Genomic DNA, 144179 nt, shown 5'->3' with positions numbered 1-144179 from the left:
ATTTTATTTCAAATTAAGCTGTGTTTCAATATATTCACGTTCAAATTAAGTAGGTTTGACTGTAATGAACTTCCCAATACTGATCCCTTTCAATTCCAAATACCGAGCTGATGTTTTGTTTGAAATATACTAAAATTTACTTCTGAAAACCAGTCTTACCTGACTGATCAAGACCTGTAGTAACAGTTGTAAGAATTGCCCGCGGCATGTATGCCTCTCACGGTTAAGGTTAGTATATAATTCCAACTCTGATCAGGAGGATCCATTGTTTTGCCGAAGCAAGAAACAGCTGAAGCCAAAGCTACAGATGCACAGTTATAGAAAACTGTAGTTTCACATCTAAATTGTGAATAATTGAATAATGTTATTTTATTATATACAAAATAGAAACATCAGTGGATACATTATATTATAAATTTTTATACTGATCAGCAAAATCACCTATTCATAAAATATTTTGATTGGAGACTCTTTCAGACCAGCAACCCATCCAACCGGGGCTAAGTCCGGCCTTATGAAATGTTACTTTGTAGATCGCATTGTAAATGCACAATGTAAAACTGATTCCCAGGCCAGAGCCAATATGACAAATATATCACAAAAAAATAGGACAGCAATCATGAAATTGTGAGGAACATATTTTTTTCTGATATATAGACCAGAAAGTTGGTGTAACATTTTTTAAGGGCTGAAGATTGCTAATTAATAGATGTTTCAGTGATACAGTACATTGATTTTGTATTTGACAACATCATATAAAAAAAAACAGGGGTACTGAATGACAAAAAGGAATTCAGCTTGTTCTGTATGACTTCTTTATAACACATAGAGATCAGTGTTTGGCAACCTAACAATGCTGAACAGGTATTTTTCAGGTAGATCTCATGATATCCAAGGTATTTTGCTAAAAGTTATGACGTGTGTCATTACAAAGAAAACTCATAAAATATAAACACATCTTCTCCAGTTCATTTCACTTACGAAAAATGAATGTTCTTATATGATATATGCTGTTTTCAAACTTTTAATTTTAAAATGAATTATTTCAAAGGGATAATCTTTATCTATGGAAGTGAAAAGCAAATGTCTTTGTTTACATTGTTGTCTGTTGAATGTTTGCAAATATACAAAAAGTGGCAAGACTATAGGCATGTGACTAGAGGAGGCGTGGCTAAAACACACTAACACATAGTTTGACAGGGAAATAGTTTGTTTAGTGAGTGCGTTGGTGTTATGAGACAGGTCCTACAATATGGTAGATAAAGAATAGATGTTTCGATCCATCTGTGATATGCATGTGAAAATGATGATTTCTTTCTACAATTATCGTTTGAATGCTGACCCAGGCGCAGCTTGCTTATTTCCCTTATTTACCATCAGGTCTGGAGTTCTGACGTTCATTAACTCCAGACTGATACAAAAGGGTCAATAAAACATTAGAATAATTCGAACTACACATATGTATGTAGATTTTTCTTCATTTAAAATCTGCTCTTCTTCCCAGTGCACATCCATGTAAAATTTCATGAGTTCAAATCATATTGCCTTGAAGATATTTTTTTTATGGTTATTAAAGATAAAAAAAAAAGACAAAAAAAATATCTATTATAATAATATATTTGTAAGATATTTATATTAAAGAAGTAATAAAATGCATATTCCTTGCACGATTTAGAAATTTGTTGCTCACAGTTTGTCGGACAGTCAGTACAAATGTAGCTGTGTCTTCAAAATTATTCTTCGGTGCCAGTTTATGTTAATCTCAAATTACTTGGAGTCTGGGGAAGGTCATGGGAGTGTTATGTAAATTTCATAAACTCAAGTTCATTTGATAAGTAAGATTCCACTACAAGGGCCATTTGTTTAAATGTACTGTGATAACTCAGTTTGGAGATAGTACAGATTCAGAGATATATATCCTAGTTGTAAAGGTTGGATCCCTAACATAATTCAAGTTCACCCTGGGGTGTCATCTTTGTGTCATTTGGTAAGAAATTACTTTACTCTCGTCCAGATTTTTTTTGCGTATTGTGTGGTAGACGAGTAATTTGTAGGATTTTCTTCAGGTGAGTCCAGAATATAATTTCAAAATTTTGGAGTGTCCCAATACTAAGATATATTTAGTAGATTCTCAGAATTCAGATGAGTCCCACAGGAAATACTTGAATCTGGACTCAAATATCTGAATCCCGAAAATCACTGGCAGACCTCTTGCATGTTCTTCATTGAGATAGCCACCAGCTACTATAAAAGGTGACCTTAACCCCATAATGACCTTTGATCTTTACAGGCAATCCTTCAAAATTCGCTTGTTATTGATAAGAAACAAAGTAATATTGGTGTATATATTTTTCTTTTGCAATAATTTGCCTTATAAACGGATTAACCCTCTCATATCTATTTCTGCCCCGAAGAATGATCAGTATTTTTGTTGTTATGCTTACTATGCCCATACATACTCCAGGATTTGATTTAAGACTGATAAATGCTTGGGCAATGATATTGATAGTAGTAGATATATATTGAAAACTTTCAGTAGTCCACATGGCCAGTAGCCTTCAAGATCAAGAAAGAGATGTTGCCTAGGCCCAGCCAATGCTGCTGTCGGTGTCAAACCCTACCTTAACAGCTGTTATATCATCCATTGTTATTTGTGTACTATAAATATCCCGTCAGAGATAGAGAAATTACCTGTGCCTGTCAGATTAGTTACCTGGAATTCAGTGATGTTAAATAAACTATAGTGGTTGAGAAAACAGTCTATCCAGAGGACAACATCATCTTGATGAAATTTCATGTTGCAATCTGTCATTGTCACACTTGTAAACCCAAGGATAAAAAAAAGCAAAATATAAAAATGCTAGTGTTTGCACTTTAATGTAAAAAATGTTAAAGTTTAATGATAAAGGGGATGACACTTTTCAGGTATAATCAATCATTTACTTTTCAACAAATATTTAACATACCTGCAATATGTACTCTTACAGCAATGTCAAGAAGTTATTTCAGTTCGGATTTTTATTTGAATAATTTTCAAAGCAAATTAAAACCTGATTTTTTATGCAGTGTATAAATAGTGTTGACCTTGACAAGGTGGTAAATTGTACTGGAAATACAATGTATTTTCACTTTGACTTTTGACCTGGAGGTAAAGGTTGTGGTGAACTGATTTCACTGCATATTCATGTTACCTGTGTGAGTGATGTTCTTAAGTTTCAAGAAGATTGTCTCTGATGGTGCAAAAGCTAAAGCTCAGACAAAAACATACTTGAAAAAAATGAGCTTATCTAACTAAAGAGGTGAAGGTCACACAGAGATTGACCTACAATGACCTTGGTTTATCACCAACTATAGTTACTTCAACAATGCTATAGTAAGAGCAAACTGACTGTGATAGATTGTAATGCACATGTGTAGTGGAACCAGAAGGTACTTTGACTTTTTGACTAAAGCTCAACTAACAAATTCACTTTGGATGGACTGGAGCAGTTAGACATTGTCTGGGCATATGTCATCATTTAGAAGCCTGGCAGTGATTGGATGATGTTTAGTGGCGTATGTTAATGTATTTAATGCAACAGCCTTACTATAGTAAATGTTTAATTGTAGACTTCACTCAATTTCAATGCATTTCATACCACTGATGCACCACCAATGCATTTATGTGTACAGATCACCTTACTAACCACATTAGTGGGAATTTCCCTCTTGTCAAGTGATAGAGTGTCTGGCTAGAGACAGAAGAGTCATTAGTTCAAACCCCAGCAGTGCCAGGGTATTTTCATTACTCCTTCCTATGACATATTTGGTACTGTTGACCACTACAAGGGTAGAAGCTGTAGGAATTGAGGTGCTTCCTGGGAGATATTGAACCTGGGTTGTTGTGAGGGATGGAGTAGTGTAGAAGTTGAGAGTACAGGTCACCTAACTGGCCTTGGCTAGTGGGAATTTCAAGTTCCTTCAAGATATTTCTCATGGTATTCAAAAACTTCAAATATCAACAAGAATAACGAACTCATCAACAATACATCTCCATTCTATCAAAGTAGAAACACACTAATATCTCATTTATCACTTAATCAGTCTGATATTCAATGAATTGGCCATGTAATATTTTTGCATATATGTCACTAATGTGATATATACCCGGGTGTGTTTCTCATTGGATGTACAAATCGGAAATCAGTAAATGTAAGTACAATGACATTATGTCATTAATTAAACATGGTACAGGAAATTGTCTAATTTGTTTTTGTCATTGACATTTTTTTTTCTAAACCTTCAAAATGTAACTTTACAGAGTTAACCGGTATATATTAAAATGTTGTTTCCTTCACCAAGTCTCTGAAAAAGCAAATATTCTGAGACTTGTTTAAAAAATCTTACATCAAATGAAAACTGATTCATGAAATCTCATATAAAGTGGAAACTTATTCACAATCCTATATGTTTATATGTTGTGAGTAAATAAGTACCATATACATATATAGGATATTGAGAAACTTGATTAGCAATAATACCTTATCATCTAATAAATATCTACCTCGACTCCAGTATATGTAACAATTATCAGTTTATGTCATTATGGCTTATATCAAAAAGCTATATATAGAGAAACGGACAGGATAATTATATAATTACTAAATATTATTGTAACATTATACAGGTACCTCCCAGGCCATTCTAGTCGATAATGATGTTTTATGATATTTAATCACAAACAAAATGTTCTGATTTTTATGTCTGCACTATTAAAAGTATCATTACGATTAGTTCCACATCTTATCAGGCTAAGTTGTGACCATTAGGAAAAGTAATTGATATTTTGTTGTTCATAATAAAATTATACATTTTTGGACATGTAAAATTTCACTGATATGAATTTTGCAATATAAACTTACCATTTTTACAAAAATTGAATTCTGCTGTGCATGTGATATTTATGAAACAGCTGTCACTGTATATATTGCTGATGGAATTCATGTAATCAATTACAAATTCTTCAGTAATTGACAGTAATTAGTAATTGAAGATTACAATAGCACCTGTACAAAATTTAGCATAACTTTTTAGTATTTATTGATATCATGGGCGCAGTATTATTCTGTGAAATTAAATTACCTAAATTGTATTATTTTTTGGAATTAGGAAAAAAAATTCAGCCCCCCTCCCAAAAAAATTATCAGTTTACAGTATATGAGTAGTGTTATTTAATGGACTGATAGGACAACAAAGTGCCTCATTAATAATTATAAATATCATTTAGGTTCCTATGCTCTGTAGACATCTTTTGAAACATGTTGTAGAAATTAATTATGATAGAGAATTGACAATTCTATTTATATATGCAGTTAATGTTTCTCAGAAATGGAAGGATCAGTTTGGAATCCTCAATATAATCCTATCTGATGGTCAGCTGTAATGGGCTGATCCTAAATGGTCAATTTGTGGTCAGTTCATGGTCAGACCATGACTCCAGCTAAGTAGGAGAAAATTGGCTGATCCTGATTGGAATGTTCTGTATACATGAGAGTCAGATTACAATAGATTTATGTGAACATAAAAAAAAATGTTATAGAAAATATCAAAATAACAGTTCCCACCCCTAAAATCGTGTACTGTTTCATTTCAGAGACAGCTAAATTTTGTTTATGCAACACTCAAATAGTGTCGGTCTGTTCTAGTTAATTGTGTACTGAAGCAAACATGGCATGTAGGATATCAAACTATAATGTGAAAATTTTAAAAAGTCAAATATCAAAAATAAAGTTTTTTCATATTTGATCAGGAAAAGTGTAAAAACAAGTAGATCTATAGCAAGATTTCGTACAAAAGTTGTGGTCTCTTGCATGTAATTGGATATGACAAAAAATTCCCCAGACTAATTTCAAGGAACAAATACTTAATTTTTCATGTGTAAATTGTTCCATTAATTAATGTCATCAAAAAGTCATTGCATGCTAATCAATTAGAAAGCATTCATAATGGGTTTCACAGACATTCATTATAGGAGGTAATATAATATATGTGTCAACCGTAATTTGGGTATAGTTACCGTATTTTAACACATTCATAGTACATGTGTGCAAGTCTGAATACTTAACACATGTTAGAAGTGGAACCACAGCTTTTTATCTGTTGTAGACAACATGAGAACCGAAAGTTAATTTTTAATTAGCCATGTGCTGGTTTAATCAGTCTGTTTTAGCCTAAATTCAGTAATCGGGTTATCTTTCCTGTTAAAGGACCATAGTCTCCCTTGTTAATTATGTTAGGTCGTTCATACACAGATTAGCTTTTGCACATGAAGTAAATTTTCCTTTTGCCATTTCTTTATAGGTGGTTGTCTACCGGCCATGATGGAGGTGTGTAATTTTTTGTGGACTATGAAAACTGATAGCTGATCAGGCAGGCCGGTAGTCATTATTTTAATTCATACATCTTCTTTCCACTGACCATCAATCCATTGGATATAACCTTTCATGTAAGTAGTGTATTGTTTTCTCAGTAGGTCTGTGCTAACGAACATTTTGTTCAGTAATGTACTAATTAATCATGAACCTTTTGCTTTCTTTATATTTCTTTTTCTGTTATCGTTCAGATCAGTATATTTTATTGATCCTAATTATAAAAGAAGTGCATGTATCTCTTTTTGTTTTGTCTGTTTTCACGTATATCTTATGTGCTGTTATTGTGAAGTTTTCAGAAAATTGTCTAATTTTATGCAGTATACATTTGTTAATATTGTATGTATTTACTATTAGTTGGATTTCAGACTCTATGAATACAGCGCGCTATTATTCTATACAACTGTTGATAGAGTTATTGCCCTTCGTTCAGTGTTAAAATGTTGGTATTGATAGGAAATTATAAATAGAGTTATTGCCCTTTGTTCTCTGTGTGTGACATGTATGTATACAAACGCCACTCTCACTTATCCAGTTAAAATGGGCATGGCGGCATGATATTCCATGATAAATGAACTCACCTCTTCTGGCTGCAGGAAATGCTATACATGTATAGTTCAAAATCTACAGTTTCATCACATTTTATCAAACACAAGACAGTGGTCAAATATTAAAAGATGATATTCAGCTAGTTATTTTTGCATAGGTATGGCTAGACCCCTCAAACTGCATGTACCAAATATTTTGCAATGCAGCCTTGGTCCCAGGCTATGCCTAGCAATTCTTTTGCAGGTTTAGCAAGTCCTACCATTTCAACTGCCTATGCAAAAGCTATAACACACATCTAAACATAAAGTTATGCCTCGACATGTTAGGGCACGGACTGATCTAGTAAAACTTCCTGATCTTGAATTGTAAAAAAAGTACTCAAGTATGTTGTACAAGCAGTAAAACGACATTACTGGTCAATTTAAATAAACTCTGTCAGCAAGGAAAGAACATGTACACAGTCCTGACAAAAAGTTGGGTTTTATTGAGTGAGTGAACTTAACTCTTTCTTTTATTCATATCTTCATACTTCATAATTTTCTTTTGTGAATTATTTGTTCTGTGATTGCTGATTTCTCAAAAAAAAAAAAAAAGAAGACAAATATGGACAAATGTCAAGTGTTTTGCCTGGAGCTGGCTGCTACCAGTAACCTTCATGGATTCTATTTGCATACCAGTCTTAAGTTAAATTCTACAGGTTGAACTTTTTTAATGGACTTTATTCAGTCTTACATGACCCAAAGCTAATATAAGGGCATGTGGCATTCAGATGTGTCAGATTCTTTTGAAAAGGAATTCATTGAAGTCTGTAGGGTAATATTTGTCAAATATTTAATTAATCAATATCTAGTGTTTGCATTGTTACACAGTAATACAAGTATATATTTTGTAAAATTGAACAAGGCAATAAAAGAAAATCAGCTTTTCAACCAGAACTGGACTTTAAAAAAGAAAAAAGAAAATTAGCTATGTTCTGATCTTTGATAATTGGATATTTCTATATACCAGCAATAGATATGTGGATGCCATATTTTAAATAGTGTTATCTGGTATTAAACCCATGTCTAGTAATAAGTATTCCTTATACATTGCTATTCAAAAGAATAACAAATAATTTCCCTTATCAGTGTTCTACAATAAGGTCAGGCCCAGTATGGCAAATAGCAAATTCTTTAAAATCCTACTCCTCCTGCAGGAATGATTAGTTTTGCCCAAATTTGGTCTGATGCAGTATAAATAGTGAATCTCGGCCCCTGAGATGAGAGGATCAGGGCCCAATAGGGGAAATAGAGCAAATTCTTTAAAATCCTTCTCCTTTCACAAGAATAATAAGTTTTTGCCCAAAATTGGTTTCAATCATTCTTGGTTGAAGAAGAATCAGTTTTGTATAAAAGGTTGATCTCGGCTCCCTGAGGCCCTTTGGGGCTTAAGGGGCCCAGTATGGCAAATAGAGCAAATTCTTTAAAACCCTACTCCGCCAGCAGGAATGATTGGTTTTGTCCAAATTTGGTCTGAAGCAGTATAAATGGTTGGCCTCAGCCCTCTGGGATGGAAGGGGTTGTGGGGAGGGGTTGGGGTTGGGCCAAGTAGGGGAAATAGTGCAAATTCTTTATAATCCTTCTGAATCATTCTTGGTTGAAGAGGAATCAATTTTATATGAATGGTTGATCTTGAGGTGGGGTACAATAGGTGAAATAGAGCAAATTCTTTGAAGTTCTGCCTCTTCTGTAGGAATACTTGGTTGTTGTTCAATTTGGTTGGAAACTTTTTTTGGGTGAAGGGAAATAAGTTTTTGTGTAGATGGTAGGTCTAAGCCCGTTGGGACTGGAAGGGTGGAATCAAACAGAAGAAATAAGGCAAATTCTTTAAAATCGTTCTTCTTATGTAGGAATGCCTGGATTCTGTCACAATTTTGTCTGAGATAAGATTGGGATCAATTTTGTATGAACAGTGGGTTTTGGCCATATAGGGTGGGAGGGATAGGGCCTAATAGTGGAAATTGAACAAATTCTTCCTGTGTTGGAATGATTCAGTTTTGTCAGAAGGTGATCTGAAGCATGGGTGAATTGAACTTGTTTTGTACTAACAGGACTTAGTAGGGGAAATATACAAGCGTTTTGAATAATTTTCCATTATTTTTAATCAATCAATTTCAGCAAACTATACCAGGTCAGCAATACAGGCCCTATGGGCCTATTTTTTAAAGCCACATTCTAAAACAGTATCAAACTGAAAGCCAAATTTGAGTCATAAATCAGAGCTGGTAGTGTAAAGATTACAGAAATGATATCATTGTATATACAAACAGATGGTCCTCTGTGCTAAGGTTGATAAATGTCATCATTGTGTCTTGAAATTAACTGTAGTATTGTAGTACATGTACGCTGTCTTCTGTCAATAACCTTTACTGCTTTTCCATTTATTGCAGAAATGTTGCTGGTATTTTAAAAGGATGCTCAAACAAGCTGTTAACATAAGGAAAAACTGTTGACATTTTTTCACCAAAGCATTTATTTAACCTATTATGTCCGAATTTTCTGAATTGTCCAAGAGCTTCATCAACCATTCATCCTTTTATTATCTCTGGGATTTTCTAGTCAGAACCTAGACAGCTGTCACTAGACTGAGTGACTGACAAATCTATACATGGATTCTAAGCAGAACTACAGCTGTACCTGCGAGACCTTCAGTCCAACCACTGGAGACTGTCAGTGATTACAAACAATAGTTCTAGGTACTTCAATATCACCAGGGGCACACTATCTGTAATATACCAGTGCACTGAAAACTTGGAGCATTTGCCGTAAAATTTGACCTGGACAGCCTTTATACTGGTGACTGTTGAGGTAAATCCAGACAATTTTACTAGATGCTCTTGTGATTTATGGTCACCTGGCTGTTGATGAATTGCAAATTTCGTGGAGGAATTAGCCAAGGGATCATTGCGTCTGATTTGCATGGTTGTCATTGAGTTGAATACACCACAAGGCAAATTTTTATGTCATTATCCGAAGATTGGAAACTGGAAAATTTGAATATCATCTTTTAATAGGATAGTGTACTTTTTATCATCTATTTTAATCTGTGATGAATTTCACTCAAGAAAATTAAAACCCAAAATAAGGAAATTGTGTAAAATGTCATATAAAGCAGATGGGCATACAATATGTTTGTCAGAGACGTGTAAGTGAAACGGACAAGACTAGTGCATGTTAAATACAATCATTGATGTATAAAAAAAAAAAGCGAACAAATCCTTCTGCGTTAGTCGCACTTGGAGAAATGAAGGTACGTCCCACCAGACTGATCAGGACTTTGTTTATGGTAATCCTTGTACTCTTTGTCTTCCTCAACATGCATGTGCTAATGCACTTTGAGCCGCGGAATGGCGACGAAATAAACAGATCACTGCTCCACAAACTCAGACTCCAAGGAAACTGGGGAGACACAGCACATGTGCAAACACGATTGTCAGATCTCAGCGATACCAAAAACACCAACGATAGTGGCGGATTAGAGGTATTCATACCAGTAAACCAATACAATAAGACGTTCCTTCATCGTGATATTGAGGAAAGTAATCTAACCCAGATTCGCCTCGAAGTGGACAGAGCCAATCGGGAACAATTTATACACAATCTTAATAAGTTTGGCTTAAAACTCAAATCAGACAGTGTTGTTATTGTTGTACAAGTCCATGATCGTTCCCAGTACCTCCAAATCCTCATTGATTCGTTACGAAAAGTCAACCAAATCAAGGATTCATTGTTAATATTTAGTCATGATGTGTACTCTGATGAATTAAATAGAATTGTGCGTTCAGTGGATTTTTGTCCGGTAAGTATCTTATATTCATATTTGTTTAGCTATCTCTCAAATTGATTCAATCCAAACTGATATAATCAACAAGTCACTTTGGCACGTTAGAAAATTCACCTCCATGATAAGACATTGGGAAAAACAAACGTGTCAGCTGTTAACGTTACACATTGTTTATTGTCATGTTTTCTTTTGATACGTGATATTAAGCAGTTTTTGCTGTATGACATTACCATTTCTAGTTTGTTAATCAAGAGAGATTGATTAATTTTCAAGCTAATTGTGTGAATGATCTTTAGATTGTGTAATGATCTTAAGATCTTGGTTTTTATCATGCAAGAGTTCAATGTAAGCACATTTGATTTTCTGCAATCGCTTGACAGTTCAGAGGAAGCAGAGTAGAGATGCATGCTGTTTATAGAATATACAGCATAATACATACAACAATTACTTAAGCACATGTGCTACCACTTTTGTTATACCAAATACCACTTAATGACAATTTTGATTTAAACCAGGAATAATGTATGTTATTTGTACTTTTTGTGAGAAAAAAATGGTGACTGAAAGTAAACGTACTGTAGTTCTAGTGTTTGACATTAAGACACTCATAGACAGGGAACCCAGTGTCAGGAACAATGGTTAACATTATCATTGTCTGTGTAAAAAAATTTAGTGTTCCCTAAGGCTTATCAAAGTCCATACAGTATGATAGTGGTACCTTACTGATAGCATGGGTAATTTTTTGAGATCTAAATGTCAAATATCAAGGTTGTCAATCCCATAGAAATAAAAGATTGGCTTTTATGGTATCATTTGAGCTTTTTCAGTTGGTGCTTCATTTCTAAATGGACTCAGTTTCATGACCTTTTCTTTAAATATTCCAATCAATAAGCTTTCTGATATTTGACATCAAGATACAATGTTAATGTTAATAGCTTTTATAAAACAATATATCTATATTGTTTTTTTTTTGTTTTTTTGCAGGTAATGCAAATATATTTTCCTGTCACACTTCAACTACATCCGAAGGAGTTTCCTGGTCAGGATCCTAATGATTGTCCACGAGACGTGAAGAAAGAGGAGTAAGATTCCTTATTTAACAATTTAGAAAGTTAGAAAGGATTGGACAGTAATTATAGGTTGTAAGCTAGATGAATATTTGTTTTCTAGTATTACTCTTTATTGTGTGCCATATTCATGTTGCAAGGAGCCAAGGTTGGCAACCAATTATCTTACTGAATTGTCAGTAGATTAATTATAGTAATTAACATTTACACAGTGATTATGTTATCTTTGTTACCAAGTGTAGGTGTTGTGTTATCCTTCATTGTCTCTATATCTTTACAGGGCATTAAAGAAAAAGTGCAATAATGCAGCTTTTCCAGATAAATATGGGCATTATCGAGAACCAAAATATTGTCAGACAAAACACCACTGGTTATGGAAAGTAAGTACTCATTTGGTGATATATTCATCAGAACTGATTATTACAATTTGTCTGAATCTTTTAATTTTTTTCATTTCTCTCTGTTCACAGTGTGAAAATTTGGGTAATGAAATGAGAAATAATTCAACACAATTTAATAATAATTTACCTCACTTTTTAGATTTTTTTTTTTTTTTTTTTTGAAAAATAAAATTCAAGTGAAGATATAAAATAAAAAATCCAAGTAAAAAATATTTTATTCAACATCACCATTTTCATCAACATTTTAAGAAATCATTTATCATATTTGTGTATATATATTTCATGTTTGATAAGAAACTGATTTAATAAAGTAAAAATTTCAATGTGTAAGAGTAATTTATGTTCTGTAAAATCATTAATTTTCTTGGGCGATTTATTTTTGTCTAATTGATATGATAAAGATATGATAAACGGATCAAAATTAAAATACATTTGTAGATTATACTACAAGTTCATTTTGTGATCAAGATTTTTATCCACAAAATCAAATGCCAAAGAAAATATATTTTTGGAAAACTACAAAATTTGAACCTCACAAAAATGTGTAATTTTCCAGCAATTATAGTTCTAATGAATTTCTTCTGAGGGTTGCCTGGGAATAACTTTTACAGACTTTGCAATAATAACAATGTATTGTAATATTGCTGTTTAATTTTGACAGTTGGACCGCGTCTTTGATAAGTTAGAAGTGATGAAGAACTACACTGGCCATGTTTTACTGCTTGAGGAAGATTACTATGTAGCTCCTGACATTATCACTGTTATACAAATGATGAATAATTTAAAGAAAAGGTTAGTATGTTTAGTTTTTCAGAGGACATTTTAACTATCAAAGGTCATTCAAATTTACAGATGTCATTTTGAATTTCAGAGGTCATTTAAGCTTTCAGAGGTCATTCTAATTTTCAGAGGTCAGTTTGACTTTTAGAGGTCACTTTAACTATCAGAGCTCATTCTTATTGATTCAGAGATCATCCAATTTTTAGTGGTATTTCAACTTTCAGAGGTCAGTTTACATTCAGAGGTCAGTTCAATTTTCAGAGCATCATTTAATTATCAGAGGTTGATTTAACCATTAAATGGTCAGTTTAAATTTCAGAGTTAAATTTAAGTAGCATAGATCAGTTTGAGAATCAGAGGTCAACTTAACTATTAGATGTCAGTTATCTTTCAGAGGTCAGTTCAGTTTTCAGAGCTTCGTTTAATCATCAAAATTTGAATCAACTATCAAAGGTCAATTTTACTATCAGAGGTCAGTTTCTATAACTTTCAGAAGTTAGTTATCTTTCAGAGGTCAGTTTGATTTTAAGCTTTCAGAGGTCAGTTTAATTTTTAGGGGTCAGAGGTTAGTGGAGATTCTGATTATACAACATGTATGATATTGTTATTGAAAGTAGCCACACCATATCAAACTACAATGCAATCCCAAAATTTCTGCTATCAGCCTATGGTGTCATATGGCTCTTGTTTTCAAGTCCTCTTCTTGTCTCATTTTCTGCTCTTTCCTACATATGAAAAATATTTTGTTTCAGTTGAACAACTTTTGGTAATACTTAATTAGGTCACCCAGATTATATATCATTATTTTTTTTAACTTGAATTATGTCTTAAATCAGGCATTATACATTAAATTTCTGTTTGTTGCAGGGATTGTAAAGAATGCAGAATGTTGACTGCTGGGAATTATGATAAAACACAAAGTTTTGTGGTCAACTCAGGCAAGGTTTGTATCCTGTTCTTTATACATTATAAATGCCATGCCTATTTAAAGGTACATGGTAGGAAACTAAGAGTGACCAGGTCCCAAATTTCTTCCTTCTGACTGCAGATTTGATCTTTTGACCTTGTCAATTCAAATCATGATATGAAATTATTCATACCTAGCTCCGGATGTTGTTAGAAATTCTAACCTCCTTATGTTCCCCCTGAGCTTGAAATCCTGTTCTACTAAGCTTTGATGTTGATCTTAACATTCTCTGACCTTGAACTCTTGTTCTGTTGACCTAAGGATGTGATCTGAACCACCCAGGCATGAACACCTGTTCTGTTGACTTTAGATTGTGATCTGAAGCACCCAAGACTGTGCACTCCTGTTTTATTGACATCAGGAGGTGTTCTGAACCACCCAAGACTGTGAACTCCTGTTCTATTGGCCTAAGATTGTGATCTGAAGCACCCAAGACTGTAAACTCCTGTTCTGTTGACCTTAGATTCTGATCTGAACCACCCAAGACTGTGAACTCCTGTTCTGTTGACCTAAGGATGTGACCTGAACCACACAAGACTGTGAACTCCTGTTCTGTTGATATCAGGAAGTGTTCTGAACCACACAAGATGTGAACTCCTGTTCTGTTGATCTTAGATTAAGATCTGAACCACCCAAGACTGTGAACCCCTGCTCTGTTGACCTAAGATTGTGATCTGAACCTCCCAAGGCCTTGAACTCAGTGTTGCTGACCTTCAGATGATCTAACCTTCCCTGACCCTGAACGTTTATTCTGTTGACCTTAAATGTTGATAAGATTTTCTGTTGACCTGGTACTTTTGTTCTACTGACCTTAGATTGTGATCTGAACTTTACAGTCTGTCCAGCTAATGAAGACATTGTACATATATATATTTTCAGGTGGAGTTGGCAACATTCATTTCCTCAAGACATAACATGGGCATGACATTTGCGAGGGATCTGTGGAATGAAATTAAAAAATGTGCCAAGGTAAGAGAAGAAAGGAAAATTAAGTTAGTGAATGCTTCCAATACATGTTATTGTGAGGAAATACAGTAGATTTAATGAAACCTTGAAACCCATTCACAGGAACATTATTAATTCTTTCAGGAAATGCTTATTCTCATAAGCAAAATACATTTCATGTTAATGTTTCTATAAAAAAAAATATTACAAAAAAAAATAAAATGAGATTTTGGGATTTTGATTGGAAACTGAAATCCCCAGTAAATTAAACTTTTATACTGTTAATTTTTCAATTAATAGTTAATGCATACTTAACTTATAAAATTTTCATGCAACTTTTCCACTTTTTACCTTCTGCAACTAATTTTTCAACCAAATACAGTGAGGTTCATTATATCAGTGCTAAGGCTCAATTCAATATGGATATGTAATGGATTCATGTCACATGTTCAAATACGCTGACAAGTCTAGTAATAAAATCAAATAGAAGAGGAAAAAAGCTGCATGGAAAATTTTATAGTTATGTGACATGCATTGCAAAAACTCCTAAAACCACAAAGTCATTGTCATCTTGTCTAAGTTTTATCAGCAGCAAAGAAAATCTTCATTACAGGGTTGAACAAAAGACCTTTAAAAAGGGGATAAAAAATCTTGTCTTGTTTTAACAGGAGTTCTGTGACTTTGATGATTATAACTGGGACTGGACATTGCAACATTTGAGTATGAAATGCATTGCTAACAAAGTACAAGTAATGAAGATGAAGGCAACGCGTGTGTTCCATATGGGTGACTGGTAAGTAGTATTAGGAAACAATTTATTGATCAAGCAATCGGAATGCCATCAATGTTTTATTGATAGCTCCTTTACTGAAACATGAAGGTGATTTAGGTCAAGCATGCTTGGAGCCGAGATGAAGGTTTTAGAATTTAATTACTAGTGCTTGTCATTGTGTTAGCTTTTTCCTTTTCAACAGAGATTGCAATGAAAATACATACAGGGGATAGGTATATTGCAAGGGTTGATCCTTTTTGCTGCTTTGACTTTCTCAGATCTCAAATTGATATCTCCTTGGTTTTTATTACCCTGTAAATTGCAAGGGCCTATTTGAGATGTGTCTCCTTTGAAGTATGTAGGCTAACTCACTGAACAACATATGGGAGGACCTCGGCTTGCTATCCAAAGCAATCTGGATGAATTATTTGGCTCAAAGATACAACCATGACAGCGTATCAGCCTAAATGGGATCAAAAACAGACACCTAGGTGAGGTTGAAACCAGGCAAATAGGTGGGATTGAAACAAGACAAAAAGGTGGGATTGAAACCAGACAGCAAGGTGGGATCGAATCAGACAACTAGGTGGGGTTGAAACCAGACACATAGGTGGGATTGAAACCAGATACCTAGGTGGGATCGAAACCAAACACCTGGCTGGCATCAAAACTAAACACCTAGCTGGCATCAAACCAACATCTAGATGGCATCAAAAACCAGACACGTAGGTGACAAAACCAGACAACTAGGTGGGATTAAAACCAGACAACTAGCTGGCAACAAACCAACATCTAGATGGCATCAAACCAGACATGTAGGTGACAAAACCAGACAACTAGGTGGGATTGAAACCAGACTAGATGGCAACAAACCAGACACGTAGGTGGCAAAAACCAACATCTAGATGGCATCAAACCAGACACGTAGGTGACATCAAACCAGACATCTAGATGGCATCAAACCAGACACGTAGGTAACATCAAACCAGACATCTAGATGGCATCAAACCAAACATGTAGGTGACATCAAACCAGACACGTAGGTGACATCAAACCAGACACCTAGGCCCTTCACCTGAGGTTGAAGTCTTACGCTGTACTGACTGCGGTTTCATGACCTCTTTATACAACAAAAGTACATACTGTGGATTCATTTTATTTCGTGGGGGTCCAATTTTCGTTGTTTTCGTGGATGAGCAAATCCACGAATTTAAAAACACAACGAAATATGAACTACTTACTAAAGTAATTTTGAAATTTGACCAAGTAATCTTTGCCGACACCGGAAACATCCACCGGTAATGACAGAAGCCCCGTAATTAGTCGGGAGTCGGGTAGTCTGAGGCTCGACATGGATACGCTAAATTGGTGTCAACGATATATAATTATATATTATTAAACATAACAAAGGGTAAGTACCCATTGTGATGCTAAGTATGATGGGATCGCAGTCGTTAGCGACACTGTGGACACTAGGCTTGATCGGACCATCCTGTCGATTGAAGATTGGATCCGTATTTCTATCCGACTACAGGTTCACAATAATTATTAATAATGCAGATCTTGTTTACACACCTGTTTACACACATGGTCCAATCGATACGCGTGGTGTTTTCATATGACTGCGGTACACCGACTGATCAGCACACAATGTTTATCCACTGAAAACAATTGTTTCTGATAATTACCGATTGATTACACGCCAGGATATATACTGATTTGTGGTTTGATATTAATGCGAGACTGTTGTAAACAGCGTTATAAAAACACAGGACGCCATCTTGAAAAAAAACGTTCTTTTATTCTTGTCATTAGTGTTAATTCCTGTGAACATATCCTTAATACAAACAGAAAAAAATTCGACTGGAAGAAAAAAGAGAAAATTCTAACGTTTTTATTTTTTTCCCACAGAATAAAAAATCCACGAATTTATGAGTCCACGAAACTGTTTAATTTGTAGAAACAACGAAAATTGAACCCAACGAAAATAAATGAATCCACAGTATCGTCCAGTGACAGTAATGCCTTTAATGTGAACATAGTTTAAAGGTATTACAGTCAATGCAGAATGTGTACTGGAAGTAGTTTTAGAAAAGACTTACCTGTCAGTCTAAAAATATTCTGTTTACACTTGTCTAAATTATTTATGAGCTCTTGTGGAAACTGCTGTTCTCACACTCAAGAACTAGACACCAATCTAATTTTAAGTTTACTGCCTCTTTGTCAACTTTTAGAGGTGTGAGTTTAATGTTGTCTGCATTTAGTTCGGTAAATCTCCTGTAAGTTCGAATAGGCCAGTAATTTGAACATGTGATTTTTTCACTAATTATAGTTATAGTTTGAACCCTTTTTAGTTTATTTCACTTACATTTAGAACCGTTCGAACATATCGGGAGATCAGACGTTTAACTACCGGTACTGATAGCGTTAAATTATACACATACATTTCACTTAATAAGCATTGATGTAATGTGATTTCTTTCACATCTTGTTGTAACATTGTGCTCACGCCAGCTGACAGAACTTGAGGCCCCGATTCTGTATTTCAAGCTATCAAAGTGATCAGTATACGTACCATAGGATGTTGGCATGTTTTGTCAAAGAGCAACAGTGTTTAACTTCACATTTTCATAAGGCAATCACATTATGACTATCTCAATAATTGAAATATTTATAAAAAAAATTTAACAAACATTAATCCATAGTCATATTAAATCTCAATTTACAATCCACATACCAAAATGTCAACACTAAATTCTGCCATTATGCAAGCAAAAATGTGCTTTTCGTGGGCCTGTTTGTCTCTCACGATATCCAACAAGATGAAGTGCAAAAGAAAACTTATGATTTCTTAACAATTAATATGCATTGCAGTACAGTAAGTGTTTCAAAAGATAATCATTTTATAATCAATACCTTTCCCCCAGAAAATGTCATTACTGACCGTTAGTTTTCTGCCTTGCTAGAACACTTTTAGACACCTTAGCATTATTTTGGGCAATGTCAACCCTGATAATTCAAATTACTTTCCACAAGTATAATTTCGTATTATTCAAACAGGTTCAACATTATTCAATGAATTCTGTTTGAACTGACTGATCGTTTACCATATTTGTTTTTATGAATCTACCGGTGATTAGATCGTGAATTTTGGATTTAAGATGAAAAATTTCCAGTATAGGTAGGAGACAATACCATGTTACTAATGTACACTGTCACGACATTACTGTAGTTACATCAGTGGATTGAGAATTTGTCCTTTCTAGGACCTTTTTCTTGGATGTACTAACAATACTGACATACAATTAGCCTTGAAAGGAGAAATAATCAGAATGTAATATTGTCATCACCATTCTCTCCACTGGGCAATTTGATAACAGATGAGATGTTGTAATTAATTTTTCTAATGTTAAAAAAATTGATCATATACCTGACTGTGAAACAAGGCACCATGTTTTGGCTAGTGTAAGAATGATTGCTGTGGCAACCTATTGGCGATTCGTGAGTCAAGTGATGATTAGATCATGAAAACCATCCAATATAAATATCATGTTATATCACCATCATTTTAGAATGATGTTTCGCTTTATCAAATATTCAGACAATTAAATATAATTCTAATGACCCTGCTTTCTCCAATCATACTGGTGGGGAAAAAGTGTTGTACATAATTTGTTATCTGAGGTGCCACAGGCAGCATAAAATGTAATCCATTTCACTTTATGGTTCAGGAAACACTGATTTAGTGAATGAAAAGGTGTGTTAATTATGGTCCTCGTCACTTTTCTGTCTGTTTCTGAAAAAGCTTCTTGTAGATTACTCTTCATATCTAATGATACATTAACCCTGCAGGATCTCTAGAGTATCATTAGATTATCAGCTCTATACAACTGGCTGTTTGCCTTTAGAGAGTGTGTTTTGGGAGAGGTGGGAACCCTCTTATGGTAGAAGCCTGGAGACAAAATATTGAATTGTAAAGATTGGCAAAAACGTTTAGTCGATGTGAATAAATATTTAAGGTATCTTTTTTCTGGTTAATTTCGAAGTATATGGCAATAAAGGCTAGATGTTGGGCCTTACAATAACCTCATTATTTCTTAAATGCTTCTAGCTCTTACGGTAGTGAATGTTTTAAATAATTTCATACATGGTTACTGAAGTACTTTGTCTAACTTGGTGAAAGGTAAGTGTACTGTATTTGTGTTTAAGGATAAAGACTAGAGTTATCATTATCTGAAGTACTACTGAAGAATATTAACCATGCTACACTCCACTTGGCAGTTAATGAGCTTTGAGTAATAATGCTATCTTGATATTGGTTTTTAAGTTTAGTCTCAAGTATTGTTGGTAACTTGGATTAAGACTCAAGGATTATCTGTAACTTAGGTTTAGACTCAAGGATTTCTAGTAACTTGGGTTTAGACTCCCAGGATTGATGGTAACTTAGGTTAAGACTCAAGGATTGATGGTAACTTGGTTTAGACTCAAGGATTGATGGTAACTTAGGTTAAGACTCAAGGATTGATGGTAACTTAGGTTAAGACTCAAGGATTGATGGTAACTTGGTTTAGACTCAAGGATTGATGGTAACTTGGGTTTAGACCCACGGATTGGTTTCTTTATAATTACAGGTGGTGTCATTCATTATAGGCATACAGAATTGAATCGGCAGGACTTAAGTTTTAGAACGAAGATATATATGTCATCTTATCTCTGGTTAGTTGTTGGTTGTCAAACCTCAAGGTTACAAGAATAAATAATGTAAAAAAAATACAGTGATTTCATGCAACTTTATCTGAGATTATTTCTTAAGCAGGCGCTTATTGTCAGGGAACTACTTGTCATATAACATTAAAACAAAGTCAGGATTTTCATTCTCTGGTAAAGATCAGATTTGTTTGGATCACAATTTACAGCTGTTTGTGTTCCTACAGAATCTTTGATAACAGGACAGTCAGTGCTGTCATGGTTGTATCCTTGGGCATTAGAAGCCATTGCTCTTAATGACATGCAGTGAGCCTCCAGTATGTTGTTCAGTGAATTAGTCACCAGTTACTGACAAGAAGATCCTATCTCAATATGACCCAGGGCAATAAACTTGGCAAAGGAAGAAAGAAACTAACTATATCAAACTGCAAACCTACAGAATATTGATAGTGTATATTTTATGTAGGAAGACACACTGCGGTATGATACTGACAATCTGAGACTAATCTAAATGATTACTATTATCGAAGCTAATATCATCATGAAATAGTCATATTTTCATCAAAAGTTGCGACACACGGAAGCATAGGTGGTCACAAATAATTGCTATTGATGGCAATGGAGATAAATTTCTGTTTCATTTAATATGATTATAAGTGTCTGTGTCAGCAATAGGGTCTGGAATGTCAATATGAAGCTATAGAACCATACTGTTGGAGGTTTTGTTATACGGTTTTATTGATCCTAAATAGGAAGAGTATGAATTATGTACGACAGGCTATGGTGAGGGTCATTGATTCTTTTATAGCTATAGGCAATGTACATGTTTATTTTAACTTCACAGCTCAGATAATTGATGTTTGATGAATTATTATTTTGAAAAGTGATCATTTGAATTTTAATAAGAATATCAATATGTACTGTAATTATTCTATTGATATTGCCATGTTAATTTTTATGTTAAGCCAACATGTATGCTTTACATTTCTTGTTCAAAGTCTCTGAAGTGGGCTAATTGTAGGACACTAGGTGTGATAACACTGATATTATACTTCTTGCTTAAAGTCATGGGGTGGTCTTATTACAGGACACCAGGTGTGAGAACACATTTTACATATCTATTAAAATTAGAAGGTGGGCTTATCACAGGACACCTGGGATGATAACACATTATACATGTTGATTTTAGTCAGATGGACTTATTATAGGACACCAGGGGTGATAACACATTTTACATATTGATTAAAATTAGAAGGTGGGCTTATTACAGGACACTGGGGTGATGACACATTTTACATATTGATTATAGGACACCAGGTGTGATAACACATTTTACATGTTGATTATAGTCAGATGGGCTTGTTATAGGACACCAGGTGTGATAACACTAATATTATACTTCTTGCTTGAAGTCATGGGGTTGGCTTATTACAGGACACCGGGGTGATAACACATTTTACATATCTATTAAAATTAGAAGATGGGCTTATTACAGGACACCTGGGGTGATAACACATTATACATGTTGATTATAGTCAGATGGGCTTATTATAGGACACCAGGGGTGATAACACATTGTACATATTGATTAAAATTAGAAGGTGGGCTTATTACAGGACACTTGGGGTGATGACACATTTTACATATTGATTATAGGACACCAGGTGTGATACCACATTATACATATTGATTATAGTCAGATGGGCTTATTATAGGACACCAGGTGTGATAACACATTTTATATATTGATTTTAGTCAGATGGGCTTATTATAGGACACCAGGGGTGATAACACATTTTACATATTGATTATAGTCAGATGGGCTTATTATAGGACACCAGGGGTGATAACACATTTTACATATTGATTTTAGTAGGGTGGGCTTATTACAGGACAATGAATTAGTATTTTTTTGTAAATTTTTGGGGTCACAGCGCCAATACAATTAGTTTATAATGAATGTTTGTACACTGTGGTATCCTTATCTCAGATGTTATTGAAGTTAGAAAATAAGTTTGTTTAACAGAGAAATAATTCTAATGCTGTAATTATAACCTGGAGTCTGTCCTTGCTTGCTTGCTTGAATATGGTAAATAATGTGTATGTGCCCAAGAAGCTCACCTGTACTTACATGACACTACAAGAGACTGAAGGTTCTTGGTTCATTTTATTACCAGTAGTAAAGGCCGATTGTTTCCAATTATCGCTTTTTCTCTCACATCCTCCAGTTGTATGAGGTGGCTGGTGACTTTGATGACTATGGTAGAACCATTTGTGTTGATAAATTTTCTCCTCTTTGCCCCTCTTCATGGCACCTCCAAGGACAGTATTATTGATTTACTGAAACTTTATGTTCTGAAAACTTTCGACTTTTTCATTTAGTTTGTATTTCCCCTGGTAGCTCAGGTTAGCCAAGACTTTCTTAAATAATGTGACCAAAAATTGTTCTACTGTGTTGGAAATCGTGTGTCACTGTGCTAACATAATCAGTAGCACTTGAGAGGCCTTATCAGTGAACTTCCGGGTTGTATGACATTTACCAGTTGTTGATTTAATAAAAGTCATTGGGTTTTACAAGTACATATAAGATTATAAAAAATCCCCCTACCTGGAGCTCCATTATAGTCGTATTAGTCCCTTACCAATGAAACCAGTGTACAATAGTTATCCTGTCTCTGTTGATCCAGCCTTCCCTGTGTCTGTTTGTCAGCACTCTGGCTGCTTCATGCCTTGAGGTGTTGTCATCAAACTTCAAACACTTATCAATCATCAAAATACCAAGTTTGAGTTTCAGGGTTATAGGATCAAGGTCCCTGTTACTAGGTGTATTAAAAAAAAATCATGGTCAGCATTTCTTTGCTTGAGGTTTTCTCATCAGACTTTTAACATTCATTAAGCATCAAAATATCTTGAACAAATTCAAGTTTCAGGGTTGTTGGGTTAAGATCAGGGTCATTGTTACTATTTATAGAATTTTAGGGAATCATTACAGTGTAATAGAAAGCTTGTGGAAACCTGTAGGGAATATGTATTGCTTCGGCAGTACTCAGTTTGCATGTTTTACTGTAAAATCCAAATTGTATTTTATTTGATATCCAGAATTAATATTCTGAGCATGCAAAACCTGATTTAAGAGAGCAAATTGTCTCCAGACTTTAACGACTTTCAGTTAGAGATATATACCCCAAAATAAATATGTACAGAGCTAGTAAAACCTGATATGGCATATGTATGATTTACTTGTATGACTCAGACAAGGAAATCAATCACCTTATTTTAGTAGCATGAAGCAAGTCATGTTAATATTTAACACAAATGACTGTCTTGATTGAGAGACGGAGCTAAGGCTGTAAATGATATGTTTCGATAGTTACAAAAAAAAAAAAAAACTGTCACCGTCTTAGATTCATCAACAATCCTGACTTTAAAATAAAGACCTAAGAAGAGACACCCTTTCTAGTTCCTCTACCCTTTTCTTTTTATTTTTTCTATTTTATATTTGTAGATCAGCTCTTATATGTACCTGTAACTTTCTGTCTTACATCTTTGAAGTTTAGTTATCCTCTAGGGTCACAGTATTTAATAAAATCTGTAAATTTATGTGAGGAAGTTATCTTTGAGTACCACAGCATTCATTAGCTGATGTAGCTGTCAAGTCATGTTACAACTTTTTGTCTTCAGGTATAAGTTTGCTAACACTGCAAACAAATAGTAACTTAGCTAGGAAGACCTTACCTAAACACACCACCTCAAAGGATGTTTTCTGTTCAGTAACAACTTGGCTATATTTGTAATTGAAATCTTGAATCAGAGATCCCTTTTTAAAATACAAATTTGATATAATTTTGCTGAATAGCAGGAATGAAATTGACTGAAATTTGAAAAATCATTTTCAAACCTAGATAATAATAGAATGAAATACTGGTACTCTGCATGAATAGCATTCGTGATTTCGAAAAAACCAAAGGTTGATATACATGCACCAGTTTTTGCTCTCTCTCCTGCCATTACAGTTGTAGTTTATGTTATTGTAAAATTGTTTATCAATAAGCCCATGTCTTGTAATAAGCCCACCTACATGTAATATTCTGCTGTTCATTTGAATTTTAAAATTACTATTCCATTGTCCTGCAATGGTAATTAGATTTACTCCTGATTTAAATGTGTCGAAAGTCAATATTTTCAGGAAATGTCAATGCAAACCATTTGATGATTAACTTGCCATATGTATTTGCTGTGAAACAGTGGTGTATCACTTTCCAATGCTTCTGTCTATGGTATAGGATAGTTTGTCACAACTACACTGTGGTCACAACTTCTCTTCCTTTTTATCTTTGTGCTTTGTGACTACATTGCACTGGCATGATATTATTTTGTCATGTCCTACGGGTGATATAGATTCTTTTACTATTTACCTAATCTGTATATGGAGGAAGGAAACTTTGCCTGCAGTTTTACTTTTGCTCATTTCACCCTTCCATAAATAGTGTGAAAACAATAAGTGTTTGATGTTTTGTTATCTCGAAATCATTTAACTGGAAGACCTGGTTTAAAGTGCGTTTGTATTTCATCTGTCCAGGCCAAATTTTCACCAAACATTCAATCTTACTTAAATCCAATACTTGGATAACTCGAAGTTTTCAGATGGCCGCCCGACTTAGAAATAACAAAGTTCGACTGTAGATGAATTTAACACTGAGCAGAAAATGAAAAATTTGATTTGAAGGCAAAAGCTAAGTTGATGAAGGGTTTGCTTATATACAGTATACAGATATGATGTTGATAAGCATTTTCTTGTTTGTTTATTTATACACTTTTTATTCTCTAGTGGAGTGCATCATAAAGGGAAAAAGTGTGAACCGCTTGTGAAACAAAAACAGATTGAAAAAATTCTTCAAGACAATCAACAGCACCTCAACCCCAATGTCATGAAGGTGGCAGGCACATCCAAGATCAAAATCCGCGACCCCAAACCAAACGGTGGATGGGGAGACATACGAGACAAAAAACTGTGTCATAGTTTTGTGTCAGCAGAAGATGAACGAAAGATGCAACAGTTTATGAAATCAAATGATATATCTTTGCTGACCAGATAAGAGTCTCTTGTACTAATAGATTTGATTTATTTTTCTATTGTGTTCATATGAATGAAGGAATCACTCTACTTGTCTTGTTGCAAATGTGATGGATTCCTTTCAAACTTGTTACCTCAGGGCAAACTGCAAGAATCTTGAGGTTACGGGTTGCCCAAGTATGTAGGAATTTTGTTCAGTCTTGATCTCATCAGCTCATTCAGCTTTTGAACCCTTCTTATTAAATTCAGTCTCTTTTCTAATCCTTTTGATATCAATATCAATAAAATGCTTGAAATGAAATTGAAATGAAATATCAACTTTTTAGAAACTTTACTCCCAACTTTTGCACAAACCCATGCAATTTTTTTAAATGATTTTTTCACAATAAAACTCTTTGTTGTGACCAATGCATTTGTTTGTTCCTAAGAAATTATTCACAGAATATCCATTATACCAGGAAAAATGGTCATAGTTATGATTCAGTTGTCAAAGTTTGATAGAATTTTGTCTTAATTTCTGTATCTATTTTCTTGTATATTTCAAGAAGTATGAAAATTCATTTCAAAAATTGTTTGAAAAGCTTTTAATTAACAAAGATTTTAACAGTGTTCCTTTACTAATTTCAGATAAAGGTCAGAAACTGATGTCTCAATGATAAACTACACCAAAGCTGTTTGTTGTCTTTAATTTTTTTCATTTTTGTCATAGTGGAGATTTCAGAGTATGAATAAGATGTCAAAATGTATTGATCAGCTTGGATCTGTAATCAGATTTCATTGTACGAAACTTAAGTTGATGATGGTCAATATTTACTTTGTTGAGATAGATTCCCAAAGACTACCATTCACTCATGTTTTATTTAACGTAGGATGGTGAATTATTGACAACCCAAAGTTTGTTTATCACTGAACTGTTTCATTCTCATACAGATAAAGTTATGGTCAGTCTTTAATTTCTTGCTTTAATGTAATGGTACTGTAGCTTTCTGTCCAACGGCTTTTGATGAAATCAAATTTTCATGATCTCGCTGGAAGATTAGATAATTCAATGTTCAAGAATTTCTAAATCTAACCAGTTGAACAATAATTGAAAGGGTGTAATTTTTGCAATTAAGAATCTGCAATTTACTTTTTGTTGCAAATTTTGAAGCAGTTTTAATTAGATTATTTCATACATTGTTATCACTTGTCTGATCTCATTTTGAATAGGAAACAAAAAATTATATGAACTAGAAGCTTTTATCATGAATCACAATTAAGGAGGAAAGAAACGTTGATTAAGCTTTAATCTTCTAAAAGCTATTATAATTAACATTGAAAGATGGAAGTGTATTCAGTATTCATACATTTATTTAATTGTATTTAATGTATATTTTGAATCGCAAGCAAATCAGATCACCCATTTAAGCATTCAATGTTTAAGGAAAGAAGTAGTATGTAATGTTCAATTATGTTTTAATGAAACATATATACAATAAATGTGTTATGTGTACAGAAAAAATATAAAGTTCATCTGTTTTCTGATCACGGACATGTATATTTCATATTTATTTAATAAAAAGCATTTATTGTACACAATGTAAATTAACTTTCCGGCTTACAGAGGGAACTCAAAGCCACAGTAAGTATGATACACATTATAGACAATTAGATATCGATCAAAAGTCAAAGGGTTCACATTGGCTCAGTTGGTAGAGCATTTGCTTACATAGCTTCCGGTGAAGAATCAAAGATGTGTGGTTTGATGCTCTCTACCTGTAGTGGTCAGCTGAGTGTTTTAATTATTTATTACTGAAACATCATATGTTATAAGTCTGGCGACACTGTTGTATGGCTGATTTGGTTGGAAATGGAAAATATGTCAAGCTAATACATATCATTTTATTTGATACCACATTTACAGTCTAAAAAAAAAGAGGGTTGGTAAATTGTTCTGAATTTGTTGTCTTTATCATTGAGAGCTAACTGGGAGTACTGGTGATAGAAAGGAATATTTTAATCCTTCAGATTATTGGCAAGAAAAAAACTGGAAAAAATTAACTTAGACCTTTTTTGTTAAATATTTGTACCAGATGTTGAAGTTGAATTCAGTGAAATTGGTAATAGTAAACTGCTAGTTACTGCAGAGCTCAGTTTCAGAACTGAATATAAACTTTCAGGAAGTGCCAGTATGTATCATATCAGGTTTTACAATGGACTATTGAAGGACTACACATATATACAATGCATTAAGTTTCATAGGGGCTCTCATACTTCATATATGATATATCAGCCAGGCACATAGCCAATCAATTTCAATGTGTACACAGACAGAAATGAATTTATGGATGCAGAGGGCTTCCAGGTGTAGGGTGATGATGGCAAGATGACTTTGCAAATAAATTTTTTTTTTTTTTTTTTTGTGATGATGATGACCATGGAGCTATGTATATGTGTATAGACAGTTTTGTACCCATTAACATTGAGGGTTTAAATATCATGCAATTTTATTAGTCATGTGTAATAATAGATTGTCACAAAGCTAATGAATAGAATTTTGCTGTTTTTCATATCTTTCAATGTGTCCAAGGGAAAATACTGACTGATTATAGAAGTGTATGCAGAAAAATGAAAACTTAAATTTAGCATAATGATATATGGATATTTGGAACTGTCATGATGCACAGTGTGTGTTGCTGAATCTCAAAAAGAGAAGAGTGATAAGGTGACAATGTAGAGGAATAGTGGATATTTGTTAGAAGTTTTAGTGTTCTCCTGGTATCAGAGATTAACTTGATGTAGACATGGGTGTGAATGTTCACTTGATGATATCTTCACATTGACAATGATACAAGAGTTCACTCAAGATTATTTGATGTTGAAAATGGTGTGATTGTTCACTCAAGATTATTTGATGTTGAAAATGGTGTGATTGTTCACTCAAGATTATTTGATATTGAAAATGATGTAATCGTTCATTTTAAGACAAGTTGACATATGCGTGCATGAGTTTTTTTGTAAATAATAAATTTGATGACCTTGATGTGAGAGTTCTGAGGTTAACAATGATGTGAGATTTCACTGAATTATGATGTAAACAATGTGATAGGTCACTAAATTATGATGTTGACAATGATGTGAGAGTTCACTTAATTATGATGTTGACAATGATGTGAGAGTTCACTGAATTATGATGTTGACAATGATGTGAGAGTTCACTGAATTATGATGTGAGAGTTCACTGATTTATGATGTTGACAATGATGTGAGATTTCACTGAATTATGATGAGAACAATGTGATAAGTCACTGAATTATGATGTTGACAATGATGTGAGAGTTCACTGAATTATGATGCTGACAATGATGTGAAAGTTCACTAAATTTAGACATTGACAATGATGTGAGCTCACCCATAGATAGCTGTATGTTGATAATGATGTAAGAGTTCATTTGTATATAACTTAAGAATATCAATGGTGTATTTATTCATTTTGACGTATTTGATTATAATATTCACATCAAAACCCTATATATAATATATCAAACGGTACTGAGTAAAACCTGTTCTCTTGGCCACCACACTTGTTTATAAAGGACCCTACAAACCTTGTCGTTTATAAAAATGTAAAAACCGCTTAATAGATATATGTATAAGGTTATGTATGAATAACTTTCTTTTTATATGTTTGTGGTAATCTTTTATATCTTGTGTATCTCGCAGATCACACCAGTGATGTGATATCTATGTCGTTTTTGTTGTATACTGTATAATTTCTCATCTCTCTCAGATTACACCAGTGATATGAGATGTGTTGTTTCTGTTGTATACTGTATAATTTCTCATCTCTCTCAGATCACACCAGTGATATGAGATCTGTGTCATTTTTGTTGTGCTGTTATTTTCATTGTACTGTATAATTTCTCATCTCTCTCAGATCACTCCAGTGATATGAGATGTGTTGTTTCTGTTGTATACTGTATAATTTCTCATCTCTCTCAGATCACACCAGTGATATGAGATCTGTGTCGTTTTTGTTGTGCTGTTATTTTCATTGTACTGTATAATTTCTCATCTCTCTCAGATTACACCAGTGATATGAGATCTGTGTCGTTTTTGTTGTGCTGTTATTTTCATTGTACTGTATAATTTCTCATCTCTCTCAGATCACACCAGTGATATGAGATCTGTGTCGTTTTTGTTGTGCTGTTATTTTCATTGTACTGTATAATTTCTCATCTCTCTCAGATCACACCAGTGATATGAGATCTGTGTCGTTTTTGTTGTGCTGTTATTTTCATTGTACTGTATAATTTCTCATCTCTCTCAGATCACTCCAGTGATTCGAGATCTGTGTCGTTTTTGTTGTGATATTTGTTATTTATTTTGGTCCGGTTCCTCACTGTGGATACTTAAGCTCACTTGTCTGTGTGAGTTTGGGTTTCAAACTCTCACAGTAAGTCCATGATCAAATTCTGTACAGTTCAACTTCTATTTGCAAACTTTATATGTGTGTAACTTTTCTTTTCTTCTAAAATCTTGACTGAAAACTTCACAAATTACGAGTTACCACTGGACACACAAAAGTTAATAAGAAAACAAAATAAAAGAGAGTTTGAAATTGCACCTTAATCAATAAAAAGTGCTTATCAAAATTCAATAACTTTGCAATAATCAGCGAGTTGGAAAGACATTAGAGTATAATTTCAACCATCATGCATTTATCTTGGTTTATCAGATGCCGTCAAAATTTGGCACTTAAAATTTGCCTCAACATACGCTGTGTGGATATATATCTTTGACAATTTTTTGAAAGATTGAAATGGTAGGTTTTATGAATTTGCACTGGTGTCTCATGTGTTGTTTATGAAAAGTTTTAAAGAAGAAATAGGCATGTACAGGGTATAGGACAAATCAAGATACATCCAGAAACCAGTGAGCGTTTGTAACCACAGTCAGTTCTGTACCTTGATGTAAAGGTTGTGTTGCTTAAACATTCCAATCCATTCAGATGAAACCTTCATATTGAAAAATCACCACCACAATGCAGGCTCATATGATACAAATAATTATACAAGAATTGGGAAACAAGCATATGGCTCATATTAATCATTCTTGTTGGCCCAGATTGAAGTGTAGTAGGGGTCTGACTGTGGCAGGAAACAAGTGTACTTTGGGAAAAGGCCATGTGTTTGGGGAGGTGACCTCATACCTTTTCACATCCATTTGGAGAATAAAACAACGGCGGTCTAAGGGACAGACAAATGGATTACAATCCTGGGACTCATTACTATTTTTCCATTTATTTTCTCTCTCTATTTAGGTAATTGTGTTGTCATTTTTACTAAATTCACTTGAACAAATTTTCATTTTTAAAAAAGAGGCATATTGATGTAGCTAAAACCATCACTTTTATTTGAGGCAACTAGATACATGTATAATGTTTCAAATTTTGACTTAAATCGTTACGTTAATTTTTACTTGTTATTCATTCATTCATTTTGAATATCAATAAATATTACATAACCATATTAAAGAAAAAAATATTAAAGTATGTAATCAGAAAAAAAATAGCCTACCAAAGAGACGCTATAATTATATAAGAGTGAATACATTTTTGTATTTACATATGAATGCCACATGATCACAGATATACCCTATACAAGTTTGAACTACAAGATAGGACCCACTCTTAAAATGTCATAACCAAAAATGTTATAAATTTCAGATATTTTTGACAGAATTTCTGGTCTGTAGATAAATGATGAGGAATCTTCACACTGGAAACCATGATGTCTGATGTAATGTTTTGAGATTACAAAAATGTTCAAGTGATATTTGTAAAGTTTTACCAAAGAACTTATTCTGGACATAATTTCTGAAGTGAAGAATACTGATGAGGTATCTTTGTACTTGCAACCATGCTGTCTTTATGTAAGATGCAAGGTTTTGAAAATGTGTGATATTTGTAAAGTTTGCTCAGAGAGTAAACTGCAAGTGAAGATTGTCATTGAAATTGTAAAATAATATATTTCATTATTTTTAAGTTGAGAATCACAATTCAATTCATAACTCATAAAATTCATGATCATTTTTAATAAAGAATAAGATTTAATAGATAATAAATTAACCTCATCAATTTTTTAAATTTTGAAGAAATCAATCAATTGAAAAGCTTGCTAAACACAGTAAACCAGTGTAAGGGGAGACAATCCACATCTAATGTGTTATTTCTCAAAAAAGAAAGAAAACTGTTAAGGTTTCCATTTTCTTTTCCAGGTCAACTTGGTCTGTGATTTACTGTTTACATACTAATTAAATACAAACTTGCTCAATCCTTAATTAGCCCAGACATTGAATTCTATTTAGATAACTATGATATCATGTAAAATTGTCTCAGATGTGTGACAGAAGTAGGCTGTGACAACATTTAAATGTGGTCTTTCTTTTGCATGATCCTGCATTGATTTAGAGATGTATGAATTTTCTGAATTCAAATCATCATTATCTGCCAAAACTATTTCATTGGATGTCGGGATACCAACATATACATCATAAATGTGTCACATTTTATTTGAATACTTAAGTTTATAAAAACTAATCAAAACAATTAACGAAAGGGTATCACCAAAATAACATCACAAAATTCAGATTACAACAAACAAAAATTCCCATCAAGAGTTCAGCCACATTTGTAATCAACTAAAAAAGATTGCTAGCAAGCATCACTAGAAACCCACAAGACTGTGTTATACTCATGACCCAAACAACAAAAGCAGAGTCTCCGGGGTTTGTAACAACGGCTAGTAAGATAAAAAGTTACTGGTGTACAACCACCAATATATCAATACCAATCAATAAAAAGTACCTCTAAAATAAATAGACAGTTTTAAATTTGTCTGCAGTAAGTATAATCCCACAGCTGTTTTGTTCCTTTACTTTATTGTACTGTTTGATTAAACTTCAACATTCTTTAATTTACATTTTCTTGTTTCCTATTGATATTAATTTATCTTGATCTTCCTGTAAATGTTTGTATAAATTTTGCAGATGTAAAAAAAATATGCATTGAACATTTATATAGGACATTAAAAACCATGCATTAATTTTTCAATTGTACAGTATGTTGTGTGTCTTACCCTTGAAAGTGTCCAAATTTAGTTATATTCGTATAAATGACTACATATTCTGACAGATTAACATTATTTTTATATCATAAAGGAAAAAAATAAAAATATTGTTGAGGGAACGTCTTGGTTTTGTTTTTACTTTTTTCTCCAATATTTATCTAACAGACCCGTCAATTTCATTTTCAGCTCAACTGCTGTCATCAAACTTATCCATGGCAGATAAGAATGTCTGTTTGCCATGTCTTGAAGACTTCTAATCAAAAACAGAAAGCCAGGAAATAAACATTTTTCTTTGAAACCATCACTAAATATCATACAAAACATGTGGATTGTGTCGTGAAATTTCACTCATGCCATGGTACTGCATCCATTCATTATTTAATATTTTCCTCAAAGATTTTACCATAATGATTCCAAAATGGCTTATAGCAGCATTTTGTAAACTTTTGTGCTGAAGATTTTTTGGGGCAAGTGAACTTTTCTTTTTAATTTTGTAAATTGACTGAATTGCCCATGAAACTACTTCATCAGAGAGGGTTGGGTCACACAAATGAAAGAAAAATCCTGAAATAGATTTTCTTTAGGTGTAGGTTTATTAAGTAGGGGTTCAGATATTACCAATACCAATATTGACATTCCATAAAGTATATATCCCTGTCATTTTGACCAAAAGGATGTGGAACATTGCACCATTATAAATATCCTGTGAAGTGAGTATAAAAATGATGTCAAATTGTGAAATCAAATTATCACCCTTCCTACAGAGAATGTTGTTTCCAGAATAAAAGCACATGTGAACTGAACTTTCCCTCGGTAGAAAGCAAATTTTGTCTCATTCCTAGCAAACAATTGAATGTAATTTTTCAATTTGTAAGAAAATGTTTCTTATACCAGAAGGGTTGGAGTGAAAGAAATGGAGTGTGTTTTACACAGGAAACGGAAGGACAGATGTGACAGAGTTTCAAGACATAAAGAAACAAAAAATAATGAACACTACAGATAATGTTGGAAATATTTTACTACATTTTGCTTCCACAAAAGCGCAATCATTTTGTTTCTTTTTTTTTCACTCAACATACTGGAAAACTATTGCATGTTTGAAGCATTGAAATTGCACTTTCCTATAAGCCATTAATTCAGTGAAATCTATTGATGTTACAAAAATCTTGCACAGTATAAATGTAGCCAGTATGATAACTATCTGGTGAGAACAGAAAATATTTGGAATACAATTTATAATATGGTTTTTGATTACTTAATTCAAACTTTCAGAAAACTTATTTTCCAATCAATATGCTGCACTAATTTGACACCTTCAGAATATTTCAGTACAAGCACAAATATGTACATACCTTACTAATAAATCTAAACAACGGTATCGGAACAGATACTTTTATCAAGATATTAGCATCCAATAGTTTGATCTAAAATCATTCTGATGACTAGGCAATTACAAAGGCATGGACTTGACATCAATCACCAATTTTACAGTCCATATACTCTCCATTTCAAACACACACAGATGAGAATTTTGGGGATATGTGCCAGGTAGCTGTGATAACATACTGTATAATCAAAAAGTTTCACAAGGCTTAATTTTCATGCTTTTTTTAAATTGTTAGTTTGTGGACACTTGATTTCGTGGATAAACACAGCTCAATAAATATTGTTGCACCAATATGAACATAGAGTAGACATAATAATTACGAGTGCATGGATTAAGAGTACCTGTGAATCAAGGAAAATGATTCTCTTTTGAAAATGATTGATTTTACAGTAAACAACCAATTGTTTTAACAGTTGCTTAATTAACAAATAAGCATATTATCAAAGATATGTAAGACCATGAATTAGGGGAAGAAATTAATTTGCAGAAATAATCACTAGGTTTTAAGAACTGAAAAACAAGTTTGTGTTTGTCTTTTTTCTTTCAGAACATCTTCAGATCACCATTTGCTTCCTTTCTTCTTCTTCTTCTTTTGAGCCTGAGCAGGTTTCTGTTGTCGAGGCCCCTGGGGCAAGGCTGCTGCAGCACTGGCAATAGGGGATGGAGCAGATCCTGGCCTCGGGGAACTCGCTTCACTCCCAGAACCTCCTTTACTAGCATCCCTAGAACACAACAGTTCACTTAAAATCTAGAATCCTCTCATCTGAACATATCTTATCAAAACAAGGAATAAAGATTCTGAATCTTTAAAGTGTTCACTAAATTTGTGTCGGCAGATTTTTGAGCAATCTCTAAAATCTCCTAAAATTCTTTCTTTTTTTTTTTGGAATAGAAGTCTCCTTTAATTTTTTAATCTTATGATGGATTGATTGCCAACAAAATATAGCTTTATCAAAAGTATAACATAAAACAAGGGCAATACTTACATGTCCCCTGAAGGTAGAGAAGCACTGCCTTGTGTTCCTTTACCTGGGTAAAATCAAGATTGAATGTTCTAATTGAGAAAATTGATTGATTTAATTGATAATTCAAATAAGCACAGCCTTACAGAGATCAAGAAGCTGCACAAAAAATACATACAAATGAAAAACACATTTTAAGACAAATTTTGAATAAGATACACAGCAAAATGAAATAACGAATTAAACTATCATTCAAAGTTCATTCCATCACACCATCAAAGTTATATAGACAATCAAGATTTTCATATTTCCACCACTTGAAACTCAAATACATCACAAACATTTTATAACACTTGGCACCATATTATTATCTGAGTAACGATCATCATGAATTCAAGTACTTACGAAAATATCTACAGATAGATTTAGATTATAGAGATTTATGCAGTAATCCCATTTATAAAGCTCTTCCCTAGAAAAACTGAATTATGAAAAAGCTGGACCTCTGCTCCATATCTAACATAGAAACTTACTAAACGGAATCAAGGATTTTATTCAGATTAATAGAGAAACCTTCTTCACAGACAACAGCAGGATAATGTAAATGTATCTAGGTACATATTTCAGTGTAATTTTATTTAATCTACAAGTACTGCGCTAAAGAATGATTCTGCTAATTACAGTTAAGATATTTTGTTTACATAGCAATTGTTGTGTTTACATAAATTCATCTGTTTACTCTTGATTTGTTGAAAAGTGATGATGTGCTACAATAAAATTGTTACACTTTGAAATGTCACATGATGGTATGAAATCTTGAAGTTTTACCAGAACAGCCTTCTTACTAACCTATATCCTTCTTCTTGTCCTTCCTTTTGCCCCTGTAATAAGAACGCTCCCTTCTGGGCAGCCATCTTTCAGGATCCTGTTCTGCATCAAGATTCTTAGGCAGTTTTCCTGAGGAATGACCGAGCAACAGATTTAACAAATTACTCCATTATATAAGAAGTTATTTTTCACAAAAATGTAATATAAAAAATTTTTATTCAAAAGTCAAATTCACGTTGTGAATTCTATGTCTGGAAAGTGTTTAACTGTAAATGATATAAACTTTATTTATTTTAAAACAATTGCTCACATTTTTTTCTCAAAACGAAAAATAGTATTGCAAAATATTCAGAAATTTGTAAGTGTACCATCTACCAAAGTAATAAAACATGTATATTTGAAAATATGCGTATTTTGATTTTTTTTTTTTCAACTTTTTATCTGCTAACATTATGAAAAATATACATAGGAAAATGAGATGGACTGTTACTCTGTGCTTATGAATTAAAGAATACCCTTATCATGTAAAAAGTATTAAATCAATATTTCTTCAGTATGTATATGGTATACAATGGGAATTTCATCAAAACAGCAAGTCAGTTTCAAATATGTAAACAAACCAATTCATTGGCAATTTAAACGTAACATTTCAGGAATAAATGGGGACAGACCTGCAAATACTGGTAACTTAGTCTAATAAAAATTTTGGCAATTTTCTTTTTAAAACGATCAAATTATATTTGAACAAATTAGAATTTCACAATCTGGATGTAAAATGACATCATATACACTTGTGTCTCAATCTTTCACTGATCAGATCTCTGCAAAAATAAGCAGCTATACTGTATTGATAAGGCCTGGGAAGGCTTAGTCGAATCTGGTCAGAAAGCAAAATAAATCTGTTGGTACATCCTTATTTCATAAACAATTAACACTAGTCTACTTGATCAAACCAATAAACAAAATTGGTATTTACCCAGAACCTAGTTTAGACAGCCCAAACTATTAAGAATACACAATTATGCAATTGGGTTTATCAAGTTTAATAAGAATAGGATTTTTCAGGGTCGAGACACATTTCATATCTCAGAGACAAACTCACCCTTCTTTCTCTTCTTCCTCTTCGCCTTTTGGATAATCATGTCACCCGACCTTTAACACACAAAAAAAACCAATTTCAAAAGTGAGAATACTTTACTATTTTTACAATGGAAGTCAATGCATAATTTTTGAAATTAGTAAGACTGACCATAATTCTTCATCAAATGTAATTTGTCATGCTTGTTTATCAACTCTGATAAAAAAAAATCCCAGCAACATAATAGTGTAAATGACCACATTCAAGAGGAAAAGGAGTGCAGGGACACTGGTAACACTACATATGCTCAAATCTCTTAATGTAATTGTGGAGGTATGAAAATCATTCAAGAATGAAGCACATACAGAGGATCAAAACATGAGTTGCCATTTGATATGAAAATGATGGAGTCTTTCCAGTCAAAGAATTATTTTGTTCTACCAAGCTCCTGGTGAGGTAGAATGAAAATAATTGTGACAGATTTCATGAATCTCGTATGAATTGGAAAAAATGCAAGATCCTGTTTATCTCATAACTTAGATATTTTCAATCTCATTATGAAAACAGCATTTCATTAGACAGACATAAAATCTTAATTGGCACTTTTCTCAATCTATATCTTTCTTTGCCAATGTCAATCAAAGTTCTGCTAGGTGAAAATTACATAAGTGGTTATACCAAAACTAATGGGTCTTCTTACATTGATAACAGTGTAGTTATGATATATTTCTGTATACAAAATTGTTTTAGCATATTTTATTTACTACAAAGACCTATACATACGGTCCAGGTGATGGCTGAGTGTCAGTCTTTTGTACTCTTTTCATGTATTTGGGTCCTAATGTACTAAAGGCCGCCTCCACAGCGTCAACGTCCACATTTTGGGCCAATGTCTTCACCGATGGCAGGTCATGACTAATACTGGCACAGTTAAGGATTTGTCAGAAGAACACTGACACACTTGTCCAGCTCACACATTTTTAATTTTTATTCTAATCAATCTTAACTTTCCTTATAACTTTACTTCCAGTCCATGCTTAAAAAGATAAATGATCTTTATTTAAAAGATTGGTTTATTAGAATAAAGCAGACAGCTTCTATGAAATACACTTTTCAAACTTACAGGACCCTTTACAAACTTACCACAATGACAGCATTTCAGTCATTTCATAGATCATAAGTATTCACCTTAGTGTGAAAATACTTAGAACAAGACAATTTGGCAAATTAAAGTCCCCAACCATTACATTCTCTCACAAAGTTGAATGCAAACTCCTTTTTCTTTGATGTAGATCAATGGTCGAAATGTAGGTCAGAGTGACCTACTTTTGATACATAACACCCTGCTTCTCCAAAGTGAACCCAAACCCCAAGTACAAAGTTCCTATAACTAGCAGTGAACGAGATAAAGTCTGGACAGACTTTTTCTTTGAAGAAGATCAATGCCTAAGAATGGATGGAAGGACTGACAGACACAATGCAATACTAGTTCACACAGTTCCCATTATGATTATTCAAAGTGCTCCAAGTCTATGCAGTTCTAGTCAGTGATAAAGATAAAATCTAAAACTGTATATATACACCACATTCACTTATAATAGTTCACTAAAACTGATATACTGTTTCCAAAACCACTTTTCTTATTCAACAAAGCCTACAACACAAACTTTGAAGACACGTTAAATTTGTGCTACAAAAATTACTTTAAATCCTGTTTTATAACTGTTGTAATTTTGTGCTTTTCTGTAAATTACAATGTGCATGTTTAACAAAATTAGTTAACTAACCATCTAGTGAAATTAGCTTCCGAATCCTAATCATATAATACCAGCATACTTAAATCCTTTACATGTAATAATAAAAGACTGCTTTTTTAAATATTATTTTTTATATACTATACAATAAGAATATCTTAAATGTAGAATTTTCGCAAGGATACAGTTGTGCCTTTTCTGGATCAAACTGAGAGTATGCCGAGATGAGTTGAGCAAGTGTATGTGGATCATTTGGCTGAGATCTGTGGAGAAAAGTAGAATTAAAACTTATTTCAAAAGACAAATAATGTTGGTATCTAATATTAACGTTGACGTTTATACAGATAACAGAAACAATAGGAAGTTGACAGTTATAACAGGAAGTTGAAAAATGAGAAGAGCAAGGTCGCTTTCACATAAGCGGCTGAAATGGTTGGACCGATTGAACCCACAAGAAAATTGCCAGGTACAGATACGGACCAAGACTTAACTGCAGAATATTTAGCATGTGCAGATTGAGAGGTCCAGTTGTACCTGTCAAAACTAACTTGCTGCATATCACTAGTTTTCAGAATTAGGGTCGGTGCACTAACATATTTCCAGAGTGATTGTGCTATCAAGTGAGTGAAATGGATAGTATCTTAATTTTAGTTAATTGTTTTATACTTGACAGGAAATTCCAAAACTGTGCATTTTGGATACTACATATAGCAGGTCCAACAGCCATTGCATGTATATGTGTAGAGTGGACCACTTGAACCGTTTTAACAGTTAGCGGCCTTAGAAGTTAAAAGGATAACAGGAAAATGACTGTTAAAAAAATAAAATGGCAAGCTCTACCTTCTGAGATCCTCTAGCATGGCAGCAGCCTGTCGAGGATTGCCATTCTTCAGTTGAAAATTTGCATTGGCTCGAGTCATCAGAAGATGGTCTGCACTGTTTGCCTGCAAGGAAATTCAGTTGTGTATAGTTATCATCATTGTACTTTTATATAATTTACTTTTAATCAAGATGTTTTACTTGTATTAAAACAGAAAAAAAAATTCTCTTTTTACACATTTGTAAAATGAACGACATCCAAAAGCGTTTTGGTTCTCGTCCCTAGGTAGTGTTACCTGGTTTTTCTGGTACCACTTTACAGTGCGGTCTAGGACTTCTGACGCAGAATCATTATCTTCTTGACTCACGTACAAAGTAACAAGTGCTGATACCTGGAGGTAAAAGACAACATTTTGTTATAAATTTAGTCCACTCTACATGGAAAAAGTTCTTCTGTAATCTTCCTTATCAATTCAATTGAAATTACACAGTCTTTAACTTTCGGAAGGACCTATCACTTGTGTACCTCCCCTCCCATCTCCCCTCCTCTACCACCCCTGGATGGACCACTCTATACCTACCACCCCTGGTTTATACTGGATGGACCACTCTATACCTACCACCTCTGTTCTGTACTGGATGGACCACCCTATACCTACCACCCTTGTTCTGTACTGGATGGACCACTCTATACCTACCATCCCTGTTCTGTACTGGATGGACCACTCTATACCTACCACCCCTGTTCTGTACTGGATGGACCACTCTATACCTACCACCCCTGTTCTGTACTGGATGGACCACTCTATACCTACCATCCCTGTTCTGTACTAGATGGACCACTCTAGACCTACCACCCCTGTTCTGTACTGGATGGACCACTCTATACCTACCACCCCTGTTCTATACTGAATGGACCACTCTATAACTACCACCCCTGTTGTGAACTGGAGGGACAACTTTATACCTACCACCCCTGGTCTGTATTGGATGGACCACTCTATACCTACCACCCCTGTTCTGTACTGAATGGACCACTCTATACCTACCACCCCTGTTCTGTACTGGATGGACCACTCTATTCCTACCACCCCTGTTCTGTACTGGAGGGACCACTCTCTTACCACCCCTGTTCTGTACTGGAGGGACCACTCTATAACTACCACCCCTGTTCTGTACTGGAGGGACCACTCTATACCTACCATCCCTGTTCTGTACTGAATGGACCACTCTATACCTACCACCCCTGTTCTGTACTGGAGGGACCACTCTATACCTACCACCCCTGTTCTGTACTGAATGGACCACTCTATACCTACCACCCCTGTTCTGTACTGGATGGACCACTCTATACCTACCACCCCTGTTCTGTACTGGAGGGACCACTCTCTTACCACCCCTGTTCTGTACTGGAGGGACTACTTTATACCTACCATCCCTGTTCTGTACTGAATGGACCACTCTATACCTACCACCCCTGTTCTGTACTGGAGGGACCACTCTCTTACCACCCCTGTTCTGTACTAGAGGGACCACTCTATACCTACCATCCCTTTTCTGTACTGGAGGGACCACTCTATAACTACCACCCCTGTTCTGTACTGGATGGACCACTCTATACCTACCATCCCTGTTCTGTACTGGAGGGACCACTCTATAACTACCACCCCTGTTGTGAACTGGAGGGACAACTTTATACCTACCACCCCTGGTCTGTATTGGAGGTCACCGATGGACTTCAGGGCATCACAAGCTTGGTATACTTCACCGTGAACCAGGTGGATCTGAGCTGAAGCCAGCTGTATTTTTACAGCCTGTCCTGGATGAACCTTTGTGTAGTCCTGTGAAATGTAATACATCTTATTGTGATTTCTGGATTTTAACATACAATTTTGACAAAAAAAACTATCTGTGAGACCCTGTATCAGCTGGTAACAAAGGAAAGCATTAAGTTTTTCAAATCTTTTATCCATGAACCCATTGTGATAGTTTTCTGTTAAAGAATAGAGAGACATCAAATGTTATTATCATAACTGGAAAAGGTGATAATGTATATTGTGATACATATTGCGATACAGTCTCAATGCATCACAATATGTTTCAGCTGTATTGTTACACCCCTAGCATTTAGTAGCGACAAAACTGCATACTATCATAGATGACATGGATAAATCAAAACATTTGGACTGAAAAGCTTTGTCTAGAGAATAAAAACAAGTCTTTAAACATCATCAATTATATGACAAGGACTTGAGATTAAACCTGTAGGCTAGTGTGTAAGGTATACTCACCTGCATGAGCTGGATGGCACGTTTGTAGTCCTTATCTTTAACATACTGAGCAGCATCCACCAGTACAGGGGTCGGCAGTTCAGGGAACTGAGTCTTCAACTTGGCAGCAAGGCTGTGGCATTGATCAGCCTGTAATTACAAGTTTTTTGTAGGGTATGAACTTCAGATCAAATAATTTGTACTAATGTTTCCCAGGGAAGTGTTATGTACCATATTTTCCGGATTATAAGCCGTACTCATGAGTCGGGCATGTGACTTATATACAGGTGTGACTGATATGAGGACATAAAATCAACAGGATGAAAAAAAAGCAGGAAACGTACCAGTAAACCAGTACCATTTTTATCTAATCCTACCTTTTAATATGAACCACAATAATATCTTCTTGACTTTCGCGGTTACTTCAAAGTCATAGTGGAAGTTTACAATAGCATTTTGCATGCTTGAATCAATAAGTCATAAGGATTTAGGTCAAATTCTAGAACAACCATCACGCTTGTTAAAGATATGAATGGCTCCATGTAACTTACAAGAAGAAATAATATGTGATTATAAGAATTTGGTTAGCATGCAAGGGCATTTGCTAATATTTAACATTATAGACATGGATGGGTAAATTGTTTAGTAAACTGTACGTAACAGCAGGCCCTATATCTGTGCATAAACAATCTGTGAAGACACCCAAATCAAACAAGTTAGATATTTGCTCTTTTACACTTTTTGAAACACGTCATCTGTGTAAGCCACAGAAATATTCCAGACAAATGATGTTGTTATATGGATTGTACGAGCTGACCTGGTTTGTATGAAGATGGAGCAGACACTGGTTTATGTTGATACTCTGTCTTTGTTTGCTGGTCAGCTTATGTTTCAAGCTATCTGATGTGGCCGACTTCATTTTCTTCTTTGAGTCAAACACGTTCTGATCCTATAAATATGACAGTTTTAAAAGAATATTTCAGTTGCTTCTTCTTTCATTCTTTTTTTTTTCCATTTTCCTTTTCTTTCTTTTTTTTTTATTTTTCAAACTTTATTTTCAACCTGTTCTTTAAGTCATGCATTAAGAATGGATAAATTGAAGTAGTACAAAGAAATGTAATATAGGGATTAATCTGACAATCTTTTTAATATTTATCAAAATCCCCTTCAGAATGGGCATTAACCATGTGCAAACACTTCACATGGTACAAAGAGGACACACAGGCATCTTGGCACCCAACATTGTTTGATTTTTATTTGCTTTTTAAAAGTTGAAATTTTACCTGCTTTTCTATTCATTCCTTTGTTTTTGCTATCAATTATATGAAATTTTAAAATTCCTCTGAAGAAATAGCAATAACAATCATCTACAACTGCCAAACCAAAAATGATCTCTTGTCATCCATTTTGCTTTTCTGATCTTAGCCTCAAAAATGAAAATGGCACAAACTAAGGACCATGGATAACATAACCAGGATAACAAACTTTCAAAGCCAAAATTCAAGACGCCTACCTGTCGGCCTTTATGTTTTTCTGGTAAGTCCAAAAATCAAACAGGCACAACAAGGAACCAAGAAGAAACTACATATAAAATTTGAGAAAGATCCATCCAGTACTTCTCAAGTCATAGCAATAACAAACTTTCATAGTCAAAATTCAAGATGGCCACCTGTCAGCCATTTTGTTTTTCTGGCAAGTCCAAAAATCAAACAGACACATCTAAGGGCCAAGAAGAACCTACATACAAAATCAGAGAAAGATCCAGTCTGCACTTCTCAAGAAAAAGTGATAACAAGAATTGTTTATGGATGAACTGACCATGGATGTAGGACAATTTGAATAGACAACCATCTGATGAGTCTTCTGCAGTACTTATCCTGACGTGATGTACCTATACATTCTATTATGTACACTGATTTAAGTTTATCAGATAGGCAAGGAATCTGACAGATGATGACTTCATGAAATGTTATGAAACTTACTTATACTCTAGTTAGCATGCAAAGTTTTTACAAAAAGAAATTATATAATGGTATACTATTAGTCTGGAAATTTGTCAGTTGATTGCTGTTATTATCAATTGTTTTTCTTTTTTTTAATTTTCAAATTTTTTTGATATCTGATTATCATACCTTATTGAGAGTGACAATATTATTAGAAGCAACTGCTGAAATGCCTGCATCAGAGGGTCTGAAAAAAAAATCAAAACAAACAGTAGATTATAAACTTTATTCTAATTCATTTGAGATGTAACATGACATTTGATTGGTCAATGAAAATAATCTGTAACAATAGTGTACCCTTAAAAGGTCACATGATTTTGAATTTGACAATATATCAACAATACTGACAATAAATTAACAATACAGAAAATAAATTAATACTGAAAATAAATTAACAATGCTGACAATATATCAACAATACTGACAATTAATTAACAATACTGAAAATAAATTATCAATACTGACAATATATCAACAATACTGACAATTAATTAACAATACTGAAAATAAATTAATACTGAAAATAAATTAACAAAGCTGACAATATATCAACAATACTGACAATAAATTAACAATACAGAAAATAAATTAATACTGAAAATAAATTAACAATGCTGACAATATATCAACAATACTGACAATTAATTAACAATACTGAAAATAAATTATCAATACTGACAATATATCAACAATACTGACAATTAATTAACAATACTGAAAATAAATTATCAATACTGACAATATATCAACAATACTGACAATTAATTAACAATACTGAAAATAAATTATCAATACTGACAATATATCAACAATACTGACAATTAATTAACAATACTGAAAATAAATTATCAATACTGACAATATATCAACAATACTGACAATTAATTAACAATACTGAAAATAAATTAACAATGCTGACAATATATCAACAAAACTGACGAAAAATTAACAATTTGAAGTTAAGTGTTTAAGCTGAATATCAATACATACTTGTGTTTCATAACCTGATTGTAGATACCAAGAGCTTCCTCTGTTCGCTGTAGTTTCTGTAGGACAAATGCCAGCTGTACTCTGTAATAGACACAAGTGTTCTTAATAGTCAGGTAATTACATCAACTATGGAAGTTTAAGTGGATCACAACCCAGGGTACATTAGGGAAAACAAATTATCAAACAGTATTCATCTTTTTTCGATTTGACAAGATTTTTCCTTAAGAAAATATATGTAAACTTTTTTCATTTTTCAAATTTTTTTCAGCAATTTCATTACTGTGGCAGACATGAAAATCAACATATCCCACTTCAAATTAACTTTTTGAAAAGTGGAATATTACTTCGAATGTACTTAATTTAGCACAATCAAATTTCAGTGTTAAAATAAGATTACTACTATAATAGGTCTGTTTACAGTATTCTAAAACATTGACCTGGTCCCCTGTATAAAAAGATAATATTCAATGGCAACTTTGATCAACCTGAAGCTGTACCATTTTGTCTAAAATCACCAACCAGTCATTCCTAGAACTTGTAAAACAGCAGAGGAAAATAATCAAATTGAAGTGTACCTGATGATAGCAAGTTCATCCTGAATTTCTTCCTCTGTGGCCTCGGAGTCATCCTCAAACATTTTTCTGCAGTACACTAGATAAAAACATCAGTATGTCTATATTTTAAAAAAATTATTTGAAAGGAATGAGCTAAGGCAAGCCTTTCAATTATAATATTATTTTCTAAATGTGTGTAAAACTGAAAAGAAATTGTTTCAAGAAAAACCTATCCAGGATGAGTGAGAGCACACATACATTTACAACATATATGTACTTTTTCAAAGACTACTAAAAAGACTTATTTACAAAGTAAAATGGTGCTACTGCATGAAATTGGGTATAAAACGTACCTCTGTACTTTCTTTTCTGGTTTAAATCCAAGATGTCATTTCAAGGGTAAAAACTTGAAGATAACATATAATAATATATATTTGTTAATCCTTCCTCTGAAGTATCTTATTTCCTTCTCATGGTTTGCCTCTAGCAAGGAAAGCAACATAAGTTTCTACACAATGAATATTTCCTGTTTTAACAAAGTATATATTAATCAGATAATCTGTTTTAATATCACCTTACAATGACATTTTTGTTAAAACTATCAATAAGATCTCTATATGATTCACATACCTTCTGCTTTTCTCAGTTTTTTCTCTGCACCATGAAAATCTTTGCGACCAATGAGATAACAGGCCATGTTATAACACATTTCATACGACTCCTCCTGAAGTCCAGGATCATCCTGTCAAAAAACAACAGTATTAATCAAGTGATGATATTTTTGTAGGATTTTTCAAAAAGCGAGGCTTAGTTGAAAAAGTCCCATTACTTAGAGATATACATGAACAGAACCTTAAGTGATGGGCAAGATCTATTGGAAAAGCATACAGAGTCGAAGACTCAGGTATTTTGAGCCCAGACTACCTGAGGTAGGTCTCAAACCTACAACCTAAAGGTGGAGGGCTCGTGATAAAGACAGTTAGATGTCTTAACCACTTGGCCACTGCAGACAAATCAGAATAATAATTTGATATTAATAAAAGATATTATCACTCTGATCTATATTTTACTTTGTTCTAAATATTAATCTGTTGGAGTCTGAGTCCTGTGATAAAAAGTATCTCAAATTTGTTTTCATGTTATATAAGGCTTCATGAAACTCTTATCAAAGTTTCCATGAAATCTCCCATAAAATGAAAACTTGTTTCAAGTTATATACATATTTTCATAAGCATACACAATATAACAGTTTAATACCAATGTATATTGATGACAAAAAATAGATTTAATTTTAAGATGAACTTACCATATCTACTTCATCCCATAACTGACGAGATGCTAGTACTGCTGACAGATTTGTCTCCCTTTCCTCATCATACTCATCCTAAAATATTGCATCAGATATTTATGCTTGTGATGTCCAATGGTTTCAGAAGAATACATTAGGAGTAATGAATTTTCTCCTCTAATTTTATTTCCTAGTTTTAATCTTTTTTGACAAAAATAAAATTATACATATTCAATTTTTTTTTATCCCATTTTATGCACAAATTTTAAAAATAGTTAGAATTTTGATATTGAATGTATCCAATTATTGCGTATTATCCATTTACTCCTTCTTTTTCCTAATTAAGCCAGGAAGAACTTTTTATACAAAAATCAGATTCTGAATTCTGAATTCTGAATATGACAAACAGGTCTTAGACCATACACAACTTTAAACTATGGGAGAGGTTCAAATTACTCTGACAGTAATAAAACTACAAGGCTATGAGAATTTACGCAGACATACCTCAGAATTCTGAATAAGGTTTTTGTAGAGTTGGTAGCACTCCTCATACTGTTCCAATCTGTAGAGCTACAACAAACACAGGTTAGTGATTGGTAAATAATTCAAGCAAGGGCCATCAGATACAGGTTATTCTCCCCAATCGGGACAAAATTTAAGTATGAAATATAACAAAGGGCAATAAGAGATTATTGTGCATTGCACTTCTCCTTGTTGAGATCTATCTACATATGACATTTCATGTTGATACCTCTTACAGTTCAAGTGTAATGCTTCAGACAAAATTAAGCTATGAAAAACAGCAAAGGGTAATAACTCCCTAATTATACAAAAGAGAGTGATGATTCTTGTGCACGGAACTTCTCCTTGTTGAGATCTATCTACCAATGAAGATTCATAACGATACCTCTTTCAGTTTTAGTGTAATGTTTAATACATTACTATTCCAATCTGTAAAGCTACAACAAAACAAAAACAAGTCCGACAAGGGCCATCAGATCCAGGTTATTCTTCTTGATCGAGAGAAAATTAAAGGATAAAAAATCATATTTGGTAAGCTTCCCCATACAGCCCCAGGGGGCTGAGACCCAACATGCATACCAAATTGATTCCCCTTCACCCAAGGATGCATTAGACAAAATCTGAGTAAAATTCAATCATTCTTACAGGAAGAGAAGGATTTTAAAGAACTTGCAAAATTTCCTCTTTTGGGGCTTGTTCCTCTGTCAGCTGAGACCCACCATTTACACAAAATTTCTTTCTCTTCCTGCAAGGATGCTTCTGAGTTGGTCAGTTCGTAGGAAAAAGTTTGATGGATGACAAATGCTGCCATATGAGTTAAAAATATAATGTTTCTCTTTCCCCATGCACATATATGTTAATATACCATCCTTACCACTTGTGCCAATAGTTCATTAGTCCTGTTGTCAGGTTTCTCCACACTCCTCAGTGTTGATAATGCTTCCATTGTCCGATTAAGACGGTACTCACAATATGCTTTCTCAAACTTCAGACCACTGAAAAACATCAACTTTTAACTGTATCATTCCAAATAATATTAATGCTGTAATGTTTGCCTACAGGGATCACCATTTAGTAATAACATTCAAAAAAACAATTAGAGAACTGAATAAAAAATTACAATAAAATTAACCCTTTCCCTTTAAAGCAATTAATTGGAGACACCCAGTGTACATTGTATTACCTTGCATGTGCCTTGGCTTTGTGAAGTGCTGTCAAAGCTTCATCAAATCTGTCCAGCTTACTGAGACACACAATTTTACAGTGAAAGGCTGCACTCTCCCCAGCATCTTCTTGTAAAACTGTTGAGAGAATTTTGTAAAACATGAAATTATGTTTTTGTTGTTTATACTTTTTCTTTACTTTTTAATTTGTACATCATGGACAATGAGGTATATGTAATATAACCAATCAAATTTAATTTTCCTATGTACTGTAGACAGTTTCACTTTGATCAAATTCAGTTACACAGATAAATATAAAAGATGATGTTTCTTATATGTGTAGTATAATTGTAATCAGAATGACTGAAAGGAATTTAGAAACTGATTAGTTTACATCAATTTGTTGATAACACATGTACTTAAAAAACTGATGTGTAAAATGATTACCACCAACCATTTCCAAGGATACAAAGCGAAGTTTATTTGACACTTCAATTTAAATGTGATAGAACAGAGAAAAAAAACACATTCTTGTCGACTGCCCTCACAGGAATCAAACCTGGGTTTCCAATGTGACAATCCTTAGCACTAACTCCGGTGAAGAAACATGCCCCTGCAGCTGAGTGACAGATATTTTCCAACAGGAACATGTACTTATATTATTCAACTATGTACAAGATATACTGATCAGCTATTTTTACCCTACTCATTTTCCTCTTGAGATTTCTTAAATCCCAACCCAAAATTCTAAATGTCACATGTTGTGGGATTTCTTTGGAAAACCCAGGTCTCCAGTGCTTGGCTCTACCAAAAGATTTAAGAAGCATGTTCCATCAGCTGAGTGACTGTGACCAACTTTAACACTGCTTTGTGACCTAGTCCTTTTACAACTGTCTTTTTACAAACTCATACATGTACATTTTGAAACTGATAAAGTAATGACAGATTTTTTTAATATTTATTGTTTGTAATTAATGTTATGTAACAATGCAACATAACTAAGCTATGGTGTCTTTCTCCCAAAGCTAGAAGTTGTCTTATTCACTGCACAAAAAGTCCAAATTAATGTAGATATTAATTTATTGATGTATTATTATTTTGACCATTATTTTCCATTTTTTTCTGAGAGCTCTGTACAGCCAAGTATTTGCCGCTTTCCCAATTGGATTCATTTCATAATATGGCATAATTTCTGAAAATCTACCTTACTCCATAAAAGCTCCACCTCAACAGAACTGATCAATTTTAATAACCTGATAATTAATCAGGATGGCCACAGCCCCTCTGGGTAATAGTCCTGCATTTAAGGGATAGTTATTTTACCTCTTTGAGTCATCATTTTGTTACTCAAATTTAGGATCATTTAAAATAGAAATATAAAGCGTTTTTTTTAATTTGAAGTAACTGATTGATTCCTCAAAGTGGAAACAATCTCTAACTCAATTACAGAACTATTACCCACATGCATGGTTGTGCCCAACCTGCTAATTGTGACTTTTCCCTTTGAGCAACCAGCAAAAATTTTGAAGACTCGATTTAGCCTGACAAGAAAGTAACTGGAATAAGATAGAGGGGCACAACACAATTTCCATTTAATCTTACTGAGACGTCTGAATCAATCCCTCATATGCTGGTTTCATATTTAGAAACCATCATTTTTTTTATCACCATATGTCGAACCCCGTTCCAGAACTGCCACATCGGTACCTTGGAATGTTAGCGTATATCGTTGTGCGTTCAAACTATGAATAAGGTGGGATTTAAATACGTTTCAAATTATCATATGTACTTTTGTTTGAGAACTTCAGTGCCTTTTCGAATTCCTGATTCTGTCCAAACTTTTTCAATTCAGCATATAAAGCCGGCAGGTTCGGTGTGGTCTGCGCCATTTTCTCACTTTTTCCCCACGGGAAGCGGAAATAATAACAAATGCGGAATACACAAAAAAGGCCAAGAAAACTGAGGACCATATTTCCGGAATATTGATTCCGTTTATTTTATTTAAATTACTTTATAAAATTTGAAGTTTCTTCTTAAATTCCACAAGTAGGACTAATTTCAAATTGCCTGAAATGACCAGGAGATAGTCTTAAAGAAGTGTTGTTATCTTTAGGTTTGGTTCAAAATCCAATACGGCAACCAAAACGTCATATTTTAAGCTTCTTCATTGAGCTGAAAATTGGTTGGGTATTCAGGACAGAAAATCTGCCGTGTAACTAATTAATTGTGGCGGGTATATATAACAGACATTATCAATAAATCTCTTGTTATCTAAAGGCAAGGCATCATCGGTTCATCTGGAAGAGAAAATGCGGCACTTCGTTTAGTCTTTTGATCTGTTGTGATATGGTATTCGATAAATTCAACCTCATATTAAAAAAAGAAGTCAGCCAAGATAGGGATGTTCCCTTTGAAAACATGAACCATCCTGTGCTGTTGGCGTCTTGTCCAGGGACAAGCAATGTTACCCCAATTTTCATAGCATGCTGTGGGCCTCCTGCATTGTGTTCCATGAGGTTCCCATCAGCTTATACAAGGTGACCCTGCCTAAAAAACATACTGATTATTAATGGACGATAAACCCAGCAAACAAACAATCTACGTTTTGTAAAATCCTAGTCCATTTGTGTAAATTTACTTCCATTTACGATCCTAGATCTCTAACATATATTATTTTTATTTCTTTACCATTTTCATTATAAACGCCAACATATTTCCATTTTTACAAACATGGAGGTGTGTGGCCCATTAGAGGAATATCTTTACAATCCTTATTCTTCAGTTTGAACAAATGCATGGCTTCGCCACATCTATAGTCAGGGGCATCATTTGGGAAAGAAAAAACTTTCGCATAAATGATGAGTCTTCATCTCCCTGGACCTGAAAGATAGGGACCAATAGGGGAAATACCAAAGGATATAAACGTTTAAACTATTTGCTTAAAGTTTGGATAAAGCAATTTCAACTTACCTCACCAAGGTTAGCAATACAGGCCGTATGAGCCTTTTGTTTTTACTTGCAACCAATTTAGAATGTGGTTTAAAAAATCTGTAAGTTTTCTTTTTATATCTGCTGCAATGTGTCTTGTGAAAAAAAAAAATGGGAATATCAAGGGGAGGTAAGTCTGACACATTTATACGTGTCACAGGATATAAATATGTCTCTGAGAGAATAATACAGACACTATTATCAAACACAAATATATTTTATTTGCACAAACATGTGTAATAATTTTCATGTCATGATTTTATTTAAATTTGAAGTATAGTATACAAACACATGAAAATGCTGTATCACTTCGACATCGTTAACAACAAAATACTAGGATATCGGGATATTGGTGAAATCGTACATATATCATTATTATCCCTTTTTAAACAAAGTAATAAATTAATTGCACACTGTCACACTAAATAAGAACTATGAACAACACATTCAAAATCAATCCACATATTTAAAACATGTATATAGTGCTTCTAGCTGATCTTAAATTGAAATAGTGGTAAGTAAAATTTTAAACAAATTAATGTAAATCAAAACTTACAATACCTACCTATGTTATGTATGCACAGCTACAATATAGTCACAGTTGTTCAGGAGATATGAATGTGGTTTTAAAACACACAGAAATAAATTTTCCAGATAAATGATAGGAAATTTCACATAACATCACATACATGACTGTACTACACAACACATTTTATCTATGATCGACATTTATCCCTTGATTAGTATTATTTTCAAGTACTAGCTCCCCTCCTCCATTTCCTCTCAAAAACGGGGGAGGGACCCCATTATTTTCTGTCATCAATCATCTTATTGTAGTGTCAGTCATATGATTTTCACCTGAAGTCTTTGGCTTTCACTTTACCTTACACAACTTCTGTTTTGAAATGTTTACATTGTTTTACCAGCTTCCAATGAATGGCAAAAATTGTAAGATATCACAAGAAAAAAACATTACTAAAACGACATGTAGACATCAGTAAAACCCCTGTGTCTTATACAAAGGATATAAAGGGCAATCTTTTTGAACTTTCCATTGAAGTTCCAAACGTAGTACCATAATAAGATTTTTCAGTATACATAACTATATGCTTTTGTATCTGAAATACATGACAGAAATCAATCAATATATAATATAGTTTATGTTACCCTACAAAATAATTATCTTACACCATTCTTCAGTGTGGAACTTTTCATGAAATAAAGACACATAAGCTGACATACCGGGTATACTATTAGTTACCTAGATAAAAAAAAAATATTTTCACTGTGTAGGGTATACATTCAAACAGATAATCTTCTATAAGACTGTATTTATAAACTGGTATCCATAATAACCTATCTGAAGAACCCTAGCATTATAATTATCTAGATGGTATCAACAGCCTTGATGCACAAATAATAATAATAAAAAAGCTAAAGGCATTTCATTTCAATTTCAAACTTATGTATAGACTACAAACTTTGATAAATTGTATACTGGGCAATTTTTAACAATTCTACAATAGTAAATTTAGTGGTGAAGATATAAACTTGTAAATCTATATTTAACAAGCCAGCAAACATTTCTAGTCATGTAACAATTCATACAATACTATCTAAATATTGTAAATCCCACTTAATATGTAAATAACACTGCATGAAACCGAAGCTGTTAAGTAATAGAATCCAAACAAAACTTGGAGATAAAACATCAGCCAAGGTATGAGATCACATATAACTTGTTTTACATTTAAGAAGATAATGTCAATGTTAAACTCTAGCCAAATTTTGAGAGGCAGTGCTTTATTTTCCAACAGCATGGCATAAAATACTGGAAATATGAATACAGTTTCACGGTTCAATAAATTGATACAACTGTATTTATCTAATAATAAGCCTATGTCTGGTAATAAGCCCACTGATACTTATTGCTGTTCAGTAGAATCACCAACATCTGCTAATTCTGTCTCATGTAACTAGCCCAGATGCTTTGTGCAGGCAGTCAAACTTGTTCACAAGTCACCGTGTCAACAAACCAGTTTTTTAACTCCCTCCATCATAGCAGTTAAATACCTTCATACAAATTGATCCTGTATTGAATGTCGACCTGCATTTAGAGGCCACTTAGAGGATTCACTGAAGGTGGTCTCTGAACACAGGTTTGGAATCTGAACTTATATGTATGTGAGAAAACCATTATTACAGATATTGAAATATCATTTGTTGGTACCTGTTTACCAATTAATCACCTCACCAGGACACAAACTCCAAAATGTAGAATATGGAACTACAATGGTGAATGCAGAATCTCATGAATAAAGTAATTATTGACATCCTTTTTCAAATAATTCAATAAACACTATTTACCTTGCATAAACATGATGTCATGTTTTGTTTATATTTTGTTTTCTTCTGGGTGTCTTGGTAAACATGCTTATATATGTGTTGATGTTTATTCCAGTCAAGAAATCCATGTTTAATTTTCTGCATGACACAGGTAAAATAGTATTACATAATCTGAGTATTTTAGTATTTAAGATCTGCATTCAAAAAGGTTAGGATATTTTGTAGAATTAAATGGATTGTATCCTTGATGCCCTCATGGTCATTTAGAAGGTTTCCATTAAATATTCTTTTACAAGAAATATTTTAACTTAAAAGTAAGGGATAAATCTAATTTTTAAATTCAGGACTCAAAATTCTGCAAAAATTTGAAAACAAACCAGACTCTTGGTGTTTTGTCACTTGCAGATTATGTAAACAAAAAATTGATATGTGCAACCTGAACACTTTTGGAAACTTTGGAATCAAACCTTGGCTACTTTCTTTTATCTTCCTTCATTAAACAACAAATCATTTGGTGAAATAGAAAATGAAAGGTCTATGAATAAACTTCCAACATATGGTAAAATTTGATAAAATGAAAGACTATTCCTGATCGCTTTCCCCATCACTGGAGAAGTTCTGACCGGCCAGGCTAGCTGGAGTCCCTGAGGGTACAACCGTGTGTGACATCTGGCGATAGTGGTCAATCCAGTCCTCTAACATCCGCTTAACCAGTAGTGGACGCTTTCCTATTTTCTGGAGGGCCACTAAACTACCACCCTTTGTAACGGAGACATCAAGCCACTCTCTTAATAAAGGTTCTTCTCGTCCTACCTGTTACCAAAAGCAAATGGCAACCATCAGTAAAATTAAGGGAGATTACACATATCACAGACATGAAGTAATGTTAAATGGCTATCTTGAGTCTCGTCAGAATAAACCTGGGCAAATGTATAGCAGTGTTCAGTATCTATGGGGAAAAAAAAGAAAGTAAAAAAAAGTGAAACTGTTGGACATTTAAAGTCATATTGAAAGGTTTGTTATTCAAATCCTGGAATAAATATGAATGCAACTGACTTAGGTAATATTTGTACAAGAAATTGACACGACATTTACACAGTATTCACTTAAATTCCTAAAATAGCCAGTAAGAAATTTTAACGTATATCACCAGTGTCACTAGCTCACTTTTTTTCCTAAGGTCAACCTGATATCAACCATATCATGACCTGCTTATATAATAGAAAGTACTGAAGCCTTGGATATTTCTGTCAGTATTTTAGAATTTCAAGAGCAATTTTTGGATCTAATATAGTCAAAATAATTTCTAAACATAACACAGAACATTACTGAAGTATATACAATCCAATTGATTTTAAGGTCCAATGGTGAACCTTTAAAGCACTCTGTCAACCTGGAATTTGAAGGATCATGACCAGATATTAGACGACATGAGGTTGGCAATTCTGTTTGTTGAATTTAAATCAATAGCCAGCAAGAAATTTCAACATTTTTCACCTAAGTTCAAACAATGATAAGTAAGAAATTTCAACTGAAGTTCATGCAATGATCAATTAGAAATTTCACCATGGTTCACTGATTTCACACAAAAATCACAAACTGTGTACACAGTGCTTACTTAGTTCCCTAAACTATTTTATGTTGCTCATGAAGTATATACTACCTCTGATGTCCTCAAGAAATGCACGGGAAGCAGTTTTCCTTCTACATCAACTAAAGGGAGGTAAGCCACCTGTTCCTCCTCAGAGGTCTCAACATCTGCTCCAGCCCCAATGACATCACCTGTGGTCATTTCCATGGGAACAAGGGCTGAGAAGTGGCCACGTGTGTAAGACAGAGTGACAGGCGATTTCCAGCAAAACCCTCTCTCCCACAGTAAAGGCAGGTATACACCTAAAACAATGTCGATGTTATAACACCAGTTTATACTGCACATTATTTCACCAGTATCATCATGTCAATGCGTTATACTGCGAGAGTGTCAGAATAATATATTGCAGGTACCTTCCATACCACATGTCATAAAATGTTACAGCCAGTATACCTTGAAACTAAACCTTTTCTTGTAAATGTCAAAGTTTCCTTTTAATACTTTTTTTTTATTTGATAAAAATACTTGATATTGACATCGATATGCTGTGCTGCATGTATTCCATGATCTACATTTTTCTAAGACAGATTACACAGATCCTATCATACTTTATATATATTAATACCAATTCTTATATTTTTATGACTGAAATATAATATTTGTAGAAATAAAATAAAACATATGATTTCTCCATCTCCTCTCCTCATTATTTTCTTCTAATCTAAATCTATTGAGGGATTCATGAGATATTGTATACACAAGCTTTTTATTTCTAAAGCAGTCAATGGTGACCTTGACCTTTAACCTTGACTCATGACAATCAAAATCTGAATATGGACAAACTGACAGACAAAGTGATCACTATATATGTACTCTCCTTACCTTTAGTTTAAATTTTATGTTATATATATGAAGACCCTACCTTGGAATCGGGCGAGTCCAATAGTTTCACCTCTGAAGCTTTTAACATACTTGACCCCATACACTATAACTGGTCTCCTGAGAATATGAGCTATGGCAAAAATGTGGATTTGTTCTAAAGAAGCACCTGTGAAAAACAACAAGAATACTTCAGTAAACAAACATCATATTAACATGACAAAACAATCCATTTCTAGGTACATTAGGTATACCAAGATAATGTTTGACATACCAAATGTACAGTTAATCTAATTTTGTATATTACGATTTTATTTGGATGACATTGGGTGTATCTGAAATACATAACTTTATCACCCAGTTTAGTGCTATTCCAGTAAAACATCCCTTCCACCCTAGACTACAAACTTACTTTGTTTAGGAGTTTGACACAATATTTGGCTCCTAAATTTATGATGTGGTGAAAAATTTCAACTTTGGGAAACTTGTGGTGCAAGAATTTTGAAAGCTGGTGTGACTCTTACATGGAGAGAAGCAATTTCTTTAGTAGTCCTGGGATTAAGCAGATATCTAGCTAATCCAAGAAAAAGTTATATTAACCAAAATCTATGTATCAAATTTACGCTAATATTTACCAGACATGACATTGTACCTAAGTATTTAACAGACATTCGTGTACATACCTGTGCTCTAATATTTATCTTACTTTTTTTGTACATAAAATGTATTCTAATATTTAACAGATTTGCATGTACATACAAATGTATGCTAAGTACAAGACCTTTACCTGGAGTACAAGCAATACTGAGAATGTCTGCCCAGTCGTTCTGCCACTGAGCCTCGTCAAGAGTAAAATGAAGCATTTCTGCATGCATGGCCTCATACTCCTTCCAGCGAGGATAAAACCTGTTAGCAATAGTAAATTTGTATATCACATTGGATAAATTACCAAAAGTCAAAGTGATAAAAAGGACTTTCATTTTTGTGTGTGTGAACATTAATATTATGTTGTGCACACTGTTTCTCTGTTTTTGTAAAGTAATTGAAATATGAATTATACCTTACAACCTTACTCTGTGAAGACCACTTATTCATTTGATTAATTCATTAGATTTTGATTTACATGCTCAAGAAGAGAAGTATCAAAACTGTACTTTTGACTCAAGTTATCTCCCCTGATTTATCTATCCCAATTTGTCTACCCTGACAGAACGTACATCATGGCTGCATCACTGAGGCTGTCTGACATTGCTTTCCTTAGTGTGTTGTCAGAGTCAAAAATGCCCCATGTGGACTGGAGGATGGAATCAAGGAGGCAGTCTCCAGCAGTTCTATTCCACAGTGCATATAGACGACTGCCAAGTCTATCTGTTAGCTCCACACTCCAATTCACGACATACTCATCCTCTAATTCTGTAACAAACAAAAGACATTCAGCAGTAAGCACCAAAACATCTGTCAAAACTATTTCTAGATCTTTTATAAAGTAGTTTTTGTTGAAATATTCAAGTCTGCTATACATCATTATGCAACTAAAATGTAATATAAATGTTTTTTTTTCAATGGTCAAATTTTCAGTTCTAATACAAATGTTTGTGGAAGAAAAAATATTTTTCAAACAAATCATCCAATGACCTATGGTTGATTTGTCACTATATTTTATATGAAGGTATCATTTAATGCAGTTAAGTTTCATTCTTGAAAATAGAGAAAAAAATCTGCAAATTACAGGAGAATGAAATCACATTAAACATAGCATGAAAACTTCATCAGATTTATAAGTGAAATAATTTATCATTTTATAACATTTATCGCTTAAAAATCTTTAGGGACTCTTTTTCTTGTTTAATTTTTGAAAAAATAATAGTATGACTTTTATATGTATTATACGTATACATACATAGTAATAACTCTATCTTATATGAACAATATTTGCAGGCAAATATACCTTTTTGAACATCCCCATCCAGGATTTCATCAAACAGTTGACTCTGGACAGTGTTTGGCAAGTCTCGAACACCTGAACGATGAAGAGAAAGAAAACAGCTGAAACACAACTAATTAAAACATCAGGAAAAACGTGCAACAATTTAAACTCAACATAAACATGGATAAGTTGAAGTTGACGGGACCAAATGAACTGTTCAACTAATTTGAAGGTTCGACTTATCCATGTTTCTATGAAAGGAGACATTTTGCATTGCAGATTGCAGGCTGTATATATTACAGTAAAATCATTCATTTTAACTGGAGATTTATTTTCGTTGACTTCTTTGGTACTCTTAATCCAGGAACTGACATGTCCATTCCTAGATAATAAACAGATCAAATTTGAATGGATTACAGTACTAGTGGATTTATTGGGCAAAATTTGGCCACAAAACAAATGCCAATGAAAATGCACATTTTAGGAAAACTACCAAATTTCAGCCCCACAAAAATATATGAGTTTACAGTATACTGTATTTCTAATTCAGAGTTTAATTTCCTGAATTGATTTTTATTTCATTAATTTTGTTTGACTGTATATTATATGCATGGATACATGATAGACACCATGCAGAGTTTGTGTTCAAGCCATCATGTGTCTCCATGACATTCTAAAGTGATGATATTGAAAATATAATGTACCATGTTTCTTTTCAGAAGTTCCATTCAAACAATAATGGACAACTTGCCATCTAATTTTGAAAAGGACCCCATTTATGAAAAATACAGTGAAAACCCTCACCATAATGCAATCATTAGAATTGGATAAGAAGTGGAATGTCATGTGCATATAACACCAGATACATTACCTGTTGGTATAGCAAATGTGACACAATCTGTCAAAAACTGGCATGGAAACTCTCCCTTTCTCTGTCGGAGCATGGCTAATATTTCACGCCGGATTTCTGAAGCTAGATCAGCACTAAGATGAGATGGAAGTCGTTTAACAGCTTTTGAAGGGGTTTCAGTGCTGGTGAGCAAAGCTGCAAGCATGTCTTCACGACGGAACCTGATGGCAAGATGGACTAAAGTATATCCTACTTCAAATGCACTTGGTCTGTTGAGCAGAGTTACCTCCTCCTGTGTAAGTTGTCTTGCAGGATCCCCACCTGAGCTAACAAACGTCTCCACAGGGCGAGAGTCACCATTAACAACGCCATTACATGCACTTAACCACAACCAATCGTCTTCTTGCATGCAATTTCTAATTTGTTTAAGTTTACGTTCAGTTTCCCGTTTCTCCTCCTGAACATGTAATCCTGCTGAAGAGCATGCTGTCCCTATGTCTGGTGAACGTGCCCCAAGCTCACGTCCAGATGTACCAGCTGCTAGGCTACTTGTCGGGGAAATAGTTTGTTTTGTTATTACACTTGATTGTTTGAGCGTCGAGCCTGAGAGGTTTGATGTATTATTTTCCAAACCTGTAGTCATGGAGGTGATCTCCGGTGACGATCTTCCTCTCTGTAAACCACACATGACACATCGTGCAGACTTCGGCCAATTTTCATATGTACATATTTTGCATGTCCATTTTACCTTTGCATAACAAGTTGCAAGGGTCTTATTGTTAATATCATTAGTATAAATGGCTTTAGCTGCCTTTGGTGATGAGGGAAACTCCTTGTTTTGAGTAGTCTTCTTTCGAGCTCTCTGACTCTCTGCTGCATTTACTCCTGTTGGTGTGATAGGTGGTGATCGTTCTGTTGTAGGACTAAGACTACCAGAGACAGAAGGACGGGTTTTGGGCGTCAAGCACTGAGAACACTTAGTTGTTTTGGGCCAGTTGAGAAAAGTGCATGATGTACATGCCCATTTATTGGAAGGGTCATGGCTAGAGCTACTTGATCCAGATAAAAGATTGCTGTTGTTTCCCTCCTTATTCTGGCCCATGGTGGCGGCCATCTTGTAAATATCCTGCTCCTCATTATGTCTGTCTGTGATAAAGCTTGGTGGTCTGTGGGCGTGGCATAACGTGCATCGTTTGGTGACAGGATAGTTCTCATAGGTGCAGTATTCACACGCCCACTTTTCTTTTTCTGTCATCTTGATCGCCCATGAGCCCCGCCCATTCAAATCTATAACAAAAGAAACTTTATATGTGAACAACAGTCTGAACTTTGTAAGTTATACTATATATATTAAAATGTGTCACTATCAGACAAATAGAAAATGTGTGTATACATTTTTTTTTTATGTGAACATATAATATATATATTCAAGGCAATCTGCCCCTTTATCAAGACACAAAATATAACATAACTTATATCACATACAAAGAACATGAAATAGATATTAAGTTAAAGACTACAATCAAGAATGGTAGTGTAAATTTAGGCATCTCAATAATTCCTTTAGCTGATGGACACCGAAGGCCCTAGTTGTCCATACTTTTATTATTACGTCATTGATCATATATTCATTATAGTAGTCCTCATCCAACAAACATCTGTTTGCTAGGATCCAGTACCAATATTAGACCATGTGAATATATATATACCATCTATATCAGCTACTAGATTATATATCATTTGCAATCCAAATATTGAAATCATATCACAATAGATGATAATAACCATATTGTACATTACCATACATCAATCAATATCATAAACTGCATTTCTTGTCAGAAATCTATATGTAAGAAGGAGGGAAACTATATATAATCAAAATTTTAGGCTAAGATAGACAAAGTACGAATTATTCATACCTTGTCTCTTTCGTTTATTTAAAAAATCAAATATTATGAACAATATAAATAAATGCAGAATTTCCCTCGCCATAGAGATGAAAACAGTAACTAAGAAGATCAATCTGAATTTGAACTTAAAATCAGTCTATATACAATTTAGCTGTGGATATGTAATTATAATAAAGATATTTGATAATATTCCATTGTGCATGGGCTAGACTATACTCGGCTGTACATGATCTACATTGCACAAAAATGGAACAAGCTTCATAACAAAATCACTCATAGTTTATATAATTTGATAAAAATAGCCAAAAATATAGTCATGGTTAATTTAGTGCAGGACATCATGATTTTTCGCTGTCTTCATGTTGACATTTATCGCATTCTGTTTCCTGGTGGGACTTTCCGGGTCATCTTGCATTTTCAAATTAACTCATCATCGTAATTCATTAGACTTAATAAAATGGTAATTTTACAACCCATTTTGCACTCTTACGTCCATGTACAAATTTTTCTTCCTTATCTAATAGCGAGACATCGTTTGTCAACAAAAGTTTCAGGTCATGTAGATTATTCACTACGCTAAAGCGTTCCTAATTCACTATGCGAATCTAAAGCAATTATATTACACGTATAAGCATCAAGAGCATATTATGAATCATAAGACAGCTAGATATGGCGAAAATAACAAAAAGTTTACCTCCATTCTGCTCTTATTTCTTCAACTAGTCCATTTTTCACAAACCAAAACATTGTGGGCTGCCATGTTTATATTGATGAATGACGTCATTATCATGACAGAAAAACTTACGGAAAGAAATTGCAGTGAAACAAAATAGGCCGAGTTACTTCCCCTGATGTATTTTCGCGGCCACGACTCAATTTTCCTAAATCGGTTTGACGAGGGTTGTTCGTTTGTTAAAAAAGACTGGTGATGTCTTGCTTTCTGAAGAGGTTAGCTCTTTGAGACCTTTTATAAGTACAGGTTGGCCCCGATTTATTCCTGGAATGTTATGTTAAACCGGATTCTCAGACCCGCATAAACGAGTAGGCTACAGGCCAATGGAGTCCCGTTACATTTTGAAATAGCTTAGTATATATACTTATTCTCTGTCTTCTCTGAATTGGTATTTTTGTTGAAACTTCCTCTCACACGTTTTGTTTTTATCACGGACCCATTTTGAAAGCGTGTCAATTATTTCATCATTACCATATGCAGAGACGTCTCTGCCATATGTAAGCTTGCAGCTCACTGACTCAAAGTGGTTTTTTTCAGTTAGTCATCACATTATCCTAAGTGGGATTGTAAAATTGTAAATTTTTAAAAAAAAATATCCAGTCTGTATGAAAACTTCCGTTGGGCCCTGATGTAATGCGTTAACACAGCGTCAGAAGAGGAGGAACGTTTTTGTTTCTCTCCACAAATTTCATTTTTCATGATGTGTGATATGTATAACACAAGTCTATGCTTTCCCATTTTAGTGCATATCCTGAAAAAATTATGCTTGTTGATATGAGATATGGAAACGAATTTAAATGTTGGCTTAATTACACTTAATCAAGGGTTGACATTCTCTTAAGTGAAATATTGCAAAAAAAATCCCAAAAATTTTGCTTGTTAAATTAGCACTAAATTTAAATGAACACTTGCATGATAATTACATTTACTGCTGGTTTACCTTTAGAATTCTCCCAGAACTTAAGAAATAAACGATTTGAAAATAAAAATGTCACAGAGTGACCTTGAGTCCCACTTTAAATAGAACTAGGTATGCATATTTGAGTAAATATCTTCACTGTCACCCTGGTAGTAAAACTGTGCATGGTCATTGTGACTTCAGCGTGTTTTCAGGCAATCATCTTGCCCAAGATGTCCTAGTAAGTTTGGTGATCCAATATATTAAACAGGATAGAAAATATGGTTAAGACATTTTCTTTGAATGGGGTTAAAGGTCAAAATATAGGTCATCCCAATCAGTTCTCCATATAGCACATTTGAAAGTTCTATATAAAATAGGGTTGGAAATATGTCCAGGATGACTTTTTTGTCGTTTGAAAAGAATCGAAATAAAAACATAGATCACAGTGACCTAGAAACAAGCTTTTTTCTATTAAAAGGGTCAAAGATCAAAATATAAATTAGAATGATCTTGTTATGTCTCAAAACACACATCATGCTCATGGCGTTTCTGTAATATAGAATTGTCCCTTTTTTTACACAAAAGTGTAACAAATGTTCCGTTTATACAGTAATATTTCATTTTTAAAAAAATTGAACAATTTTAAGAATGTAACGGACATTTCATAACAGAATTATATTAATCTTAGTACACACACTACAATATCACATTATTTTATAGTTGTTAGGTTTGGTCTATGCCATCTCCCTTGCCTCTATATTTAAGTTTTTTAAACAAAATCAACATTAATTATATAAAAATATTTCTTATAATCAAACTAATTCGAACTAATGAAAACCTCTAACTACATATCTGTAACTCAACACTTAATTAATTTATCAAATAAATTATACACACGTTTTTGTGTAAAATTTGTAATTTTCATAATTGTTTTTCTAGTTGAAATAAGGATTTCAAATCCGTGACAGATAAAGTGAAATGGGCGTCAGAAAAAGACCCACTTATATTAAAAGCAACCAACTGAAATGAAAACTTCTCAAACATGCAACACCTCCCCACCCAGGTGATATCTTAAAACGTTCTGGAAATGATCTTCTCTCCCTCAAAATTTAGGATTTATCCACTTTGATTTTCAGCTCCCACCGTTTACAATATTCGTTTAAAATATTCAACCTGATTTGCAAACCGTCACCAGAACTAGTTCTCAGACATATCGTCAGCTTTTTGAAATCCTGTTTGACACACCCAGTGACATTGACTTTGGTTCACAATATAAAACACGTTTTTCTTTAGTACTCAAGTTCTTCTGAAATGATCTACGAATCCAAAACACAAAACTCACCATATTGATATAAAATTGCCGTAAACGTACATATCCTTCTATAATTTATTATCTCAATTTAACCCAGTTTTATCTTATTTCTGTCTGGACAAACATTTCGCCTTGAGCAACACCGAGTCCTGTATGAACGAAGCATTTTCTCATTATTCGTCATAAACTGTATCTGTCGCTCACTTCGTATTGATAGAGATGAACACTTATAAATGTCAGATCTGTGTTGATTTGGTTGTGACCTTGGATAAGATACTTTAACCTTATTGCTGTGGAAGACATGTGACGGGTCTCCAGTATGTTGTTCAGTGAGGTATCATCAGCCACTACAAGGAGACTCCGGCTTAAAAGGACTAATAAAGAAAACAAATGAATAAAAAGTGGACAAAGTGTCTATATTCTCTGACCCAAATTTGGAAAAGGCCAACTGTCTCCTAAGGCAATTTCGTGGTCAATCAAGTCCTTTAAGTTATCTAATGAAAAAAATTAGACCTGGCACCAACAAATTATTTTTATATAGAGTCCTTCATAGAGAGGTCTTTGACCAATTGTAACAGAAAGAAAATGGGAATCATATTTTGACATTTTTCCGTTTATTTATTTATTTATTTATTTATTTATTTATTTATTTATTTTACATATTTTAGTGATTTAATTTTTCTGATCTTGTAAAGAGTTGCCATGAAGGAGCAAGAGAATGTCACATAAAGGTACATGATCTGTCCGTTTACTGTATAGATACCTTTACCTGCTGTGTATATATATCTGTTTACCTACAATATCACAGACTCTTTCCTTTATCACAGCAAACACAATTAACCAGTAAATTTTAAAGATCAGCCTCAGTGTAAGATAACAGAGTTATTGTTTTACGAGACCTTTATACGGTCCCTGACGTATAGACATTCCACGGCGTGCTTTTCCCTAACTCTTGTCCTCGTATCACGCATATCTAATTTCTTGTTAAATATACAATATTTTGCTATAAAACAACAGCCTAGCCATACACCTGGTCACATTACTGAAGGGCATACCTGAAGACCACTCCTTCTGGCTACCTCTAGCAACGAGGGACGTTTTTATCCTGAGCTCGAATGTTTAGGATGCTTTCGATTGAAGAGGATATACTCAACCAGGTCATTAATTAAGTAATTCGAAATGTCTGTACATGGTTTCGAGGCTATTGGATCACACATGCTCCTTACACATGTGTACACATTCTATATGATAACTGTTGTGTACTGTTTAAAGCGTTGTGTAGATCTCGTTTGAATAATCCGTGATTAGAATAATTAATACAATGAGCTTAATGAAGAAGAGATCTAGCTTCGGCAAGAAGTATTCAGATACAATTTTCAACGTGAAAGATGAGCATCAGGGTACATACCGGAAATTGTCGGAAGAAGAGCAAGTGCAGATGAGGAGAGTAAACTCCGAAGAGTCTACACCTAAAGTTACTAAAAAACGCATACGTCCTTTGAGTTTTACTTATGGCCAAGAAATTGCTCGATCAATAAGTGAAAAATTCAAAAGAAAGTCGAAAGGAAGTCCCAAAGGTTCGAAAAATGCTAAATACCCTACTTCCGGTCAACCAGAAGAAACCATCGAGCGTAGAGACAGTTTCCCCGGAAATAGATCGACAACAGTACAAAAGGTGACAAAGGAACCATTAGAAGGAGAAAAGTACAGTCTGGGCGGAAGTTCCGATATTCCATCTGAAAATGTGTCGGAGACATTTCGTTGTAGTAAGGAAATAGAAAAGAACCCGAGAAGACAGGTTGTGAGTGCCGAAATGAATATTCGTCCAGTTTCGGCGTCTTTTGTTGAAGGTTTGGCAAAGGAAACAACCACACGTCCATTAACTCCGCCACTTCCGGTTACAAATGTGAATTTAACTCAAATATCGGACAAAACTGATGTCAGAGGCGAGAATAAACGTGACAACAACAAAAGTACAAAACGAAGGAAAAAGAAAAAGACACGTTCATCGTCGTCTTCATCGTCGTCTTCATCTTCTTCATCTTCATCGACCGATACCGAGGCCGAGAAAAAACCGAGTGACAAAGATGTCGGATCAAAACAGCGATGTATTTCGTATTATGGTCCGGTTGTGATGGACGGGAAGACTTTGAGGCTTCCAACCGAGGGGACGGGCATGCGCAGATACCACAGCCTTACTCTCCCCTGCTGGGACGGGACCGTAATTAAGAATGGTATGTGGGTTTTTTATCACATTAATCCCCACTACATATAATTGATTTACTGTGTATATCATTAGCTATATACACAAATAAACATCTTTTTTCAGTAACGTTCTCTCAGGTGCCAAAGGCTATTACAGAGAATATATCTGTGTAAATACGACACTTTGAACAAAGACAGGATTTATAATATTTCAGTTTTCATTTTATCATTCGTTCAGGGTTTCAAAATCAATTTTATAGGTCGTTATTTTATAATGAGATTATTTACATATATATTTGATTTACATAACTCACATAGATAATTGATGAAAAATCCTTTCAAACTTATTGCCAAATTAGATTTTGAATGTTAGAAGCATGTGATAAAAGTTGATATGTCCTTGTCGGGCGCTTAACCATTTTGGTTTGGAGGACCATTTTAAAGTTTTTTTTATGAAATACCAGTTTTGATATCAAAGCATAATAGATCACAGGCTTGAAATGTATTGTATTTCATTCTGTTAAAAGTACAGAAATTTAAATAAACATGAATTGTGTGGAAGGGATATATTCCTCTCGTCCGAACACGACGGTTATGTAATAACGAAGAGGCCCTTGGATCTGTATCGTTCATCTGTTGATTTGTTTTTATTGACAAACATATTATTACGTGTTACGTGGGGGCAAAGGTCGGATCTGCTATTTCGAAAGAAAGCAAGAAAAAAGAAAGAAAGCAGGCAACAAATCAGTTTTTCATGACAACGAAACTTATTCGAGGCCATTCATATTTGAACTCGTTTGTCAATCACTCTCTCAGAAGAAGTTTTGTAATGATTTAAATATCTTTGACCCTTGTGACCTTGAAGGCCAATTACTTGAACAAACTAGACTGCCCAGCACCCCATTGATAGACTTATATTGATAGATCACACGGCATGGCTTTCTTCTTTTTCTAAGTCAGTGTAAGAAACGGTAATTATGTGTGCAGATCTATATTTTCTTTGTTGTAGTAATGCATGGCATGTATTTTATATGTAGGGAAAATATATTTTTTGTGAGTTATCTCTGGAGCAAAGCAAAACGTGCATGTCCTCTTTTTCAGTAATTCGTGTAAACTCTGCGGTACATTCTTTCAGCGAGACAGCGGGATAACAACTGTGGAAATTGTGGGTAAAAAATGAACGAAATGAACCCCCCCCCCCCCAAAAAAAAAAAAAAAACAAACAAACAAACAAAAAAACACACCAAGATGATGAGTAACACTCATCAAAAGCGTACATGTGTACTCTTTGTTGTATTTTTATTCATTTTTGCAAATATTGTCATTTAAACTATTTAGAATGACGGTTGGAATTCATACCCTGAAGTATTTATTTATTTATTTATTTATTTATTTATTTATTTATTTATTTATTTATTTATTTATAAATATCAAAAGTCATTTGTCTTATTGACTACATCCAGGCCCATTTGAAAAAGAAATGTTGAATTTCATCATTATCATACATAAATGATAAAGCAACTTTGTTTAAAAACATAGTTGATGTTCTGTTCAAGATAAATGAAATAAAAATAAAAACGCATTTTATCCGGATAAACTCAATTCATTAGTACAAATGGAAGTAAATCCGAGTAAGACAATGCCCACGGCATTTGGACATACCTTCGCTTGAGACACAACACAGAGCGTGGGACGGGCAAGTATCTGGTTTCAATATGACAGCTGGTTTTTCTTGTCACCTAACCCACGTGGAGTGAAATATGATGTTTTCATAACTTGAATGCCTATATTTACATAGAACATATGTAAGCGTTTTTCACAACGTTTTAAACAGACAAGGTACAGGATCGTATTTTCTAGACGAACACAATTAAAATCATGTTGTTCCTTTCTTCACATTGTGATTTTACAGTTTGTTTTCCTTGTCATAAATTCCGTGTTTACTGATGAATATTGACTCTGATTTACAGTCGTGTCCTGTCAACAATGATAGCGGCCATGCCAGCCTATAACTTAGAACACTGTTAGCTTTAAAATTACCAGCGCGAGACACCTGACACGGCCAACAAAACAATACAAAGAAACCTGTTTGACCATGAAATTAGACCGTAAATTCTGCAAAGGACTTATTTTCGCGAGGAATATTTTTTGTACCGTCCACTCTACAATGCATATGATGAAAATTTTAATTTCTTGAAATGAAAATTTCGTCGGGGTTTTGTGACCATTGATTATAATTTACTTAAGTGTACTGTTTTTTTTCCTCTGTAATTTCTTAATAACAATGCACTTCTCTTTCTGCAGAAATATTCCAGGATAAAGAAACTACCTTTGACTTAAAATAATACAAAATAACTCGAAGATGATAATTTGGTTTCTCGTAATAAAAATCGTGCACGATTTTATTTTGTGCTCGGCATTTTATTTGTCTCATGTTTACGGTCTTGGAAAATTAATTTTGTAATTGGGACAACTTTTAGACTAACTTAAATGAATATGGACAAGGCTGCACGACCATTTCTTTAAACAGATTTTTAAAGAAAAAAAATCAAGAAGAGAACAAATATCATGAACATCACTTTTATTTCAACGGGGGTAGTATGAAAATGCAAAACTTTTCAAAACCTACTAGTTTTTAACATAATATATAGCTAGGTCTGTCATTCAGTCCTTGGGGAAGACTGAAATAAGAGGGTTGGGAAGGAGACACATGCATGTACGGTGATGCAACATGGCGAGGTACTGTGTCTATCTTATTTGGCTTGCAGGGGTCAGTCGGTAAGCTGACAAAACGAGTCCAGTGCAACCTAACCATAGACATACAAGTGTCCTCCACATCTCGGGCAAACTAAACAGTTATATTACAGGTTTACAAAGAAGAAAGGGCCCGTAAGATATTACAATCACATACCTCATAAAACGGTTCAGAAAGAGTCCATCTGAAGGACTATTCTGTTAAATATTTCGGTACTTGAGATTGGTGTCAGAGTAAAGGAGCATCAGATCTCCCTCGGGTGTGATTGGACGACGCCTTTGATGTCACGTGATCTGTTTCCATGTTGGAAATTTTGTCTTGTAGTATTTTAGTAAGAGAAGATTCGTGATAAGCGAAGCAGTATTATTTCCTAACAAGAATATACCACTGTTTTATTCATATTCCCACCGAGATAGTAGGTGGAGAAATTGTTGTTACAATCATCATCTGCTTTACTTGAAGGTCAGCTTCATACGAGCGAAGGACCATGATTTTGTTTTCTGGGTTTGTTGCTTCGTGAACAGACAAAGTCATTTTGAGGCAGGGTTTGCTTATAGCTGCTGGTGACCTCCTCACAGAACAACATACGCAAGGCCCATTGTATGTCGAGCAACAAGGCTCATTTAGAGGCGGGATCTCCTTGTAGTAGTTGCTGGCAGTCTCGCTGAACAAAATGCGGAAAACTCATCCCATATTTTCCAGAGCAGTCGGATTTATGAAGGATGAGGAGAAGTGGAGGCGGTGAGGGGAAGGTCGCTGGCCATTTCAAGTTTTTCGTCTCCGCGACGCTTCATAACGCTTTACGTTGTGCACGCGAGGGTGTGACCTGCATGGGGTAAAATCATCTGGTCACGGCTGTATGATAGCACTCAAATACCACAGATAAATTGGCCACACCATCCACAGACATCGTCTTCAAACCAGAAACAAGAACAAATAACAATCAAATTAAACACCATAGATTTCCTATAAATATATCTCAGGCATATATCACTTCTTTGTGATAAACACGATACATATTAAGGTTATCAAATCTTGTTAATATTTGTGAATTTTCCTAGTTTTATTTTGAGTGTAAAGTAATTGTAGGAGCGGATAAATCCGGATCTCAATTTAGGTATGGAAATTCTCTATTCAGTTTTATTGAAAGTATTTCCCGTCGTATGATAAAAAATTGTGCGAGAGAACATTTAGGTACGTACTTACATCACGGGTCAGAATATATTACTTGCCTCTCTGACTTCATATATATATATATTACGTATCACTTTGTTCATAGCTACGAAAGTTTTTCAATGCTATACAGAAAACTAGTAAAGTGTTTGACAACCGGAAAACCACTTTAAAGCCGAAGCTGTTTTCCGATTATGTATATACATTTGAAATAAAGTGATATATAAAAAGTTCCTCAAGCTTAAGTGGAAATTACAACTTATATGTTTATTTCTTTTTGTATGCAGCCGCGTAACAATTTGACCATATTGATCAACACTTCTATTGTGTTAAATCAATCAATATTTGAACAAGTTGAATGATGATCGATAAATCGATGAATGTGAATTTTTAGCAATTCTAAGCAAAACCCGGAGTAAATCAGAATTACATTTATTTGAATACATATATTCTACCAAATCTGGGATATCATACGTCACTTATATGTCAATTATTTTGTGTTATAATTATTTCCCTTTAATCTGGAATGAAATATTTTCTCGGAATTTGTTAAGTACATATGTAAGATATTTTTTCAGAACGTGCGGCTGGATTTAGAACTTTAGTACCTACACTCTGTAACGTTAAAAAACATGATAAGGCGTATTTTTGTCATTGCGGGATGACAAATCTACCGTCGTTAGGAGTATATTTGTTTCCTTGTTTGGATTTTATTTCTAGTTATAAATTACGGTTAGGTCGTAAGTATTCAAGTTTTTCTAAGTGAAAAAAGAAATATATCACATGTCCTTAATTTTACGTATCAGAAAGGTAACATATACCTCAAGTATCTATGTAATATGTGAGGTGGTATAACACGCTAAATAGATGTTACACAGTAATGATTAACACTGAAAAGGTTGTATCTTTCGAGCAAAAACAACCTATATATATATATGAAAATGAAATAAAGCATGCGAAATGAAATCCTTTCCATAATTTCCGTATACAAATACACCATTTTATTTTTTGTTTTTGTTAAAACCGCTAAGATTTTAATCATCGCCAAAATCAGTTTTCACATTTTCACAGTACACGTTAAGAATCATCCATCCTACTATTTCTGTACGTAATCGAGTATCAACTAGCAAACTAAATGATAGTGACGCTGTTGTGTGTGTGTGGGGGAGGGGGGAGGAGGGGGTAGGAAAAAAATGATGACTAATTACCCGGAGATATAAGTGACCTATAGCCCAGCAGGATGGGAGTTGGTGATATAATTTTCATTGTTTGAGACAGTTAGCTGGTGGTTCCTAACTTTTTTCTTTGCACTTGTAAAGAACTCGCCCTGACTTCATTTAACGCTATATAGATATAGCTTCGCCGGGGACTGTTTTTATCCGTTCTTTATATTAATACTTTACATTGTTAGTTAAAAGGTAAGGCCGGTTGATTTATTTTTACGGCGACATCAGCTAGTTTTACTGGCAGGTGTGACAAATGGCATGTCCAATTATACGTTAGTTTACACTATACAATTATGGATACATTTTCTCTCTAATTCATAAACAATTTGTGTGTTACGTTACTTGTACGGTAAGCGTCATGTGTCAAACGTTGACCTAAATTGGTAGCCACTAATTAAATGTTTACATGTTTCAGGTGGGCTGCTAGTCAAATGTACAACATCAAGAAATAGAATTCGGGAAATTCACATTTCATATGTCAGTGTTTCGAAGATAGACATCATTAGGATTTTAAATATATTCCGCCCCGTCAGTTATTTCAGAAATGATGAATTTTGTATCATCTATTCAGTATTTTTGCGAGGAATCTGCGAGCGTTACGTCATTTCTTCATCTAAGTTAGGGTTACATACATTTATGATACGTAAAAAAACTGATTGATATATTCACTAAATTATAGATTAATCATGTGACTCATTAAATACTTTAAATAGTTATAATCCTTAATTCACCAATGTTGAGTATTTATGTTATCTTGGACTTTAAAATGCGCCTCTTTACGAAAGAGTTCCACGAAAGAAAACCGGTTAAAAATTTCACATAGGAAAGCATTACGTAAGTTAAGGAAACTTCCTTTAATTTAAGATTTTTCTTAACTTTCGAAATACTTCTCTATGTCAGTTTTGTTAAGGAAGATTCATGAAACAGGGAGATCGATGTGGTAGGTAGCATACACCCTTAACGTTAAATCTAAAAATGAATCCTGTACAGGTGACATGATTAAACCGTGTAAACCGCAATGTTGAGGGTCAAGTCTCCGTGACCACTGATATGACCAGTCACGTCTCCAGGAGGATTAGTCAACAACAGCCGAGGCAGAACGGGAGTTAGCATTTCATTATAGCGTCAGTGTGCTACTGGGTCATTCACTTCATCTGGTAGGGAGAGCTGTAAGCCGTATATTTTCTCTGCTTCGGGGCGTCGATGGTATAATATTTGGACGAAACGGGGAAAAAGTAATCACGAGACAATGCCACATTGATTGTTTATTTTCATTATCTTGTATAAGTTACTTTTTCTGTATAAGGTCATCATTCTGTATATGAATTTATTTTATTTGTCACAATTTTTGTAGCGGATCATTATTCTGTATCAGGCCATTATTTTGTATCAGGCCATTACTTAATATCGGGTCATTATTTAATATCGGGTCATTATTTAGTATGAAACCATTATTTAATATCGGGTCATTATTTCATATCGGGTCATTATTCTGTATCCGGTCATTATTCGGTACTAGATCAGTAATCGGTATCAGTCATTATTTTGTTTCGTGTCATTATTTGGATTAGGTCAGCATTCTGTATCAGGTCATTATTTTGTTTCGTGTCATTATTTGGATTAGGTCATTATCTAGTATCAGGTCATTATTTTGTTTCAGGACATTATTCTGTATTAGGCCATAATTTTGACATTACCTCTTCAACCAAAATAAGATATCTGTCATATCTTAAACCGTTGGTCATCAACGATATAGTAGACCCGTTGTTTATAACAATGTGTCTGACATCCATTAGGTCTGAGGCCGTTTGTAACTAACATCGGCAATATGTTATTTAAGACATCAACTCTGTGTTAGACCGTTTGTGTCTGACATCCTCTCTGTGTTAGACCGTTTGTGTCCGACATCTAATCTATCTAAAACCGTTTGTGTCGGACATCCTCTCTGTGTTAGACCGTTTGTGTCTGAAATCCTCTCTGTTAGACCGTTTGTGTCGGACATCCTCTCTGTGTTAGACCGTTTGTGTCTGTGTCTTAGACCGTTTGTGTCTGACATCCTCTCTGTGTTAGACCGTTTGTGTCTGAAATCCTCTCTGTTAGACCGTTTTTGTCTGACATCCTCTCTGTTAGACCGTTTGTGTCGGACATCCTCTCTGTGTTAGACCGTTTGTGTCTGACATCCTCTCTGTGTTAGACCGTTTGTGTCTGACATCCTCTCTGTGTTAGTTTTGTGTCGGACATCCTCTCTGTGTTAGACTTTGTGTCAACCAAAATAAGATTTGTGTCACATCCTCTCTGTGTTAACCGTTTGTGTCATCAACGATCCTCTCTGTGTTAGAGTAGACCCGTTGTTTATAACAATGTGTCTGACATCCTCTTAGTGTTGAGACCGTTTGTAACTCTCTGTTAACATCGGCAATATGTTATTTAAGACATCAACTCTGTGTTAGACCGTTTGTGTCTGACATCCTCTCTGTGTTAGACCGTTTGTGTCTGAAATCCTCTCTGTTAGACCGTTTGTGTCTGACATCCTCTCTGTGTTAGACCGTTTGTGTCCGACATCTAATCTATCTAAAACCGTTTGTGTCGGACATCCTCTCTGTGTTAGACCGTTTGTGTCGGACATCTACTCTGTGTTAGACCGTTTGTGTCGGACATCTACTCTGTGTAAGACCGTTTGTGTCTGACATCCTCTCTGTGTTAGACCGTTTGTGTCTGACATCCTCTCTGTGTTAGACCGTTTGTGTCTGACATCCTCTCTGTGTTAGACCGTTTGTGTCGGACATCCTCTCTGTGTTAGACCGTTTGTGTCTGACATCTACTCTGTCTTAGACCGTTTGTGTCTGACATCTACTCTGTCTTAGACCGTTTGTGTCTGACATCTACTCTGTCTTAGACCGTTTGTGTCTGACATCTACTCTGTCTTAGACCGTTTGTGTGTCTGACATCTACTCTGTCTTAGACCGTTTGTGTCTGACATCCTCTCTGTGTTAGTCTTACCGTTTGTGTCTGACATCCTCTCTGTGTTAGACCGTTGTGTCTGACATCCTCTCTGTTAGACCGTTTGTGTCTAACATCCTCTCTGTGTTAGACCGTTTGTGTCGGATATCTACTCTGTCTTAGACCGTTTGTATCTGACATCTACTCTGTCTTAGACCGTTTGTGTCGGACATCTACTCTGTCTTAGACCGTTTGTGTCTGACATCTACTCTGTCTTAGACCGTTTGTGTCTGACATCTACTCTGTCTTAGACCGTTTGTGTCTGACATCTACTCTGTCTTAGACCGTTTGTGTCTGACATCTACTCTGTCTTAGACCGTTTGTGTCTGACATCTACTCTGTCTTAGACCGTTTGTGTCTGACATCTACTCTGTCTTAGACCGTTTGTGTCTGACATCCTCTCTGTGTTAGACCGTTTGTGTCTGACATCCTCTCTGTGTTAGACCGTTGTGTCTGACATCCTCTCTGTTAGACCGTTTGTGTCTGACATCCTCTCTGTGTTAGACCGTTTGTGTCGGATATCTACTCTGTCTTAGACCTTTTGTATCTGACATCTACTCTGTCTTAGACCGTTTGTGTCGGACATCTACTCTGTCTTAGACCGTTTGTGTCTGACATCTACTCTATCTTACACCGTTTGTGTCTGACATCTACTCTGTCTTAGACCGTTTGTGTCTGACATCTACTCTGTCTTAGACCGTTTGTGTCTGACATCTACTCTGTCTTAGACCGTTTGTGTCTGACAACCACTCTGTCTTAGACCGTTTGTGTCTGACATCTACTCTGTCTTAGACCGTTTGTGTCTGACATCCTCTCTGTTAGACCGTTTGTGTCTGACATTCTCTATGTTAGACCGTTTGTGTCTGACATCCTCTCTGTCTTAAACAGTTTGTGTCTGACAACCGGTTTGTCTAGAATGTGTTTGTCTAACACCCTCTTGACTTACGATTTTTTGTGTCTGACATCCACTTCATCTTAGACCAATTTTTACAGGTTGATTGAGGATGCACTGACTGACCTCTGAAGTCCAATAATTATGACCTATCTAAATACATCACCAGACTTCATGTTAATTCTGAACCATACTTAGTAAGAAACAGAATTCGCAAGGAATTCAAACAGTCGTGATCTGCCATTCATAATGTTGTTAGTGATTATAAACGGGTCATGACATTGCATAACGAATCAGAGGAAGTGAGAGCCCCCGTACATAATCCCAAGTTAGCAGTGTCCCAAGATAGCATAACAATGCCAGATACATAAGTGTCGATAGCGTTTCCCCTTCTCCAGTTTTAAACAATATTTTATTTTCAAATATTTAGTACGTGGCAACAAGCTTAGGCTGTTATACAAAGACATCTCCCAATAATGAAAAGTTAATAGTATAATACAAACAGGTTAATATTTATATGTTTTTACCATTGTTTGGTATTACTATGATGTGTAACTTTATCAAAGTCAGTTGTGTATTACCAGCTCATGAACCGCCAACAGCGTAGGAATATTAAAAGTAGCGGAAACAGATTGGGGTTTCCTTCCTTCAAAACAAGACAAAAATTAAAAATGATAATTATAAGCATTGAACAGCTTTCAGTTGGCATTCATTGGCATATGAATGTCAACATGTTAAGAGGGTGGATTTAATTTGAAGCGCTAAAGCGCTGAATCAAACTTTCCCTTGTCCTGCTCGCATTCATATGCCAATGAATGCAAAAAAAAAAAAAAACAGTTTAAATAGATGCAAATCATATAACTAATCTAGAGAAGGCCAACTGTTAGAAATATCATGAACAGAACAGCATTTCCGAAATACCCATGTGTTCTGATGGTAATAAACCCATTTGGTCTTGTATAATGCTTACCCTCACAATCATGAAAAATAAGTTAATCAATTGCGTCAACTTTTCGATAGATCTTTATCAGTTGTGGATCCATGGTCTAAGTGATTTCCCAATTTCCGTTCCAGTTGAAGAAAATCTACCAAATTGGCAATTTTTATGCTGAAAGTGTCCGAAAAGAAAAACGGTGATGTCGGTACATATATATATATACTAATGATTGGTATTATTTTATATTTAATACAACCGAAGTTTAACCTGGATTCACGGAGTTGTACTAAACTGGGTTATGACCTTGGTCTTGATTGCCATCAATAACGACCACCTGCCTCCCCGAAATTAGAAGAATGGTTTTACCCGTGAATTCATGAATATATTACGGTATTTAAAAACGGCACCCGCGTCAAATTGCTAATTAACGTGAACGTGCGTTTGCCTTTGTTAATTATTTATGTTAATGAGGTATGGTGACTCGGCTATGTGTTTACCTGTAGTGGTCATTTTACTGACTGACCATCGCTGACCAAAAGACTTCACGGGATACTGAAAGTACGAGAAACAATTTTCACTGAACCGTAAGTTATTGCACAGACATATCAAAGGAAACGTTTCATTGTTGGTTTGCTTATTGTGAACACAGGGACCGCTATAGCCAGTGTCAACGTCACTGAATATCATGCTGGATTTTGATATATTATTTTCTATTTTTGTTTTGTTTGTTTTGTTTTGTTTTTTTTTTGTTGTTTTTTTAGCTATTAAATGGAATATTAGCTACAAATTTAATTAATCCCCAGAATCATCGAAAATTATGACCCCAGAAGAAGTGACCGTGGTAACTAGACTAACTTATAAATGGTGTATAGTACTATAAAGGTTCATCTGCAGAGAATACCCAGCAGTAATGTCAGAAGGGGTGATCTCTGCGTGCCAACATTTTTTAAACTACAGGATGGTGTTGTTTTAGGAAACAATGGCAAGGCAATTATGTCTTGTGTCATATAGGCTGCCTTAGTCTTACTTGTTTTTTTACCGGAGATTTACCTGTGTTTCTCACTACCTGTCTTCATATGAATTAGATATTAAACTTGATATATAAATTTTATTTGGTGAAAAATACTGAATAATTAAGTTTGACTTCATTCAGCACTAACACATATATAAATAAATAAAATCATTGTGTTGGATAATTTAATATACAAGATATACGTGAATATAGTCAATAGTATAACATGTGATAAATTAAACGTTTCACAATGTATGTAAAATAGGTTTAAAGAAATCAGTGAGCGTAGCTCAAGCGGAACCATAGGGGCCGCATGCAAAGAAAGCAATAAATATATTACGCGCGCGAAAAAAGGTTTAAAAAGTTATGACACAGAAGTGTTAATTCCCAGTAGTGCTTGACACCCATGGCGGATAATATGTCACCCAGAACCTCTCGAATGATTACTATCTTACTCAGAAAACCTGCCGGGGTTGTTAAAAAAAACAAACCAGGAAAATCGAAAAAAAATCCTTCTGTGCGATCCACAAGGGTTCAGAGGTTAAAGGTTATCACCTGTTACTGTAAATAAAATGTTTCTCTTTTCTTTTGATTACAGGTAGGATCATAGACGACAATGATGCGTCACCGACGTCACCTCCACTTGAATTTGAAAAACCGAAGGTGAAAACTTCCGGTAGCGGATATCCTTTGATCAATTTCAGGTCAAAGACTTTAGGTAACGTTGTGTTGATTTCAATATCAAAAGTGCAAAGTTCAAAGTTCACCAAACGAATCTTTCCCATATTCATACCAACCATGCGCATTTCAACTCGCTCCTAAATACACTTTTAAATTGAAACATTCTTGCAAAAGATCATTGAAAACCATCTTAGTATTGATTGTAAAACAGTTTTGTATTCCATTGTAGAGGCACGCCCACATCCCAGTGACGTCACTAAGGAAACCGACATCGGACAAAACCAACTTGACTTTGAAGGTAAAGTTTATTTCAAGTTACAGATGTAAAGCACAACTTATACCAAAGAATATCAGTAGAAATAATTGGAAATGTTTATTTGTTACGACATTTTATCATTTAGTTTACCACCGTTAATTTGTAGTCCTAACAGAAATACAACCAACTAATCAAACTGAAACACTGATAAGCAAATTATATATTATCTAAAAAAATAAGATTTTAATCTTTTTTCTTCTTGTTTTCTTCAGTAAGAAAGCCGAAGCTGATATATTCCTCGCGAGCAGACCTTGGACAAATCAAGACTAACAAAACAGGGAACTCAAACCGGAACCGGAAGTTTACTTCTTCACATTCTGATCTAAGCAGTTCAGATTCAGAATGTAAAAAATCAGGTAATGCTTTATAAATCCCTCAGACGAAGTTAAATACTAACTAACCTAGTTACGTCTTCCCACAATACAGACTTGGAAATAACTGGTTATGAGAAAAACATCCGAGGTTTAAATAAGTAAAATATTGGAATAACGCGCTGTGACTGTAGGTTGGTTGATGCTGAAACTGAAGAAGAGCATTCCCTAAAATTACTACATTGAAAAAATAACATTTTAACAGATGCTGTGGCATTTTTAATATAGAAAAGAACTAATGAATTCCATAATTGATATCGGGGCATTTAAATACTTTGTTAATGTTGCCTTTCCTTAAGTTTCTCAAGAGCTTAAATTACTTTCATATATTTTGTTATTGCGTTTGTCTGTCAGCGTGGGAGTGTTTCTAATCCGCAATTGTCTGTCTGTAGACACACCTGTTCGCCCAAAAGTGATTTCAAGAACCGCTTCGGATGAGAGAAAAGCCGAAGCAGTCAAGCAGAAAGTGGTCAGTTCCGTGTCCAGTCCTGCTAGAGCCGGTGATCCAGATTTAGTCTACACAACAGCTGATATAACGACAGGATTAAATCAAACACCACAATATTCCACAGGCGATATACCGGTAGAGAAGAAAATAGATTCGTCAGTGGTTGTAAAGACCGAAGCTGGTCCATACGTCGAACATCTGCAGCCACAATTGAAAGCTGTTCCTAATACCAAATCAACATCGCCTGCTGCCATTCCCAAAGCTGACACTAGATTGAAGCGTAGCTCAGATCGACCCTTGCTGAAACAAGACAATACTGATGGTCCGTTTGAGAAAAGCAATTCAGAAGAATTATCTCATGGACAAAATTACACCGACAATCCTCCAGAGAAAGACACCGGCAAAACAAAGGACAAAAGCTCAGCAAAAAGTAGCAACGACAAGAGTTCATGCAACTTATCGGGTGGTGATTCAAAGAGTGTAGAAAATAGATTTGAACAACTTCTTGATTTGGACGATCCAGATGTTGGAGATACGTATGTAGAAGAAGAACTACCTCTTCGGATCATAGTTGAAGACGACGTCCAGGAGAACCCCTCGTCACACGCGTCCTCAAGCTCCAGTTCTAGCTCAGACGAGGACACAACAAAGGAAGAGAAATTTCGGAATATTGTTGAGACAAAAAAGCCTGTCCCGGTACCAAGGAGAAGTCAAAGCGTTACAAGGTCGGAATCACAAGACGGATGTCCCTTGGAGGAAATAACCTCATGTGTACCGACTTTAGCTAAATGTGAAATTGAGGTGGTGCGGAAGTCATCTATTTCATCGTCATCATCGTCAGATTCTGATGTTGCTTGCGAGAAGAAATCATTTGAAAATTCACCGAAAGTGAACATCACACCGAAAGTTAAGTCAGGCAGTATTTCAGAAGATATAAACAGCGATCAGGAATCAAAGGAAAAACGCCATCGTTCAGATTCATCCTCGTCTTCATCATCTTCTTCGTCGTCCTCTTCCTCTTCAGATCGACGTCGTAAGTTAACCAGTTCGGCAATAAAGCCTAACCCAGAAGTTATTTTGATGAGAAAACAACCTAAAGAAACACTTGAACAGACAGTAAACGACAGGAATTTCCCTGTTGTTGATGATACGGAGGTTTCCGCTACTAAAATCTTAGATTTTTCCAATGTTAATATAAGGGACAAACCCGTTATTGAAAACAGTGAAATTCCGATTGTAGAAACAAAGATTATTTCCGCAAAAACATCGGACATCCATGCGGTTGATATAAAAGACATTCCCGCTGACGAAATAAAGGATGTTCCGTCCGTTGCCATAAAAGACATTCCTGCAGTTGAAATAGAGGGTATTCCATCAGTTGATATAAAAGGCATTCCCGCTGTTGATATAAAGGAAATTCCCACAGCCAAAATAAAGGATATTCCATCAGTTAATATAAAGGGCATTCCCGCTGTTGATATAAAAGACATTCCCGATGTTGAAATAAAGGACATTCCCCCAGTCGAAATAAAGGACATTCCCACAGTCGATACAAAGGACACTCCTACAGTCGATACAAAGGACATTCCCACAGTCGATATAAAGGATATTCCCGCAGTCGATATAAAGGATATTCCCGCTGTTGAAATAAAGGATATTTCCACAGTCGAAATAAAGGACATTCCCGCAGTCGATATAAAGGATATTCCCGCAGTCGATATAAAGGATATTCCCGCAGTCGATACAAAGGACATTCCCGCAGTCGATATAAAGGATATTCCCGCAGTCGATATAAAGGACATTCCCGCAGTCGAAATAAAGGACATTCCCGCAGTCGATATAAAGGACATTCCCCCAGTCGAAATAAAGGACATTCCCACAGTCGATACAAAGGACATTCCCGCAGTCGATACAAAGGACATTCCCGCAGTCGATATAAAGGATATTCCCGCAGTCGATATAAAGGATATTCCCGCTGTTGAAATAAAGGATATTTCCACAGTCGAAATAAAGGATATTCCCGCTGTTGAAATAAAGGATATTTCCACAGTCGAAATAAAGGACATTCCCGCAGTCGATATAAAGGACATTCCCGCAGTCGAAGTAAAAGAGATTCCCGCAGTCGAAGTAAAGGACATTCCCGCAGTCGATATAAAGGACATTCCCGCAGTCGAAGTAAAGGAGATTCCCGCAGTCGATATAAAGGACATTTCCACAGTCGATACAAAGGACATTCCCGCAGTCGATATAAAGGACATTCCCGCAGTCGATATAAAGGATATTCCCGCAGTCGATATAAAGGATATTCCCGCTGTTGAAATAAAGGATATTTCCCCAGTCGAAATAAAGGACATTCCCGCAGTCGATATAAAGGACATTCCCGCAGTCGAAGTAAAGGACATTCCCGCTATTGAAATAAAAGATTTTCCTTCAGTCGAAATAAAGGACATCCCCGCAGTCGATACAAAGGACATTCCCGCAGTCGATACAAAGGACATTCCCACAGTCGATATAAAGGACACTCCTACAGTCGATACAAAGGACATGCCCGCAGTCGAAATAGAGGACATTCCCGCTGTTGAAATAAAAGAAATTCCCGCAGTCGATATAAAGGACATTTCCGCTGTTGACATACAGGACATTCCCGCTATTGAAATAAATGATTTTCCCTCAGTCGAAATAAAGGACATCCCCGCAGTCGATACAAAGGACATTTTCGCAGTCGGAATACAGGATATTCCCTCAGTCGAAATAAAGGACATTCCCGCTATTGAAATAAAAGATATTCCCTCAGTCGAAATAAAGGACATTCCCGCAGTCGACACAAAGGACATTCCCGCAGTCGATATAAAGGACATCCCCGCATTTGAAGTAAAGGTCATCGATACATCTGCAGCTGATATAAAAGGAAGACCTGATGTCGAAATAGAGGAAATCCCTTGTGTTGCAGTTCAGAATAATTTAGATCAAGCTTTACAAGTTTCACCAGTGGAAAGAAAGGGTACACCTGGGATTGAAACCAAAAAAGATTTGAAACTTGAAAAGGAAGCGACGGAAACACAGAAACTGCCTGAAGCTAAATCTATCTGGAACCACTCCTTTTCTTCTTCATTTTCTGACGGAGCATACGAGACGCCGGAAGAGGAAATCAAAATACCTACAAGAGAAGTACTACAGAAATCGCCTGAATATCAAAACGATATTTCCATATACGAAGAACCATTAAAAAGTCGACGTCGTGCTTCAAGCTCGTCCTCCTCTTCGTCGTCGTCGTCCTCGGGATCGGAAAAGTCACGTGACAGGAAGACAGACGAAATAAAGCTCAAACTAAACGGGACACTAGACGCTGAAATTAAAGATACTATTATTAGAGTACCGGAGGGAGACGAAATGCCGGAATGCGTGTATGACGTCATAGTTGTAAAAGGTAACCTAATATCTTACATTTTCCAAGAATGCTTAAATAAGAATATGAACCATTTTTTTTTATATCTTTTATTTTCATAACGTTTTGTTAACACAGGCTTAAAAGATCAACTAGACATCCTTTTTCTGAAAAAAAAAATCGTTTTTTTTTTAAACAAGAGAACGAATCAGAAGGTTTAGCGGAAGACTTTTTTGCCTCAAAGTGAGAACAGTAGTACACGTGCGATAATCGTTTTAGAGAAGTCCAGAAATCCTAAATAAGTTCGTTCCATACCTTTAAAAATAACAAGTTTTCTGAAGATATGATTTTATTTTATTTTATCTTATCTATTTTATATAATATGAATTGTTCGACCTAAATACTTAAGAATGGTTTTGTTTGGTATCAAACAATCATAGTTCTTGTTGCAATCTGTCAACGTATTACCAGTATTTGCTGTCAAGGTCCATGTTTATTGATATCAACCAAAACAACCACGATTTTCTGCTTATTTAGCTGATGAAAAATGGACTTAGAAGATGTTAAAGCCCGTGAAAAAGCGGACCCGGTTTGACATAGCCTACTTTCATTTCACCCAGTTTATAATTCATTCTTTCATGGACTACCTTTTTAGCTTTCAAAATATTTTTTAATCAAAATCTTTATCATAGATTGAATTCAGAAACGAACAAAATATTAATTTACGAAATCAAGTTGAATATTAAAGAAAATGTATGAAATTACCCTTTATTGCCCTTAGAATCTAGTCCAAAAGACAGTGGAGCAGACGACATCCCACCGACACCTCCACCGAGAAGGAACAGAAAGGTTAAGAAGAACAGCCAAAATTCGCATCAACAAACCCGGAAAACGTCGTCGTCTTCGCTTTCTAGTTTAGAATATTTCGAACCAGTCGATACCGGAATTACGTCACCAACCTTTAAAAATAAAGATATTCAGAGCGTATATGACTCTATTCTAGAAGGTGTGCCTCGAATATATGTTAAGATATCCTGCCATTTATAGGACATTTATTTAAATATATTCATTTCGTCAACTTACGTAAAAAAGATTTTTTAATAAGTTGCAAAAGATATTATTTTGTTGTTGGTATTTTTCATTAAACAAGATTATTTCAGGTAATAAAAGTCAACTGGATAGAGAATATTTTGAACTATTTAATTTGATATAACATAATTTTCGTCGGTTAATGCTTCAAATTGCCTTACGCGATATCATCTCATACACATAAATAGAAAAGTGACCTGTTTTGAAATTTTCTTTGACTAGTCTTTTTCGGTGATTTTGAAGAGTAGGTTTATGTAGTTTTTATTGATTGTGTTTCTAGGAAGCTTGCTGAAGGACAGAGACACGATTGACCTGGAATTTCTGAAACAGCACCAAAAGGAATTTCCAAAAAGCAGGCACATATCTCCAGGTCAATGTGACTCTAAAGACACACACAATCTCTGTCTGTCTGTCTGTCTGTCTGTCTGTCTGTCTGTCTGTCTGTCTGTCTGTCTGTCTGTCTGTCTGTCTGTCTGTCTGTCTGTCTGTCTGTCTGTCTGTCTCTTTCTCTCTGTCTCTGTCTGTCTGTCTCTCTACTCCCCCTCCCCTCTCTCATTTTGATCAGTTTCAGAAAATATCCAAATTACCGTTTCGTACAATTCTTTTTTCATTATAGACTTATTTCTTTGTCTATTTTTCTGTCTGTCTTCCTCTCTGTTGGTTTGTTTTATTTTAGTTCATTTTATCTATTTAAATATTTATCAACGAAGATAACGAATTTTGAACCAAGGTGTATCTTTTAATCCTATATGCATTTTGTTTCTCATTCAAAGATTTTAAAAATTGAAATCTTTAGAAATATGCTACATGTCTGACGCACAATTTCAACGCCGCTGGATTCACATATGTCGATGACATTGACTGATTAGAACTTAAAAGCGTTTTCTTTAATGGAAAATTTTAATTTTAAATGCACATTCAATTGTAAAATTGAGTTACTTAATATTTCAACGTTTTGCAGATGGTATCATCATGCCAACAACAGAAACTTCACTACTCACAGAAAATCAGAAACGTAAACAGAACATTGACAAGAAGCCATGCCGACGCGACACATCATCAGATGAAAGCAAAGTTCTTCGACCTAGTTGGTCAACGGACGAAGACAAGAAGAACTTCCCTCGACGTAGCAGTCCATCAGACGAAAGAAAAAAGAAATCTCGTCGACGCAGGACTTCATCAAACGAAGACAAAAAGAGAACTCGTAAACGCAGCACTTCATCAGACGAAGATAAAAAGAAAACTCGTCGACGCAGCACTTCATCAGACGAAGATAAAAAGAAAACTCGTCGACGCAGGCCTTCATCAGACGAGGACAAAAAGAAATCTCGTCGACGTAGCGCTTCATCAGACGACGGAAAAAAGAAATCTCGTCGACGCAGCACTTCATCAGACGACGGGAAAAAGAAATCTCGTCGACGCAGCACTTCATCAGACGAAGACAAAAAGGAAGCTCGTCGACGCAGGTCTTCATCAGCCGAAGGCAAAAGGAAATCTCGTCGACGTAGCGCTTCATCAGACGACGGGAAAAAGAAATCTCGTCGACGCAGCACATCATCAGACGAAGACAAAAAGGAAGCTCGTCGACGCAGGTCTTCATCAGCCGAAGACAAAAAGAAATCTCGTCGACGTAGCGCTTCATCAGACGACGGGAAAAAGAAATCTCGTCGACGCAGCACTTCATCAGACGACGGGAAAAAGAAATCTCGTCGACGCAGCACTTCATCAGACGAAGACAAAAAGGAAGCTCGTCGACGCAGGTCTTCATCAGCCGAAGGCAAAAGGAAATCTCGTCGACGTAGCGCTTCATCAGACGACGGAAAAAAGAAATCTCGTCGACGCAGCACTTCATCGGACGAAGACAAAAAGGACTCTCGTCGACGCAGGTCTTCATCAGCCGAAGGCAAAAAGAAATCTCGTCGACGTAGCGCTTCATCAGACGATGGAAAAAAGAATTCTCGTCGACACAGATCATCATCTGATGGTGGTAAAAGGAAAACTCGTTGGCGCAGCTCTTCATCAGACAATGACGGAAAGAAAACACGTGCTGACGTGTCATCGAGAGACAGAAAAAAGAAAAATTGCCGACGTAGCACTTCCTCAGATGAAAAGAAAAAGACAACAAGTCGACAGAGAAGATCGCATGGAAACCAGAGGAAAACTAGTCGACGTGATAATTCGTCAGACGAAAACAAGCAATCTCGCCGACGTAGCCCTCAATTAGACAAAGATGAAAGGAAAACATGTCGACCTAGCTCTCCCTTAGACCGAAATGAACATGAAAACTACCATACAAGTGATACCTCGGACGAAGAAAGCCCAGAAAACCGTCGACCTCCTCTATCATCACAATCATCTGACGAGAGAAGAAGAAATAGTCGCAGACCGAGTTCATCATCAGACGAGCAGAAAAACAAGGACCGCCGACCGAGTTCGTCATCAGACGAGCAGAAAATCAAGGACCGCCGACCGAGTTCGTCATCAGACGAGCAGGAAATCAAGAACCGCCGACCTAGTTCATCATCAGACGAGCAGAAAATCAAGAACCGCCGACCGAGTTCGTCATCAGACGAGCAGAAAATCAAGGACCGCCGACCGAGTTCGTCATTAGACGAGCAGAAAATCAAGAACCGCCAACCGAGTTCATCATCAGACGGTCAGCAAAACAAGGACCGCCAACCGAGTTCATCTTCAGACGAGCAGAAAATCAAGAACCGCCGACCGAGTTCATCATCAGACGGTCAACAAAACAAGGACCGCCGACCGAGTTCATCATCAGACGTGCAGAAAAACAAGAACCGCCGACCAAGTTCATCATCAGACGAGCAGAGAAACAAGGACCGCCGACCGAGTTCATCATCAGACGAGCAGAGAAACAAGGACCGCCGACCGAGTTCATCATCAGACGAGCAGAGAAACAAGAACCGCCGACCTAGTTCATCATCAGACGAGCAGAGAAACAAGGACCGCCGACCTAGTTCAACATCAGAGACAGATATAGAGGAAACATGTCAAAAGAATTCATCACTGGTTGAGGGAACGGTCCTACAACCCGATGATCTTTTGGGTGTGTGGCGATGTGATGTCACAGAGGCCCGACGTCATCAAGGCCACTCTGCAATAGTAGCCATAGACTTGGGAACAACTTACAGTGGGTACGCTTACTGTTTCACCTCCGACCCAAATCAAGTGTTTATGATGAGGAAATGGGAGGGTGGAGATCCGGGTGTGATTAATGAAAAGACCCCTACGTGTCTTCTGCTAACCCCTGACCTCGCGTTTCATTCGTTTGGATTTACAGCAAGAAATACATATCATGACCTTGACCCAGATGATGCAAACTCGTGGGTATACTTCGAAAAGTTCAAAATGAGGCTACAGATTGAATCAGTAAGTTTTTACAGAACCCATTTGTCAGCCATTGCGATGTTATAAACATCATGTGGTACTCTAGTAACCAATCTGCCTTTCAATAACTTCAATTTTCTTCTGATTTTTTTCCTCTTTTGAAATTTTCAAATTTATTAAGTGATTAATTTATCGATATCTAAGGGGTTAGTTACCTCCCCTTTAATACTGTTTTTCATAAGCCATGTTTAATGCCTCTTCTAGATCTCATCGCTTTAGGTCCTTGCCATCACTGAAGAGTCCGTTTAGTATGAAACAGATGTATAATGACAGTTATGATAATTGTTTGACATAGTTAATATATACGAAAAATATCCCTTAAATAGGATTTAGGTACAGACCTCACTCTCGGCGCCAGTAACGGACGACAATTGAAGGCTCTCTCGATTTTCTCATTGGTCCTGGCGTTCTTCAAGGATCATGTTCTACGAGAACTGAGTGACCAGTGTGGCCGGATAGGTAATGCAGACAATATGTCAGTTTTTCTGTACGAATTCCATACAAAAATCAGCTTTATAAGTATTATATTGCATAAATGTTAACTGTGGCTTCTTTGTAAAGAGCGACAATTTTCGAAGGGAGAATTTTTTTCACCTAGAGTTGTCGTTCCTTATATTCCGGAGTGAAAGTATCGACAACTCCGTATAAAGGTTGGCTATTGATGAAGAGACTATCTATATTCAAGTCATTAACGACCAAGGATATCCGATTTATAATAATCTTATTAGAATGACTAGAATGGATGTTATCTGATGGATATAGAAATTACTACTTACGATATTTTTTATTATGTTGCTATCAGTGCTGACCGATGACATCCGGTGGATACTGACCGTTCCCGCCATCTGGCGGCCCTCTGCTAAGCAGTTCATGAGACAAGCGGCGTATGACGTAAGCTACAATTATGTTTAAAAGTTGATAACCCATTCATTCAATAAACAATGTTCATGTTCTGGCTTTGATTCGTTAACAATCAAATAGATGATTCCATAAAAAGTATATATCCAGTGGTGTACTTTCCCATGTTAAGTAGAAGAAAGATCGGTCACCAGGTTGGTTCTCGTGTATTGACTGTTCCAAAATATCATTGTAATGATGATACCCTATATTCCGCATTTTGAACATGGTATGGCTACAAATTAAACCGAGGCAACATAACGATTTCTTAATGGCTTCCAAACGACCGTTCGCGATTAAGTTGGGGTTTTATTGTGGCTAATTTTTCGAAATCAGCCCTCGAAGTATTTCATCCTTAACTTGCTTTTTATGAAACATTTCAGGCTGGGCTAGTAGCCAAAGATTTCCCGGAACAGCTGCTCATAGCGCTGGAACCGGAAGTGGCGTCAGTATACTGCCGGAAGTTAAAACGCCATCAAACACTGACTGATATCCCACGTCATGCCCCCTGGATGGGACAGCCATTTAAATGTTTAGATAAGGATTCCGCTGTTGATGATCACGTGACCGGTAAGAATTTTTTAAAGGCTAAAAAATGTAAAAGCGAATAAGATAAAGATTTGTCTAGTTTAAATGTCCTTGTTTTGTCCACTGGGTATTCTGCGCCCACGTTATCATTTGTTTGTCGACATATGGTAGCTAAAAGAAAATTAAAATGAAAATTGTGCATCAAGCCCCACTTGTATAAAACATCTCAACTTGAGATTTCCTCAAGTCGAGATTTTCCTCAGCTAATATCTCCTTGAAAATATCTTGTATGCAAATTCCTCAAGGAATTTCAGGACATCCTAGCCGATGACTTCCTCCTGTTCCTTGAGAAAATTCTATACAAGCCGTTTTTGAGGAAATATCAGCTGAGGAAAATCTCGACTTGAGGAAATCTCAAGTTGAGATGTTTTATACAAGTGAGGCCAGATGTAGTTTTATTTCTAATACCTCCGTAAGGAATCGAACCTATGACCTCTGACTTTGTCGACGAACCGTATGTACCGAAAGGAGCTGAAGAAATTCTGCAAAACCGAGTCGGCAGGAAGTATACAGTATTTCATCAAGGAAAAAAATTGTTATTGCTGTTTAAATCTCTAGAGTTTCTAGAAAACCATATTGAACTTCATGTAACGATGAATTGATTTGCAGATTTAAAATTTGTGTCTCGGGCGCAGTGGAAATCTCACGAGAGTTTGGATACAGTCATGAGAGGTAGCACACAAGCATGCAGCACAAACACACGAGCATGTGTATGAATGCATGGCGACATCTCTTGTTAAAATGCATGCAACCACACCACACTGTGGAGATATTGGTTCGGTTACACTGGTAGGAACCATATCGTGTAGAGGACTGGAGACTTCCATTTAAAAAAAATATATCTATTTAAAAAGTTTCAATGTCGGATTCGAATACGACCCCTCTCATCCCTCCCCCATGTATAGATTTGTAATTTCTGCACGATACAATGTAATGACGTCACAATATCTTAGAAAGGGTGTCTTTAATGCATGAACATATACGTGGCTTGTAATGTCGAATGTCCAACGAATTCTGCACGAACTTTCTTATAATGTGATATTTGTTGAAACTGTTTACGTGGCGAGATAGAGCTGGGGGTCGTGGTAAAAAATAAACTTTAAAACATCTTAAGGATGACATCAACTGCAATTCATGACATTCATAGTTGATATGAATATGTGATTTTAGTAAAGGGATAAAGATGACGAGGGCTTTATTGGACTTGCATGTAATGTATTTGTATTTCAGATCTAATCACATCGTTTCATATTTACAATCAAATATTTCTTTTCATTTCTGATACAATACCTTTTAATCTCTATATCCAACTGACCATTTGACGCATGTGTGGTGCGGTCAGTGGCGTAGCAAAACATTTTTAAGAGTGTATGCTTTCAAGAGAGGATCCAAGGGCGAAGTCCCGGTTAAGGGGGTCTAGGGACGCAGTAAAGTTAAAAAAGTAGGGCAAATATATCTCTATGGAATTCGAGTGTATGTTTAAGCATACAAGCATACATTATTGCTACGCCTCTAACTGTCCAGTTGTATGTTTAGGCGTACGGTACATGGTAGTAGACTGTGGTGGAGGGACAGTAGACATCACGGTACATGAACTGGACAATTTCGGACATCTGGGAGAGATCTACAAGGCCAGTGGTGGAGCTTATGGAGCTGTTGGTAAGTAGAATGTATTTATAACGTTGTTACAGCATAGTAAAAATTGTGAATAATGAAAGTAATTTCAGTCGGTTCGATATCCTACACAACCACAGGCAAATATCCGTGGTGTGTGGTACGATTCTGAGAAAATGAATCCTTGGCAAAAAAATTTACTCAAATTGTTCCTTTGTGACGGACCTCCGGTATGTTGTTCTGTTAGGTAGCTACTATAAGAATCGAAGACCCTGCCTCAAAATTAACCAAGAAATAAAAAAAAATACTAAAAAAAAAACCTTCAAAATAAAAAAATCAAATGGGCCAAATATGTTTCATCTGCTTAACTTAGAAGACTTTTTAAAAGTATAAATATAATTTAAAAGAACATTCAAAACCTGATTTCAACACGTGGAATCCTCGATATTTTGTTGATGTTGTATTTTATCCTGTTCCTTTCTCAGGCGTGGACCGAGCATTTGTGGCCTTACTGGTCAGTATATTCGGACATGCATTCATTGACCAATACAAGACCAAATGTCCAGCAGGATGGATTGATCTCATGATGAACTTCGAAGCTAAAAAGCGATCCATGTTTCCCTACAAGTCCTCGTCTCTTAACATCTCTTTACCGTTTTCATTTATCAACTTCTACAAAAAATTCCACAAGCCTTTGGTGAGTAGTGAAATAATTTTAAGTAAAGGCATGTCTCTGAAATGATGAAACTAGGACAAAAGATAATCAAAAGGTAAAAAAATATGAGAGAATGTGACCATGGTAATAATTCGTAATAATACGTAAACACGTGGATTTATCATTCAAAATCGATACATCAGTAAAAATGTTATACCCATAGATCTTTATAAAAAAAAAAAGAAGAAAAAAGATCATTCGGAGAGTAATGAAAACCAGTTTTAAGCCATTGAGAGAGACACTATTGAAATGCTAAGAAACATAAAGTTGTGCTTAATTACAAAAAAACTATGATATTTTGTTCAATGAAATTCTGGAAAGCAAAATCGATTGTTTAAGTTCTCATGACCCCGAGTTCATAAGCTTATTTTTTTTTTTTGTTATTTTTTCATTTTTAATCCGATTAACAATTTAACATACATTAAAATTATATCACAAGTCATAGTTTTTTTCATTCAATTTTATAACGTAACAGCAAGGAAGTATTGAGCACGTTATCCGGAAGTTCCATGACAAAGACGTACAGTGGTCCCCGCAAGGCATGCTCAGACTAGCCCCATACGCCATGTTCCGTCTGTTCGTCCCTGTCCTGGACAAGATTAGGTCGGCCATCGGTGACGTACTCAATAATCCAGATGTCAGAGGTAACAGTCTTGTTGATAGCCCGATAAAATAAAACCGGTCTAGCATTTAGGAAAAGGGAACGGAAACCCCAAGTAAATATGTCTTTAACGATAAAGAACCATTCCAGAAAAAATAGAGGGGAGGGGTTAAAGAGGGGTGGATGGCATTGGTTCTGTCCCAATCACCTCATCAATGGATCCACCTCTTACATCAGCGCTTTTATCACACACTAGAGTAAATCAAATTTATTCTTCTTGTGCACGGAAAAATTTTAGCCTATTAGTATACCTGTTTATGAAGGATTCAAATTCAATATTTCTTGAATAATGTTTACAATCAAACAAGGTATTTTGCCTGATGTACTATAGGCCGGCAGCTAGAAGGGTCCACCGTGCATCCCCCTCCCCAGATTTAAGGGAAACGTTAAAATAAGGGCATTTAACCGATATTTTAAAAACGACAAAGCCTATTGTTATTGTATTGACGCAAAACTTTTTTCTCGACGATTTAACAAACAATCTAATTTATTACATGTTACTTGAAAGAAAACGAGGAAAATCTTCAGTTTTAGAAGCTCTGTCAATATCTAGCAAGATTACAACATTTACCATGGTTTCAGATCTGAGATACTTGTTCCTGGTTGGAGGGTTTGCAGAGTCTGCCATCTTGCAGCACGAGATCCGGAAGGAGTTTGGTGAGCTCGTGAACGTGGTGGTACCTTCCGGGTCATCGACTGTCATCCTGAAAGGTTAAAATATCTATTTTATTCGGTTTATTTAGAGAATTAATGTATTAATTTTAATTGATCTGAAATATTTTAATAGATAGGACGATATCAACAATAATAGTAGTTTTACTTCCATATGTCTTAATATGTCGAGAAAGATAAGATTTATGAAATATCCATCAGACCAAAAATTTGATAACAAAATCAAGTCCTTTAAATACTTGTAATATCTTACGGAAACAAAATCGTGTTCCCCTCAGAGGAACCTCTAGTTTATACTCTACGTGAACTAATTTTGACAGCGGCTCAAAAGTCATTTATACTCAGCATACAAATTTAACATGTTCACTACATCTCTTTAGGCGCAGTCCAATTCGGCCTCCATCCGGAGATTGTTGCAGTGAGGCGGTCCACGCAAACATATGGCATAGGCATTCTTAATAAGTTTGACGATAGTAAACACATCGATGATAAGAAAGTCATTCGGGAAGGACAGGATTGGTGCACTGATATTTTTGATGCCTTTATATCCATTGATCAGCCAGTCGCCGTCGGTGACGTCGTTCTGCGGAGTTATACTCCCGCACAAACTGACCAGAAGGTCATCAAAATCAACATTTATGCTAGTGACGTTGTCCATCCGAATTACGTCACTGATGAAGGGGTACGAAACTGCGGCTCTCTTACGCTAGACATTTCTGAAACAGCGTCTGATATCATTCCAAAAACACGAGAAATTCAAGTTCGAATGCACTTTGGAGACACTGAAATTAAAGTTAGTGCGTTAGATACCTCAAATGGTCGACACGTAAAAGTTGCCATAGATTTCCTTTATGCGTAATTTCGTATTCTGAGTTTACAATACGCATGTCCAACGTCTAACGAACAACCATCTGCTTGTACATTGGGAATGTTTTCATACATTTTGTAAAAATAAGACCTGGAAATCAGTAGTATGTTAGAAAATCAATCATATTTGTTTAACAGAGTGAGATATTTTGTGTTTTAAATGAACATTCTTTTTTGTATTGTTGGAAATATAACGTTATACTTTTGTATGGAAGGTCCTACCCTGAAATAGAGTTAAAGTGTGTGACAAGAAAGTTTGCAATGAAACCAGTAAATGACTTACTGGTTTATTCACAAATGACACCAGTTTATTTAATTGCATATATCGAGGAGCTATAATTCAGTCTGTTTGTAAAAATACGGAATAACCCAGTTTAATCCGGGTAATCGGTTACTTGGGTGTATCGTCTGGTTGCAGATAACAGCAACACAAAAAGAGACACTGCAAAGAGTACGACAAGGTTTATTTTTACAAAAGGGAAAATCATTTTGAATTCATACTGAAACTGATGGTCCCTAACTTATTGCCAAGTGTGTCTATTACCACAAACTATAACACGACAACGACACAGAAGACTTCATTCTAAAACTCTAAATAACGTTTTTATACTATAACATAAAACACATTCAATTATAACCTTCCATATCTCAAACGAGCGAATTACTCGTGTAGACATCCTTGCAACGAATTCAAATCTATTTATGTAAAATGGTGATGTATCTTTAAAACATGCGTAAATATAACCAGTGTATTTTCAAGAGAGTATAACGAAAGGAGGTAAACTCTTTTCACCAATATTTTCGTGTATGTATAGGTCTAGGTTATAAATTATCGTATGTTCAATGAAAATTCGGATTGTGTAAGAAAGAGAACTGCTTTCACTACTTTGGGATTTTGCTGTAAACGCGCTTTAACAACAGTAAATTACTTCCTTTGTACCTGTTTTACACAATCATTAAATCCAATACATTTAACATATATTAATCAATAAACATGTAAACGTTCATTACCCGATGCTGTAGATAAATTAGCGCAACGATTCTTCGCAGGATCAAATGTATCACAAAAATGTTTCGTTTATCAAATATGTGATTTTAAAATGACACTAAAATGATGATATCACTAAAGAGTATGTTAGCAGCATCGCAATAGGGTAGATTGGTATTAGGAACTATAATTTAATGTTAATTGAAATCATGAAAACTCAGTAAAATCATTTTTACACTGAAGTAAAGTAAAAGTAGATTTAAATAAATTCATTTTTGACTTTTTTAACTATTGACTTTTCATAGATATATTTTCTACTGAAACATGATGACATATTTTGGAAAAAATGAAAATAAAAATATGTCTGTCTTTTGAAAGAAGTGGGATATGTGTATGAAAAAAGGTCCACTGTCGGGATTAAATATTGAAAACAAATCAACAAGCAGGTCTTTGTCAAGTACATTAAACAAAATCTTCTTTCTTTGTTAATTTGTTCAAATGAAGATATATCTATATAAGCCGATTTGATGCCGTAGAAAATGACTTCGAGGATCGGATAGGACACGAAAAAAATGTCTTCGTTCGACAATGTTCAATATATAAATGAATTAACACAATGCATCATATACAGTGATGTTGTTGATCCGGACGTTTCAGATTTGAATTTTCCAATAATAATTATACCTGCTATGAATTGTACCAATATACATACATTACATCATACAATGATGTCGACTAGAGTAGTATTCGATAAAAATGCATTCATTATACAATGAATGACTTGATATATCATTACATTATTCAACCTATTATTTAGTCAGTGGAAATAACAATTATTTGTTTGAACAGACTTGACTTATTTTACTAACTCCAAAATTACCCAAGACCCATTAATGCTGATTTTGCAGTCAACATTTGGTAAGTTTCATATAGCCCTTTCTATGTAGTATGTAGATATACAGTATGCAGGTTAATGTTACTACGTAAGAGCATAAGGGGCTATGCAGAAAAAAACTTTTTTTTTCATATCAATTACTCAAATATTCGAGATAATAGATCGAAATTTTGAATTAATAATTTGAAATTTCGACTCACTAACTCGAATTTCATGAAAAATCGAAATAATGTTTTCTCTGAATGGTCCTAAAGTTCTTCCATATGATACAGAAAAAATCGTTATAGCACAAGTAGATGTAAGGTTTACATCAGTTTGTGTCTATACTTTAGTGTAATTTATATATCTTACGATATTTAGTGTATACATCCATTACACAGTGACGTATTACGATAGTCAATGTATGTACCCATTAAACGATGTGTGTGCAGTCCTTAATGTAGGACCTATATAGAGTAAATTGATTACACTTTTGATATAATCATATAAACTATGTTCCATATGTATGTCTTATTTATGAAATAAATCAATGTACAACAAATGCATGTCTTTGATTGGTCAGAAGCTTTGTATCACGTGGTATTGGAAAATGCAATATGATTTATTCACATGTACATAATATGGTCAAATTCTTTACACGTGACGGGACAAGCGGCATTTTATGCGAAACAAAAATATCTGTTTATTTCAGATGTCAATAAATGAATAGATAAATAACTAAATAAATGAATACAATGTCCATGTAAAATTGCTTAAAGTGGGAAGTAACAATGATTTGAAACGATCCGAAAATACAGTTTAAATTTAAAGACACTAGAACGAAACAAAGATTTGCACTAAGGTTCTCCAATGGAATCAACAGGTAGACTTCATATCGCACAAGGCACTGTTCGGTGATAAAAAAGGTTAAGTCATTGGATTAACGCTGATATGAAATGGTTTAGGATTTTACTAACTAGCAAACGAATGGAGTGATAATTAGAAATACATATGTGAATCCTAGAGGAATCACTGAGCAGCTGTCTAGTAAGTAGGACGTCTTTTTCCTATTTTGTTCAACAATCTTGCCTCTTAACGTAGCTATTTCAGGCTTACGGATATGATAGAATCTTCTTATTTTTAACCTGGAAGTTCATTTCACAAATAAATTTAAATCCAGAACATTCGTCATGCATGATATACACGATTAAAAATGTCTCATTGATCGATGTATGTATTCCTGTGCGGAAGCCAGAGAAAATATCACTTCTTCTCTGCAGGTTTTCTGTTTTCGAGTTATTTCAATATTTTCTTGTAGCAAGCTTGTAGTTAGTCACAAAGGACATTTGCTATTACCATTCGTATGAGATAGCAGGACAAAATCATATTTCATTTTTGCGTATGGCAATTCAGATCAGTAGAAGAAATATTTACAGCAACCTTGCAGCTTTGTTGACGGTCCATTGCATCCTATAAAATATGTTCCCAGAGCAAAATAGAACAAGCCTGTCGATATGTATTCAAAGTAGGCGACTTTGGAACAGAGAATTTAATGTGGCTTGAATACAGATGACTTATTAGAGCAAGTGGATGTTTGAACTATAATCAAAATATTTTTGGAGTTAAAGTTTTGTTCTGCGATCTTTTTGGGCAAACTTATTTGTTACAATATGCATACTTTTTTCTAATGTTGCTTAAGGAATACAATTTCAGGGCGTAGTTTTTAATCAGGTCCATCATCTGAAAGTACAATTTACGAACAGGCCAGTCATAGAATGGATGATTGGTACAAGTACAGAAAGATTCCCGTCTGCAGCCTGGGAGAAATATCTTTAAGTGCTTATGCTATTTGTCATGCTGCTTAATCAAGCACAAATCTTGAAACCATGTCGTTTTACATGTTGAAAACTTGGGATTTCAGACCAATTGTATGTGAGATCTTGAAGGAAATTTGGTAGAAGCAATCATAGTTTGAATTTTTAAATAACTTTCCCATTGTGTGCTTGATCTTGACTCAGTAATATATCTATAAGTCTGCAAGTCGCCAAAAACAGAGAACTTTTTGTTGACAAGGAGCCAAAAGGCCTCAAACTGTCTTTCTTTTGAAACTCCTATTTCCTGCATCACTGTTTCTTTAAAGCTACATATGATGTAATAATGGGTAAAAGTACATCCTCGGTCTGCTTTCCTAATATGATTTTTATGCATTCCGGAGATGGCCATGTGTGTTAATATCATAAAGTCGTATTGAAATGTATATGACGAACTATCGACATATTAGAATACTACATATTGTAGTTCCTAGTATTGACACAGCCTCAAGTATATTTTCTTATGTGTTATTTATAAGTGTGTGCATATGTAATAAACAGACATTCGCGACCGATTTGTTCTTGATTTTCCCCACAGATTTCTACGTGTTAAGTCGAGTCGACTAAGACTGTGACGTCACAGTAACCATCTAAGATCATATTTGTTCAGCACTTGATGTCAAAATTGATAATGATTCCATAATTGGCCAAATGGCAGAGATAGTTGGAATTGGTGATCTGGAATATGATTGCACAAAAAAGAAAAAAAATACAAATGCAAAAGGTAATACGTGTTGGGTTTATTTAAACATCACATTTAACAGACCAAGTTTCCTATAAACAAATGTATTTGACATAGCATCACAAAGCATCACTTGTAATATATTATGCAAGATAAACATTAATCAATATCACAATATACAAAACGTCATAGAAATTAAATTTCATGTTGGCCATTCAATGCAGTAATCAGGAACCTTTCCAAATATTTAACAACGCCTCGTAATAAACATATCAGGTTACAACCAAAATGTACTCGGTATGAATCTTCGTTGATTTCTTATGTTCATAAATCAACAACTGTTAAAAATAGGCCAGTTTTTTTGGTAATATTGGATTTCATGAGTATTGTTAGTCCACGAATTTGAAATTTGAAATGATAGAAACTGACATTGATTTTAGTAAAAGTATATATTCACAAAATTAAATTCCAAAGAAAAAGCACAATTTTGTAAAAACCATGAAATTCTAGTCCAACGAAAATACATACTTCTCGCAAATATTGTTTCCGATGGTTTAGTGGAAAAAACAAATCGAGAGAAAAAAAAAAAGAAAAAAATGAGCTGATTTTATATAGAAAACCATTATCCAATTGTTTCATAAATTTCGCAAAAAAACCAACAAAAAACTAAATGGTAATTTCATTCATAAAATTGAATTCCCATGAATATGAAAAAACTCACTGCAATAACAAAATTGATCATGAATATTTTGTTTTCTATATTGATTCAATAACTGTATGAATAGTGAATGAGATCTAATTTGTGTATATATATCTACATGAGCCCAGGTGTAAAAATAATAGGGAAGCTAGTAATTACATTACTTTTAATCTCGACAACTATTGTACTCATCGTCAAGATGTTTGCAAAAGCATCTAATCATGCCTACTATGAAATTCTTTATTTTCGTGGGGGCTAAATTTTCGCGTGCACTTGATTACGTGTATGAAAAGTATTTACGAATACACAGAATAAGTAATCAAGTAAACAGCTTTTAGACACTTATTAGTTGATGGATTGAATGGATTAAGAGTACCTATCAATTCGACGAAAATAAAACCACCACGGAAATATATGCTTTCACAGTAATATAGGATTGTACTGATTTTAATACTGTTATATCGTTAAAGCGTTATGGTATAATATTAAACAGAAATTGGACACCGGGGTCTCTAAAAAGTACGACATTTCTATATCTGTCAACAAACTTTCATCCAAATCACAGGAGTATTTCTTATGGTGACATATATTCATTTTTTACATAAAGATTATTCCTGAGTTAAAAGTTAGATACTTGATTTCTTTAGCTACAGGACAAATATGGCTACTGGACGACTTCCTGTTTAACACCAGCTGTCTTGGCGTAAAAAGTAGTTCATTAACGTCTACAGATAATGCTAGTTTAATATGATATGAAAGCAATGGTTAAAGGACATTTATACTTAATATAGCAAACTTCATTTTAAAAGGAATTTTTCAACATATTTTGAAGTCTATAACCAGGAGTTATAGTATATACTATTCAATACAACTAGAAACACTAATTTAAACTCTCTTCGGTAAAACTGTTGAACAGTAAGTCATGATGGAAGATTTAATCATCAAATGCTCACTGCGATCACGCTTCATTTTATCTTTTTCCGCAAATGGTGAAGAATCTCGTAGATAAGTCAACATATAAGCTTGTGTTGACATTATAGTAAAATGTCTTCAACGTTAAACATTAAGATATATGTTTATGAGTAATGTCTAGTAGAAAATACGAGAGTGATATATGACATTGGCCAATACAAAGGTTGACTGCGGCCGATACAAAAAAGCGACAAGAAAATTATAGAAGTATGAAGAAAAGACGGATTATTCTCGTGGTGGTCTAAAACCGGATGTGACATAATCAAAAGGTTCTGTTAACGCTTGATATACTATTTGTGATAGTATTGTATGGATTTGACAAAAATATCACGTGATTGCTCCAAATTCTACTTCTACGATTTGCTTTAGCTTATGCTTTCCTATTACAAATTTACAACGATATTCATGATCAGCACAATTTCGTTTAAGAGGCTTTTTTCCGAAAGGAGATATCAGTAATGCATGTTAACACATCACTGTTATGCTTTCCCAAATGAATTGCTATCGATTCGTAACAAATGCGTGGAATATGCTTCGACAAATTAACACAAAATGCCAGACTTATGTACATAATGAACAACTTTGCGTGTACAAAATTATGCTAGTGCAACTTTAAAGAAAATGTTTGACGTAACTATGTGTGGTAAATTGTTGTTTAAATATGCATATCAACCAAAGATAGGGTGATTGTAATAACATTACACCGTCCATGACTGGACCTTTCTACAACTTGGATTCTTCCTTTAATTTGATAGAATTTCCTTAGAGTGCCTCAAAGTGATTGTTTTCCAATTGATATAAAAATACACAGAATGGCTGGACGGTAGAAAACTGATTCCTCTTTAAAGATAAAGATCTTTTCTACAACAAAATCTTTCGACCAAGCGGTATGATTAACGGTGATGTGAATTTTCTATTTCTAGATAGAAATACTCCTGCATCTTCAACCTATGGTATTTACATGTCAAAGTTGATTCGATAATCAATTGCCTGTTCCTAGGTAGCAGTAAACAGTTAATTTGCATTTTTCCTGAAATTATTTGTCATGTTTGAGATATACAGGTATAGCAGATTGGTTATGGAAAATACATCATTATATGTATATATATTTATAAACTATATAACAATTACATTAACAGCTGAGAGATGAAATTTGTGTAAAAAAATTTCCTCTGATTTCTGACATTTGATTGTCATGGTTACCTACTGAAAAAATGCTAAAAATGCAAAAATACTGCTAATTCCAACCCAACACTACAACTTTCTAGGAGAAATTTAATTCTAAACACCTATCTTACAATCAACAACACTGTCATGGTAACAAAGTACTTACATTTCAGCAAATTCCAACTCGGAAATTCTTCATAACATGACCACATGTGAACACTATGAAAATTTCACTTCCTGTAAAGCTAGTTTTTGGTACGTAGACACAGATTCGAGACTGCCCAAATAGTAATCTCCAACACAAAGCTAAAATATTATCCTGAAAAAAATGAAACCCCACCTTGTCCACTTTAACATGACAGGACCAATTTTAGCAAGGATTTTTTTTTCATTTTTAATTAAAACCTTTATAATGGGGTAATCTAATGAGCAAAAAAATCACCCATGGCCACACCGAGAAACTGTGTACTGCTACCCTATTATCATGCTTTGCTTTGCGTGCAAGAAGTCGTCACCTGACGGACAAACTCGTAACACTGGTTCAAAAGATGTGACCTCATAAATACCCTATTTCTTTATGTAACATGAAGCTTGTCATTTGATACTCGCTAGTTTGCCTGTTTGTTACGTTGTTGTTTACCTTGTTCCCATTTTAGAATGTTACATAATTTACCTGGATTGACCAAGGTTTACACGGCTAGTGTCTTCGATAAAGCAGAAGACGCCTACACTTCCGGAACACATGGTTTTACTCTTTGTACTTTTTCAGGAGTTGCCGTTTAAATATTCGTTCATTCGTATTTTGCCCTAGTATTGATTTTGAATTTGAGTTTGGATTATGATTATGTTGCCATATTGTTATTTTCTCGGTGTTACTTGAGATACTTAGAAGGCGTATTACATCACATGACTGAGAAAACTATCCCAATTCACTACTTATACATTACTTAAACATAAATTATTTTAAACATTTGTGCTGAAACATTAGGTTATTCGTAGAAAATATTCTAAAATATGAAGACATTAAAGAAAAAAAGAAAAAGAAAAAAAACAAAAAACAAAAACAAAAATAAATACAAAAATACCGACATGCCAACAGATTCTTAACATAAGACTGAATTCAACTTTCTCACCTAAGAAGGAATTTATTAAGTCTCATTTTTGACTTTATTTATAAGAAATGGTTATATTTTATATTGGAGAAGGACATTTCAATTCCTACTAGCTAGCTGTGTAGTAATTATGGCATGTTAAAATTTGAATATGTTTATTATGTAATTTGATGAACTTTTTTTGTAACAAAAATATAGACAACATCAATGCAAATGATATTTTTCAAGATCTTTCCCCTGCAACTGTCAGGTCCTTGACTGAACATTAATGCAAAAGAGGATGTGCAAGTCCTCCATTCAACATTAATATCACGGGAGGCTGTTGTGTCATACGCAATGAACACACTTGGCACTTTGGTTGAATCCGTGCCAGCGTACGGCAGCAGTTCTTGATTTCGTTCACTTGAGGTTCTTGTACGAAGGATGATGTAGATAAGGTTGAATAAGTTTTATCTCACAGTTTGGTATTTTTATCATGTGGTATTCGTACATTAGTTCCTCTAACGTATCAGCATGAGGGCCATCTTTTTTCAGGAAAAATTTATGATCATTTTTCTAAAATAAAGAAAAAAATGCGGATAATTCATTGCGAAGAAATCAATGCGGCATATGGGAGATAGGGCTGAGGCTTCTCAGGACGATAGATATTATTCTTTTACAAACATTTTTTAACAAAAATATTAGAGCGCGAGAACCATATCCTAGTATTATCAGTTATTCTCAGAACGTTGAATCGAAATAAGAAATAATACATTCAATCCTGTACGGCATCAAAAGCGAGAACACGATCCGATTGTATTTTTAATGTTCTCTACATTATTATTCCATCGTCATGTGAGCAAAATGTTCAGTGTACAGAAAACAGATTTATATAATGTTCAAAATTCATTTGAAGGGGTACAGAGGAAGTGACTTTCGATTTTTCTTACGAAAATATAATTTATCAATTCAAAAGATATAAAACGGACCATTCGTTGGTCTAGTTATTTGTATCTGATTCCAACAAAATTTATTTAAACAGATATACTTTGTTTCTAGCATGATCGATATTTCAGTTATTTGCTATTTTGTATAGGCACATGAACAGCTGTTTGTTTTATGGTGTGTTATCTATTGAGTTAGTCGGTGGTTACCCGGTAAAAACCATATGGGAAGCTACTCTCTCACCATCAATAGCAATAGAGTAAAATGCACTGCCTAAGAACACAACTACAACGGCAGAGTAGTACAAGCCGCCAAATTAGGGAGCGTCCAACCACACCTCTTGGGTTTTTACCCGAGACAGCATGGACCAACACTCTACCAACGAAGCTGTCGCGGCCAGCAATAATGTACGATAAAAAACCAAATACTTACGTCCTGTTGAATTTGGTATTTCTTAAGTCCTTTATCGGCGTAGACAAGTAAAACCTATAGCAATGAAAACGAGGCACATATTCGTTATAATCATTATTTGTTAAAATTACTTTTTATACTACAGCATTTTTGCATATCTCACTTTCGATAGTGAATAAACCTGTTATATGTAAAATTTATCAGACTGAAATATCAGAAATATTTTAATAGTGTCTATATCGAGAAACCGGTTGTGCTATCAGTCAACATATAAATAAAGAGCAAGGAATTAATCATGTCACTTCTCCAATTTTGTGGTAATAGTTAATTACCTAACATAAAATTTAACCGTCAAAATAATTACATACCATGTAGTCTGCGCGCACTTACCTTGCCTTTTGTGCCATCACGGACGAGGAATGTACCATCTGTTTCAAGGTTTTTAATTATTCTGTAAAAATAAGATTTATCAAACGATTTAATAATCTTTCAGATAAACAATTTAGTAAAATACTGAAAATCGATACAAATTCAGAAGAAATTCAAATGACAGTCAAAACTGGTGAATTTGAGATTTAACAAATAGCATTAATAAGATTTCGAAAATCATTCAGATTCTCATTTATTCATTTTAAGTATACACTTTGTCATCAAACTCGTATTAGAAGGTGATATTCATCTGTGTGCCTTTTGCTTACACATCTAAAATTTACGGTGATTCCTTGATCAGCTGACCAGTATTCAAACGACTTGATAAGATCTTTCTGACTAACAACCGTCAGCCTAATAGAATTTGGCTTGATATGGTCCGATTTGACATGAGATGAACAATAAATGTCATTTTGGGTTTAACTTCTTGATTGACGGCTAGGAAATAAAATAAGAGACACCCGAAAAGGGCTAAAATAAAGCATTGATGCTAAAATGAAAATCAATTAGTACTAATTAACACTTTAAGACAAAAATTTGTCTAAATTATGTTTTACGTTCGATGAAAAAAGTGCACTTCTGATCAGTTGATATTTTGTTAAAATGTCCTGTCTGTCTAACACAATTAGATACTTTATCTAAGAATCATGTGAGAGTTTTTTCTTATAGAAAAACCATTTTCACCATTTTTGTCAATGTTATTCTCGGGCAAGTCACATGTATAGAGGATGCATCCAACAGTCTAGTCATTTGTTTCAGCAAATTCATCATTTTATCAACATCTCACTGTTTTGAACGATTAAAGACATGTAACCATAACTCAATGTTGTGGTAGTGAGCATGGAACATGTACAGGGGTTGCAATCTTACATTTTTGCTTCATCAAGTTCTTTTTCAGAAAGATGGAAAGACAAAATGGAGCCGAGACATTTAGTTATATCAAAGTAAGCATTCCCTTTTTCTAACTATATATTTCAACATTTAAGCATATCAAACTGTATGTTGGTTGGCATTGTTCTGGCAGCTGCAAGAGAAACTTTCGTCGCCCTATATGCTAAGAAAGAGGCACATCACCGAATTTTCAAAGCAAGATTAATAAGTTAAGTCAGTACTTACTCGCTAGCTTTCTCCCAGTTTGAGTCAGTGTAGTGAATATCATCCCAATATGAACCTTCATCCTGTAATCAAATAACATACTTTATCAATCTATAATTTTGTGAATATTCTGTTGCCTGTATTATCAATATAGTTTTCATAAGTAGGATCGTTATTCACATGTCGCAAAGAAAAAAATCTTTGACTGCAACTGAGAGAGTTCAAAATAATGTCAAAGGTTTCTTAAATACGCATTACAAAATACTATACAGACGCTTTAAATTGTAAAACAAAATCTGAAAGGAAAAATAAATAAATAGTCTTACTTCTTGGGCTTGTTCCGGTTCTGGGTCTGGCTCCACTTCTTTAGCTCTACAGACAAAAAAAAAAGAGGCAGAGGGAACTCATTTTAGATTATGTAACTTATGAATTCCATTTTTTAAAAACTTTTTTTTTTCTGATAACTACAACTTTTATCAGTATTAAATACCGGACACTTCAACATAATTACATTCACGTCGTATTTATAAGAAAATACTTACTTTTCATACACGCCATGCTCATGTCCATTCTGAAAAAAAGAAGTCAGCGGTAACAATCGGAAATATTACTGTTTTATCAAATATTTGGAATTCTACAAAATGATATATTGTATCTGCATGAATCTCCTAAAGGTAAAAGTTACTTACCCGACTATTTTGTGTATGTGTATCTTTACTTTCCTTTGAGCCTCTGTTTTTGGCTTTGGCACCTGTAATAAAAGGGACATCGTTGTTTCATTTTTCTGTCGGTAATTTCGGAATACGGACAGCGATATGTTTTATTTGTGTTTTCAAAACTACTCAATATTTGACACCTATATTAGTACATTCCGCAACTCTCCTCGCAAACACGTCGAATCATCTAAAAGGTTTGATCACTTTGATGCAATATTCTTGAAAAAAAACACTGCACAGGTAATATGTTTATTTGAAATACGATTGTTTTGCCTTTGTATTATCGTTGTTGGTGAAGTCGTTGTCGTTGCCGTACCACATCTAACAAACAACAGAAATCCAAAATTCATCAATAATAAGAAAGCATGCCTTTAGCAACATAGATATCTGTTCAATATTAACATACCATTGTCCTCAACAAAAATTAAAGAATTAGTAACCCAAAAGTGGTAATTCTATATTTTTGAAGGCAAATATTGCTTGATAATTGAGATGTTATATTCATCAGTATGACAACCTCTTGTTTCATTGTTGTCCTTTCGTGGAGGAATTGTCGGTGGGCCTTCGGGTGTCGCAGGAAGAGGACCCCTGGTGGATGTGTTGGTAGAAGACCCTGGTATGTTTGGGAGCTGTGACCCTATTGCCGACCTAGAGACAGTGGTCGGAGATTGGTCTGGCAGTGGCTGGGGTGGTCGGTCATTTCGTGGTGGCGGTAGATCGGGGGGACGACTAGGTTGTTCCTCATCTTCTTCGTCAGATGCTTAGGAAATTAAAAGATATCAGTTTTTATTGAAAGCTTCAATATCCTATTTCATTCGTTGGTTGTACGATTGCTGCTTTGTTTATGTTACACAGCCACCTACTGGATCCGAAGAAGAAACGTTGAGTGAAACATACACAAATTTACAGTTAGAGTAGAGTCAAATGTTGAATTTAGGGGAATCATACAGCTGCTTCTAGGACTAGTCAGTGATGCTAAGGGCCTAAAGTTTGAAGCCTCAGAATCGCATGAGAACAATCGAAAAATAAAGTCAAAACCTGAATCGGGAGATGCACTAGCTAAAACAATGGTAAATACATGTGTATATTCTGAACCGTACCAATATTCTTCGTGTGAATTAAAATGAGCTTCTATCTGATTTCTTTCATTAATAAAAGGCACAATTGAGTTATTTCACGTTAAATATCACGGTACCATAACTCATGGTAGATTTTGAATGTGATACATATAATCCATGCATGCGATGAAGATTTCGATTTATGAGTTTTCCGATTTTGAGCGTCTTCTCCTCGATCGACAACAACCGCCAAGCAAATGAAAGTGATCCAAAAGTAATGTCATGTTCTCAAATAAAAAACGAAGCAATTGGGAATCCTAAAAAGCATCGTACATATTGCATTTATAATCAGCTGTCGATATTTATAACAGAAAACGGGAACCGTAGTATTATAACTCTTTTTTGAAGACCAAACCAACTCCAGCATGTAATCACTGCAGATTTGTAGTGAAATCAGGCATAGCTGACAATGTGAATTTCACATCGTTTTTTCCTTTCTTAATTTCTGCATATCCGTTATTACAATGACTGTTAATATATTTCGATAAAGTAATAAACATTTCTATAGATATTAACATAATTCCACAAAAAGTGTACAGCTTTTATTTGCCACAAAATATCTACTGTTATTTTGATTATCAATTTATATCAAGATATTCCAGATATGTTTTTATTCATTTATCATTAAACACACATGTTTACATGTCTTGATGAGCTAACAACTTCCAGAATGAAGACGCCTTTTTAAGGTGAGATACGTTAAGAGAAAGAAAAACTATGTCTCAATTGCGTCAATTTCTTAAATACTATTTTTCTTAATTAAAATAATCTGTTGATTTCCGCCAAAAGTAGGGGCAGATACTAGAATATATTGCATGGGGGTGATCTTTCAGAAGTCATCATAACCATCTCCAGGATGTGGTAGGAATTCCCAATTTCTAATTTATTCCATAAGAAACCCTGATACTGAAGTTAGAAAAAATGCAAGAAACCATTTGACGTTTTTTTCTCTATAAAACAATAGTTTGCATTACCTTCATCGTTCATTTTAATTCTATATTTTTTCTTGTAGTCCTTGTCAACAGTAAATGAAGGCGTGTCCCCATATATGTTGGTTTCAATTTCATTGTATGTTGTAGATTCATCATCAAGAAGTTTATCTTTACTTTCTTTGGCTGCTCGTCTGTAAAATAAACCCAATCGTTATTGTTCATCATTAAATTTTTACATTCAACATTTTTCAAAAACGTCTTAATCGAACATTGTGTTTTAAAGTTAAACAATACTTATTTCCTATTAGATAACTATTGCGTTGGTTAATCAATCAACGAGATGTACACGTGATATCACATTCCGGTGATAAAAATAGACACTTTTTTTACAAATTACATAATACATAAAATCTTTTGAAAGTTTGTATATATAGGCCTTTTTTGTTTGGTGTTTTGTTTGCTTTTTGTTTTTGTATTGGTTTTTTACATGAGTTTGCCATAAGTTTTCATTTTATCAATGAGTGAATCAGTGACTTTAAATAATGATAGACAAGATTTAAGGGGTATCAACGTTTGCCTTATCAAGGATATGTTTCTACATTTTGAAGCAATGCAATAACAAACAAAAAATTACAAAATTTTATCAGATTAACATGTGTCAGTAAGAGCTATTCACGTAAGCTTTAATTTCATTCAACAATTTGCACAAATATGCATGCAACACGAGACCTAGGTCAATCTCGGTTTCTTGTGTAAACATACACTTAATACAGTTAATAGTAACAATCACTGTCAGCTTGGTGAATGGTACTTTATACTATCAACATCACCATCATGTGTATGCGTAACTGGGAATGTCATGCTCTCAAGTGTAATTCTATTGGCAGTATCATTCTTGATTGATTATTTAATGTTTGTAGTACCACTTAAGTAAGAAGATAGAAAAGCTGTAAAGGTCACAGGGAAGCAGTCGAGTGCAGGCGACCCGTCATGAAAGGAAGGAAGGAAAAGTTCAGGAGGAAAAGGGAAATTTTCTAGGCAGCAAGTGATCAAGCAATAAAGCAAAGATGTTTTTGCTTTTTTTTTTTTTTTTTTACTCTAAAAGAATATCTCAAATTTAATACCTAATGCAAAAACAACGAAGAAAGCGCCACAAGATTCTAAATCCAAGCTCAAATTACACGAAACTAAGTACACAAAGACTCATGGAAAAAAGAAGAAAGATAATAAGACAAGATGTTCCTGAACGGTACGTGTTCTCCGTTAATATCACGTTCCCAAATGAGAACAGGTTTAACAACATCAGAACCGCCAGGCATAAAAACAAGTGTCATACGTTTCTACTTGTAAAGTTTGTTAACAACACGACGAGTATTAATTCCATTTTCGTTGATTTATCATTTCTCTACTGCATCTAACCAGGGATATTTCTGATTTTAATGCAGTCATAATTTTGCATCCAACTGCGTTTTTAAGTAGGACGACAAGCATACCTGTTATACTTACCGATCGTGTGCGAATGTTCTCATCAATGCGAAATATTATTTACATGAATCACTTTCATTTATGACATTTGAAAGCAACTTTACTCTAATTGATATCGATATTTCGGATATTTTAGCGCACAATTCGGGTGCGTATAGCGATATTATTTTACAACCGCCATTTTGATCATCATAATCATGATTTCCCTAAAACGACCGAATCTCGTATAATCTCGTGAAAAGAAAATTGAAAAGAAAAACTTATGTTCACTTTTCTTTGTGCCTTTTTAAAATTGGAAAATGAAAATACCTTATTCAAACGGTAATGTTCTGCTTATATTATTTGAATATATTATTGGCAGTTGACAGACATGTACAGCGGTGATCAAACACGACACTCACTAATCTAATTTTCTCTCTTTCGCCGTAACTTTCTACCGCACGCGCTTTCTGTCGTTTTCATCGTTACAGGTGCTATGCACAAAACTTTATGGTATTTGAAAGCAAATGTGCACGTACTCTAGTCAATCTGACAATTTCGATGGGATAACGATATCCTTCATCAGTTATAAACTAACTAAAGCAGGGAGTGCAATAAAGTATTTCAATAAGGGTTATAGCTTACATTAAAAACTTAAATTTGATCTTTGTTTAATTCAGTTTTAAATATCATTAGCGATAACCACCTTATCCTTCACTATATATAGCAGACGCTTAAACATTTGCTAGAGACGTCTTCATTGATATAAATGGTATATCAAAACTTCAATTTGTACAGTCATTCACTGGCAATTACCTCACAAGTTCATCTACCGATTGAAACCGGACGACCAAAAAAAAAAAAAAAAATTATATATGTCTCCCGAACAGCTAAACGGTACACTCCATAAAGCTCTAGGATGCCAAACTTGCTTGGAATAGTGAATATATTGCAAACATTATTCAATATCCCTTTTTACTTACCGATAAGTATAATATTCTGCAGATTTGCCATTGGCGTCCACCAAGGTTCCTTTAACATGTTTCATCCATTCCTGATAGAAGGAAAAAATTCAAAAAGCTATGAAAATGGAAATAGTCCATTCTAATTTATTCCAGATGTAATACATACACGATATTTGATTGGTCAATAAAAATGAGAGTATAACCAGGATGTACTGTCCGTAAATTTCTCGTTTGCATATCTAGCACAAGTGACCATAATTCATGACGTCAATGGCATCCGTTACCCAAACAAGACATGAAAATGATTTCAGCAACAATAGCGTGACCCCAAAATGCCGCTGAATTTAGTTTGATTTCGAAAGTTAATGGCGTCACAAATCCCCAGCAAAATAATTCAGATTTTTGTAATCCTGCACAAAAGGCACACTTAGTTGTCAAGCTTTTGGTTGTTATGATATTCATGAATTACAGGGATAATCCTACTGTTTATAAGTCTGTTGCTGAAGCCGTATTTCAAATAGTGGCAAGGTACAGTATATACCCATGTAATAAGCGTTCTCTTAAAATCATGCTGTATCCTGGGTTTACGATTTACGCCCTGAACATTACTATCGAGTCCGTGTACTTGATTCTAAATTTATATTGAAAGATCACTAGCTCTGTTCACTATGACAAGTTATTATGCATGTATTGAAAATTTGTCTGTATAATTTAACAAAACAAAAAAAAAAAAAAAAAAAGAAATGAAACAAAAACAACGAACAAAAATTGAAATATGTCAAACCAACCTTCATTTCTCTCTCTGATGGTGCAGCGAAGTAGTATGTTTTAAATTCTTTGTGAGTATGAACTACCTGAAATGCCCATGGTCCAAGCTTCGGGGCTACAGCTTTCGAACGCATGACGCTTAAGAAAAGTGATGGAGTCATTTATGGTCAGTAGACATTTACACAAGTCACACAGACATGCAATAAGTATTTTGTCGCTTTGTATACAGTCACTTTATTCAAATTGCAAATAAATTCGTAACATAACAATAATTGACATGGCTTAATATTGATTATAAAATTGCTTCTGCTTCAATTGCAAATAGAATAAAACAGGTGCTTCCAAACATAATTAGCAATACACAAAAAGGTTTTATGAAAGGAAGGTTTATTGGGGAAAATACGCGATTAGTTTTTGACTTGATGCATTACTTAGAGGAAAATAACAGGTCTGGTATATTATTATTGGTAGATTTCGAGAAAGCATTTGACTCAGTTGAATGGAAATTTATATATAGAGCATTGCAGCCTTTTAATTTTGGTGAGTCTCTTATTCAATGGATCAAAACATTTCATCATAATACTAAAAGTAGGATGATTAATAATGGGCATTTTCCAGATTTTTTTAATATACAGAGGGGTTGTCGTCAAGGTGACCATGTTTCACCATACTTGTTTATAATTGGAGTTGAAATATTAGGTTTAGCTCTTAAGAAAAACAATGGAATCAAGGGTATAAAAATAGAAGACAAAGAATATTTACTAGGGCAATATGCGGATGATGCTTTTCTGTTTCTGGATGGTTCTGAAAACTCACTTTCAAATACAATTAAAACTTTTCAATATTTCACCTTGGTGTCTGGCCTTAGACTTAATATACACAAATGTAAGGTAATGTGGATTGGAAGGAATAAATATTCAGATATGATCTTATGCCCCGAGCTTAACCTTCAATGGTTAACTGATAAATTTAAACTTTTGGGAATAAACTTTTCATTAGAATTGTCTAAAATTATTGAAATCAATTTTAAGGATAAGCTAACTAACATTAAAAAACTATTAGGTATGTGGTCGAGACGTAAACTTTCACTTATTGGAAAAATCACAGTAGTGAAAACACTTGCATTACCCATATTAACACATTTATTTTACTCTTTACCAAACCCTGGAAAAAAATGGCTTCAAGAATTTAATTCTGTTTTTTATAAATTTATATGGGGGTACAAACCTGATATGATTAAAAGAAACACTTTGATACTTGATTATGATGAAGGTGGCTTGGAAATGATACATATAGAAAGCTTTATTAAATACTTAAAGGTAAAATGGTTAAAAAGATTATACACAGGTGATGGCCAATGGCAAACTTTGACTAAAACCTTACTTAATCAATTTGGTAACGAGAGAATTTGGAATTTTAACAATGTAACTTTAAACGAAATAAGTAAAAAAAATATCAAATCCTTTTTGGAAAGATACACTTTTAGCATGGATAGATTTTAAAAAATCCCAAGATAAACATATAGACTTATTACATGAAGATATATTAAACTATGTTCCATTTCAAGATTTCAAACAATTTATAGCATTCCAACAATCTGGGGTTGAAAAGATTAACGACCTGTTAGATAATAGATTTTATTTTCTAAATTTTGAAAATATTAAAGTTAAATGTCCAACTATGAACTTTATTAAATACTTTGCTCTGACAAGTAAAATTTCCAAAAATAAATTACATGAGTTACGACAAAATAGAGATATAATTACTCCTAATGATGAAGCAAATTTATCTGATTTTCAGAAAATAATGGTTCAAAATGACTTGAAATTTGTATATAAATCCTTACTGAACAAACATAAAATAGATCCTGTAGGAAAACAAGCCAAATGGAATAGAGATTTAAATGTGAACATAGAAACTAAGATAGGTTGGAGTAAAATATATACATTACCAATATACTGTACAATAGAAACAAAAATGCAAAATTTTCAATTTAAACTACTACACAGAATTTTGACTACTAAGGAGTTTTTATATAAAATCAAAATTACTGGTGATGATAAATGTACATTTTGTAAAAATGAAACTGAAACACAAATACATTTGTTTTTCAATTGTGTAATTATTAAAAGAATTTGGAATGAATTTAAGGTATGGATAAATTCAGTAAGTGATAATTTTGAAATTGATTTTTTCGATGCTTTTGACATACTCTCATTTGTGAAAAGGGCCCAAAAGTTATAAATTATCTGATCCTAACCATGAAATATTTCATTTATATCTGCCGATACAAAGAAATTCAACCAACATTTACAGAATGTAAAACTCTCATTTATCAACAAAATGAAACTGAAAAATTTATTTCAAAAATTAATAATTCATTTGAAAAATATCTAGCAAAATGGTCTCCCCTGAACATTTAAAGGGACAAAACTACATCCTACACAGCATAGTGACAGCCTTACTTTCTCAACCAGGTAGTGATTTATATATATATATATGTTATCGTATTAATGTCAAGATTATTGGTATATCAATGTTAAAATTTGTTTTGTATTGTTACTGTATATGTAAAGTATGTCCATGTTTTGTATGTATTGTATATGTCATTGTCTTTTGTTAATAAAAGTTTGGAAAAAAAAATAATAATTGACATGAAACCATTTTCCTCCGTTGACATGAATTAAAAGGATGAAGTGAATTTTAGAAACATGAGAAGATTTTTTTTTAATTCAAGTATCAATCTTACCTGTTATATCCGTAGAAAGAGAACTTGCCAAGTGCCGTTTTGCTATACTCGTTTTTGAAATAATATATACAACCTTTGCTGAGAATAACGTAGACCTGAGGCCCTGTAATATAAATCATACAATATACATCGGGTTCTTAATTGTTATGTCATCTCAACTCTTTCCTGTAAGACATGTTCAACTTCATAAGATCATCATTAGGTTTCTCTTAGACTTCACAATAAATAAAGCTTTATTGTATATGTGTGTAAGATAAAGCGTTAGTCCTACAAAAAATATATATTGAAAGTTACTTCCTAAAATTATCTCCCTTGTCAGGTAAAATTCGTATCAAAAAGTGTTAATTTCGTTTGAATAAGTTGTGTTCTATATTTGGTACAGCGATGAGAACAGTAGTTACGTTGCGAGAATGAAAATTATTTTGCCAGCTTCCGTTGCCTGAAATTATAGAGATTTCGTCATAATTGTTTTCTATTATATGTCCGACTCGACTAGCATGTAATGATAACTGAGTTACTATCTCAATACATTGTACTTGCTTCGTTATGTATTTCCTTGTATCCTGCAGTCACAACTACACATGAGCTATCAAATAAGGAAGGGATACGACAATTTAATATGTACATACTTTGTAACACCACTAACACACTTTCGGGTTAAGTGAATTTTATTTTCGAGTCTGTCATATTACTCAACATGTGCGGGGTAATGCCACCCCTATATATGATAACCTTTACGTCTTCGCAACCGCCAGAAGACATTGGCTACGGATGATCGGACGTCTCTATAGTTCTGTCATACTGAAATGTCATATCCTTGACACGGCACCATGACACAAAAAACAGACACGTTAGACTGGCAATGAGTTAATCAGTCATCGTTGAATCTTTATCAATGCTGAGTGAACAAATTTGAGCACGAAGTATCATTTTAATGACTTTGATACGTCATGGCTGTTGGGACAGAACCAATATCATTCCTTACTTAGGCGAACGCTTGATTCAACAAACAAAACAAGGAGCCGCAAAGCGTGGCATTATCCCCTGTACCAAGATGTTGGTGTAAAACCTAAAAATATATCAATTAAATTTCCTTGCGTCTCCTCAATTTCAACATTTTATATATTATCTTATACATGTATATCAACCTTATAGTAAAGTTTATATCTTGATGCAGATCCTGTGTGTTTGACTGTTGATATTTGAATAGAGCTTGGTATTGTCCATGAACAAATTAATGCAACACTGTATAAGCTCTGGAGTACTACGAGAAGTCACAATAAATCGAAATAAATGTATGGTAATAGAAAAAAGATAAATAATATAATGTCCTCATTAAGAAAAAAAGCACAACTAGGAGACTAAACTAATATATACCGAAAGTTTTGTGGAGTTGAGTAGAATGGTTTGGAAGTTGTAGCTGGAAAGCAAAGTAAACACTAATTTTGTGGTATTTTTGGCTATGTTTCCATGGTAACACATTGAAAAGAAAAACGAAATGTTGTCAAGAACAAAAGGCACAGCTGGGGCACTAACTTGATATATGCAGCAGTTTTTATGAAAATGAGTTGAATGGTTTTGAAGTTACAGCACTGAAAAGCCCTCGGACGGAAGCACGGACGCCCAAATTATTATCCACCATAAACGTATTTCGCAGGGAATAAACAAGCAAAAACAGGAAGAAAAAAGTAATTTTAAAAATCCCAATCATTCAATGGGAACAGAAAGTTATATTCTGAAGTGCTAGCTGCAGGCCCAGGAGGGAACGGAGACAATCAAGTAAACAGTTACTATTATAGATTCCGGTTATACCGTTATCTCACAGTAGTAGCTTCAATATGGAATAAAGACTAACTATTTGCTGTAATATTTGTCAGGGGCCAGTTTCCTATTTAAAGGTATTTACTTACAATTGAATATTGAATATTTGTTTACAAAATGACGTTTCCGAAGCCATCCACTGTATGTGTTTTCCGTCATAAGTAAATCCTGACAACCTGTAAATTAAAAATAAATAAATACAATACTTTTTAAACACAGCAAATTTTATGCAACTAATACATTAAACTTAGATCAAATAAATTCGTTTAATTACTATGCGATTTCCTCTTGTTTCGGTAGTTCAATATAAAACACATAAAGTATATAATGTCACGTTCCGAAATGAGAACCATGGAAATAAAAAATCTTTACATAATTTCTTTAATCATGAATGACTAAGAAATATACCTATATTCTGAAGAGGCTGCGGAATTTCCCCCTCATATATGGACGCCATGACGTCACCATCACACGAAGATGTTAAGTGGAAACAAAGCCAGATGACAAATCTAAAATTATACAAAAAGAAATATGAGATTGCATATCAAAACTAAGTCTAAAACAGCTTTAACATAATATCTCTTTGTCATTTGTCAGATGTAAAATCAGACACCATAGAATACTTTTTAGCTGACATCAGACTGTCAGTTGTAACTTGTATTTCGTATATTTATTTACATTAGATCTTTAAAATAATGATCAGCTTCAATTCATAAAATTCGAAGTTTTCTTTTTATATGAACTTTATTTCCTTATGAGCATTTACGTTCTGCGTCATTCTGTCTACCACTTTACGTGCTCGCAACAGCCAAGGTCACGTGAGGTGAAAACGAATGGACAGAAAGGACAGAAAATATAAGATTCCAAATGTAGCAATGGGATAGTAGAACTCAAATTTGGTCTCTTAAAGCTGTTAGGTACCCATGTTAATTACGACTACACTGTATGAAGGTGTATTCCACTGGATACTATCATACCCACATATATTTCCGATGTAAGTTTTATACCAGTTTTTTTATCTGTTCTTATCGGTATGAAATCATAACATTTGTCTTTAATGACAAGATAATATTCAATAGAGAACGCCTGTTCGAATAGCCTTGTCATTAAGATCCTGGATTGTTATATCAATTTGTATGTAATTATGTAGGGTATTCTATGCACCCTGTGCATACCATTGTGTAATGTTTCACGCAGGACATTCGGTCTTTACATATTAAACACAAATCTGACATACGGTAGGCGGCTACCATGGGGGAAAACATAGTGGTGGCCGACATTTTGTCGACGGTATTTTATTGAAGATTTTGTGAAATGAATTTGTCAGTAAAAGTATCGAACAAAATGTGAGCTCAAATTATAAAATATGATGATGATGATGATGATGATGATGATGATGATGATAAAAAACCGCTTGCATTTTTGAAATACTAGTATAGTATAGTACAGTACTATACAACACAGCACAGCATAGTGTAGTGTAGTGTGGTGTGGTGTGGTGTAGTGTTGTGTGGTGTGGTGTAGTGTGATGTAGTGTGGTGTGGTGTGGTATGGTGTAGTGTGGTGTAGTGTAGTGTGATGTAGTGTGGTGTGGTGTGGTGTGGTGTAGTGCAGTGTGATGTAGTGTAGTGTAGTGTAGTGTAGTGTGGTGTAGTGTGGTGTGGTGTTGTGTGGTGAAGTGTGGTGTAGTGTGGTGTGGTGTGGTATAGTGTTGTGTGGTGTGGTGTGGTGTGGTGTGGTGTGGAGTAGTGTGGTGTAGCGTAGTGTGATGTAGTGTGGTGTGGTGTGGTGTAGTGTGGTGTGGTGTGGTGTAGTTTAGTGTGATGTAGTGTGGTGTGGTGTGGTGTGGTGTGGTGTAGTGTAGTGTGGTGTAGTGTGTAGTGTGGTGTGGTGTGGTGTATTGTGGTTTAGTGTAGTGATTGTGTGGTGTGTTTTGATGTGATGTGTAGTGTAGTGTGTAATGTAGGGTAGGTGTGGTGTAATGTGGTGTGGTGTGTAGTATAGGTGTGGAGAGTAGTGTAGGTGTGGTGTAGTGTGGTATGGCAGAGTGTGTATTGTGGTGTAGTGTGGTGTTGTGTAGTGTGGTGTGGTTTGGTGTGGTGTAGTGTATTGTGGTGTGGTGTGGTGTGGTATGGTGTAGTGTGGCGTAATGTGTATTGTGGTGTGGTGTAGTGTAGGTGTGGTGTAATGTGGTATGGTGTAAGTACATTGCAGTACAGTGTAGTGCAGTACAGTACAATACAGTGTAGTGCAGTGCATTATAGTACAGTGCAGTGCAGTGCAGTGCAGTACAGTACAGTACAGTACAGTGCAGTGCAGTGCAGTAAAGTGCAGTAAAGTACAGTACAGTACAATATAGTACAGTATAGTACAGTATAGTACAGTACAGTACAGTATAGTACAGTATAGTACAGTACAGTATAGTATAGTACAGTACAGTACAGTACAGTACAGTACAGTATAGTACAGTACAGTATAGTACAGTATAGTATAGTACAGTATAGTACAGTACAGTATAGTACAGTATAGTACAGTACAGTACAGTACAGTACAGTACAGTACAGTACAGTATAGTACAGTATAGTATAGTACAGTATAGTACAGTACAGTGCAGTGCAGTACAGTACAGTACAGTACAATATAGTACAGTACAGTACAGTACAGTATAGTACAGTACAGTACAATATATTATAGTATAGTATAGAACAGTATAGTGCAGTATAGTATAGTACAGTATAGTATAGTATAATACAGTATAGTATAGTTACAGTACAGTACAATATATTACAGTACAGTACAATATACTATAGTATAGTATAGAACAGTATAGTGCAGTATAGTATAGTATAATACAGTATAGTATAGTTACAGTACAGTACAATATATTACAGTACAGTACAATATATTATAGTATAGTATAGTATAGTATAGTATAGTATAGTATAGTATAGTATAGTATAGTATAGTATAGTATAGTATAGTATAGTACAGTACAGAACAGTACAGTACAGCACAGTAGAGTATAGTATAGTGCAGTACAGTACAGTACAGTAGAGTGCAGTGCAGTGAAGTGCAGTACAGTATAGTACAGTACATTACAGTGCAGTACATTACAGTATAGTACAGTATAGTGCAGTACAGTAAAATATAGTATAGTATAGTAGAGTAGAGTAGAGTATAGTAGAGTACAGTACAGTGCAGTGCAGTGCAGCAAAGTATAGTACAGAACATTAAAGTGCAGTGCAGTAAAGTACATTACAGTACAGTACAATATAGTACAGTACAGTATAGTATAGTACAGTACTGTACAGTACTGTACAGTACAGTACAGTGTAGTGCAGTACAGTACAGTGCAGTGCGGTGCAGTACTTTACATTATAGTACAGTATAGTATAGTACAGTACAGTACAGTACAGTACAGTGCAGTGCAGTACTTTACATTATAGTACAGTACAGTATAGTACAGTATATTATAGTATAGTATAGTACAGTAGAGTAGAGTATAGTAGAGTATAGTACAGTACAGTACAGTGCAGTGCAGTGCAGCGCAGTACTGTATAGTACAGTACAGTACAGTACAGAACTACAGTGCAGTACCGTACAGTATAGTATAGTACAGTATAGTATAGTATAGTATAGTATAGTATAGTATAGTACAGTACAGTACAGTACAGAACTACAGTGCAGTACCGTACAGTATAGTATAGTATAGTACAGTATAGTATAGTATAGTATAGTATAGTATAGTATAGTATAGTATAGTATAGTATAGTATAGTATAGTATAGTATAGTATAGTATAGTATAGTATAGTATAGTATAGTAGAGTATAGTATAATATAGTAGAGTATAGTATAGTATAGTAGAGTATAGTATAGTACAGCATAGTATAGTATAGTACAGTACAGTATAGTGCAGTTCAGTGCAGTGCAGTATAGTGTAGTACAGTACAGTACTGTGCAGTACAGTACAGCGCTCTGTAGTGTAGTGTAGTGTAGTGTAGTGTAGTGTAGTGTAGTGTAGTGTAGTGTAGTATAGTATAGTATAGTATAGTATAGTATAGTATAGTATCACATATTTCATCTGAATAATCGATTGATTTCATCTTAGGAGGCATAATCAAAGGTGATTACTATCTTTTTCCTTTGTTAACATTTATCGTGTAGTGTTCCCCTTACAACACTAAATCACCTTAGTTTTGGAGGGGTTGTTACACAATGGGGAGAGTATCCCTGCTGAATCTCACTGCATGTTCCTTGCAGATCAGGGTCGGTTTCCGATGTCTTCTATTCACTGGACAGATCACACTTATTGGGGTGGCTGTATTTCATAGTATATTCGTATGCGGCGAATAAAAGTGGGCCACTGAAGGGGTGGTTCTTCTGAGTCTTTTAACACAGTGCTTAGTGCTTATTTAAAGCAAAATAATCTATAATGTGTGCTAAGTGTGTTAGACACAGTAGGCTAACCGTGTATACATAGTGTGTTAGCCACAGCAGGCTAACCGTACATACATAGTGTGTTAGCCACAGTAGGCTAACCGTGTATACATAGTGTGTTAGCCACAGCAGGCTAACCGTGTATACATAGTGTGTTAGCCAGAGCAGGCTAACCGTGTATACATAGTGTGTTAGCCACAGCAGGCTAACCGTGTATACATAGTGTGTTAGCCACAGCAGGCTAACCGTACATACATAGTGTGTTAGCCACAGTAGGCTAACCGTACATACATAGTGTGTTAGCCACAGTAGGCTAACCGTGTATACATAGTGTGTTAGACACAGCAGGCTAACCGTACATACATAGTGTGTTAGCCACATAGTGTGTTAGCCACAGCAGGCTAACCGTGTATACATAGTGTGTTAGCCACAGCAGGCTAACCGTGTATACATAGTGTGTTAGACACAGCAGGCTAACCGTGTATACATAGTGTGTTAGACACAGCAGGCTAACCGTGTATACATAGTGTGTTAGACACAGCAGGCTAACCGTGTATACATAGTGTGTTAGACACAGTAGGCTAACCGTGTATACATAGTGTGTTAGTCACAGCAGGCTAACTGTGTATACATAGTGTGTTAGCCACAGCAGGCTAACCGTGTATACATAGTGTGTTAGACACAGTAGGCTAACCGTGTATACATAGTGTGTTAGACACAGCAGGCTAACCGTGTATACATAGTGTGTTAGACACAGCAGGCTAACCGTGTATACATAGTGTGTTAGTCACACAGCTAACTGTGTATACATAAGCCACAGTAACCGTGTATACATAGTGTGTTAGCCACAGCAGGCTAACCGTGTATACATAGTGTGTTAGACACAGCAGGCTAACCGTGTATACATAGTGTGTTAGCCACAGCAGGCTAACCGTACATACATAGTGTGCTGGCCACAGTAGGCTAACCGTGTATACATAGTGTGTTAGCCACAGCAGGCTAACCGTACATACATAGTGTGCTGGCCACAGTAGGCTAACCGTGTATACATAGTGTGTTAGCCACAGCAGGCTAACCGTGTATACATACATAGTGTGTTAGACACAGCTAACCGTAATACATAGTGTGTTAGCCACAGTGTGCATAGTGTGCAGTGTGTTAGCCACAGTAGGCTAACCGTGTATACATAGTGTGTTAGCCACAGCAGGCTAACCGTGTATACATAGTGTGTTAGCCACAGCAGGCTAACCGTGTATACATAGTGTGTTAGCCACAGTAGGCTAACCGTGTATACATAGTGTGTTAGCCACAGCAGGCTAACCGTGTATACATAGTGTGTTAGCCACAGCAGGCTAACCGTGTGTACATAGAGTGTTAGCCACAGCAGGCTAACCGTGTATACATAGTGTGTTAGCCACAGCAGGCTAACCGTGTATACATAGTGTGTTAGCCACAGCAGGCTAACCGTGTATACATAGTGTGTTAGCCACAGTAGGCTAACCGTGTATACATAGTGTGTTAGCCACAGCAGGCTAACCGTGTATACATAGTGTGTTAGCCACAGCAGGCTGTTAGCCACCGTGTATACATAGTGTGTTAGCCACAGCAGGCTAACCGTGTATACATAGTGTGTTAGCCACAGCAGGCTAACCGTGTATACATAGTGTGTCAGCCACAACAGGCTAACCGTGTATACATAGTGTGTTAGCCACAGCAGGCTAACCGTGTGTATATAGTGTATTAGCCACAGCAGGCTAACCGTGTGTACATGGTGCGTCAGCCACAGCTGGCTAACCGTGTGTACATAGTGTGTTAGCCATAGCAGGCTAACCGTGTGTACATAGTGTGTCAGCCACAGCAGGCTAACCGTACATACATAGTGTGTTAGCCACAGTAGGCTAACCGTGTATACATAGTGTGTTAGCCACAGCAGGCTAACCGTGTATACATAGTGTGTTAGCCACAGCTAACCGTGTATACATAACCACAGCAGGCTAACCGTGTGTACATAGTGTGTTAGCCACAGCAGGCTAACCGTGTGTACATAGTGTGTTAGCCACAGCAGGCTAACCGTGTGTACATAGTGTGTTAGCCACAGCAGGCTAACCGTGTGTATATAGTGTGTCAGCCACGGCAGGCTAACCGTGTGTACATAGTGTGTTAGCCACAGCAGACTAACCGTGTTTACATATTGTGTTAGCCAGCCACAGCTGGCTAACCGTGTGTACATAGTGTGTTAGCCTCAGCAGGCTAACCGTGTGTACATAGTGTGTTAGCCTCAGCAGGCTAACCGTGTGTACATAGTGTGTTAGCCACAGCAGGCTAACCGTGTGTACATAGTGTGTTAGTCATAGCAGGCTAACCGTGTGTATGTAGTGTGTTAGCCACAACAGGCTAACCGTGTGTACATGGTGTGTCAGCCACAGCAGGCTAACCGTGTATACATAGTGTGTTAGCCACAGCAGGCTAACCGTGTGTACATAGTGTGTTAGCCACAGCAGGCTAACCGTATGTACATAGTGTGTTAGTCATAGCAGGCTAACCGTGTGTACATAGTGTGTTAGCCACAGCAGGCTAACCGTGTGTACATAGTGTGTTAGCCACAGCAGGCTAACCGTGTGTACATAGTGTGTCAGCCACAACAGGCTAACCGTGTGTACATAGTGTGTCAGCCACAACAGGCTAACCGTGTGTACATAGTGTGTTAGCCTCAGCAGGCTAACCGTGTGTACATGGTGTGTCAGCCACAGCAGGCTAACCGTGTGTACATAGTGTGTTAGACAATTTTACATTCCTTGAAAAGCATTTCCTTCCTTACTTATATTATTTATCAATTAACATGTAGTGAAGGAAATGTAGAAGGAAGTTTCGTGAGCAAGAGCTGAAAGAATGGTCATCTTAAAAATAAATGTTGAAAAATTTTGAATACATATTGAATTTTTGTTCATTGCCCGTTCTTTTAAGATTTCCTTTTTCTTAAACAAAAATATGGAAATTCCGGGAGGAAATATTTGTTCATCTTATAATATTATTATTTTTCAATCTCAAAACATCATCAGTACATTGTGTGTATGACTGAAACCATGGTGGATCATGCAAGTGTCTTGTTTCCGTTTGTTAAAAGCCCTTGTAAATATGGAGTGTTAGGGAATACGGGCTGAGATTGTTAAACAGTCCTGCACAGCGTGTCACCATTGGAACATTAAGAGTCAGCTGAAAGAGTCCGCCTTTAGATAAGATAAAACCTTTGTCATCTGAATATGTATTTTGTAGTATTGTTAGACTAAATTTCTTTCTAACACTATGATTATTTAAACAAAGGAAGGACACTTTTTATTAATAGCATTTCCTAGAAACTTTATAACACCGTATGTCAATTTTGGACACCAATGCCTGGTTGTTCAATGACTGGTTAGATATAACCTGAGGTTAATGATAATTTTAAAAAATAAATTAATCAAATTGAAAACATTTTTTTTTTAAATTATAGTTTTGTTAAGATCGGATTGATATATTTTGGGCATAAATGTTGTATTTAACAGATTGTTCAGTGACAGAAATTAAAAATTGTCACTAACCACTAACTAACTTTAAGTATTTGAGTAACCGGGGCCTTATCTAAGTATCATATTCATGATTAATGCTATATTTTACTAAATGACAGCTACATACAATTTATAGAATCCATGGGGATTCATTGTGTTTATTATTGAATACAGAAATAAAATGACGTCGTTACGTGTACAAACAAAGGAGTATCACTATAAACAGTGAGTCGTGACCTTAAGGATCTATGATAATGAAAAAATTATATTTGATCAATATTTCACTTCCAGAAACTGAAAGTTTTTTATACGTGAACCAAGACTTCTTCGGAATTCATCGTATATATACCAATCAATATTGCCGAACCAGTAAACCGGGGTTTTTTCTGACATTTATAATCCTTCTCTACTAAAGCATTCGATTTATCAGATAAACCCTTGAAAAGTGGAATGTTGTCCCAACCAACTTCTTGACCTTCTATCAGGTAATAGTATATTACTCCTGTACAACCCAGTTGTTCTCTTTGCACTTGTCCTTGCAAGGAAATTCGAGTTTGATTTATATCTATAAACGTTAAATAGGAAGTAAAACAGCCTTTAGATACGGATATATACTCTATAGGTGGATCTGAGGTAGAGCATCAGAAGGATTTCTGGGTGGCGATGGCCTATAACGCATGGATTGCCTGTAACGCATGGTTATCACGATGTTTGCACTGCGATCCCAGTTATAGAAGGGTTAAGGGGTACGTTTACTCAAATGTTACTGAAAGAGGAAAACATTGACGTATTTGGTTAAGACGACCGAAATTTAAGAGTGTACAACTGGAGGGCTTTCTACCTGACATATCACGCGAACAAATTATTGAAAGCCGTGCATAACTTGTATCAATAATAATGATTTTTCACAGTTTTATTCAATCCCAGAAAAAAATAATAATACGAAAAAATCTTGAAAGCAGCCACCGTTATAAACAGAAAACAAAAATAAAAGAATAACACCAACATGTCAACATTATCATAATCCAAAATCACATTCCAGGAATCTAAGGCAAAAAATGAACAAAAGAAAGATTTACACGGAGACTCATAAAAAAGTACAGGGAGAATAAGACCAGGTGTTTCGGAACAATAAACGTCTTCTATTTCATTGACTAGCCATGAAACTTATGTCAATCCAACTAAGTAATGTCACGTTTTTTCAGTGAAACAGGGTACACATCAACGGAACCAACAGGCAAACTGGCGAGCATCAAACATGTCCAGCTTCGTATCGCACAAAGAAACAGATTTTTTTGCCAATGAGATCATTATGGCAACCTTAAAACTTTCCATCACTTTTCATCAACCTGCATCTTTTGAAATCCTGTGTTACGAGTTTGTCAGTCGACGATGTCTTGCACGAAGATTGCGATGATGGGAACAGGCCCTTGAATATCGAATCAACCGCGATACGTAAACACCATAGGTAGCCGTGATATTGTTAAAAAAAAGTACTGGACCTGCACTGATTTTTCTCAAAATTAGTTCCTTTGTTCCTGGCTTTGTTCTCTTGCACAGAAGATGAAATAAGATTTAAATAAAAACACCCTACAATAAAATAGAAAATTGACCTTATTTCCTGTAATAAGACTCAGCTCTCTGCCCCAGGTAGGGTTTGTTGAGACTTAACTACTGTTCTTAGAAAGATCAAGACCGAATAATTATCTAAAATACGTACATGCATGATATTGTTTTAGATTTTAATTTGCCGTTTAGAACCCACTGTCCTCAGGAGGCGTACTTCCTTCATTTACATAACAATGAAAATGTTAGGCCAATAGATAACAAAACGAACTAGATGTAAGATTTATTCATTGGTCATTAAGTTGTCCTGAACGACCTAGGAATAGATAATGCCGTTAAGTCAGACTGTGTAGTAAAGACACACAATTGGATAGCAGCAGTAGATGGGGGCGACTTGGGGAAAAAAATCTATAATCTAGATTGGGGAGGGGGCGGTATTTAATCATCTAATTATACCAACGAGCTGCCATCTTTATTATTATTGTAATGTCATTAAGTATTCTACGTTATGTTGATCTACCACAATTAAGACTCATGCTATCAAGCTTCTGAATATCAATTAAAGTTTGCTTATTTGATAATTGAGAGCTAATGAGTTGGTGTTTTTTTGTTAAAAAGGGCTATATTTAGTCCATGTTAATCGAAATTAATTAATATCCCGTCCCTTCGTATTCCTAAGACACCTGCTTTCAAAAAGCTTCCTTATTGTAAGTGATCTCGTGTTTGTACATTTTTATGCCTCATAGCACTGCACACCTTGTCTCTGACCCCGGACATCGGTATAAATATACAGGTACATTTGTATGATCAGGAAAATAATAATTTACTGATACATACATGATTTGTTTGTCCGTGATGTACCTATATCTTAAATAATCCTATTCATCTCTGGTTATCATGATGACTGACTGCACTACAGACACAAAAGAGGATTGCACCTGTCAAAACAAATTGATATCAAGATACAGCTGAACCAAATCGTCAATTAAACTACATCACACAGTTGTTTGGTTCTTCTAGGACTCGTCAATAATGTTAAGGAAATACTTTTTGGAACTTTGGAGGCGACTGCGGAAAATCAATATTGATTGAAGAAAAAATAGACAGAGACGTACAAAACTGACTTGTAAAATGTTCATAATTTGTCTCAGACGAAATCTGACCTATTGCCTACTCCTGATATCACAGTCTTACACACCAGTGACAATATTTCAACTTACAAATGATGTCATGATTTTGCACTTATGCTTTGGATTTGTTCAAATGTGGTTAGATAGATCATATTTTGAGGTAAAAACAAAATTAGACCACACAAAAATTAGATTCAGACCCGAAACTAAGTTGTCCACACTGTGATATCACAAATCACATCGATATATAAAAAATGAGTAATTAGTAATATCAAAATATTTCTATTATTGTTTTACTCATAGACACTAAAATTGCAATAAATAAAACCATAAAACCAGTAAAACCTGCAGCCAACCTTAACTCACCTAGGTGGTATAAACGCGTGTTTTATGCTACTTTTAATGGAGTGCTATCAACATTTCCTACAGTTAGCCCTATGCCTTTTTTCTTAGATAAAAACTGGCAGTTTATGACGTCTTAAAGATGATGCCTGAAAAGAGAAGAAATGCTTTCAAATCATAATTTACTTTTTGATGTTCGTTATTTTGCCTGTTGGTTCCGTTTTTGCATACCTTGTTCTCGTCTGAGAACCTAAAATTACTTGGATTTATTTTATTTGCATGGCAGGTGTTGCCGATGAAGCAGAAGAAGCTTACACATCCGAAACTCCTGGTCATATATTCTTTGTACTTTTTCGGGAGTCTCCGTCGTGTAAATCTTCCTTCTGTTCATATTTTACCCTCGTTTCAATGAATTAAAGTTTGGATTATATTTGTGTTGTGAAATGGGTATTTGTTTAGTGTATGTGCTCATAAGAGTCCAATTGAATATCTTAGTGTATAAGATCAAAAGAGTTTAGTTTTGATAACCCCACCAAGCCTAAGAACGTTGTGCTTGAGAATATACCTATTCAACGCCACACTGATGACAGAATGGGCTGTGATTTCTGTTCAAAACAAGGAAAATGACGGTACTATTTTTTTAAAGACTAATGCCTGCTTAAAGCATAACATCATAAAACTTGTTAAAAATACGAAATGGTAAATATAATCTTCAATGCAATATTCCTAGCAACAAGAACGTCGAATAAAACACATCCAGCAGTGGTATCACTAAATATCCGGTAAATCAAGATTGAGATGATTTTTGTAAGGCTTCTTAGTGAAGGAGGAAGTACATCATCTTGCTGTTAATTCTGATTCTGATTCACAAGTCCTTGAATGATTTACTTTTGTTCATTTTCCGGTACACATGGATAATGTTTCAGTTATAAAGATCGTATCGAGACTTGTCTTTTTATTTGTGTCCTTAGTACAATCACCTGTTTGTACTATGTGTAAGTGATTATGATATTCGAACCACGAACATTCATTCACCTGTAACTTAAATTTAGATGTATGTATGTGTGTGTGTGTGTGTGTGTGTGTGTGTGTGTGAGTGTGTGTGTTGATACTGATTCGAGGTAACTTGAAGAACTGTCAGAATTTTAATACTTAGTATCATTAACTAGTCATCTTGCACATTGCAGAACATTGATATTTCTTGTTAAGCATTCACATAAATTATCAACATACAATTAATTCATTATCATACACACAATATCTATACAATTTAAAGGTATTTATTCTTAAAGCTAACTAATTTGGAAGATCTACACAATAGAGTAAGTCAATATGCATCGAAGAACCAAACAGTTCTAAGCATTGTCAGCTTAATAACAAACCCCGGAGGTTTTTAATTTTACAATTTTTCAAAACATGGATTATTCTTGGATTTCATATTATCATTTCTGTTCATATTTTTTTTACTATACTTTCAAAATTAATTGATAATAACATACTGCTCTGAAGCTACCGATGCAGTTCCCACTGGATACTGTTTACAAGGACTTAATGAGACGATGTTAACCCACACGTCGGTAAATCTTAGTTATATAAAACGATTGTGTCATGATCTCCTAAAGCCGGATACGGATGCCTCTCCCATCATCACGGAGATATTGTGTATACAATTATTCCAGACGAGTATATCCAGTCATGTGAAAAACACCTAACTCGTATTTACCCAACAGTGACTTAAATTAAATCTCTATATAATATTGATTTACCTGTGAAGTTTCTTTCCGACATAAGAATTGTTGTCTCGATATTAAAAAATACCATGGAATCAACTCTTACCCCAGCCTACAGTTTAATACATATATACAACCTTCAGGGATTTCTTTGTATAACGTTATTTACATAATGTTGATGATCAGGCAATTCACATGGTGACTGTCCCTCAGGGTTTAATGGTGTCATGATATATGTTAAGGAATAAACAAAACATTTAAATTACTGTCTTCGTAGACTAGGGTTAAGATCTGCTGACCTCACAATATAAACAATGGCAGCTAAATGAAAAGCGTACAACTTCACGCATGTTCACAGTTTGACACAAATATCTTTTGAACCAACCCCCTGAGTACAACTCATTTGCTGTGAACACCCCTCAGTAACAAAAATTTGAATGTACGAAGATATTGATACGTTGAAGATAAGTGTAGAGTTAACGAAAGCTGTAGGAAAAACGTATATCTAAGAAATTTACTTACGCTCTTATACATTTTCATTCCAAGAAGGAAGTAAATCTCCTCATTCGTACAAGTTATGTCATTTTAAATGAATTGTTGACGATATGGACATCAAATGATGTCGTATATTTTAATAAACAATTCTATACTCACCAGGTATCCGGTGTTATGGTCATGGGACATCTAAAATAAGTATAATCCAGGAATTATAAAGTCAGAAAAAAAACTGGCACACATAGACTCTGATTCGCTAAATTTTGTAACGAGGAAGTTTATTTGTATGGCCATCTATATAACAGTGTGTGTATTGGTGTTTAGATAACGTAATACCACTGAATGTATACGTACACGTGTACACATTTCTTGCACGAGTAAACGTGTCGTACAGTCACTGGTAGGAACAGTTCACGGTGTAAAAAAATGTTTGTACAATGACCGCTGCGTCACTTCCTAAAAAATATTTTTTTACATAAAACCCTTTGTTTATAAATTGATCCCTGCGTCACCTCGTAAAAAACATCTTTAATATATAAAACCCTTTGTTTAAAAATTAATCGCTGCGCCACCTCGTAAAAAACATTTTTGTATAAAAAGAAGACTTCGCATTATTTAATGGTGTAGTTTTCAAAGTGTAAACATCAATGTAGTAGTTATAGTTCTTGCGATGTTTTTCGATATATAAAGAGAAAATACAACAACTGCAGCCAAGAAAATTAAACATTCTAGTTGAGCAAATTACATGAAACATAAACAATTAAAAGAACAAACGTAATTAAAATTAATATCTTAATATATGACTGCCACATAAACTGTGAGAGCGAAATAGGCAGCAAATTTGTAGGTACCTGGTGGTATGATGAAAAAGTATAACCGATTTCATAATCTATATCTAGAAAGCTACGTATATTGTAAAGATGTTTTCTTTCTATAGGGAAGAATTGATATTTTTTATGTTCGGTTTTGTTTGTCCGCTTATTATCTAATTGTTTTGTTTTTTGGATTGTTCAGCTTTTCGCCGTTCAAACAAAAATGTGTAGGCATAATTCATTAAAGTCAAGAAAGGGGCTTTTCTTTTCTCTATTCAGCTTAATTTTTATATTAATTTTAATAATAATAATAATAATAATAATAATAATAATTGTTCACAGGTTAATTCAATCCCAGAAAAAAAACTAAAACGAAAATATCTTGAAAGCAACCACCGTTATAAACAGAAAACAAAAATAAAAGAACAACACCAACATGTCAGCATTATCATAATCCAAAATCACATTCCAGGAATCTAAGGCAAAAAATGAACAAAAGAAAGATTTACACGGAGACTCATAAAAAAAGTACAGGGTGTTTCGGAACAATAAACGTCTTCTATTTCATTGACCAGCTATGAAACCTATGTCAATTCAAGTAAGTAATGTCACGTTTTTTTTAGTGAAAACAGGGTAAACATCAACGGAACCAACAGGCAAACCGGCGAATATCAAACATGTCCAGCTTCGTATCGCACAAAGAAACAGATTTTTTGCCAATGAGATCACTATGGCAACCTTAAAACTTTCCAACACTTTTCATCAACCTGCATCTTTTGAAATCCTGTGTTACGAGTTTGTCAGTCGACGATGTCTTGCACGAAGATCGCGATGATGGGAACAGACCCTTGAATATCGAATCAACCGCGATACGTGAACACCATAATAAAAATTCCAATACCAGCAAATCATCTGTACACACAAGAAAAAGACAAATTAGGAGAGGAGTCGGACTTCAAATGTATGGCATGCTTCATTTATTTTTCATTTTTCAACAAAAAAAAAAAAAAAAAAAGAAATCATTTCCGGTGGATGGGTTTGGTAGAAGGAATCCATTGCCATTGTCCTATTGAGAAGTGTTTCATCTTCGTAGACATTTTTTGTAGAGACATGCTGCTTATGCTAGAACGCCTAGCGTGCTTTCTGCTTACTGATGTAAGGAACATAATGTATAAACAAATCATACGAAATGTTGACTGGTTCGCTTTTGAAATACAAATTATCTAATCAATGGTTCCTAGGAACATTTCTTACATTGTATCCTAACAGTATCCCGAAGCTTGCATTCTAAATCGCGACTATTACCCAGACTCGTATCTGACAATATGTTACAGAGGGCGTGTTCCGGCACAGACGGAGTTTACGGTCATCAACATTCGTCAAGTTATTCTCCTCAGCTAACAAAACTGTTTTTAGAAGCGATTTTCATTCGAATGAAATGTTGTTGACAAGAAATGAACAGGGTTATTATTGTCAAATATACGGAACTTACTTGTGGTTAAGCGAGGTATCCTTACTCGTCTTGAATAATTCTTTTTTATCATTTGCATCATCTTGGATCCAATCATCCAGCAAAAGACATAAAAGGCCTGAATCCCTCGCTTGGCATTAGCTGAAAAAAATCCATAGTAAAGGGACAAACAATCAAAGGTGTCTATCTACTTCCCTTTGGCTACTTTCCCTCTGCTCCATGGAGGTGAGCGTAAACATTTATGTAATATTCTACTTCACCCAAGAATTCTTCATACTAAATCGGATTCTACAAAAGAGGAGGGATTATAATTTATTATATTTCGCTAACGGACCGGCCTCACTGTCCAAGAGGGCCGAGACCCACCGTTTATATAAATTTAATTCTTTCATTCGAAGATACTTCAGACTAAACTCGAAAAATCCGGTCATTTCTACAGAATATTAATTGTTTTTAATGCTCTGTTTCCCCTGTACAGAAGATTTTAAATAATTTGCTCTTATTCCATTACTGGAACCCATCCCTCCTACCCTGGGTCCGACACCGGTCACTTATCATAACATTTATTTTCATTCATTCATAACAGAATGCTTCAGACCAAATTTGGGCGGAATCCGGACATGTCCATCTTGCCCCAGGAGCCAGAGAGCAAACAAAATTGATCTCCTTTCAAGATCAAACTGGGGCAGATTCCGGGGCATTTCTACCGAAGAGCTTTTGAATTTGCTCTATTTCCCTTACTTGGCCCTGCCCTTCTTGCCCTAGGGGCCAAGACCCAAAGTTGTATTTCCTCTCATCATAAAACACTTCAGACAGAATCCTGACAATCCCTCCGACCAGGTGAGCTCAAAAGATATCATGCGCTTTGAGAACACTGACATAAAAGATATGGAGAAAGCAATTAGGAAGAAAAGGAAGGGAACACGGGCTTTAGGGGAAAGTTGCATTGTCAAAGAGAAAAAGGAGGATGTATATGAAAATAAGGGTCAAATGCACGGAAAGAAGAAAATCCCGATTTAGGAGTTAGCTTGTTTAACATTTGGACACCAGAAGACTTTTTCTAAAAACCTGAAAGTGTTGGAGAAAGGAGACATCCAAATATAACAGCTTGGATTCGAACATAGATAGAAAAAGGAGAACAGAAGGTTAGCAGATAGGAGACTTCGTGAGAATTACCAAATCCTCCAGATCATTTTCAAGTTATCAGACATTTTTAGATCCTACAAAAGAGAGTAGAATCCAGTTCGTAACAAGATATGTCATAACTGTGGAGAGAATGACATTTGTCAAAACTTGCCTTGTCAAAAAGTCTCCACAACTGAGAATTGATAACCCTCTCTCAACGAGCAAGGGACGAGGCCAGTTCCGGTACCCATTGCCCTCTGCAACATCCGTCCCATTTTAGTTTATCTGAATGACGTCATTGGCCTTTGCTAGGATTTATAGATGACGTGAAAATTCAGTTGAAGACTTTCAGAGGTTCAAACAAGGTCAACAAAATAAAACCGCCCACTTGTAACCTTTTCACAAAAAAAGGAAACTAGTGATAAAATAGTATCTGCCGTATATCAGTCCTAAATGAATCATCTTTATACAGAAACCCAGACCAAAAATTAGTTGAAATCCTTTAGTGGGTTCGATGGGATTCGCAGAAGCTAGCTTGTTCTTTCAATCAGCTGACTGGATGAACAGAGTACAATACCGCCGTTGAGAGAGTAAACGTTGTGTTTGTGTGTAATGCATTACCCCTTCTCATCCCATGGACAGGAAAAGGTTGTTTATCCGTGACAAAAATCAAAATGTTTAAGGTTTAGGCTAACACCAGGAAAGGAAAATAGAATTACTGATACCACAAGGAAATTATTGCTGGCTAAAGTGACAGTCACCTGAAAATTCTAACTTGCCTAGGTCATCCAGTCGTCTAATCCAACCTCTATCCCAAACGGTTTACTGAAAAAAATAAAAATACTTCGAAAATGTAAATCCTGATGAACGATTCGAATGCAACTTGGACGTCACTCATAGCGTTGCAGATGACTTTTTAAAAAAATTTTAACAGTTCTGTTGTAAGAAGGACCGGTACAGCCATTCTTTCCTTTGATATTTACAACTCTGGTTAAAGATTGTTTTATCAGGTATTAACATTTTATCTTATTTACATAAAATCAGCCAAGCACCAGGTTTTGTGTACCATCAGTTTAACTTTCTTAACACGCAATCATATAAATTGCGTATTCAAACATTAATCGACCGGTTATCGCCGCGTTCGGTGTGTATTCGGACTATTTCTACCGGAATTCTGGTCCTGTTTTAAATATTTGTGTTATCGTGATGAATGAATTATTCATGTAGAAAATAACGTTTAAGATTTCATTTTCAAATTTTGCTTACATTAAGGTAACTTGCCACCGGGCACTTCGTTGCAGTTACAAAGAGTTGAACAAAGCTGTCCTTATATTTACATTTGATAACCATTGTTGTCTTTTCCTTATACAAGTCATTGGAACATCGGTGAGTGCAATACATCAGTCGTAACGCTGCTGATCTGTCTACAGACGACAAGCGAAAACAAACAAATTCTAAGACTTTTCGATTAATATTTCTACCCATTCTTTATGTGATATCAAATCGGACAGCTACATGCTATAGATACCGCGACGAGACGCTTATCAGCTAATTGTGAGATCGAGAAAGTCTCAACGAAAAAAGGCAAAGAAAATACCGACATTTAACAAAATATTATACTTAAACTGGATGAAACAATTGAAAAATATAGGCAAGATATTTCAGAAGGGTAAACGTGATATTAGTGAAATTTAGAAGAAGTCATGTGATATCAAATCAACTGCGACATATGAACATCATGGGTTGGGGAAGCAGGGATGTTGATAGAACAGAAATACAACACAACCAGTGGATTAGAATTGTGTTATAGGAACTTCTATCCCATAATTCCATTTCTTGAGTAAAGAATGTCACAACAAGGCTAACACTTCAGAAAGGTAGTCTCAGATCATGAATTTTGTTTGTCTCGTATCCAGTGTTAAAACAACAAAATCCATGATCTAATCTCCGGTCTATATGTATAAAAGCGAGATACTATCTAAAATTCTAAAATAATTAGAGCTTAAAAGTACTGTAGTTATCGCAATATTAACGAAATTCAACAAAAACTGAGAATTACACGATTTTGTTCACAGGTCTTTGCCAATCAAAACGCTCCTTTCAACCATCAATGCCGAAAAAGCTCCTCTTCCAGTTTACTTGTCATTAGATTCGGGTCAAGACGTAGATCGAAACATTTGAAAAGACTTAAAATGTTTATCGACGTTGGTGCTCTGTCAATAAATTGTTGTTTACATTGATTCCTTCCGTGTGTACATACCCAAAACAAGGGAGGTACGTACATGTACCTTTTCTCATAATCAGGCAATCTAAATGATTGTAATATTGAAATACATATGATTAGCCATTACAGTGACACTTTATCTAACGACCACTTCAACATTACGCACACCCAAGTTTTAGAGGCACTTTTTTCAGTCCCATTAGTTTTCTCCATGTATCTTTGTATTTGTCGTTTCAGCAACACGACCATCCGCCATTTCGTATCACCTTTATTTGTAACAGACCCAAAGACCATTAGTTAAAAGAAATTTGACCAGTCGCCAATGGTCAACATGAAAAACTTTCGGCGATTTTTAAATTTCCTTGGTCAATAAGGGTCATATTTAATCCTCCCGGTCCTAGCACTGGGGCGCAGGTAAAAATATTCACGGGAGTCGAGAATTACCTATCGGCTGAACTCGTGTGGCACCAGGAGTCTATTTGCATCCCATGGTGATTCAATCGACACTGTCAAGTATAAAACACTTATTAGCCTGTATCTATCAGCAGGGTATATCCACTAAAAACAAAAACACCGCCTTTCATTTACTTACATCAGGGACGTATTATACGTCCCTGCTTACATGAAGAAGGCTGTCTACTCTAAACATCGTCGGTATCAGCTTGACCTGAGCGCCATCGTGATTACGCAGTGTGAAGTAATAAAGGAGCCGGAAATTGGAATAAAAATCAGGATTCTAGTGTAAGTGATTAAAAATGTTTCATCAAAAAAGAAGTTAAATATTTCTATGACATATATTTTTACATTAATTCATTAACAAATATGTCAATCATTAAAATATCATTAATTTCAATGTAAAAAGAATGAGAAATTGATGGTTTGTGTTTTTAATTAATTGAAAACAATGTTCAGAAAAAAGTGTTTCGAAACTAAGACAACTAATTTTTGGCAATATCTCATTAATTTGAAACATAAACATATTTTCTAAAATTGTTTTCAGTTATAAATTATGACTTCAACTAGTATTTTTTCCCATAAATTTTCATAATAAATGTTATAATTCTTCACATATGAGTCACATCTATTTTTTCCCAACTATAAGTACCTGGAAGTACGATTACTGGTCATTTACGGATACAGTACACGTGGTACAAGTGCAGTACACACATAAACTCTACTTGTACGGTTATTGATGGTCAAAGGTCGTGACGAGCCAGTTCTTCTTTCTTCACCCACGCCAAAATACAGCTTGTATCTCAAGACACTGATAATGTATTCTCTATGTAGGTATAAGTATTAAATAAATAAAAAAAACAGTAGACGTTCATATTATAACATTTTATGTAATCGTATTTCAATTTTACAAACATTTATTTACATGCACTCAATATTTATTTCTTTTTTCAACAACAATATTAACACACTACACATAATTGTGTATAAAAAACACACACAACGCATATTTGTTTATAAAGACTTAACGACTCATTAAAACAATCCTCGTCGTGTACCTGTCTGCTTTGAAACCGGGTTATTAAATGAGTACCCTGAACATTGTTGTCCCTTCCTACAGTTGGGCAGGCTGGCGTACAATCGCACAAACATAATGCCGACTTACTAGAAACTTTTCACGCACATTTTTAAGGATTAAAATTTCGGAACTTCTAAATTATTCGGCAGGAATAAATTCGCCTACACAAACTTAAGAGGCATTAATTTGATTAAGAATTCAGAATAAACGATATTCTCAAGTGATGTAAACAACGCGGTACATTTTCATTTTAAGGCCTGTATTTACAAGGCATCGCGATCTCCTGAACAGAAGAAACCAAATAAACATATACTTTATTATGCACAACGATAAGAGGAGGTTTTGGTGTGATCTGTTTCACCATTTCCTTACAAACATTATTCTCATTCCATGAAGGTTCAATTTGATGTAAATCCTACCGTATTAAGAACGGAAAGAATCGTCAAACATTTAAATCAGTTACAAGATTTGGGGAAGAAATCCAGTGATAGACTGGCGTCATAGGATACAAGTAGCTTTATTCAGAAAAATTGGCACTGTGTGGTTTTGTTTTGTTTTTGAGGTCAATCTTACTCGTTTCACATTTCTAAAATGCCTTTATCATGAACATAGTTGTGCTAGAGTTATCGCCCTTGACAAAACTTATGTCAAGTTGTAATTGGAAACAATATGCGAGGTAAAATGTAGCAATGAAAGATACATTGAATAATAACATTGGCAATGTTTACACAATTTGTATAATAACTACTGTTAATGGTAACTATGGTAATAATTTGTATTTATTGTTATTGATATAAAAAGTTTACAATATTAATTTTTTATTTATATATTTATTTTTATTGTTCGTTAACTCACTTGGGCAAATTCCCTTGCATAGCGGTTTATTTCAAAACAATGTCATCCTGATTTCCTTCGTTTACAGGAACTAAATATTGTTAAGAAGATATAGAATCAATAAATGGTATCAACGGTTTCACAAGCTACCTGCGTACCCTATCGAGTTTTGGATCTGACCCGGGGCCATGTGGTATCTTTGACAGTACAAGGGCAATTCTACTTTAAAGTGGATAATATAGAATAGTGAGAAATTAGAAAGTGATCCTTTCTCCTGAGATCCGAGTTCAAACTCGTTATAGAAACAGACACGATTACGAAAATTTGTGAAAACCCCCAATGTGCTCAAATATTAAATCGTTATAATTAAAGTTGTGCATCTGTTTTTTCATTATCTTTTAGTTTTACATTACAGGCTGGACATGCCATCAACCTGTAAACAGCATTTAAATTGTAATTATAGACTTCATTACGGATGATTTCGATTTCCAATTAAAAGTTTAAATATAACCAGAAGCATTTTTACTTCAGCGAGCAATAGACAATATAGTCGAACTTTGTTATCTCGAATCGTATATCTCGAAGTTTCCACTTGGCCCCGCCGAGTTCGAGATAACTCGATTTGGCTGTATTAAACATCTGAAAACTTTCAAGTACAAACTTGTACATATATAATATCTATATCAGCGACGTGATGATGATTTGAGCTGTCAAACAGAAACGAAAGGCCAACGTCGATAACGTATAAGCAAATTCTATGGCAATCCACACAGAACAGTTTTGACAGGAAGATAAATTTTGACACGAAGAAAAGTTCGGACTAGTTTACATCAATAACATTAAACTTATATATAAAATTTCTCAAAATATAAGCTTCCTATGATTCTGGTTTTATAGATCTAGACTACAACTTTGATCTGATTAAATACTATTTTCTATCTACATAAATGTATAAGTTCGCCATATTTTAAGTTCATAATGCACTTTACCTGTGCTGATGTGGTCACAGGACGGGGAAAAAGTTAGTAGCAAGGTATTTACGTAACATCAGAATGATATGATAATGTCCTTCAACATTATATGATAAACATTATATGATAAAGTAATGTCCATCAACATTATATGACAAAGTAATGTCCATCAACATTATATGATGAACATTATATGATGAACATTATATGATAAAGTAATGTCCATCAACATTATATGATAAAGTAATGTCCATCAACATTATATGACAAAGTAATGTCCATCAACATTATATGATGAACATTATATGATAAAGTAATGTCCATCAAAATTATATGATAAAGTAATGTCCATCAACATTATATAACAAAGTAATGTCCATCCAACATTATATAACAAAGTAATGTCCATCAACATTATATGATAAAGTAATGTCCATCAACATTATATAACAAAGTAATGTCCATCAACATAATATGATAAAGTAATGTCCATCATCATAATATGATAAAGTAATGTCCATCATCATTATATAACAAAGTAATGTCCATCAACATTATAAATACTGACAAGTCAATAACTACACAGGTGTATGTAGCTTTGAAATTAATCATCATAAATTTATAGACCTTTTCATCAAAGTTTTATTTATCGGAAACAGAATTCCTTTCTTTGCTTGTCAAATGAATTGAGAAAATTAAGGGCTAATTCTTTTGTAAAAACATTTCAATATTTGAAATGAATTATTGTGAAGATTTTCACGCTCACACAAATGCGGTTTATTCTTTCGTAACCGCAGAACATTTTCAATGAACAACATATATTAATTATGCTAATTACCGAGCAAATAACAAATTATCAGACAGCAAAGAAAGGTCATGACCTTTCATTTTCATCCTCTGTCTCTCTCTCTCTTTCTCTCTCTCTTGAAAGACTTTGATTAAAACATCTTGAACAACATTACATATAACATTGTATGTATATATATAGAACGAAATACCAAATTAGATACGAAAATGTGAGCTAAAAGAAAAGGAAAGTGGAAATAACTGTCTAATGTTTCTGTTCATGTATCGAAAGTGATGTGTACATAAATGTTAAAGAAAAAGTATATTTATGACCCGAAAACTATGATAAAGACTAATAGTGTCTTTTTATGAAAATTCGGTTTACTTTTTTCCGAAAAAAACCCAATATATTTAACTTTAATAACATACAATGAAATAAAACTAGCGAGAAAAGTAGAAAAAGAAACAACTATATCGCTGACTTCTTTGGAATTTTCGAAAAATGAATGATACTTTGATACAAGAATTATTAAAACTACACGTTTTCGCATTTAAACATTCTTTTAAAAAAGCTTACATTTATTTTGACGCAAGTGAAAACGATTTCACTTCAGTATTTTAGTTTCTTACTTAGATAAATATGAATACGGTGGACACTCAACAATCCGGACACCTTCGTTCGTAACCAAAATCGTCCCTATTACAAATGTTTTGGTCTGTAAAGTCGAGTTTAATCAACCGATCAATTAAACATGAACGATATCCACTAATTACATGATGACTTTTTAGAATGTCTATAGAGTATCTACTGAGAATACAGGACAGGAAATGTGTTTTCCGGACTATCGGTGTCCAGATTATTTGGCCTCCGGATTATTGCGAGTCTACTCTACACTATCAATAAAGAAAAAAAATCCTATGTATACTTCCAAAATTTTTCCTGTACTTTGTCTTTTGTTGTAGAAAACACTTGGTGCTAGATTGTTAATGCGAAATGTTAAAAAAATACCACAAAACTGGTACATACTTCTTGTATGAAACTGATATGTTAATGGGGTAATTGTTTTATAGAATTTCGACACACTAGTCTCCTCTACAGGAACTAATTACAGTATATTTTGATTAACGAAAAGTGATTTTTTTTGTCATTTCACAATTCTATTGTCCATCACTCTAACAGCATCCCTCTCCACACCCCCCCCCCCCTCCCCTCTCTCTATCTTTACATCACAAATGTATAATATGATATGATCACCCTATTGTTAATGGAATGGCGTTAATGAATAGAGGTTGAGCTGGTTTTTCCTCCACCTTTTCCTCGTCGTTCCCTGCCTTGTGCTCCACCTCCAGCTTTAAGCTCCCCGAGACCAAACTCCCGATTTTGGCGGGAGGTGTGTATTTCACCCAAGTCATGTCCCCTTGAGGAACCCACTCAAATCCTAACTCCCGCGTCTGATTAATGAGACAAGTATCGTGTGTAGGAATAAAGCCATAGGCAATGTCATTTTTAAGGAGGATCTTTCGTGTGAGATCGCGGAGGATGATATTAAAATACCCGTTTTTACGGTACTCGGGGCGAATATACAACATAGCCATTGATCCGTTATACTGCATACACATATAGGCACGTAGTGTTCCTTGTTCGTCAAGCAGACACGAGCTGTCGAATCGTTCAACAACGCTAAGGAAATAGCCCTCTATGTCCGTCCTTGACCACTCCCAGTCCTGTGCCATAATGGGCACGTGCTCCGGTCCGAGAGTAGACAGGCGCAAACCACTTGGCACTCTGAAAAGAACCCAAACAAATGTGAAATTAAAACAACGTTAATGGTCATTAAAGATTCCACAAACTGTTTGTCACAGACTGAGCATAAAAAAAACTTAGAAAGAGCTCGGAGATTTGTCTCTCAGATGTATGGTACCTGTCGATCCCTGCCGGGACCGTCATGTGCTTTCACAGTTGTGTCCATTGACAAGTACTTCTAAATTGTTATGGATAGTACGCATGACCAAGAATGTTCGTAAACATTCATAATTAGAAATAGCCTTGTCAAAGACCCGTTTCCTTATGGAGGGAATAAAGACCTTATAGAAAGTAGAGGTTGATAAAAAGTCCATGTTTTCTTACGGAGGAAGAATCAACAATACTTTATGCAGAATCCAAAAAGTAGACCAACAGTGGTCATAACAACGCAATATTATGGAAACTAGTAGGACTTAGCACAAATCAGACTGTCTGTACAGCTGTATCATGTAGTACGGATGGTTGTAACTAAATTCTAATGAATTAGCCACATGCACATGGACCTAAGAAATTCTTACGTGTGTAGACTCCCCGTCCCCTAAAGAAAGAAAGAACAAAAGAGTATGTTGCTACAAAGACGTGGGAATATGTCAAAATACTGCAAAATACTGTATTTTCGTAGGACTCAAATAAGTGGTTTTATTAACCAAACTCCGCCATAAATGCAGCCCTTTAAATGAAGATCTCTTTAACATTAATCTAATCGACTCTCCTTCTTGTGCATGTGGATATCCTTATGAAAATGCTCATCATTTCTTCTTTGCATGTGGTAGATATAACGACCAACGTCTGGTCATGTTCAGAAACCTTCATAAATATTTACCGTTAAGTTTAAATAAACTATCATTTGGCCATGAAGACTGCTAAAGTGATGATAATAATTTATATATGTGTAACAGTACATAGTGGGTACTCGCCGGTTTTAGATAGGTCACGTTCCATGTTCTTGTGTCTTTCTATGAAATCGCATAATTATTTCTTTCCAATTAGTTTAATTTGGTGTCTGAATTAGCATGGCTTGCGAGTATGCTTGTGTTGTGTGATAACTGATTTGGTTGGTGCGGTTAAATGTAAAATATAGCGTAGGATATATTTAAGATGTATTTTGTAAGAATGTATTTATTTAGCCATGAAATTTGAGTAAATCTCTCTCTCTCTAAATTAAAAATGATACGTTTATAATTATTTTGAGCCATCTTGAAATGTGTATATGTAATTGTTTTTCATCTAAAGGAAAGGGCGTTAATAATGTTATTTTATCTTGTGCCCAATCCTTTAGCTTAACGACAATAAAATGCGTTTAATTAATAAAGTCTTCCGAACATGCATCTTTCTGCTCGCTCTTGATTTCGTGATTAGACCTTGCTCACCATATCTTTTAGTACTAAACTCAATGTCATCATTTAAACGTTTATCATTTCGTTGTCATATGTATGCGAGGTTTCAGAGTACTCCTAATTTGTAGAGAATAAATTCCTCCCTAAAATTGTTTACAGTAAATCTGAAAGAAGTTCACTGTTTGCAGTAGGGAATCACACTTACATTGGAAAGAATATATCATCCCTTGATACCTATAAATATAATTTTACGACAGTACGTGAGGTTGAGAACGTGTCCTATATCTAATAACACAGACAACCGTGTATCCCTCTTGTAGTGTACAATGTTTGTGTCATGTTGTAACCCAGACAGGAGGATAAATTTCCCCGCGGGATGTAACACAAGAAATAAGGTCGTGACCACAGCACGCCATAGGTACCTGTACAGGTAGTCCGTAAACGAGTGATCATCTTGGCTTTAAATGTTCCAGATACAACGCGAAATCTGAACGTTTTCTACGTACGTATTGTGTATATTAGTATCATAAAAAATTCTCGTCGACTGACCTTGTACCTCTGGTTTTCAGGCAAAGTTAAGGATACGCTGTACATTGTTTCACAATACAAGGGGCAGATATTTCATATTTGTACTGGCTTTGCCAATGCGGGGGCATCGTCGTCGTCGTCGTCGACGACGACAACGACAACAACAACAACAACAACAACAACAACAACAACAGGAATCGTTTTTAACGGTTTACTACTTTTTTTCATGGGAACATGATTTTTACTTTAGCTTTGTTTTCCGGTAAATGAAAACGAGCGATGAATTGGTGTACCTCTCTTTGGGCCTTGCATGACGTAAAGGAGTCAGACAATTATGGTAAATTCTCAGTTGGGTAGATTCCCGTCTTTTGACAACCGTCTATCAAAGGCATTTCTACAACTCTGTCGTGTGAAATTAATCCAGCCATGATTAATCACCTCCGACCGGTCATTATGTCACAATATGCCCGATAAACGGTCCTAGTTGTGTTAACAGGATTATGATTGCTGAGATCAAACATTTCTCTATAAAGTCATAATGAAGTGAGAATTATCTATTTAGAATCTCAAACAAATTTTCAATTTAATTTCGCGTTTTGAGATTCGGTCACAATAATCGTGATACCTTGCAATTCACGTGTCAATTATAACTACCTTAATGCACTCTGGGAGATTGACCGTGGGGATTTGGACTATGCGTGATGTACCTGTGACATACAACACGACTTGTAAATAAATATTTAAAGTCGTATAATTGGTCATGTTATTCAATCAACCACCTGTTTACTGTACACGGAACCATCGACACTTCTTATTTGTTCTAGTCTATATTTAGAAAAAATGTGGAGGCGTTCGATAATGATGTTATGCTGGCAATGTCCGATACCTTTTCAAGCCGTTTTTTATTTCGAAATTGCTGCATCTGATTGCTCTAGACATTGTGTGCGTAAAGGTTTGAAAACCAACGACAAGATCATATTTCCTCTCCTCATTTTATCCGTATACGAGAGGAGCTGTCGTTTATTTAATAAAAGGTGTATTTTGGTATTTTCTGAAATTGACATTGACTTGTTGACAATATGCTACTGGTGTCATGAGGTCTCCCTTATCATGCTTTCTGAGGGCATTTCACTGAACAACAAACGGGAGGCTCGTCACAAGACATCATGAGAAATTAAGGTGAAGTGTCTTGCCCAAGGATAAATCATCTCCAAAAACAGAATCGTCCATTTCTCACTTTCCGAGCCGGAAAAACAAAACGGCATTTGTAGGGAGTGTAAAAATCACTAGTCCTCTCGGATAATGTTCAGCGAGGTAGCCATCCGATACAACAAGAAGATCCCACCTAAATTTGTGGTTACTGGTTGTTCTCAGGGCGATCAACCAAGCAAACATAGGTTTTCAACGATTCTAACTAACTAGACCAGCTAAATGTCCCAGAAATATCGACAATTGTAGATCTGATAAAATAGATAACCTGTTTTCTTATGACTATTTGTTGATCTAACTGTCTGTTTATTTATTTATTTTTCGTTCATATTAGCAAAGACAAATTTTGGTTTACCTTCAGAATTCCTATTACAGTCAAAGAATTTATATGCCCTAGGTGGATCCTAGCACAATTATACCAGCGATAATTATGGGACCTGGTCCTGGAGCCAGTGGTTTGTGAACAAAAATCAAATTGTTCCTATTCAAAATTTGATTTACACTTTCCCAAGAGAAGTATGGCTACGAAATTTTAAAACATTTTTTTTTTCAATTTTGTATAGTTCATTTTTTTTTTTTTTTTTTTACTAACCATAGTTATCTCTAACCATCTCTGGAGCAACCGGGGCCAGAAGTCCAATAGCTTTAGTCCTGTAGCCCATATTGTCGCCTGGAATGCCATCAGCTGGGTTTATTTAAATGATGACATATTGTATAGTAAATGCAATGGCATACTTACTCGGGTTGGTCCGGTGGTGACTGTTTGGTCCACGCGTACATAAACCTGGGTTCACAAGAGGAAAGTGTCCCCTTCTGCTTCCGCGTCATCTCGGTAAGAAGTAGAACTAGGTCATTGGGTACACCTATAACGTAACAAATTCAGAAATGGTAAAAAGAATTTCTGAAAGATGAAACGAGACCAGAATCACTTCAGGCTTAAATACAGTCTTACAGCTTTGTCCGAAAGTCAAATCAAATTATTATTTCGTCAGTAGATGAACTATAGGTCACTGTGCCCTTATCTCTGGGATTGGTTGGCTTTTGAGATAGTATGTGTTTAGATCCATCAGAATGTTTTTTTCTCAATATATTAAGAAAATCATCACCAAAGAAATGTTTGATATCAATTTTTTTATGTAAAAGCAATGCCGAGATATTAAAATTCAATAAACAAAAATCAAGAAATCCTAAATCGTATGGTTATACGTTTAGTCTACTCGATGTGTTCACGCATCTTGACACGTTTAATTCAAACGTTATCACAACAGAATTCCATTCTAGAGTCGTCAATGATATTTATCTTTGATTTATTTATCAAATGAAAACTTACACGTTAATTTAAACAGTAAAGGTAACGGAGATGTTGACCGCCATGGTTGTTTATTTTATCGTTCTTTTTCATCACAAAAGGCAAAACAGAGACTGTGACCTTTACTGAAGGTTATGCCATTTTTAGATTTTACATTTTTGTCATCACAAAATGGATCTTGTTCGTAAAATGTATTACGTCTTTCTGATCTAGGTCATGTTACACACTTTTGCTTACAATGTATTTTTTACCATTATATCGCAAACAAACACAGTGATGCAGTCAGTGGGCATTACTAAAGCGCATTTGTCGCTTAATCACATTCATCACGCATCCTGATCTAGTCGAAGCATTGTCACCTTGACATTGCAAAAAGAAGATTTTGAAGCAGATATCTTGGCTTTATACTGATATGGTAATTTTTAATGACGTTCAAAAGTTCAAAAGAAAGAAAGATAGAAAAAGTTTACTAGGCTTGTGCTGTGGAAGGAACACTTCACAAAACATATGTAAGAAAATAAAATAGTGATATAAATGTATTTATGGTCGTTTTTTTTGTTAACTTAATAATAAAGGTGCACATTGCCATGAAAATCGACACCTCGCTCACCTGTGAAAATCGCCGGTTTGCTCCAGTCGATGACGTCAGGACGTTGAATAAAGTATT

At 34.9% G+C, this 144179-nt stretch overlaps 6 protein-coding genes across 6 annotated transcripts in view; 2 read left to right on the top strand and 4 right to left on the bottom strand.

Moving 5' to 3' along the window:
* The first annotated feature begins 10184 nt into the window (after window positions 1–10184).
* Window positions 10185–25595, top strand: LOC132554057 (alpha-1,6-mannosyl-glycoprotein 2-beta-N-acetylglucosaminyltransferase-like). Its single transcript, XM_060218353.1, has 8 exons — window positions 10185–10793; window positions 11763–11860; window positions 12126–12225; window positions 12908–13038; window positions 13894–13969; window positions 14873–14962; window positions 15607–15731; window positions 25246–25595. The coding sequence occupies exons 1-8, from the start codon at window positions 10185–10187 to the stop codon at window positions 25511–25513; spliced, it is 1497 nt and encodes a 498-aa protein (XP_060074336.1). The 3' UTR covers window positions 25514–25595.
* Window positions 25596–33600: 8005 nt separating this feature from the next.
* LOC132554054 (signal recognition particle subunit SRP72-like) lies at window positions 33601–50116 on the bottom strand. Its single transcript, XM_060218350.1, has 20 exons — window positions 50008–50116; window positions 48239–48356; window positions 47930–48050; window positions 47038–47103; window positions 46552–46629; window positions 45876–45987; window positions 45267–45342; window positions 44692–44772; window positions 43831–43888; window positions 42516–42647; window positions 41720–41848; window positions 41132–41269; window positions 39725–39820; window positions 39450–39553; window positions 38795–38872; window positions 37639–37776; window positions 36880–36929; window positions 35799–35906; window positions 34974–35016; window positions 33601–34709 (listed from the first exon to the last, which is right to left on the bottom strand). Exons 1-20 carry the CDS (start codon window positions 50105–50107, stop codon window positions 34547–34549), a joined length of 1989 nt encoding a protein of 662 aa, XP_060074333.1. The 5' UTR covers window positions 50108–50116; the 3' UTR covers window positions 33601–34546.
* Window positions 50117–51404: 1288 nt separating this feature from the next.
* LOC132554043 (ubiquitin thioesterase ZRANB1-like) lies at window positions 51405–61470 on the bottom strand. The gene is made up of 8 exons (XM_060218340.1): window positions 61404–61470; window positions 58821–60086; window positions 57971–58042; window positions 57240–57435; window positions 56810–56928; window positions 56066–56191; window positions 55216–55445; window positions 51405–54365 (listed from the first exon to the last, which is right to left on the bottom strand). The coding sequence occupies exons 2-8, from the start codon at window positions 60052–60054 to the stop codon at window positions 54135–54137; spliced, it is 2208 nt and encodes a 735-aa protein (XP_060074323.1). The 5' UTR covers window positions 60055–60086; window positions 61404–61470; the 3' UTR covers window positions 51405–54134.
* A 3506-nt stretch (window positions 61471–64976) lies between these two features.
* LOC132554046 (uncharacterized) lies at window positions 64977–92559 on the top strand. Its single transcript, XM_060218343.1, has 19 exons — window positions 64977–65889; window positions 77454–77573; window positions 77766–77834; window positions 78065–78208; window positions 78616–81296; window positions 81603–82098; window positions 82838–83062; window positions 83426–83515; window positions 84107–85084; window positions 85208–86535; window positions 86880–87012; window positions 87356–87444; window positions 87834–88020; window positions 88648–88710; window positions 89575–89697; window positions 90138–90349; window positions 90843–91011; window positions 91611–91739; window positions 92081–92559. Exons 1-19 carry the CDS (start codon window positions 64977–64979, stop codon window positions 92557–92559), a joined length of 8628 nt encoding a protein of 2875 aa, XP_060074326.1.
* Window positions 92560–101160: 8601 nt separating this feature from the next.
* Window positions 101161–127816, bottom strand: LOC132554059 (SH3 domain-binding protein 2-like). Its single transcript, XM_060218356.1, has 15 exons — window positions 127731–127816; window positions 114734–114834; window positions 114415–114501; window positions 112505–112607; window positions 109776–109893; window positions 109006–109076; window positions 106601–106749; window positions 105026–105268; window positions 104482–104543; window positions 104335–104363; window positions 104119–104164; window positions 103814–103875; window positions 102659–102719; window positions 102290–102343; window positions 101161–101488 (listed from the first exon to the last, which is right to left on the bottom strand). The coding sequence occupies exons 2-15, from the start codon at window positions 114780–114782 to the stop codon at window positions 101333–101335; spliced, it is 1290 nt and encodes a 429-aa protein (XP_060074339.1). The 5' UTR covers window positions 114783–114834; window positions 127731–127816; the 3' UTR covers window positions 101161–101332.
* A 10760-nt stretch (window positions 127817–138576) lies between these two features.
* Window positions 138577–144179, bottom strand: part of LOC132554045 (glycine N-acyltransferase-like protein Keg1) — an 8051-nt gene continuing 2448 nt past the window's right edge. The window contains exons 3-5 of the mRNA XM_060218342.1: window positions 144123–144179; window positions 142943–143066; window positions 138577–139111 (exon numbers count right to left, since the gene is read on the bottom strand). The exon at window positions 144123–144179 is cut by the window's right edge and continues 58 nt beyond it. Of these exons, the coding sequence (XP_060074325.1) occupies window positions 138577–139111; window positions 142943–143066; window positions 144123–144179 (716 nt within the window). The remainder of the gene's footprint in view (window positions 139112–142942; window positions 143067–144122) is intronic.

This window comes from Ylistrum balloti, unplaced genomic scaffold (assembly GCF_031769215.1).
Source record: "Ylistrum balloti isolate Yb309-2 unplaced genomic scaffold, AGI_CSIRO_Ybal_v1 Utg370374, whole genome shotgun sequence".
Classification (NCBI taxonomy): Eukaryota; Metazoa; Mollusca; class Bivalvia; order Pectinida; family Pectinidae; genus Ylistrum; species Ylistrum balloti.
Note: the sequence above shows the minus strand (reverse complement) of the source record. Positions and strands in the feature narration are given on the sequence as shown.

Coding starts and splice junctions, on each gene's coding strand:
- LOC132554043 (XM_060218340.1), bottom strand. CDS start 60,054: ATGACAGAAAAAGAAAAGTGGGCGTGTGAATACTGCACCTATGAGAAC. Junction 56,192..56,809: donor CAGTATTGCTTGTACTCCAG/GTAAAGGTCTTG, acceptor TGTTTTTCACAG/GTGCTTCTTTAGAACAAATC. Junction 55,446..56,065: donor TGGACTCGCCCGATTCCAAG/GTAGGGTCTTCA, acceptor ACATTGTTTTAG/GTGTATACCTGCCTTTACTG.
- LOC132554054 (XM_060218350.1), bottom strand. CDS start 50,107: ATGGCGCAGACCACACCGAACCTGCCGGCTTTATATGCTGAATTGAAA. Junction 48,051..48,238: donor AAAGCCAAGGCACATGCAAG/GTAATACAATGT, acceptor GATGTTTTTCAG/TGGTCTGAAGTTTGAGAAAG. Junction 46,630..47,037: donor ACCTTATTCAGAATTCTGAG/GTATGTCTGCGT, acceptor GCAATATTTTAG/GATGAGTATGATGAGGAAAG.
- LOC132554057 (XM_060218353.1), top strand. CDS start 10,185: ATGTATAAAAAAAAAAAGCGAACAAATCCTTCTGCGTTAGTCGCACTT. Junction 13,039..13,893: donor ATGAATAATTTAAAGAAAAG/GTTAGTATGTTT, acceptor TGTTTGTTGCAG/GGATTGTAAAGAATGCAGAA. Junction 15,732..25,245: donor GTGTTCCATATGGGTGACTG/GTAAGTAGTATT, acceptor TTTATTCTCTAG/TGGAGTGCATCATAAAGGGA.
- LOC132554059 (XM_060218356.1), bottom strand. CDS start 114,782: ATGGCGTCCATATATGAGGGGGAAATTCCGCAGCCTCTTCAGAATATA. Junction 109,894..112,504: donor TCTTTCTACGGATATAACAG/GTAAGATTGATA, acceptor ACTTTTCTTAAG/CGTCATGCGTTCGAAAGCTG. Junction 104,165..104,334: donor GAGCATGGCGTGTATGAAAA/GTAAGTATTTTC, acceptor TTTTGTCTGTAG/AGCTAAAGAAGTGGAGCCAG.
- LOC132554046 (XM_060218343.1), top strand. CDS start 64,977: ATGAGCTTAATGAAGAAGAGATCTAGCTTCGGCAAGAAGTATTCAGAT. Junction 87,445..87,833: donor TGAGACAAGCGGCGTATGAC/GTAAGCTACAAT, acceptor GAAACATTTCAG/GCTGGGCTAGTAGCCAAAGA. Junction 88,711..89,574: donor TTTGGATACAGTCATGAGAG/GTAGCACACAAG, acceptor TTGTATGTTTAG/GCGTACGGTACATGGTAGTA.